The 112,268-nt window shown below is 37.5% G+C and overlaps 2 protein-coding genes and 1 long non-coding RNA gene across 4 annotated transcripts; all 3 read right to left on the bottom strand.

The window, feature by feature from the left end:
* Window positions 1-14,328: 14,328 nt before the first annotated feature.
* On the bottom strand, window positions 14,329-22,069 carry LOC311073582. Its single transcript, XR_014604175.1, has 4 exons — window positions 21,942-22,069; window positions 21,597-21,802; window positions 21,381-21,497; window positions 14,329-14,722 (listed from the first exon to the last, which is right to left on the bottom strand). It is a non-coding gene; the product is annotated as an uncharacterized lncRNA (long non-coding RNA).
* Window positions 22,070-30,736: 8,667 nt separating this feature from the next.
* On the bottom strand, window positions 30,737-98,765 carry chchd6a (coiled-coil-helix-coiled-coil-helix domain containing 6a). 2 transcript variants are annotated; one of them, XM_084099073.1, is made up of 10 exons: window positions 98,684-98,765; window positions 98,478-98,589; window positions 97,567-97,645; window positions 97,358-97,430; window positions 94,820-94,964; window positions 78,766-78,789; window positions 76,922-77,005; window positions 64,399-64,469; window positions 51,867-52,002; window positions 30,737-31,099 (listed from the first exon to the last, which is right to left on the bottom strand). In XM_084099073.1, the coding sequence occupies exons 2-10, from the start codon at window positions 98,559-98,561 to the stop codon at window positions 31,076-31,078; spliced, it is 720 nt and encodes a 239-aa protein (XP_083955199.1). In that variant the 5' UTR covers window positions 98,562-98,589; window positions 98,684-98,765; the 3' UTR covers window positions 30,737-31,075. The 2 variants fall into 2 exon arrangements, with proteins under 2 accessions (XP_083955199.1, XP_083955200.1); XM_084099074.1 differs by lacking the exon at window positions 78,766-78,789.
* An 808-nt stretch (window positions 98,766-99,573) lies between these two features.
* On the bottom strand, window positions 99,574-110,434 carry sars1 (seryl-tRNA synthetase 1). The gene is made up of 11 exons (XM_084099072.1): window positions 110,234-110,434; window positions 108,501-108,571; window positions 108,329-108,409; window positions 105,977-106,135; window positions 103,884-104,027; window positions 103,483-103,638; window positions 103,023-103,244; window positions 102,663-102,792; window positions 102,385-102,542; window positions 102,151-102,280; window positions 99,574-100,482 (listed from the first exon to the last, which is right to left on the bottom strand). The coding sequence occupies exons 1-11, from the start codon at window positions 110,367-110,369 to the stop codon at window positions 100,325-100,327; spliced, it is 1,545 nt and encodes a 514-aa protein (XP_083955198.1). The 5' UTR covers window positions 110,370-110,434; the 3' UTR covers window positions 99,574-100,324.
* Window positions 110,435-112,268: the final 1,834 nt, after the last annotated feature.

Here is a 112,268-nt window from a genome sequence, read left to right as displayed (position 1 = left end):
AGAGGACCCGAAACTATATTCAAAAAAAATCCCAAACAGCAGTGCTGTGGAAGCTACTTTGAAACTGTAGCTTGTCAACAAGCTAGGCATGATTTAAAGTAGTTCAACTACAGTCAAGTTGCTCTTTTGAAAAAGTAGTATTTGCTACTCTGCCAGCCATAACAAAAAGTTGCCAAAACATTGAATCGAAATACATTTTATTTAGTAAAAACCATTGAAGTATTTTGTATATTGCTACAAAACTCAAAACTAAAAGTGCCACATTAATATCTGTGCAGAAATGAATCTGTGAATTATATTATTGAATCTGTGCATGAGCAAACTCATTGATTAAAAATTCTCCAATACTTATACAAGTGAGTGGATAATTTAAGGTTCAATAGTTTCATGATGAAACGTTGAAATGTTTAAAATATATTTTTGAATCATGAATATTAAGTTTTCCGGTTACTCTATTTCACCTGAACAAAGCATAACTTTTAAATAAAAACTCACACCACAGTCATGAGGGTTTACAAGGGCCCGCTTAATGACATCATTTCCTGCTTTCTTTTTTAATGACGTTCTGCTTTTGATTTGGTTGACAAAAGGTTTTAGTAATAATAATAATAATAATAATAGATCTAATCCCCACCCTCCTGTGGAGGGTGCTCTGGGAGTATGGGGTTCGGGGCCCTTTGCTAAGGGCTATCCGGTCCCTGTACGACCGGAGCAGGAGCTTGGTTCGCATTGCCGGCAGTAAGTCAGACTTGTTCCCGGTGCATGTTGGACTCCGGCAGAGCTGCCCTTTGTCGCCGGTTCTGTTCATAATTTTTATGGACAGAATTTCTAGGCGCAGCCAGAGGCCGGAGGGTGTCAGGTTCGCGAAATCACGCGATTTCATCTCTGCTCTTTGCGGATGATGTTGTCATGCTGGCTCCATCAGACCAGGACCTTCAGCATGCACTGGGACGGCTGGGATGAAAATCAGCGCCTCCAAATACGAGGCCATGGTTCTCAGTCGGAAAAGGGTGGTTTGCCCACTTCAGGTTGGTGGAGAGTTCCTGCCTCAAGTGGAGGAGTTCAAGTATCTTGGGGTCTTGTTCACGAGTGAGGGAAGGATGGAACGGGAGATTGACAGACGGATCGTTGCAGCTTCTGCAGTAATGCGGTCCCTGTACCGGTCTGTCATGGTGAAGAAGGAGCTGAGCCGCAAGGCGAAGCTCTCGATTTACCGGTCAATCTACGTTCCTACTCTCACCTATGGTCATAAGCTGTGGGTCATGACCGAAAGGACAAGATCCCGGATACAGGCGGCCGAAATGAGCTTTCTCCGCAGGGTGGCTGGGCGATCCCTTAGGGATAAGGTGAGAAGCTCGGTCACTCGGGAGGAGCTCAGAGTAGAGCCGCTGCTCCTCCACATCGAGAGGGGCCAGCTGAGGTGGCTCGGGCATCTTTTCCGGATGCCTCCTGGTCGCCTTCCCGGGAAGGTGTTCCGGGCATGTCCCACCGGGAGGAGGCCCCGGGGAAGACCTAGGACACGCTGGAGGGACTATGTCTCCCGGCTGGCCTGGGAACGCCTCGGTGTCCCCCCGGAAGAGCTGGAGGAAGTGTCCAGGGAGAGGGAGGCTCCCCTGGGCATCCCTGCTTAGACTGCTGCCCCCGCGACCCGGCCCCGGATAAGCGGAAGAAGATGAATGGATGGATGGATGGTTACTCTATTTCACCTGAACAAAGCATAACTTTTAAATACAAACTCACACCACAGTCATGAGGGTCTACAGGGGCCCATCATTTGTCATCATCAATGACATCATTTCCTGCTTCCTTTTTTAATGGCGTTCTGCTTTTGATTTGGTTGACAAAAGGTTTTAGTACTAATAATAATAATAATAGATCTACTCCCCAGTTTCAAGAAATTGACAATTAAAAGTGTTTAGTTTAAAAATTAAATATGAAAATTTATGATAAAAATGAAAATCGTTCTCTGTATGAATATGAAAGGCATTTATTTATTTATTTATGAACAACATATTAGTTCTGGACCAAAAAAAAATGACAGTCTGTCATTGACACCTGCTGTGGGGACAAATGACACCCACTGACACTTACAGTAGGTGACCACATTTTATTAGTACCTCAGTTCGCTTGGCCTTAAACCAGCATTTTCAATACATCATAACAAAATATAGCAATGCAAATATAGCAATTGTATCACATTACACGGCCACCTACTGAAAAAAAAAACCGATAGTCGTGTCACTATTTTATTTAGTCACTCCTCAAAACATACTGTTGAAACTAAGCAAACAGCCATGAGACTCTTTTCTTTTCTCAGGCAGCTTTTCCTAGTGTATCTGTGCTTGGGAGTTGACTTAGTGGAAAAGTAACTGTGAGTTGGTTAATAAGCTTAATGGCTGAGCGTGTCACATCCTGACCAGCTCATGTGTGGAAGAGTGTGAGAGCACAAGCTACTTTATAACTGTAAGCCTTTTAATGCCACTTCACCACAACGGCTTCCTTTAGCGACCAGGATAAAAGCCAGCACGCTGTGTGAATGAGTAAACAGCTGAATATATCAAGATATGGACAGCCCCACTGTGGCATGTGTCTTTGTGCTGTTAGCAGCAGGGGACACGCGGGATGGATGTTTGGCTAACATGAGCTGAGACAAACGCATAACAAATGGGTGATGGGAAGAGAGAAAGTAAGAGAGAGACAGAGCAAAACTTACTTTGTTTTCTAACCGTGCACATGGGTTTAACGAAAGCTTCACGCTGCGAGACGCTTTCACGACGGGACATCAGCACACCATGCTCGGGTTCAACGCCACTTTGACCTCCAATTTTACAAGGATGCTAGACTGCAAGAAAGCAGGAAGTCTGCACAGTAAATGATAAAAAAAAAAAAATATGGTTATCATCGTCTGTTCTTCGAAAGGTCAGAAGCAGTAGAAATTGTTCGAATTTTTTAGCGTTGCTTTACAACACTTGACCTGCAAGTTAGCCGCTTCGCTCTATACAGCTCAAATAAAAAAATAAAAATAAAATCCTTTTCTTAACAAGTATTTTTTATCTAATTGTCCAGTAAAAATATCAACAACAACAAAAAAAATTACTTGAATAACTGCATTAAATATTACGACTATTCTTCAGAGAATGCATACTACTGTTCAAAAGTTTGGGGTCAGTAAGATTGTTTTATTGTTTTTGAAAGAAATCTCTTATACTTACCAATTATTTGATCAAAAATACCATCAAAATATTAAGATTATGAAATATTAATACCATTCAATATAGCTGTTTTAAATATCATTTAATCCTGTGATGGCAAATCTGATTTTTCAGCATCATTACTCCAGTCTTCAGTGTCACATGATCCTTCAGAAATCATTCTAATAACAAGAAATATTTCCTATTATTATCAATGTTGAAAACAGTTGTGCTGCTTAATATTTTTGAGGAAACAGATCCTTTTTTTCAGGATTCTTTGATTAATAGAAAGTTCAAAGTTAAAAAGTTAGAAAGTTAGAAAGTTCTTCATATTAGAATTGATATTAGCATTTCTTTGAAATAGAAATCTATTGTAACATTATAAACGTATTTGCTGAATATTCTTTTTTTTTCTTTTTTGAATGGCATTGAATATTTACTTTATTTTGCCTTTTTTTTACTTGTATTTAACTTGTTTATACAAGTAAAAAAAAATAAAAAATCGGCCAGTGTAGCAAAATACACTTGCAATAAAGATACAAGTCATGAAAACAATTCTTAATATCTCATGCAATGTTGCTTCTCAAGTAAATGTATCTTGATTTAAGGATTTTTAGCTGGAAAATGAGTTTTAAAAAAAGGGGGGGGGGAGGGGGACACTGGTGTAAATCGGGTGTGTGCTTGTTTGTGTGGGAATCTATACAGTAGGGAAGGCTAAGCTGAAAGAACGTGGCTAAAAGTCTCCAACACCAATCAGTATGAGGGGGAATTACCCACAGATGCCAGACTCGGAGTGCAGTTCTGCCCTTCTGGTAACCCCACGGCTCTGCCAAGAGCAGCTATAGGTCATCATGTTCCAGCCAGAGACCTGGACTCAGGAGGAGAGAGACGCCGAGACACTGCAGTCCCCTACTCACCCGTTTAACCACCTGCCAACTCCAACACAGCTGCTGCATGACCAAACAAGAACTCACATTATTAGGTTCTTCAAAGAAAGCATCAACAGGGCCTGAAGGCAATAACAACACATGCATCACCATTTTGCTTTCGATAAACCTTCCTCCCCGCTGTTCTCCTCCGTGGGCTACCTTTGAGGAGCAAACTCAATGACGTGTGACCGGAGATGATGCGAGACAGATTCTACAGTCAGCCTTCGGACATGGAGTGGGATTGTACCTATGGATTTTATATTTTTCCCAGAGGAAAATTGTATTGCAATTATAAATAAAATGAAATAATTAAAAAATAATTTTCTTAATCAGTATTTTGTCTTGTTTTCCAGTTAAAACATCTAAGCAGTTTTATAAATCATTAAGGCATGGTTTCAGAAAATACATCTGTAATAGATGTATTTTCATAATGAGTAATTTTGTCTTGTTTTAAAATTAAATAAGACAAATTAAGACTTGTTTTCTGAGAATATAACTTAAATTGAGTTTACTTTTCTTTTCTATTTTTTTATTTCTTATTTTAAGTATAAATCTAAAAAGTTTACACATGCAAAAGTAATAATTAAATTCTCTGAAAACAAGTCTTATTAACGACAAGCTTGCAGATCAATTTAATTTATCTTGTTTAAGGGGGTTTTAGTGGAACTGAAGTCAAAAATGCCTACTGAGAAAAGTTTTTTTTCAGAAGCTCAAAGGTTGCACTTTCATACTGGTGCTCAGGAGAGGTAACTGAGTTCATTAAAGGGATACTCCACTTTTTTTTGGAAATAGGCTCATTTTACAACTCCCCCAGAGTTAAACAGTTGGGTCTTACCATTTTCGAATCCATTCAGCCGATCTCCGGGTCTGGTGGTACCACTTTTAGCATAGCTTAGCATAGATCATTGAATCGGACAGGACCATTAGCATCTCTCTCAAAAAAATGACCAAAGAGTTTCGATATTTTTCCTATTTAAAACTTGACTCTTCTGTAGTTACATCATGTACTAAGAAACTTTGAGTGCAGCAGGCGTAATGATATGACGCAGCGCCTGAAAATAGGTCTAATAGGTTAGACAAACTTAGTCCCGGTCACTTTGGAAGTTACTGAGCTGGGGACTATTTTCAGGCGCTGCGTCATATCATTACGCCTGCTGGACTCATGGTACGGCAGCAAAGTTTCTTGATTATTACGCAGGAATGAGAGTATAGTTCCCAGCCATATCAGCCTAGAAAATCGCAACTTTTCATTTTCCGTCGGTCTTAGTACACGATGTAACTACAGAAGAGTCAAGTTTGCATTTTTTTGAGAGAGATGCTAATGGTCCTGTCCGATTCAATGATCTATGCTAAGCTATGCTAAAAGTGGTACCGCCAGACCCGGAGTTCGGCTGAATGGATTCGAAAACGGTAAAACTCAACTGTTTAACTCTGGGGGAGTTGTAAAATGAGCCTATTTCCAAAAAAAGTGGAGTATCCTTTTAAGTACCAGCTGTCTCAGATGTTGCTCCAGGACAGCATACAGTAGCTCATCGTATGGATCATATACTGTAGTGTAGATCATATGGTTTTGGAAGTTTCTTATGATAAATGTTTGAGTTCATACTGAAGCATGTAACTTTTAATTGCATACTAGGCATGTATCAATGCGAATCTGATCACAATTTGGGAATTTAAAGGAGTCACATGATGACAATAGGTGCACACAAACAGAAATTTATATAATATGTCATCTAATATAATATAATATAGGCTAATATAATGTATATATAATATAATATAATTTATATTATAATATATAAATTACTATAATACAATATAATATAATATAATAATTTGTAACTCGCTTTGGATAATAGCTTCTGCAAAATGAATAAATGTTAATATAAAATACAATATATTACATTTCAAAATACATTTTAAAAACCATCTGCATGCAAACCATGCCAGAAATTGATTGAGTTTGATTCTCTTGTTTCACTGTAGTTAAACTACATGTACATTCCATTGTTCTTGAAAACCAGATCTAACCTGTCCACCATGTGAAGATGCATAATGAGACGAGACCTGAATCATGTGATCACCCCAGCATGTTAGGCATCCCCAGAGCCTTTGATTATAGCACGCGGAGAGACAGACAGGACTAATTGCTGCATATCCAGCCCCCTGTGCTGCGCTCGTGCTGAGCTGTTCAATGCCACCCTGCACTAGTGCATTTCGGGATATCATTTCCACTGACTCCTACCCCTCCCCAATCCCATGACCAGAGGGTGATTTTAATAATACAACACAGACTGGTCAAAGAGATCAAAAATCTCAACGAGGGTGGACAGATGCCATACCGCACATCCTACTACTACGTCTCAGACACCGTCCTCGTTCGCCCCGCCTACTCCAGTGCCATGATTGTCATGGAAATGATCCAGATGCGACCCTCACACCCTCGTCACGGCCATTAGCCGGTCGCGGGCCCTCGGAGAAGGAACCCTGGTGATTTGAGCGCCATTAAACTTGAACCAAAGCCATTGAACTTTGACCACCCATCGTCCTGGTCCCATCACAAGTCATTTGTATGTAATTAGGAATGGTTGTGTTTGTCCAGGCTGGTCTGCACCACTAACTATTGGATTCCCATTCAGTATCACATATAGTATACAGTATATATAAGACTTTGACTTCAGCAAAAGACAAAATTTAAAGGGAAAGTTCATGTACTTATGTACTCACCCTCGTGTGCTTCCAAACCAGTGACTTTTTTTCTCTGCAGAGCAAAAAAGAACATATTTCAAGAACGTTTCAGCTGTTTTTGTCCATAGAAAGAGTCCAAAATAACATTGGACCAACACTGACAAAAGAACACTAAGAGATTTTTCTAAATAAATTCTTTGTATATCTCAGAAGAACGAATGTCATACAGGTTTGGAACGACATGAGATAAATTGGGACTATTTTAGCTGTCTGCTTTTAGCTGGTCAACCAATAACGCTGTACCTGATTAGCCGAATGAGATCTGACGGCCTTTGCAAAACCGAAGGCACTTCGCAGTATTTCTCGTGGTGTAATGTTCTCTTCTGTTCACTTCAGATGATTAATGCACTGACTTGTTTAGCCTGGCCGCAGTCTCGTGCTGAAAGGAACATCAATAAACATTTCCAGTGATCGATTGGCATCATTTTCATGCAGATTACACAGTGAAATGTTAATCCATGTGTGTTGTGTATGATTGATCTCTAACGGAGGCATGACACCCACCTTTCATCTCTGAAGGCCTAAAATGCCCAATTTTGGACACTGGTTTGATGCTAGTCAAGTTGGTGGACCTGCTCAGCATGGCAAAACCATGAGCAAGGTCTCGATATTTCTCTTTCGCCTTTTTACTGGCTCTTTCTTTCGCACTCCCCCTCCCTCCTGCTATTCTCCTGGTGAGAGAAGTACTGTGAAGCAGTTGTGCTCGTCACAGGCGAGTGGCTGCATTGTCTCTTCCTCTATTACCATTCATCTCACTGCAATCCTCTCTGCTCTGCCCAAAACACAGCTTAGTGCTGTCCCCTCCACCACGGCAGGGGGGCTACGCAAAGTGAGTCTCAGCCTCTTGAGCCTCGTCGAGCTTGAATAAGCATGGATAAGCCGAAGAGGCAGGCCGTGGACCACCTGGAGCAGCGCACTGCGCATACACTCGCTGATGGAGACTGGCTGGGGAAGGTGGAGACGGTGTGTGGCTTACATGACAGCGTCAGACCAAGTTTATACTCTGAAGCTTGGTGGACAGTCAGGCACCTCAGAGGGCAACCAGCCCTTCAGAATGGCCATATGGGCACTTTTGTCGGGCCGGATTGGGTATTTTCGGCACGAATTCCTGGTCTTCTTGTGAATATGATTCATCGGTGCAAAAGAAAAAAAGGCCTTATTAATCTTTAGTAATGACCACTTTTCATGATCCAGTTAATTCCTGATGGATTAAATCAAAACCAATGCATTGTACATTCATTCCATGCAACAAATTTAAAATGAATGTTGTTCAGTCAAAATCTAATTTCTGTAAAACTATCAAGAGATGCAATATATGAACATTCATATAAAACTATGGATGGATGGATGGATGGATGGATGGTTAGATAGATAGATAGATTTTAAACTACCGGTATACATAGTTACACACATTTATAGTGTATAAAATGGCAATATATATTTGTATTATATATAAATATATATTACACGACCATTACTACATATAAACACTACACACTATCAAAAAAAATTGTTACATTTATACTTCAATAAGTCTTTATAATTTGAACATTTTAGCTTTGCACGTAAATACTGGGTGTAAAAAAAAATACTGATAAAGAAAACTATTTTTAGGGCTTTTTTTGTGGACAATGACAAAAAAGAATACCAGGCGAATCATTGCAAACCCACAATCCTCTTCCACTGACCTATAGTCTCATTCTCAAAAGCTTGCAAGTGAGGTTAAACATCATGGAATGGGTTAGCAGCACAACGCAGCCCCGGTCAGTGTGAAAATAGATAAACAGTGTATTCAGATCAGTGACCAGTAGCATTGGTACCCCATAAATCCAGAATGTGTCTTGCTGGGCAAATGCATTGGGAGTGATGAGCTGTATGATTTAGTGCCGCCCGCGCTGCTCTCTCTGTCTGTTTGAGCGGCGCACACAGACGCAGAGCTCTTTTCATAAGCCCGACCGGATGACATGATTCATGGCTCTAGTCCCAGCTGTTCCAGGAGCAGCACAGGCCAGCCACTGCTGGGTTTGCTGGTTTATTCATGCTGTCTGGCGTAGTAATGACAACCTGCAAACACCAAAACACTAGATCAAAACCTTCCTGACTGAATGTACATTTTAACAGTTTACAGATTGATAGGGTTCGACATGGAATTGAATTAGGACCTATCTGTTCGGAAAGCCCTGCATGACTAATTGCTTGTCGTGTGGCCAGGTTTTAAATGTCACGAATCCACACCTGTGGCATACAAGAATACACTGGTTTAGTTGGTATAGTGTGTCACATGATTATGGCTGAGCATATTGTGTATAATACTACAAGTTTGACCAAGGATGATACCACCATACCAAGCATCCAAAACAACATATGTGCTGGTTATTTCAACAGAGATGTTGGGTGGTTATATAGTGTTTGAAATCAAATGAGCCTACAGCCAAAATATATTCTGGTCTCATTAGTCAATGGCTTTTGATTCATAGTCTTTTCAACCTGATCTCACGGTATATGGTATGTTACGAGGTGGCAATTTCGTATGAACTTACACGATGTGAATTGTAGTAAAAGCATGATTGTTCGAAAAAAGTAAGCATGAAGGTCCGCCCATAAACATACCCGTCACTGGGGTGTAAGCAGATCGTATGAAAACGTTCCAATGAGATCACACAATTTAGCCACAAAACGTAAAATAGTTACAAATTGGCATGAGATTGTGTTGGACTTTTCAACTGTTTTATAATCCATCACAATACTGACCACACTATTCACTGAGTAATAATACACATTTCCTCAACAAAGTGCACAATATGAGGTATTATTATTTAAGTCTGTAATGTAAATGGTTTATAATAGTATGAGCAATAGTAATGAGCAAACGGTACTAATAGAGTTTTTTTTTTTTTTTGTGGATTACAATAACTGGTTTGAACCATTAGATATCATTTCATTACACACCCTAACACTATGTAACTCCCTTTCTGTGGATCTACTGTACTGCCATAACAGATGAATAATTTCTCAAGAGTGGATCTCTCAGGCACAGAGCTGTGTGAGAACCCTTTGTTAACCTCTGTAAATGGTATCTTGTCTACATAATTCACCATTCTATCGGGTTTCGTCTGTAAGTAGAAAACTGTGTCAACTGTGTCAAGACCGTCAAAGCAAGGGGGAAGATCGTTTTATTAGCCTATAAGACTTCCTAACCTCATTTAAAGATCTCCTGAGACATGCGAGTCCAACCAAGCCCCTAAAAATTCTCTCAGTGCATGTTCACAGAAAAATAAAGGAACAAAATTTAAAGCAACAGTTTGTTTAAAAAATGCAATTCTGTCATCATTTACTCACATTCATGTTGTTCCAAATCAGTTTGATTTTCTTCTGTAGAGCACAAAACAAGAAACTCTAAATAATGTACAGTACTGCTAGCTTTTTTCCCCAATGCAGTTAAAGTGAGTGGGAATTTACAGTAATGATGCAAAAGCATCACAAAATGGTCCATATGACTTGTGCACTATAGTTCAAGTTGATAGAGCTGCAGAACCAGTTCGGTCCAATTCCTGAACAAATCAGAGAGTCCCGTATAATTGATCAATTGATCTGAATCATAAGAATGAATTGTGCACAGATCAGACATACCTTTCTCACCATCACTCATAAATGCATCTAGACGACTTAAGGACAATTTTAAGATTAGTGAATAACAACCTAAATTGTGTTTAATTTTCTCACAAAAAGGTATCACATGACTTGGAATATAGTGCACGAGTCATAAATATTACTTTTACGATACTTTTATTGTGCTTTTGCATCCTTATAAAAGTGCCAATTCATTGTAACTGCATGGAAAAGAGTGTTCTCATCATGTTCTGCAAAGGGGAAAAACAAGTTTCAAATGAAATGAAGCTGAGTAAATGATGACAAATGATTCATTTTAGTGAACTTCTCCAGAGCTTAACTGTAGAACAACATCTTTACACGTTTATATTATAAACATCATTCTATTTCTTGTCAAAATGAATGCATTTCTTGAAAAACCTTACAAAAATATTGAAAAGATGCTCATTGCACGGGCTGTTGTCTTCAGCTGAGTCACAGGAGAGTTTCAAAGACATTGATTGGTTGCTTGATCTCCATTGCTCCTTTGTTTAATAAAAGGATCACGTCACTTTTGTTCCTAAGAGGTTGAAGTAACACAGAGGTCATAATCAGGGTTGGCGGTCCGCAATGAATCTCCCCATAAAAATATTCATATTCACAGCTTTATGTTACTCATTAGCTCTTGCCAGCAGTCAAGGGTAACCCCTCACCGCTATATAAAACCTGCCTCTCCCAATCCTGGCATGCCTACAACAAACAAACAATAGAAAAAAAAGTGACTCCATCCATAAATTAAAACAACAACAATACTGAATGCCTGCTGGGATGCAAAGAAGTGATTGGCACACACTTAGGTAATTTTGTATTAGAGATCTCCATTTACATACCACCAAGCAGTTGCATATTAATGTTAATGAATTATAAAGCTGCGATTTGAACTACATTAGTAAATCACCCGTTTAATAGCTTGAAAATGTATCGCTATTTAGAGTCAGAGCTGGAATAGGTCATCTCAAACATACGACATTCCTTTACCACGGTTTGAATATTGATATATTCCTTTATCTATCTATCTTTCTATCTATCTATCTATCTATCTATCTATCTTACCTATTTAAGTGCTGCCCATCCATCCATCCATCCATCCATCCATCCATCCATCAACTTACCTAACTGTATGCCTATCTATCTATCTATCTATCTATCTATCTATCTATCTATCTATCTATCTATCTATCTATCTATCTATCTATCTATCTATCTATCTATCTATCAACTTACCTAACTGTATGCCTATCTATCTATCTATCTATCTATCTATCTATCTATCTATCTATCTATCTATCTATCTATCTATCTATCTATCTATCTATCATCCATCTTACCTATTTAAGTGCCTGCCCATCCATCCATCCATCAACTTACCTATCTATCTATCTATCTATCTATCTATCTATCTATCTATCTATCTATCTATCTATCTATCTATCTATCTATCTATCTATCTATCTATCTATCTATCTATCATCCATCTTACCTATTTAAGTGCCTGCCCATCCATCCATCCATCCATCCATCCATCAACTTACCTAACTGTCTGCCTATCTATCATCCATCCATCTTACATATTTAAGTGCTTGCCCATCCATCCATCCATCCATCCATCCATCCATCCATCCATCCATCCATCCATCCATCCATCCATCCATCCATCCATCCTTCCTTCCAGGCTTTTAAAAACTTTTTTTCAACTTTTATTCACTGCTTTGACAACATCAAAGTTTGTCTCCCTGAACTGTCCTTTTCTACTTGAATTCTGAACGAGTTTTTAATATGTGTCTTTAGCTATCAAAAACAGTTGAGTCCTCTAAGCTCAGTTTAACATGTTTACCTCATTTAAATTTTTACCCAGAAAGTCTGCAGATTCTATATGGCTCTACTGCTGCAGTCACTGTTCATCATGCACCATAGGTCACAGTGTTTTTTGTTTTTTTACTCCAACACTCCAAAAGGAAATATGTGTTTTATGCAAATTACATATTATAAAAGAGACAAAACCTTTGCATTTTCAATGCTTTAAAAATACATAGTGTCTTTTATGCTGGAAAGGTATTCTGTGGTCTGAAAACCCACAGGGGCCGCATTTACACAACCCCGCTCTTCAATACGGTGACCTCTCTCACTATTGTCTGTGAGAACAAACAATAGGCCTGGAGTCCCCTGCACACACTACCCATAAATCACTGAAACACTGAACGCAGACTGAGCCTGAGACCCAGACGGAGCCAAAGAACTATGGATACAAGACTGCCATCTATTGTTAGAGAGGAGAACATTGGCTGAAACTAGGTTTGAAGGTTACTTTTCAATTGCTAAGAAAATGTGCATGAGTCTGCACTTCTACAGTAAAGTCGGCCTTTATTTTCCAGCTCCACTGAAGCCAAAGAAGTTTCAGTAATATTGTCAGAGCAAAGCACAGCCAAAACTCACAGCAAAACCAGTTTTAATACAAAAGTAATATAATAGAGCAGGAGGTCTGCGGAAGTACAAGAGTGTTGTATTTAACACTGTCACACCTAAACACATGCTTGCAAACATCAGGCTGACTGTTTACAAAGCTTTGTGAGGTTTCTGCTACTTGTTTTTGTCCTTTTACCGCTTATGTGTGAAGGAAAGTATAGAGAGGTCAGAAAAAGATAAAGAGAGAAAAAGGGATTGAGAAATGTTATGAGCTGGATTCAAACTTGCATTGACCACACAAGTGTCATAGCACAATATTTCAGAGCATGTGCTTGTATCCATAAAAACATTGCATACTTACTTTGATCATTTATACTTCAATGTTCAATGATTCCAAAAATAGAATTATTATTTTTTTTAAATCCCAACCTGTCAATGTTTGTGTCATATTTTATCCAAAAACCATTAAGAAAAAAAGCAGACCATTAAAAATTTTGCATTGTGATATTTTTATGCTAATTATGTAGTTCTCCCCCAAAATTCCCATTCGATTTGGGCATTACAGCAGTGCTAATTAATTTTTAACATTACAGTAATGAAAACTTTGGGGGGAAATGTTAATAATTGACTTTTTATCCTTTTAATTTTGTGCTGAAATGTTCTTTCTTGACAGGTTTCAACAGTTAACGTTCTAGTATATGGGGCGACACACTGAAAAGCATGAGTTCAGAGAGCAAATATGCTCTAACTTTCTTTAACATAGATCAACTCCCCTGTTTTAGAGAGAGGAAAAGATACCAAAATAAGGAAACAGAATAGAGTAAGGTACGTTGTTGCTCGAATCGGGAAGGGCTGGGCCATGCTGGCAAGTTGAACAAAGATTATTGTTTTTATGTAAATATTTCCCATTTGTAAGAGAGCTCTAATTCAAGTTGTTCAGAGCATGACATAATAAAACAAAACAAACCATGAATTATTTGTGACTGTGCGCCTGTGTGGGCGAAAAAAAGAAATGATGTAACAAACAATGGAGCTCCTGAAAGCTTTTATTTGGGAGGGATGAATCCCTGTCAGCTGTGACAGTATGGAGGAGTGAATCTGTCATTCACCTCAATGACAGCGTTCCCCAGACAACGGCTTTCATCTGTGACGGTGTCACGGTTCGAGCTTTCATTCAGGTCTGCCGCGCTAAACAAGTAAACAGAGCGCATGACCAGGCGACAGGGAATGATCTAGAAAACCAGGGTGCATGTTACCTGTTGCCTTCCATGGAACAAAGAAAGTCGTGTGGGTTTTGCACGACATGAGGGTGAGCAAATGAAGGATAAACATGGAATTCTGGGTAGAACCGCAACAGAATGAGAGCGGTCTGTGCGCCAGCTCATTGTGAGGAACAAATCCAAGCCATATTTGATAGGGGCCTGAATCACTGGACCCCCCACTGGCCGTACAGGAAGTGGTATGATAAAAATAATGAGTCTGGAAGCTGCTAGCAGGGATAATTACGCGGCAAAGAAAGGGAGATGACAATGCAGCTCGCCGCATTAAAGCCGCGATAAGAGGACGGCCTAATCCACAGGACTATGGAGGGATTAAGGTTGTGAGCTCCTCGTCTGGTCTCGAGATGAGAAGGTTAACCGGCCTGTCCTTTTCCACAGTCTTCTCTCTTCTCTGTCTCAATGTTCTCCAGCTCTGTAATTCCATTAGAAGGAGGTCAATCTCTTTATCCCGGGGAGCAATGGAGATGGGGAATGCCACGCGGTTTACGAAGAGTATCCACGGACGTCGCTTTCGCTGAGTAATCTGATGAAAGAGGTGATAAAACACATTTGAACAGCCGATCTATTTCTCGCAGTCCGCCCTGGCTAATGCATGTGATCAACGGCTGTCCATGCATACAAATTAGATATTCATTATATTAATTACATATTCAAGAAGACAGAAAGACATGAATCTATGACATGCGGTGGCCTAAAAAAGTACAGTATATGCTTGATACCACCAACTTCTGCCCCTTGTAGTTATCTGACTAAGCAAAATGGCTACCGTTAGCATTGCAGTTGTTGCAGGATGAACGATGCTATGTAGGGTCAGCATTAGTTTTGTCTCTGCAATCCTTTGCTAAACATCATGTATGAACGTTAATACAGTTGGTAATAAAATACATTTTAAAATGGCTTTGAAGTGTTTAAATGTTTTAATCTAATGCAATGACATTCATACGGAGCCCCGCACAAGACATGCAGACAATAATATATACAGTAAAATGTGACCAGTGTCTTATACTCACCAAGGCTACATTTATTTGATCAAAAATACAGTAAAAACAGTTTTATATAACTGTTTTCTATTGTAATATATTTTAAAATGTAATTTATGTCTGTGATGGCAAAGCGGAATTTTTTCCGCTTCAGTGTCACATGATCCTTCAGAAATCATTCTAATATGTTGATTTGCTGCTAAGGAAACATTTCTTATTATTATTAATGTTGAAAATGGCTGCCTGCTATTTTTGTGGAAACCGTGATACATGTTTTTCAGGATGATCAATAGAAAGTTCAAAAGAACAGCATTTATTTGAAATAGTAATCTTTTGTAACATTATCAATGTATTTACCATCACTTTTGGTCATTTTAATGCATCATTACTGAATAAAAGTATTAAAGGGATAGTTCGGCCAAAAATGATTTTAAACCCATGATTTACTCACCCTCAAGCCGTTCGAGATGCATATGTCAATAATTTTTCAGACGAACACATTTTCAGTTATTTTAGAAAATGTCTTTCAGTGGTTATAATGTCAAGTTATGGGGTCCACTCCTTCAAGTCCCAAAAATGTGCATGCATCCTTCACAAAAGTAATCCATCTGGCTCCAGGGGGATAAACGAAGGCCTTCTGAGGGTAATCCGTGCGGTTTTGTCATAAAAATATACATATTTAAAACTTTATAAATGAAAATAACTGGCTTCCGGCAACGGTCGACGCGCGTTCACGGGAGATGAATGCCGACGTAGGACGTAGCCTTTGATTTAGCTATACTTCATTCTACGTCAGGATGCTTCCTACGCTACGTCCTACGTCATACGCCGGCATTTTCTAAAATAACTGAAAATGTGTTCGTCTGAAAAATGATTGACATATGCATCTCGAACGGCTTGAGGGTGAGTAAATCATGGGTTTAATATAATTTTTGGCCGAACTATCCCTTTAATTTCTTTCAAATAAATAAAAACGTCTTAATGACCCCAAACTTTTTCATAGTCTATCCTAATGTGCATGTTATCTGTTTACAGTTCTACATGGCTCATACGATTTTTTTTCCAGATCACTTCTGAAATCGGAGACATATTTGAGCACATCTTGTTTCAATGTTTAGACATAGACAAGCAAACTCAACAGCCTCTCCCCTCCACTTGAAACGCATTCAAAATTGAAATCTATCACACATGGACACATAGCCTTGTCTCCCATGACTGAAACAGCTCTTCATATGAAATCCTCAGTGAAATGTTTTCCATTAGCTAATTTAATAAGGTCCCTTTGGAGTGTAAAGTACTCTCAACGAAACACAATGCTTCCTGAGACAGAGCTAAAAAGTGTTTTAATAGTCAGAGTGATAATTTTGGAAATATTAGGCATTCATGAACAGACATTTCACACTGTTAATGTATAAATTATATTTTGAATAAACAAGGATTTCTGATAATAAAACACAAAACTTAGTGCTGCTTCTAAAGTCCCCTTAGAATAGTACAGTAACAAAATTAAATTTCACCATTTAAGCTCCAAAAAGCACCATAAAAGTATAAATGTATTTTTAAGATTTTTTTGTTTGTTATCGAAGAATGAAAGTCATACTGGTTTGTAACGAGTATATACGAGTATATGAGTAAATGATAATGACAGAGCTTTCATTTTTGGATGTAATATTCCTTTAGGGGCTCAAACGTATAAGATTGAGGTGCTTTATCATGGGGCGGCTTCATGGTTTGGATGACAGCCTTTTAATTTGCACCGCCTGTAATCATAACTGGCTTGAGTTTATCGTCAAGTAATGACCTACACGATGGCCTTGATAGATAATGTGATTCATTCATTCTCTGCTTCCATCCTCTACTACAGATTAACACAGAGAAAAGGCACAGAGGAGATGAGAGTATGATGAATAGATGAGATGAGAAAGACAGAATTTGATGGGGTCCTCAGTCCACCGAGAGTAGGTGTGACTAGGAATACGCATAGCCCAGACTCAGGCAGTGGGCCGGACACACATACGCACACACACAGATAAATGACAGAGGTACTTCACATGAGAGCCTACTGCTGTTGAAGTACCAGGTGAAGCATGTGTAACTGAGCTGTACGCCAGCACCCAGAAACAGACTGAAAAAAGATATGAAGAGAAAGGATGGGGTATATGAAACATCACGGACTGAACAAATCAGAAGACTCGCCAAGGAATGGACTCTTCAAGAACCCGAAGGTGTCCTGTGGTATCTGACATCAAGACATTAGCAGCAGATCCTTCAAGTCCTGTAGTAGGATATGAGGTGGAGCAGCCGTGGATTGAACTTGTTGGTCCAGCACATCCACAGATGCTCAGTTGGTTTGAGATCTGGGGAATTTAGAGGCCAGGGCAACATCTTCAACTCTTAATCATGTTCCTCAAACCATTCCTGAACAATGTGTACAGTGTGTGGTGTGCATTATCCTGCTGAAAGAGGCCACTTCCACCAGGAAACACCATTGTCATGAAGGGGTGTACCTGGTCTCAAATTTACATCCACATGAATGCCTTGACCCAGGGTTTCCCAGCAGAACATTGCCCAGAGCATCACACTCCCTCCACCGGCTTGTCATCGTCCCACAGCGCATCCTGGTGACATCACTTCCCCAGGTAAACGGCGCACATGTACACGGCCATCCACGTGATGTAAAAGAAAATGGGACTCATCGGACCAGGCGACCTTCTTCCACTGTTCCATGGTCCAGTTCCGACGCTCACGTGCCCATTGTAGGCGCTTCCACCAGTGGACAGGGGTAATATGAAAGCTTATATTTTACTGTAATTAATGAACTGAATTGTTGCATAAACAACAGACAGAGAAATTAGAGTCATCTAGATGACATCTGCGGCTTACAAACACGTCATATTGTTTGTTAGCATTAGCATGTCTGTGCATGCGAGTATGCCTGAAATCAAATTTCCGAATTATTAGAGGCAGTTAACCAATGAAACAGCAGCTGTCTGGAAACTGATCTGCCCTAACACATCTCCTCACTGACCTGCACACAGCCACGAGCGACCTGTCAGAACATTGCTAATCATTCTGCTCCATTTAACCAGAATATTTGGCCCTGAACTAACAGTCCACAGTCCTCTGATTGGGCATGATGTTATTAAAAATGTACAGGAAATGAAATCAGTGAGCCGTACATGTCGAACCAATAGGTCACATGTTGTCACAAGTTTCAGTCTCTTGTGAAATGGCAATGTTTAATTTATTATACATTTAAAACATAAGACAATGAGGTCACACTCATCACCTGTATCTGACAACTAGAGTTGTGGTACAAGTTTGAGTCTGGCTTGCAACATATTCTGTTCTCCCTCTAATCTCCTGTCCTCTCGCTGCTCTTCACTGAACTAAAAGTAGCAAAAATGTTGCTACTGTACACTAATATGGGAAAACATAACTAAGAAAAAGAAAAAAAAGAAAACATTTTTTTTTAAAATATGGAATAATTGAAAACAAGCAAACATTTGCATTAGAAATAAATGAATACGCTCAGTTCTCCTCAACTTGTCTGCTATCTTTAATGAATTTTTACTTGTGTCAGTTAAAATGACCATTTTCGTGAAGTGTATTTAGCACTGTTGAAAAGTTTTGGGTGAGTAAAGAAGTTTTTTTTATAAAGAAGTTAATACTTTCAAGAATGCATTAAATCAATCAAAAGTGAAAGTAAAGCCATTTCTAATGTCACAAAAGATTTCTATTTCAAATAAATGCTGTTCTTTTCATATTCATCAAAGAATCCTGAATAAAAGCACTGTTAATAATAACATTGATGATAATCAAAAAATATATATTTCTTGAGCACCAAATAAACATATTAGAATTATTTCTGAAGGATCATGTGACACTGAAGACTGGAGTAATGATGCTGAAAATTCAGCTTTGCCATCACAGGAATAAATTATTTCAAAATATATTAAAATATCAGTTATTTTAAATTGTAATAATTTAAACAAAAGACTTAATTCAAAAACATAAAAAAAGATTAATTCAGAAGGCAACATGATTTTTTTCTGCGTACCTTTTAGAATAGCTTCCACATCATAGCTTTCACTTTGCTATGATACTGTCTGTAGGCAGCTCACTAGGTTATGGAAACCTTATGAGTATCTTCCAAAAGATGATTATCTACACTAGGGAAGATACATATTGACTAGAGTCTTCAAAGGTATCAAACGAGGGTTGCCACAGATTCAACATTTCCGTGCATTCATTACTCAAGTGATGTTCGAAGTAAACTACATCTGTGGAACAGCATGTTGATGCTGGTTGTCTAGATATCTAGCCTCAAGGCCTTTAGAAAAACCCTACAGGCGATTTTCTGTCTCTGCACAGCAAGAAGGCTCTGACAGATGTTTTCATTCATGTGAAGAGTTACCAGGATGTGCCGGGTCATTTTCCAGCAACTCTCGAGCGTTTGAAATGAGCTTTCCCAGTGCATGGATACACAGCCTCAAGCTGTTATAATACCAGTGCAAGGAACACTGGATTTCTAGTTGTCCTGCAGTGACTTTCAAGACATATCCAGCCTTACATGTAAAAAATGAACTCTTGAGTCAGTATAAACCAAGCTGTGCTAATATCTCTTTGAGTTTAAAGTGCAGTGTTTATTTATCTTCGATTAGTTCTACCGGATTGCAGAAACAAATTCGTCACTGACAAAAGATAATAACAGTAATAAAATAAAAAAAATCAAATAACACAGTCTTCCATTGTGTCTAATTACTAAGCTTTTGATGGTTTCCTCAGAGTTTTGACAGTTTTATTAACAATGTCTCTGTCTTAAATTTTCAATAGACATAGACCAGCTAGAAACTCATTTCTAGTTACCTCACCTGCTCTTTAAAAACAGTGTTTCCTCACTCACATGCCGTTCCAAACCTGTGATTTTTTTATTCTGTATTTATCTTAAAAATTCTAATGATATTAAATAAATGTTATCAAATTCTCCAGTGAAACAATATTAGATACAATAGATAATAGATACAATAGATAAATAATTTATTAATAATATTTTATATTAATAAAATTAATATTTTATTTAAATTACATTTTCATCTTTCATATATATATATATATATATATATTTTATTAGGTTTCATTAGTTAACATTAATTAATGTATTAACTAACATGAACTAACAATGAACAAAACATTTGTTACAGTATTTTTTTTTATCTTTGTTAACGTTAGTTAAAAATACAGTCGTTCAGTGTTTGTTAGTTCACAGTGCATTAACTAATGTTAACAAACACAACTTTTGATTTTAATAATGTATTAGTAAATGTTCAAATTAATTTTAGATTAATAAATGCTGTAGAAGTATCATGTTAACTAAAGTAGTTAACTAATGTTGTACAGTGTTTCCAATATATTAATGATTTTAAATAAATATGTCCCCACTTTTGTAGACATTTAAAGCACATCCAGAACACTGCCCATGAGCAGGTAGCCATTTCATCACATGACTTTTGGTCTTTGTTTCCCAGGTGCTCCACTTAATAACAGCGCTTAATATGTGGGGGAGTGGTGTGTTGCTGATCAGTCCACCGGGAAAAGTTCAGGTGCTCCCGACGGCCACGTCAATCTACTCCACAGACAAATACGGGCCTCTTGTCCCGTTCCTTGCTCGGGCCCTGAGGCTTCAGCCCCACCTAGCCCTATTGTTAATGCGGCCCAGCCCAGTCACCATCATAGCCAACACAGCTGCTAGAATTACTCCCAGATTTGAGGTGGTCACGGAAGTGTCCATTAGGTAATATCCCGGGATTGGACATTTGGACAACAGGCTTAGATATTTGATGTGGTCTGGCTGTGAGCCTGTGATTTCCACATTATGCGGTGTGGTTTATGCCTGACCAAACCAAACAAGGTGGTTTTGTGGGTTTGTAGTGAGCTGTAGCCCATCTGTCAGACTATTTTGTGAAGTACTTATAAGGGCTTCAGCGGAGGTTTGGTAATGGTCTAGCTGGCATTCCTCCCACTCTTTTCATTAAGGATAAGATGTTTGTTTTGCCCAGTTTGATTACAAACCGAGTTTCCAAATCCAGCTGCTTGTTTTGCTTATGAAATATGGTCTGACAAAATGAATAGATGTTGTGTGATGGAAATTCAATCTTTTTTCCCCAGTTATCAAGAATTGTTTTAATGCATTTGACTCACAGAAACACAAACTGATAACAGAAGTGTTGGAAAGCCAGGGATGGATTGTGGGCTAGTGGATCCAGTTCCTGCGGGTTTCAGAATGCCAAGGGCCTCCAATGCAATCTGACCACCACTCTAAATTACAAATATTGAATTAAATCAATTGCATAGAAGAAACTGTGAGCTGTAACAGTATGAAAGGAAAACACAAAAGAAACTATTCGAGAGACCCACCAGGTCGCGTTGACTCCCTGTCATCCGAGGTCTTCCATTAAGCCTTCACGGTTCCACTTGAAATTAGTGGAGTGAGGTGGGTGTGGATGGCACAGGAAGGGAGGCCCAGTTTAAACGGGACGCAGTGGAGAAGAATGGGCTCTGTCAGCCCACAGCACGCTTTAATTAGGGTCTATTGTCGGCCGTGTTCCCCCGGTGAGGAGACTCTGAAACGAAACAAGCAGAAAATGGGTTCAGGCAGTTGAAAGAGGCTGAGTAAAAGAGGAGCTGACTGTGTGGTGCTCAAACGGATCTCTTCGCCGCGCAAGGGCTAAGTACACATTTCAGGCGGAATCAAGCACCTACCTGAGATTTCATGGGTTGTTTCCGTCAGGTCGAATCACACGCAGTATGTAAGCGCTTAACGTGAGGCCAGAGTTTGTGAGTGTATCAAACATGTTCTGTAGAGCACTTCAAATGCTGGCTGCTCCTAGAAACAAGTGATGCAGTGGGACAAGACAGTCAACATAAGAGTGAAAGATTGCACTAAAACCTCAGGAGAAAATCTGGTATATATTTTGTCTTCTCTCAGAAGAAAAGAAAATATTGATTCCTCTCAAGATGTGATTATAAATATCAGACCTGGCATAAAACATGAATAAATAACCCTCAAAGTGTTGAACTAGGATAAAGAAACAGATCTAGGGGGAGTATTGATCATTTCCTTGTCACAATGAAAGATAAATACGTTGTATAATTAAAGATAACAGAGAGATTTCTCAGTTTAAAACGCTGCCAATCAAAGCAGGTTACCGCCACTCTCGACGCATCCGAATTCAAAGCGGAAATCGACGTCGCTTCGTTTTTTCGAAGGTAAACACGAGAAGTGTATGGAAAGGTGGTAAAGAAAGGTGATGGGGGCTGGTGTTCATTAAAACCACTTCCTGAGGCATCTGAGAAGAAGTGCGACAGCGTGTGTCTTGTGCTGAATAGCACGCGCCTGTACGACAGCACGCGCTGTAATTGGGTATGACACGGGATCAATGCGGACACGTCAGGATGCAAAGATGTCATTTTCTAACCTGATGCTTTCAAGCACGTCTCCGCCGTTACTCAGGTGCCAGTTGCTGTGGAAACACAGTTCTTTTTCTCTTTTTTTACATATTTTTATTAAGATGCAGCAGAGAGCATTGAAGCTTTTTCCCTCACAGCAGCGGCGGATTTCTTATTAAAAGATACAAGACGTGCAGTCATGCTAATTGAAACCTGCCTGTCAAACGTCCTATTACTTCGGGTGCTATAGGATGTCAGCGTGGGACTGAATTCATTGCTTTCATAAAGTTCATAATTAAAGTTTCTAAGTTTAATTCTGTAGTTCTACAAGCTGTATAAACTAGCAAATATCTCAATCTATGTATAGTCTTATTTTATTCATATTCTTTATCTTCATCTCGCCTTTAGGCCTAATCCTCCACACATTTGTTATGGCAAATTTATAGTTTCTCTTCACGGACCCTCCACACATTTGTAATGGCAAAATGGTTGTTTTGATTTTATTGATGGTTTGCCAAAATTTGTAAGTTGTTCTGTTGTGCAGAAAATAATTCTGTGACGTTTTGTTAGGATATAGCCTAAACGAACTACACAACCACCATTATGCTTCTGACAACTCTTTTGATCTTTATTTAAAATCTTCAGGTTGGAAAGTTTGAGTTAGAATATAGTCTGCAAGAGCTGATGTTTAATGTCCCAGACAACCTCTGTAGTCTCATTTAGCAAGCATCCTTTTCAAGACACATAAAAGTTTAAATATCACAAGTGGGGTAATGTTTAGGTTTTTTTCATGTATAATAAAATGTCATTCAATTGCAGTCAACATAAATGCAATAAATGCTACAACGATAATAGAAAACAGTTTGAAAAATGAGTTACCATTGGTAAGGGTGAACTTCACTGAGCTTCCACATTCTGATCCTCAAACATGGGTGGCGGTGACTCCATTCCTGGTATATGGAAAGCTTACTTTTCACAATCCAAAGAATTCCAGATAAAACTTCCAAATATTCTGTTTCCCTCAGAAATGTCACATTCCAAACATAATGTGAATGCCATGTTGACCTTAAGTGTCTTGATCATGGTCATAATGCTGACAAATTAAGGACTTAAGGGTTTGAATCTGCAACCGTTCAGCTGCCAACGCACTATAGGCTCTTCTGAATTATTACAGGCCACCACAATGTATGACCATTGACTCACCTGAGCTCTTACCCAACAGCACATGGTTGAAAATCCTCCACACCTGAGAACTGGAGAACCTTGAATGGTCACAGCAGTTAATAATCAATTCCACTAGCATTAAAAAACCATGAGGAAGTTTAGTAGAGCAAATAAAGCCACTGTAGCATGGTGATGAAGGCAATAAGAGGGGCATTAGAAGCAAAGCCCACTTAACAGGCCCATCTGACGGGACCGCTCGGATTTCATTGGAACAGGCAGGCACTGAAACTACCAACCTGTGACTTATTGCTTTGGGAACTAAAATGAGGCTCTTAGAGATGTAATCCAAACATATGAGTATCTAAAATGCTAAGTTAATTTAGAACGAGAGCTGCAGTTGTCAGCAATGCTTTATGGGGTACTAGTCAATATGCCGACTGCAGTTAATGCCTTTATGGTGAAATAACAGCAACTGAGCTTGATTTTTAACAGCAAAATACCATCTTAACAATCAGTACCACATATCAAATATTATTCTAGAGCAGTATTTACACTGCAGCGTTTGAATGTTATAGCTTCTGCTATAACACCTATTGACAGCTGACAGTTTCTCATAACAATAGCAACATTTCACGCGGCATTTCATTTACCAAAGTCGCATCCGAACTGCTGATACTTGGGCTGGAAGTGGGACAGAGCCGGTATTAGTACAGGTTATACTCTGTATTGCATCTTTACAGAAATTTGGGTGGTGGCACAGAGCTTGTTTAAACTAAGCAGCAAACTATGTATCTCATACAGATTTTTCCCCTTATGCACATTACGTATAGACTTGACTACATTATGAATATAACTACATTATATACAGAGAGGTTTTCACATTTATATTTGTCACTAAACTCACTAAATACTGAATAAACACAGGAAACTAATGCATTTTAATTATTTAAAAAGTCGGTGCACCTCATAAAGTTATTCAATACTTTACTATTTACTTGAAAACAAAACAAAATTTTACTTATAACTTTTTACTACCAAAAGGCAGGCAGTTATAAAAAAAAACATAACAAATGCAACTCTCTAAGGTCATGATAAAGAAAACAGTAAATGCAGTAAAAAGTCTGAGGCCGCATTGAAAATGCTTTTATTTTTCATTTTCATTTAAAACTTTTCACAAGCAAAACTATTTGAATGAAAATAGAAAAACAGACATGAAAACATGAAAATCAGAATGCCTTAGTTTTAATGTCAAAGATGACCACACACTAAAATGAAAGTGGTTGATGGTTTTCACACCTTCACATTAATTATTTTGCAGTTAACCATGTCAACCTGTTTTTTGTGACCCTGCTGACCCAATGAGCATTTCTTGCCCAATGGTCATGCCTTAAATGCAATTTCTATAGTATTCCATCTTTCTCATAGGCATTTACAGGTGCAGTTAGTGAGTTCTGACAGACGCTGTTGATATTTGAAATCCCCAAAACAAACACGCACCTACCCAAATAGACCACACCCCTATCTTGATAGCTCCGCCCCCAAACCAACACGCTATGCAGCACCGGCACCTCCCCCATCATGAGTGTATATATATATATATATATATATATATATACATATACACACATATATACATATATATATATATATATATATATATATATATACAAATATATACCTTCAATATTATTATTTTTTTATTAAACTAGATTTTGAATCCCACGTTCAATGTGGTCTCAGACTTCTGGACCATACTGTAAGTAATAAGAGGAAATCCAGCAACAAAAGTCCAAGAATCTCTTGCTAGTCCTGAATAAGAGTCGTGTCAAAAGTAGCTCTTCAATTCGGTTGAAAAACTAAAAGCCTGGCAACTGTAACCAGGCTGACAGTGTGAGACCCGTCCCCCCTCTTCCAAATCCGCACAGGGCTCCTGTGGGGGTATATTACGGCATTGTATGCCACAAGATCTCTCACTCTCACAGAAAGGAGACGAGTGAAAAGCAATAAAAAGGGACGGAAGAGAGCGAGGGCTGTTCCTCTCTAATTACTCTCATCTTTGCACAGTGAGGGGATCTAATAAAAGAGGAAGGGTGTCATGGTATTTGAAGATAAATGTCAGCTGTGAGTGCGTGTGCGAGTGTGAGAGTGTATGGTAATGTAATGTCAGCTAGGTGTGTTTATATATTTCTCTAAATCCGTGTTGTGCTGCGGCTCCAGTGCAGGGAGCCCATGTGCGTCAGTGCAGGTCGAGCCCTGGAGGAGGGAGAGCGGCACGGCAACGGCGCGCACAACATGATGGTAATAACAGCACGCTCGAAAACCTCAGCCAGGCGCTGTTTGCCCAAAGGGGGCGGCTGTTAGCACAATTCAAATGTCAGGGGCACATGCTCGGGAAGGACAGAGATTGAGCTGAGAGAGAGAGTGGATCAACAAACTGTGGGATGGACACTGAGGGAGAGCCGAGGATTGAAATGGTATTCTTTCAGCTAGCACTGACAAAGGCAGCGTGTTCACTTGGTGATTAAATATGCTCAGTGCTGTTGCAAATTTCAATGCAGATTCTATTTTGTGTGATTTCAGAAAAATGTTCTGAATGATCGGAATTCAAAAGGGCGGCAGCACAGGTAAAGAACTATATATCTCACAAAATTACTTTTTTTCTATAGATGGTATAAATACACTTACCTACAATGGTGGTAATAATGGCTTGAAAGTTGATTGCAGAGTTTCTCACAGCAGAAAAAAAGAAAAAAAGATCATATTTTATTCCCAGGCACATTTTGCCAATTCCAAACCATATTAATCTTAATAACTACTATTAATTTTGTATTTAATCATTTATAAGTGATATATAACTGTTCATGAAGGCTGGAAATGAAAAATGCCTTTAATTCAGGTGTGCAGAATTATTAGGCACGTTTTCTTTTGCAGATAAAATAAGCCAAAAAAGAGATTTAACTAAGACTGAAAAGTCAAAAATTATTAAATGCCCATGAGAAGGATGCAATACTAATGCAATACTAGAAATTGCAGTTGAGGCAGTGAAATGCTCATTGGGTCAGCAGGGTCAGACAAATACAGGTGGAGAAGAAAAGACACATGTTAACTGCAAAAGAATTAGGAATGAAGGTGAAGAATTAAGTGTGAAACCATCAGGAACCCTTTAGTCTCCAGCATTTAGTCGCCACCATTTTCCAGAACTGCAACCTACCTGGAGTCTCCAGAAGAGCAAGGTGTCAGGATCTCAGAGACTTAGGTTAGGTAAAGAATCCTAAAAATGTATCCTCTCTTAATAAGAATCACAAGCTGAAGTGTAGTAAAATACATGAAGACTGATTTTTTTATAGGCTTTATAGACAGACAGATTGAGAGTGACTCTTGAAGGACCAGCACCACATCCTCTTGTACCACTGTTTGAAGAATTCATCTTCTAGAATCTGATAGTAAGTTTTTTCATTTTTATAAATGATTAAATACAAAATTAATAGTAATTATTAAGATTAATGTGGTTTGGAATTGGTAAAATGTGCCCTGAAAATAAATATGATCAGAAAATCAACGTGCCTAATAATTCTGCACGCACTGTATGTATGTATAATTCTGCACGCACTGTATGTATGTATGTATGTATATATATATATATATATATATATATATATATATGAATTCAATATCCACTACACCAAAAATAAAATATCTTTAAAAAAAAAAAAAATCTTAAATTATAATAAAAAAATTATAATTGATGCTTAAAAAGAATACAATATCCCCTACAAGTAAAATACCATTAATCAGAAGCCTACTTTTTTTGTTCTTTTAAAAGAGGATTTGCATACATCAAAACAGAATATACATTTTTAAACAATATATACACATACATATAAACATATATATATAGAGAGAGAGAGAGAGAGAGAGAGAGAGAGAGAGAGAGAGAGAGAGGTTAATTCTATTCTACTTACAGGTCTAGTTACAACCATATATATCATATATAAACGCTAGATGTCTTATGGCGCAGTCACTTCCGTCATCACCGTTCGGCCATCTTGTCACAGTGAAGCTGTGAATTAAGGTGAGTGATCAGCATGCACACAAATCCTCTTATCTCGCTGAAATCTTGATGGATTTACAAACGGTTTGGTTTCTTACAAACGTTATTAACGTGGCTATAATTCCGAATGCTTGAACATGTATGTTATAATTATTCATATGTATGCAGTGTCATAACTACATCTCTGACGTTTTTAACAAACCAAACCGTTTGAAAATCGGTAGAAAATTGAGCAAGTTATGGTTATTTGAAAGTACATGCACCATTAAAGGAGTGAGCGAGCACACTGTGGCAAGATGGCCGCCACGTGCGGACGTCGACCTCCATTGGCCAGCAGCGCGCACGAGACATCTAGCCTTTATATATGATATCTATGGTTACAACCACTTTCTGCAAACTTACACCGCAGGGCTGCCAACTCTCACGCATTGAGCTTGAGACTCACGCAATTGACACTTTTCATCCATTTTCTCACGCACAGAAAAATTGCGGAGCAAAGAGGTAGGCTACTTTAATATTAAACTAATTCTCAGCTCTAAGATTCCGTCAATTTTATTACGGAATTCAGACAAAAATACGTTTGGCGCTTGTAAATGTGACGTGACAGATCGCTGAGCGCCTCAGTTCAAGTGCACGTGAACCGATCACCTGTTACTTTTTTATTTAAAGATGCAGTACAACTTACCGAAAGTATACATAATTTCGACCAATTAGTGTTTTTCAACCACGGAAAGAGGTCAATATAACAGCAGGAGAACAATTATGTCACATAACGTTACATTTACCTCAGGAAAGCCATTTAACGACCATAGCATGTTAATTGAATAGAAAAAATAGCTAGAGAGGAGATTTTGATGAGCACTATATTACATATTTATTATATTTTTACTTATGTCATTAAATAATTGTTATTATAACAAAAACTGCATTATATTTAATTTGATTTGTTATTTTTAACCTTTAATAATACCAGCAGATTGGGCCCTCTATGTTTACAGCATTAGGTGAGATAAACATTTAAAATAAACATGTATCCAAATGAGTCAATATTGAATCAAAATCGGAATCAAATCACAAGAATGGAATTGAAATCTTGAAATTTTTGTCAAGCAATAATAAAAATTGTATCCTACCAGTCATTGTACAATGTAAACATTGTAACATGTTGTCACTAAACGTCATAAAATTTTATTTAGTTACCAAATGTTTTGACAATCACAATCACAACCCCCCCCCCACCCCACACCCCACACACACTCACTCTAAGCTAAACTCAAAAGTTGGCAGCCCTGTTACACCGACATATGGAAAGTACCATGTTTCCCCATATAGTATGTATTCATTAGTTTTTGTTTGCATTTTTAGTGCTGATCAGTGCATATGTGACTATGTGTGTCACTGTGTATTAGATTAGAAATCCTCTTTCTCTCTTTAATGTGAGCTGTGTATGGTTGAGCTGTCAGACCTCATTGGTGTATGATGGAGCACTTATTATGTTAACCTTTGGCCCTCCCCTCGCTCCTGCTATCGCCTGCCATCTTGTCCTCGGCACACTTCTGCCGAGTGTGATCGCTGTCTGAAGAGCCTGTGCTAGAGCTTTCTAGAGGATGCACATTCGTACAAGTTAGCACCCTGTCTTATTACATGCAGTTTATTTTTCTAAAGCATAACTGTATGTCAAAGTATTTCTGTTTAAAAATAAGTGGTGGTGTATTGGACTGGCTGTAGGAAGCACCGAACGGCCAGTTGTCATAAGCAATTTATTTCAAGATTTGAAGGAAAAAATAAGTTTCAACACCCTCCTTTTACAGCTAAGAAAAGGTGAGTTTTGATTCAAACATCAGTTTCCCCAAAGCAACGTATCCCCGTTTGCCCTCCACACCAGCCACACATACAGTACACACACGCAGCAAAGGCAACTCGGCTCGGCTGTATCCTTAACAAGGTAATTCCCAAGTCAATCCTGCTAGCATGGATTGAGAACCTTATTAGGCTTGACAGAGAGGTGTGTATATTCTGACACGGTGTGTGTGCGCGCATCCCAACCGATGTCGAGATGCAGTGTGTGTCAGCCGGATAATTGAGGGTTGTGTGTGTGTTGCCATCTCACCATAATTGCCTGAGCTCACATGGGAGACCCGGCCATGTCAAAAGCAACAAATTGAGCTAGAACGTCTATGTGTGTGTATGACACCGAAACCGTGTCACTACTCGTAGATCAATCACGTCTTCATCTCTCTTCCTTATGTGAATCATTTTAACCCATTTCAAAAATAGGTTGCATTCAATCAGACCACAATACTTTTACATTTTCAATTAAATTCAATTCGACTAAAGGCATAGTTCACCCAGAAATTAATATTCAATGATGATTTATTTTTATATTATATAACTTTAGTATTTGAAAATGTAATACATTTAAATAATACTAATCAGTTATTGTTAAAATTATTATAATATTATGTTATCATTATATATCATAAAATATAATTAATATTAATCACAATACATTATTAAAAATTATCAATATTATTGTGAACGTCCACTATAGTTAGGTAGTTTTTCTGTAACTGTCCCTATAGTCTATTGATATTTATTATTGTGACTATTATTATTACTACATTTAATATACATTTTATTGTACTTTTATTATTGGTCTTTTAAGAGATGCATAAAGACTCTTTTAATTCCTTTAGTGTCCAATAGCAAAAAAAATAAAGATGAATAAAAAATGACCGTTAATTTTTTGATGAACTATGCCTTTAATGGCCAATGTCAGGATTATTTTTATGTGGAACAAACCAGAAATTAATTCACTAACAGACTGATTTAGTTTCAGACACTGATCTCAAGTTGGCCATATTTGAAGGACAATAAAAGACAGAGACAGGACCAGCTTTGGGCAGTTATCCATTTATGAAGATATGCTTTTGCCGAAATACAATGCATAAATAAAATCCTGACAAATAAAAGCATCAGGATTTCCTGAGTGTACTCTTATAAAAATCAAGCCTTGCATTTCGGTGATCCCATTCTCTGCGCTGTTACAGATAATGTACTCATAGTGGCCTGTAATATGTAGCTTGTTCAGTACACTGGAGTGTGACTCCGAGCCCTGGGATCAGATGGTAATTGGATGGAGAGGCTTAAGAAGAAGCGTCCCGTGAAACCCAACATACAGATGAATGGGAGAGACGGGTAAGGTGGCGCTGCTGCCGAGGTGAATGACTCTCTATCCGTGATTCACCAACAGATTCTGTTCAGAAAGGGTGGGAGTGACAAAAAAGGGAGGGAGACAATAAAGATCTTTAATAATCAACATCAAGACTTTAGATTACAATTTATATGAATATACAAAAATTTAAATCTAGTCTGTTAATTAATACAATGCAATGCATTAAGGCTGCCCCCTAATAGTCGGCCAGACTTGATTTGAAACGTAAATAGTAGCCTAACGTAGCCTAACGTGCTTAACATGCTTTAATAGTAGCCTAATGTGCTTTATCCAGGTTATCATTAGAGCGAGCGGCCATGTGAAGTGGCCGCTCGCTCTAATGATAACCTGGATAAAGCACGCACACGGAAAGCCAAAGACAGTGTGTGAATACTAAACCTTGCTTAACCTTGCTTAAGGTTGCTTAACCTTGCTTAAACCTTGCACAAAATTATGTCAACATGCCAGTCTTGGCGAGTATCTTAGCATACATTGTAGGTTATGTCTTAAGTGAACAGTTGAGAAAGAAAACTCATGTCTATCAGTATACTGGATCTGTGCGTTATGTCTTAAAGTGACAGCAGCCTAAAATTCCTGATGCTGCCGTCTGTGTTTTTAATGTTAATCAAACAACAAAAGACAAGAAGAACTTTTGTAACTTTAATAAGGATTAATCTTTATTTAATTTATACAGTAAAGATTATATGCAGTGTCATTTTACACTTGATTGTTATTAAATTTCTGTACCTGAAAGACCTACCTTAAAAAAAATGCAAAAGCACAGTTTCTTTTATTTGTATTTTTGTTCTACTATATTTGTTCTACTATATTACTACACACACACACACACACACATTTTATTAAATATAACATACATTTTATATTATATTTATATATACACATAAAAAAGGACATTTTATATTTTTATTTATTTATTTTGGTGCAGGAATGCCACCAGAATATTAAAGTTTGGCACAATTTAAATGTGAATTTTTTTATAATAGAATAGAAAGCTTTACAATCTACATATCTTAAGTAAAAGGCTAAAAATCACAAAGTAGCCTTCACTGTTCAATAAATACAAAAGCAAAACCACAAGGTGATGAATCCCCTGGCCAAAAAACAATATTTTAGAGAGTTTACAGTAAAAAAAAAAAAAAAAAAAAATCAGTAGTCACTGCCATCACTGCCTGTGGGATTCAGGCCCACACGAGCGAGGGGGTGGACTACATTGCATGGGTAATCATCACCCACTAAAGGTCAGGGCCCTTAATTCCAGTCATTCAGAGGTGCTCCATACATTACAGCGGGTGTGTGCCAGAGAGGAGGGCAGCAAGAGATGGAGGGAGGACAGGGCATGAGAAGAGGAGGGAGATGAAGAGAGAAACAAAGAGAAACTTTCGAAAGGGAGGACGTTGCAATGACATCACTCAGATTCAAAGCAACCCACATATCTATTATTTCTGAATGCTGGCCTTGACCTCTGAAGCTTCTGAGCATACATGCAGGCAAAACGAAGATGCAGCAAATGAAGAGGGTGAGAGTTAATTAACGCAACCTGTCAGCAGCACCAAGGGCCAGTTTAATCTCAGAGGATTTACGCCTTTTAACCCAGAGGTACAAATCACCCTGGGTCAGAAAATCTGCAACATTGACACCAATTATTGTGCATGGCCCTCAAAAGACTTAAACATTAGATTGGCTTTCTGTGAGAGGTTAAGGGTTTTTAGTAAAAGAAGAGATTGTGGAAAAAGATCCTACACTTGAATAAGTTTCTTCAACTATGGTAACTTTTGGCCCTGTGGACTTTTAGAAAGTAAACTCACCTTTTACACTCTCACAAGCTTAAAGGAACACTCCACCCTTTTTTGAAATAGGGCTTATTCACCTTCTTTCCTACATTTAGATAGGTGGGCAAATGCATTTTTGTCTCAGTGCATGCATTGTTTTAGGTTGACAGGGTCGGCGCTAGCTTAGCTTAGCATAATGAATGGAATCCTTTGTTGCCAGCTAGCATGTCCTGAGTAAAAGTGATATAAAAAAATAAAAAAAACCACCTAATTACTTCTTGTGGCCTGCGTATTCACAACGAGTACAAATAGCGATGCAGATTAACACTAGGCGATTTCCTATGCAGATATTGACTTGGGACTATATTAGGGGGAAGCACAGGCAAAGCACTGTTACTTGGGCGCAGAGATATCACGCCCAAGTAGCAGTGCTTCGCCTGTGCTTCCCCCTAGTCCTTAATATATAAGTCAGTATCTGCCTAGGAAATCACCTAGTGTTAATCTGCATCGCTATTTGTACTCGTTGTGAATACGCAGGCCACAAGAAGTAATTAGGTGGGGGTTTTTTATTTTTTATATCACTTTTACTCAGGACATGCTAGCTGGCAACAAAGGATTCCATTCATTATGCTAAGCTAAGCTAGCGCCGACCCTGTCAAACTAAAACAATGCATGCACTGAGACAAAAATGCATTTGCCCACCTATCTAAATGTAGGAAAGAAGGTGAATAAGCCCTATTTCAAAAAACGGTGGAGTGTTCCTTTAACTCTACTAACAATGTCCAACACTAGGCACACAAAGCATCTTTCATTGCAATTTTATGAAAATTTTCACCACAACGGCATTTCCATTACACTTGAAATTATGGATGCAGGCATTTTGAGATGAAAATGACCTTTTAAACACTTTTGGAAATAAAATGGCAGCTTCCTTGGCTTGCTAAAGTTAATGTCATAGCTAATTTCTTATATGCCCCAAATACACAAAATTAAATATTTTCACATGCATAATTTAATTTAATTAAAACTGAAGTAAAATATTGTTTACAAATGTATAATTACCTTGATTATTGACAAAAAAGAAAGTTATTTATTGAAATTTATTGAAAAAAGGAGAAGGAAAACCCCTCATCAGTTCAACCTCTGAGACATAAAAACATGCATATACAAGCTATACAAAGGAAGAGAGATGTTTAATTCACTAAAGCACACTCTCTATAAGTAACACAACCTAGTATCACAAAGAAACTGCACAGCGGTTGCCTTCTACAGCTTTTGCACACGGCCACTGTCAGCTCAGCAGGCTTGTATTTGTTTCAGTCCCATATCGATTGGACTGTCTTTCCCTGTAGTCGAAAGCAGCCAAACCCAGTGTTTGTGCAGAGAATCAAATTCTGATAACCCTCTTGAGGACCTCCTGGATCAAAACAGGGAACTAACTGGTGGTGGAGGGGAGGCAGAACTAAGAGTGTGGGATCTAGAGATAATTAAAATGGGCCAAACACCGAGACCTGAGGAACGCCGACCGCGCCAGTGTGGTGTATTGACCTGTGGTTGATAGCGGTGTGGTGAGAAGTGGGTGTCATAAAAAAGGTTCACAGCTGAGAAACATATAACAGATAAGAAAGCTGATAGATCAATATCACAGCTCTGATGGATTTCTTACAATGCATGGACATACTGCCAAGAAAGAAAGAAAGAGTGTGCGAGTATAAATGAGTCAAGAGTGACAGATCGAGATAGATTTTATTTGTGAGGAAAAAAAAATATATATATAGTAGTATGATGCCACAAAGGAAAATTGTATAAAAGTCATAAAAATAAAGCATAATCAAAGTACACTATATATAGAGAGAGATTAATTAAAGCATAATACAAATTTACAAATCATATAGTAAAATGTATTAATTATCATTATTATTAAATACAAAACCCAAAAGCGGAAAGTAGTTGATGTTTGTTGGGGCACTGTGAACCTTTACAGACCTAAATGGCAAATCGGTTGTCTAACAAAGAAAGTGATGTAACCTACAGAAACAGCTGGGCTGATGTTAGCTGCTAGTGTCTCATTTTCCTCTCCGAGGCCTTGTCTAAACTCCCCTCACCATTAAGGGCAGGGAGAGACAGCTGCTGTCGCTACGACGGCAAACAAGAGACAAGCAGATGAAGAAGAACGATCAAACAAGACAAACAAAGGCCGAGAGGGAGCTTGACTCTGAACTCTGCATCGAGCAGAGTACGTGAGGGAGAAAAAAGGACAGAAATCGCCAGCAGCGACAGTGAGTTCTGCTGATTTTAACTTCACCAACTTCTGATGTACTGCTCTCTGATCCGTCTGATCCTTTCATTTCAGCGTCAGATAAATCACACAGTCAAAGGCAATCAAATATGCGAGAGGAAGTACTCCACAACACATCTGGCATAAAGCACGTCCTGAATAAGGCATTTAATGAGCCTGATAAGAGCTGATCTACTTCTTTTTCACTTCACCTTTCATTAGGCAGGAAGTTTCATTGAGGTATGTAAATTTCTTTCTCCAAAAAGAGTCAACCTGGACAAAATACTTTAAAGGCCTATTCAAACCAAATGTGAAACTAAAATGCAAAACAAATCACCAACAAAAAGGTCTATTCACATCAAAAGCAAAACGAATATTCAGTCTACATTAAAACCATTGCTTTAGCAAAGTATGTCAAGTGAACTAAAATCGCTTGGCTTGGTGCCCTTATCAAATCGTAATAGACTGCTATTTGATTAAATAAGTATGTAGTCTGTTTGCGCTGCATGTTTCAAAGCGAAGTGCACACTTTTCTCACGCGATCATCTCGTGATCCAGTGTTTTACGTGTTGGAGAACGAATGTAGTGAACTCCATCTTTGCTTATGCTGCGAGTTTAGTCTGCATTTAGGAACGTAGTGGGCACCAGTTACACTTTTGCATAATTTCCAACAATTTGTGGGCAAGTGATTAGTTACTCACTAAATTTGTAACGAGAAGCATTTGGAAACATGTTTTTACATAAACTGTAGTTTTCCGCCAAAATAAAAGCCCAACTGCAGTTTCCATCAAAATAAAATCTCCAGGGTTTATCTCTTGCAAGTGAAGAAATTAGGACAAAAAGTATTGTAATTTTCCTCATGCCCAAGAATTCTGTTCTAAATCCGGTTCACAATGAACATTTGTTCCATGCTTGGTGTGAACGGGCCTAAATGGTTGTTCATACAACTAAAGCTGATGCTAAAACAGACTGCAATCTTCAGAGCTTCAGAACATGTGGAAGTCGGAAACGTACACTTTGTCTTTCAAACACAAGCACAATGTCAGTTACTTTCTTTCTCAAAGGTCAGGGGGTTTTGTGACCCCAAGCTCTCATGGCCACTACATCATGTCTAGTGTGACAGGACATTGTGAGGAGGAACCAAAATATGCATGACCTCTGCTCTTTTCATCTCTGGACATAAAAGCTAGAAATGCCCTTTGCTCTAATAACATCATCATTCAAAAAACAGCCAATCTAAACAGAACAAAAAACCCACTTTCAAAATCTCCAAACCATACATTGAGTTTATGACATAACTAGGTGGAAGAGGAAACTCAATATTATAATTTTTTGCCTCCTGCACTTATCCAATACCAATTCATTCAGTAAGCAAGATGTATGGCACAAGAACTATATGAGTAAATATTAATGAATTATTTTTAGACTAGTCAAATCCTACTTGATTGAATAACATAGATCCATATTTAGGCGTTTCTTCAACTATGAGCAGTAATTTCCTATTATCACTGTAAAGCTGCTTTGAAACAATCCATATTGTTAAAAGCGCTACATAAATGAAGGTGACTTGACTATTTGACCATTTTCACCACAGTGTAATTTCACAGTGTTTAATAGCCTTCTGTGGTGCATTACATGTTTAATATTTCTGGAATAAAATGACTGACTCCTTTGCCCTGCTAAGGCATGTTATATATCCTAAATATACAAAATGAAATAATGTTTTAAATTGTGCATCATTTTAACAGTTAAAACTTGATGGAAATGAATAAATAATTAAAATATTCTGTTCACATGTGATTTACCTAGATCTTCTCAAGCATGCTCTTTACTGATACATTTGAAAATAAGCTAAACTAAATGATGAGGGAATGTTAAAAAATAAAAATAAAAAGCTGAAATCTGTTAGATTATAAAAACCTTAGGACATAAAAAAGAGCCCATAAATAAAGAAACGCCTACAGTTGATTGCAAAGTTATAAATAAATACATATTGGTTTGGTCATTTATATCATTATAATTTAAAATAAAATAAAATACATTTTATTACGTGAACACGAAAAGTGTAGTATAGATTTCAGCTTCCCCATCTGCATTTGGTCTGGGTTGAATTGGAGATCCATCATATCAGACGCTTGACAGGCAATCTTTGGAACTCAAAGAACAAACTTCTTACCCGCCTGCTGTAGAAAGGAGGGGTGAAACAAAAAACAACAGCAAAAAACAAAATATCCCTGTACTAGTTGGATGATGGGATCGTTCGCTCTTCACAAAATGTTTTTTCAAACGAGAAGCCATTTCTTCCGTACGAATAGTCTGGAATACAATGAGCCTTTTCTGAAAACAAAAAAGCAAACAAAAACCTATTTGTTGTACGTAAAGGAACCCACAATTTGGTTGCTCTCCTTATGATGTCTGATGACAACCGTGAAAAAATAGATGTCTTTGAAGCTAGTCTGTGGAGGTACTTCAAACCTGCCTTTGTGGATGGAGTGATGGCCGGTCCAAACAGTATTTTGCCGCTCCCCCTAACAGCTTCAATAGAATAAAATAGAGGAAAGAGCTTTTGGAGACCAGACAGACAAAGTGAACCGTCTTGTTCCGATGCCAAATGGGAAACAGCACGCGAATGCTTTCGGGGTAACAAAGCAAGAAAGCCATTCCTAATGCACTTTTATCACACCTGGAGAGTGTTGGGGGAAAAAAGTCGACTGCAGTATTGAGAAAAAACTAGAGATTCTATTGTTAAGTTGTCGAAGTTTTGAAGCTGCTTTTTAGCAGAACAATGTCTGTCCGGTGGATTATCAGTTATCAGAATGAATGCACAGAGGTGCAACTGCGGCTCCGCTACGGAAAGGTCACGTCAGTCATTGTGTTTCTGGCTCTTGGCCTCAGGTTCCCCGCTGACTGTGGCTTCAGGGCTTTGTGAGGATCTTCATAGGCCATGTGGCAAGCCTGAGCCAAAATGAAGTCTTAAGAATGGGTCTGATATGCCATCTGATAGTGCAGACGATAGCAATGGCACGATTGGAGAGGGAAGCACAGAAGCAAGACACAAGGGAAGTAGTACAGATTGAAAGATGAAAGGAGAATTACGGCTACAAAGAGCGGTGAGCCAAGCATGTAGTCAGCCTTTCTTTTTTGTTGATCTTTTTGTATTACGAGCACCGTGTATTTCAAATTTGGTTGTAATATCCTTCTACCGCAAAGGCAGCTACTGTAGGTGCAAACTGAATCTATTTTCGCAACAAAAGCCAAACACCACACAAACTGCTGTGAAGATTTAACACTCGATTTATGCAATTACAATGAATGGCGTCTGAAGCTTTCAAACTTCAAAAAAGACCAGTAAGTACCAGAAAAGTATCATAAAAGTGCTCCATACAACTCGCATGCCATTTCCAAAGTCTTCTGAAGTCTTACAATAGCTTGTGTTACCAATTGAAAATCTTTCTTTCACCCGTTCATGGGATTTGTAAGAATTGTTCTTTTGAGGTTTTTTTCAATGAATCATTTGATCCAAAAATCAGACTGAATCAGTTCTTAAACTCAACTCAATGATCTGGTCACAGTGGTTAACAGATCATAGAATGAGAAGATTAATCAGTAAAACTACTTACTTTTCAGTCAGTTTCACACCCAAATCTACTGTATGTCTTCAGAAGACTCTGGAAATAGTGATAAATACCTTTATGATGCTTTTGCGTCCATTTTCAAGCTTAAAGCGATATTTCACACAAAAATTTAAAATTCGGTCATCTATATAAGTTTTGGTATAATGGGCTTTTTAGTGGAGGGACAGAAACCTCTCAGGTATCATTAAATATATATATATATATCCTTTAAGTGTTTTTGATGACGTCAAGCTAAATTAAAATTCATTTTTAGAATTAAAGAAGCCGCTACAATGTTGTGAAAAATAACCAACCAAAAAAAAATTCACCCAAAAAAGAAAAATCTCTCATTTTACTCGTGTTCTAAATCAGAATCAACTTTCTATGGACCCTATTGACTTTCAATAAATGGACCAACAAAAGAAACATTTTTCAAAATATTTTCATTGTGTTCCACAGAAGAAAGAAAGTTACATAGTAAATGATGACAGAATTTACATTTTTGGGTGAACTATACCTTTATGAAGTACACAGGATCAAATAAGATGTCAGGTTGACATTTACCCTCTGAAAGCACAGAGAACGTCCACACTTCGGGGACCATGATAGAAAGAATATGATTGCTTTTGTGTATCCTCGATCATCGGGGGAAGAAACAGAAATGTAGTCCTAATCCTTTTAGCTAACAGACAGCAGCCAGTAAAGCACAGCAGCTTCTAAAAGCCATTTGAGTGTTTCTTCAGCCTAGACCCACATGTTCAGCTAATCAACAACACAGCCACTTATCTTAGTTAGTTTCCCCACGAGACGAAAGATTACATTGAATTTTAATGTACTCCTTCCTACAGCTTTGATAAAGGCGGACGCCTTAAATGAATGAGAGTCTTAACTCCACGTATATATGTTGCATCTCCAAGGACAAAAACAGGTGTAATTGGGTCCCCACAGTGCTGCACTTTTTGATGTAAAGGCTTTCAGAAATGGCAAGGCAACAGTGTCTGTCGTATGTAGGTGCAAATCAGTGTTTTCTAGTTCACCCAACCCCCACACACACACACACATTTCTATAGATGTGCAATAAAAATTAAATAAAGAAAAAGCCCCTCCATCCATTTCCCTCAAGGTCTTTCTCAATGCGTCTGTGTGAAGCTTTTCGAGCTATTACCACAAACAAGATAATCCTCGCCATCTATTATATTGTGTAAATGTGCTGCTGGAACAATAAGTTTGTTCTGAACTCAAACCACTTTAGCATGGCACTTTCGGAAAACTTTTAAAATCTGTGCCGCCAACAAACTCGCCATTATACTTGATGTTGTTTGCCAATGCGAGCTCTATTATTTCAGGACACAAAAGAAGGAGAGAAAGGGAAGCGGCTGCAAAAAAGAAAGATAATGGTGTTCGCTTTGATTGGTTCCTTCTAACACAGGCGGACTGAGGATCAATTCACTTTTTGAAAAGAGGGGAAGGTTGTTTACAACGGAGGACCTGCAGCAATATGAAAATGAAATCAATAATCCCACTGTGAAGAATGTATGGATGGAGGCACGAGGCGTCTGGTCTTACAAGAAAGAGGGGCAAAAAAAAAAAAAAAATGAAAAGCAGAGATTGGGAATGATAAGCCTTGTGCCTGCCTTTATTTTTAGTAGAAATGTAGAAGTTCATGTATGCGGTTTACCTTCATTAATTATTCTACTTCTAATTATTTATAAATCAAACCCAGGCAGGAACTGTAACAAAAGTAAACTCATTTGAATTCTTGAATGATTAAATTTAATACATAAAATAAATTATTCAATTAAAATTAAAGTAACATGCTTCAACTATGGATAAAAAAGAACTAATCACAATTTAATATTGAAATAAGTTAAACTACTAATTACATTTATATTTAAATGACTAATTATTTAGTCATTTAAATATAAATGTACAAAAATTATTAAGGTTTTCAGTTTTTATTTCTAAATTGTAAGCTCTTTCCACTTGCACCAAAATGAGCAATGAATTCAACACCGAACTTGATTTTCACCATTTCTACATCAATTGTTATATATTTGGCGCAGTTGTTGTGTAACACACACAAAGGGAAAACTACCAGTCCAAGCTTAAGATGGTCACAATGAAGCTACCTGCCTTAAGCTTGAGGGATTTGAATTAGGCTACGAGGAGTTTTTGCTTCAGCAAGCCACGGCAGAGCTATGACGGGTGATTAAAAGGCTGCTGTGCACAGATTCTCACGTTCAGCAAGGCTTTTGAGGAGGAAAAGGTCCAGAGGGACACAGCTTCACTGTGGATATTACAACTGTAACAACAATCTGACAAAACAACATCAAAACTGATGCTATATACTTCCTTAATTAATGTTCCTGGTCTTTTTGTGCATGACATGGGCAACAACATAATTGTCGTTTTTGGGTGAACTATCTCTTTAATTCTTTCCCCGCCAGCGTTTTTTTCAAAAAAAAAGTTGCCAGCATCTATGATCATTTTCACAAAATTTTCATGGCCCCCAGAATATTTTGTTGTATGAATATCTGAACATGCAATATATCAAAAGACAAAAACAGAGCCTCTGCTTTAATTAAACGGTTTTATTCTAGCTTAATGCATTCTTTTTTTTATCATCAACACTTGAATGTGGGTAAGTCTCATAAAAAAGCAACATTTTGAGCAAAAAGCTGAGAAAATCACGTTTTCATCAAAGACTACAACCAGATCGGATTCAAAACGATGATCAAAACAGAGTAGATCGAGTCCATCAACACCCCCTAAAGTTGTACTGTCCTCCTCCTGGGTTGACATTTCATTCAGTAAAATTAGGATTTTGATTTATATGCGGTTTAATATCGATGATTGCGTTATTTTACATATGCTATTGCTTCTTTCTGCTTCTTTTTCACCTGTGTTTTGATTCGGAAATTAAGTACTCTTTCAGAAGATGTGTCATAGCGCCGCCTACCGTATAACAGTAAAAACACTGAAAGCCGGAAATTTCCGTCAATGGCAGGGAAAGAGTTAAGAAATGGGTAATGCACATTTTTAGTTAATTATGGCCTTAAAGGTGATGATACACAGGCAACGTTTTGGGCAATGTTGCTTGATCACATTCTCATTGAGAATGAGCAACAAATTTCTATCTGGATACTTTAGATCGGTGGTGGGTAACGTTTTGAGATCCTCCAATTAGAATGCTAGCAGCCGATCACATGACCGGCTTGGAGAATTAAGAAAATTTTCAAACAAGATGGCGGCCTCTCAGCGGCAGTGGAGTGAAGAAAAGGAGCGTCAACTTATATCTTTTTATGCTGGTAAATTGTCATGTGTCAACCCAAAACAGAAAATTTGCTTAATTTAATGCTTAAAATACCAATAGATGTCCAATTTAATGTGCCCAGGCTGTAATTTACACATCGAATATTTTTGGTTTTGATAACTGCTGTTAGCTAACCACCGCTCCATAGACTTTCTATGGGATTTAGCTAACTTGAGGTGAACTTGCTATATAGTTGGTAACCTGAAAGTTAACAAGATACCCTGACGTGTCTCGGCAATTCACTTGTAAAAGTGGTTCTCAAACTGGGGTAGCCTACGTGAGGTGACAGAGAAGGTACGCGAACAAAATGCTTGGCCGTTCATTTAATTCTACCCCACCTTAAAATAACATGTATATCTAGCAGGTAAAATGCCGTAAATACATGACATCCAATCAAACTGACTGCATCCACACAAGCAGCGACCATATGATAGGTTGTGCGCAGAGTCGGCTGCCTTAGCAAATCGCACTAATTACATTACTGCCATTCTCTACAATGTAGCCTACCTTTGTAGAAGTGGGGATTTAGCACTTACTAGCATGAAGAACAAGTATAAAACAAACCGTGCATCGATTTAAGATTCAAACTCTCTTCGATACAAAAACATACCTTGTGTGAGTTCTTGTTTTTAATGTTGGTCACATATTATACGAGCAAGAGTACAATGTTTCCTGAATATCCACGCGATTGCAAATGTGACAATGATTTTATACAACAGTTCAACAAATGAAGGAGTAATATTAAGTGATGTTCATTTTAAGAAGTACTGTCAGTATTTTTTACTCTATTTTTCAACGAAATAATAGTTTCAACAAAAGCCACTCCAGAACTGTCGTGCATCTCCAACACACAGCGGTGTTTCGTGAACGAATCTGCGGCTTTGAACAAATCGTGAGCCAATGATTCATTCATATATACAGTTCGTTTCTAATGAATGAATCAATGGCTCACTCATAAAGACAGGGACTTACCGCCACCTACTGGCAGTTTTAATTTAATATTTAAAAGTATAATTTCTCTATTTAACTTTTTTTATTTAAAGTATTATTTATTCTACAAAGGCAAAAAATCGATTTAAGGCGGCAAATATTGTCCCTTAATGGAAACGGGTCAACTGCAGTCTAAGTGGATGAAAGGGGGTATGCAGAAGAATGTTAAATACCTTGGGGGTACGCCACTCTAAAAAGTTTGAGAACCACTGACTTGTAATAAAAGAAGGGCCGCTCATCGATTGTTTGTTTTTTTGTTGTTTTTTTAAAGTTGGAACAGTGTTTGTCTAACATCACTGTCTCGTATTGTGTGTCCTTGTAAATAGAGCACGACTATTTGTGGAACCCAAAGGCAAAGCTGTATAAAAACCGGGACCTTAAAACGAGGGACTTCCAGACTCTCTGTCAGCAGCTGTACATCCTGTTGTGAAAATTGCTTTATGCATATTTATTGAACTTCTAATGGCTATTGCAATAATGTTGTTGTAGTAAGGTTGTATTTATCGACAACATAGTTTTTACAGCGTTACAGCTTTTTGGCTGCTCCTTCAACATCCCAGTTCCCAGAGATCATCACATCTTCTCCTACTCCTTTGATTTGATTTAACTTTATTGGTGATTCTTTATATAGACAGCCGGAATTTATGGATTCAGTTCTTAGGTAATTGTGAAGAATACATGCTGCCTTTGTTATTATTACAGCCTTGGAAGGCTCCAGTGCGATTGCTTGGTGAAAAACGTTTAATCCGTTTGCCAAGATTCCAAAAACATTTTCAACACAACGACATGCATGAGAGAGCCTGTAGTTAAAGTTTCGCTTGTTGTTATCTAGTTGTGTCCTTGGGTATGGTCTCATCATCCATGGCTTCAAATCAAAGGCCTCATCTGCCACAACAACATAAGGAGACAGGGGTTTGACGTCCAGGCAGGTCTTCTAGTGGTGGTATGTTCAGTGTGTTGTCTTCCAATGCCCGGCTCAGCCCAAACTTGGTCCAAACTCCCCCGTCGCCATTTGTCCCTACATCGATATAAATTAATTTCAGGTCCGCATCTACTAGAGCCATGAGAACAATTGAATTGAAACCTTTGTAGTTATAGTAATGGGACCATGAATTTGGTGGCGGAAGGATGTTGACAAGGCACCAATGAAATGTGGGAAGTTCCACCTCTCCTCAAATCTGGTGGAGATGTGTTTCCACTCCTCTTCTGTGGATGGTACTTTGAGGTAATCCTGTTGTAATGCCTTGTAAAGAGCCTCACAGGTCTCGACTACAGTCCTAGAAATGCTGTGCCTACTAACCCGGAATGTGTATTCCATAGAGGAGAGGGACTGTCCTGTGGCCAACTCTCCCCAACAGGTATTGCCTTCCTCATCACTGTGTCTTGCCTTCTTAATGATGGTTCCACCAGGCTCACCAGACTGTTAAATGTGTTTTGCCCCATTCTTAACCAGTTTCTGTAGCCAGGAGCATCTTCGTCAGTAGTTGGCTGTAACACCCCCTCTTCCTCCTGAGCAGCCATCTTCTGGTCCATGTCCTTGTTTCTTTTTTGCTGAGATTAATTAAATTGAAAGGCTACCTGGTTATTTTGCTAAAATGTTACGGCACATTGATATGCTATATACATATATATATATACATATACATATACACATAGTATATATATATATATATATATATATATATATATATATATATATATATATATATATATATATATATATATATATATATATATATACACACACACACATATATATATATGTATGTATGTATGTATATGACTTTCCATAACAACAATGTAATTTAGCCTCATTTAATAAAAACTCTTGAGTCATTTGTCATATGCTATAAAGGCTACTAGCATTTTGAAAGCAAAAAAAAAAAAAAAAGATAGAATGTATGCATGTAATATGAATTCATTTATGTAATGCAATAATAATTTAATGTAAAATAATTATTATTTTTTAAGTTCTGTGTTATAAGTGATACTTAAGTAAAATAATTGTTGAAGAAGCCAAGACAACAGTGACAGCTGCAAAAGTTTCAGCATTCATCTTTGTGGTGTCTGTCTCCATGGCAATAGATTTACTCCTCTCTGATTGGCTGCCGCCAACTGTCCGTTGCCCTAAAATAGTTGCCCTCTGTCTAACCTGGTTCCCCGTTGACGGCAACATTGCTCAAAAAGTTGCCCCGTGTATCATCCCCTTAAGAGTCTCTCACAAACAGCATACAATGCTCAATTATTCCTCCACCATGAAAATAGTTCAGAACAAAGTCAAAGCAGAATTAACCATTGCACATCTCCAAGCAACACAGTGGTGTTTAATTACTGAATGAATCAGTGTTTTTGAATAAATCTGATGAGTAAATAACTCAATGATTCACTCATAAATACACCTACTGGCATAATGATGTAACCTGCAGAAAAAGAAGCTTTAACTTTTGTTTCACACACACACACACACACATACACAAAAACGTTCTAGACAGTATATTGGCACTCTTGGAACGCTGCTCAGCAAGTTAAATATAAGGACTGGAACTATCAGTTGTATAATTAGAATTTTAATCAGTCCCAACATTAAGAATGTAAATTATTCTCTGCAGTTCTCTAAGTCAGTGTACTTATAAATACAAACATGTATCTAGGGTGTTTTTCAGGGTCGATGACATTGGATAGTTCAATGATTTTCAGTACAGACAATGCCACAACTTCACTATCCTGACAAAACACTATTCTCATCTAAGTAGAAAGATGTTCAAAGCGGCTGCCCTGCACCAACCTTGACCCAGTCTCTCTACTTTACTTCTTAAGCTTTCCATTTACCTCATTCTATTTTCAGGTTTGTTTCATTGAAAGAGCTCACACAGATCACGCACACAATAGAAAGATCTCATTATATTTGAAATGTCTGATGCAGACCAATTTAACCCACCATTTATTTCAATGGTGGTGCTCGTATTGATGATTTGTTTGTGGACCCCAGAGTCAACGTCAGTTGTTGCATTTGTATCTTGCTACAACCAAATAAATAGGCTGTCAAGCAATATTCCAGCAGTACTTGATATGAGAACTCACGCTAACACACACACACACAGCTCTAAGTTGGCACAGCGGGGGTCGGGAGAAGGCCTCGGAGCACCTGGCAGCCAGTTCCTTTTAGTCAATCGAATGAAAAGAGGTTCCATCTCTGAGCCTCACTGAAGAAATGCAGCAATACATTCTGTGATCTGACTCATGTGTGTGTGGTGATGGACGCTAGAGACAGGATGGGGCTGAAAGTGTGTTTGTGCGAATTTTTTATCTAGCTATGCCTCTAGGGAAAAATCTGCTTAAAAATGCTCCATGAAGTTAGCCCAATCTGATAGAGTCTGCTTTTGAGCAAAAATCATAAATAAAGCAAGAAGCTACAAGACAGTTACATTGATTTTCCCACAATTAAGGGGTGCTGTTAGGTACAACGCAAAGCAGCCTTGAGTAGCTCATTGCTTTAATAAAATAGAGGCAAAAGCAATATGATTAAACAAACCAATGTTTAAATAATAAATGCATTAATTATAATAATAATTTAACATGTAATTATTTACATTATTTTTTAAATTAATAAATTTAAACATTAATACATTTTTAAACTTTATTTTTTTTATTACATTATTTACATTGTTATTTAAACATTGGTGTTTTTATGTATTTTATATTGTATATTTGTATGTATTATGTTATTTGTATTACTAATAACTAAATAATCATACATTTATATTTAAATAATATTACATTTCATTGTTTCTATTTATTATATGTATTATTATTAACAAATTATTTATATAATAATAATAATTACATTTAATCACTTAAAATGTAGTGTTTTTAAATTACTCATTATTATTAAACATGTTTTGTATTTAAATATAACAACAATAATAACTGAATTCTTATTTAAACTGATGTTTGAACATTTATTATACTATTTATTATTACTATTAAATATAAATATTTCTATTTTAATAATAATAGTAATAAAACATTTAAATAAACATAATTGTTTAAACATTAGTGGTATATATATATATATATATATATATATATATATATATATATATATATATATATATATATATATATATATATATATATATATATATAGACACACACACACACACACACATATATATATACATACACATATATATATATATATATATATATATATATATATATATATATATATATATATATATATATATATATATATATATATAAATAAAATAAGGTTTTTTTTATATATATATAGTTATTATTATTAAAAATTTCAAGTAATAATAATCTCCAAAGTTGAGTTATGGTTTGGGTTTGAGTTAGTCTGTTATAAATTATAATAGAAAAAAAAAAATATATATATATATATATTATATATAATAATAATAATAATAATAATAATAAAAAGTAGAATAAGTGATAAAAGTCTAAGGTAGAAGTCTGAAACAATAAGTCTCAGTCCTGATTAAGACAGACGTGTAAACCTGACATGTATGAATTTCCTTAACTTGCAGTAAAAAATGGTTTCATATGAAACTCATTTAAACTGTTGCATCAGCAACGGTTAATGAGTAGAGCATAACGCAAACTCTCTCACTCTCCTTATACATTCACATTAATTATAGCATCTCAGAGCTCATATGAGTGCTGATGTATTTCTAGATGTGGACAGGCATTCTGAAACATCTGTTACAAGAGCACGCATCGGCCTGAACTGTCACAAACACATCAACACACACACGGGGCATTAGCCCTTGAGCCTGCGGTAATGCTGATGGCAAAGCTGAGGCTTTGGGGGCAAATTTTACGCTGAGAAAAACAGCATTAAAAGTTTAAGGCAGCCTCTCAAAAAGTTCAGCCCTGACCCAACAGCCCCTGCCGCCCCACAGCATCAATCCGCCGTCTGACACGGAGAGCTAACTAGCCTATTCCCTTCTCCTGCTCTCTCTTTCTCTTCCCCTCCATTTTTTTTAACCCCTTACTCCTCCCGTCCAGCTCTCCTTCAGCAGTTCACCACAAGCCCCTCTCTCTTCTTCCTCTGTGTTAAACGCAGGGGAGCTCAAAACATCAATCACCATCAAAGTCGGTGCATCTGGCCCTGGCCGTAAATGAGCGGAAGATCCCGGTGCAGGGTGGAGCGTGCAGGATGGAGGAACGGGCCAATCTCGGAGTCATTATCCCAGACAATGCCCAGAGAAGCGTGGGTGCCCCCACAGATGGAGAGCGTGAGTTCGCTCCCGCTTCTTCTCTCTGTCTCCCTTCATTCCAGGGCATGCAGACTTCCCAAAGTGAAGTGTGTCAAGAGCAAGAGAGAGTTTCTCTAATAAGGGCTTCTATAACTTCTAACTGCTATGATGAGAAGACTGGGCTTTGATCTGTGCTTAAAATAGGAATGTGCAAAACTACATTTACTGTACAATTACAACATTGACTAGCTGGTGGGTTGTCTGGATAACTAGTCGATAGTTAATGTAGCAATGTAAAATATTGCAAAAATAAATATTGATATATTTTAAAATGTGATTATTAGTGTGACGGCAAATCTGAATTTTGTCAAATGATCCTTCAGAAATCATTCTAATAGGCTGATTTAATGCTCAATAAAGATTTCTTATTATTATCAAAATGATATTATTATTAATATTATTAACTGTTGTGCTACTAAATATTTTTGTTGCAACCGTGATGCATTTTTTTCAGGATTCTAAATAGAAAGTTCAAAAGAACAGCATTTATTTGAAAATGAAACATTTTTGTAAATGATAAACGTCTTTACTGTAACTTTTGATGCATCCTTGGTGAATAATACTTCTGAATTGAAAGTGACAGTGATTTATATATATACACATTATATAAATACATTATGGTCTTAAATGCCACTGTTTAGCATATGTTTAATTGCTGGAGTCTAATTAAATGCAGCCTGATTATAACAAGGTTGACTGCGTTATATTTCACACCTCTAGCAAGCAACGTCTGTTCTGACGGGTAACACAAGCCATGTGCAAAGAACAATATTATCTAGAGGTGACTCCCCTCAGCAAGTGTTACTTATGATGTAAACTGACATGTCTATTGTTTAAAGGAATAATTCATGCAAAATAAAGTCATTCTTTAATCACCCTCATATTATTATACCTGTTTTTTATTTCTCTGTAAACATAAAAGGATATTTTTTATGCTTTTTTCCATGTATTATACATAGGTTATAATCACATGATACCGAAGCTTTCCGTGAGGAAAAGACTGAATTGAAGTCATTAATCACTGAACTGAACATATCACTTATTCACGTTTGTGAATGATATTTGAAGAGCTGTGGCGGAAGGGAACATTTTCATTGAACAACAACTTAAATTTAGTTTTTTAATGAAAAAGAACAACATTTACATTCTGCTAAACTACTTTTGCGTTCAACAAAGAAAAGAGGTTTGGAACAACATAAAGGTGAGTCAATTTTCAATTTTGGTTGAACTATGCCTTTGGTCAACATGAAACACATATTACAACTCACTTTTCTTCCTTAACCTGGCACATTTCTTACGGTCAATGTTGCTTTAATGTTCACCTCACCCAGTGCGTAGAAAAGGGAAAGCCACATTAAAAGCCCATCTCTCTTTCCAGCAGGAAGACATACTGTACAGTCTCGCCCCTGGCCCACAAAGTGAACAAATATCACTTTGTGCGCACTGAGAGCGATGTTCGATCCATTGATCTGGATTTTGTGTTTACCACCTCCTGCTTTTGTAGAAATAATGCTTATGCGAAAAGTTGGACAAAGACACAGCATGCAACTGAGCACACACACAAAATTGCTTCATCAAACTGCATTGAAAACCCCTTTTCTTTAAAATACTCAATTCAGAAAGACTCAAGGAGAAGAAAAAATAAAACACCTGGCCAAACAACAAGGACGTTTTCAAACTCGTATTGAGCAGTTGTTCTGCAAAGTAATAGCAATTAAAAAAAAAGTTTAAATCAACAGTCGACGCTCTCATTCAACAGTTACAATATAGCACGGATGAGTGGAGGTGAGGGGAATGAGGAAGCGAGAGCGATAAGCCACCGGCAGCAGCAGCATGAGAACCAGATCCACATCCTGGAACTGGGAGCCGTTGCCATAGCAGTGATTATCACACACTCCCTGAGTGCAGTGTGTACTAGTGAGCCAGCAAACCATCCACACGCACTCTCTCTCGTTGCGACCGAGGGTGTGATGGAGTGGAGCAATTACACTACTGTTGCCTGGCTATAACTGAACATTAAAAGTAAAACTCCTGGAGAATTAACACCTTGAAAAGTACACCTTTACTGACAGCGCTGCAGCGAGGGTGCCGCGGACCAACACAAAACGCTTAAGCGATTGTAATGTCTGAGAAAAGACCGGCGACTGGAACGCAGCATGTCGTCGTTTATTCACCCTGATGTTCTTCCAAATCTGTAGGATTTTCCTTCTTCTGTAGAACTGAACACAAACGAAATATGTGAAAATGAAGATATTTTGAAGAACGTTTGGCTTATTGTATGGAGTTGGGAGGGTAAAAAAAACAGACATTTTTCAAAATATCTTCTTTTTTGTTTCACAGAAGAAGCTTTGGACCATCATGAGGGTGAGTAAATGATTAGAGAATTTTAATTTTTGGTTGAACTATACTTAAACTAAGACCACTTATTATGTTTATCAAGGTTTCTCGCACCAATAACAATCAAAATTGAGTTTCACGTGACCATTTTCCACCCCTTCTCTCTGATATTTAAAGGACATTCACACTGGCAGCAAATCATATCAACAAAATGACTAGAAAGTGACTCTCTTTCAATGAGTTTTGATGATTTGAGGTGATTTTAGGTAATGAGCTACAGAGATGTTTGATGAGAGTTCAACTCTATGCAAATGCACTGCAATGCAATGCGGATGCCAATGGGCATTTACATTTATATTTATGCATTTGGCAGAAAGAGACTCGCAGTGCATTCAAGGGATAAATTTCATCGGTTTTTGTGTCCCCAATCAATTAAATCCATGATCTTGGCATTTCTAGGGCCATGCTCTACCAACAGAGCTACAGGAATGCCTACTAGCAATGTAGGACAGCTGCTAGAAACCAACAGTACAGCAACTTGGCAACCTCAGCATGAGCATACCTTTAGTATCAAACAGGCTTTTAGTGTCACTGTACATTTTAAGACCAATTCACACTGCAACAACAGAAGCCAACCAACGTGGACACTCAGCAGATTACAGTACGCCACTTCTCAGAGATTCCACGACTCAACAAACAGCAAACTAACATTTTCAAACGGCGAAAACAAGCGCAGACCAACGCCAAAAGATGCCGACCGGGTAGCGTTCGGATACTACAAACTCTGGTAAAGTGTCTGTCGGTGGAGTGTGAATTGGCACATTGGAGTGGGTTTCTACATGTCCTCCTATAAGTGAATCGTACATCATAAAACGCATTTAATATTCATTAACAATATTCAAAGCCTTCACATTCGTAGGACTTGTAAATTACAGAACAGAAACTCTAAATACATGTGAGCTAATTTGTGTATATTGCTAGTAGTTCATAATAAACATTCGTTAAAAGGCATTTAAAAATGTATAAATATCATGCACATTCATATTTATTGCATGCTTGAAAAGTATATGCTTGTTGAACTGTGATATTTTAACGTCACAGTAAAAACTTCAACTGTGCCCTTCAGATCTGAACTGAGGTCACAAATGCTTCTAAACAAAAACTTTACCATTCAGTCCAGCTAAATCTTTATGGTTTCTTACCTTCTTAGCTGCATTGATGCACTGCATGTACTCTTTGGCCAGGTCAGAACACTGAAGCGTCTGCTCACGGTTTTCTCTATAGCAGTTCAGGATCTGTGATTGCAGATTCGAACACACTGGCTCCACATTACGCGGCCTGTGGAAAAGGTTGGAGGTCAATGATAAGGAGGGCAAAAGTGTCTAACTTGTGCAAAGGCAGAGGGATATTGTTGTACACATCCTGGCAGGATCGTACATGCAGTGACAGTAAATATTTTATATGAAGCGCAACCAAAAAACAAACTCAGCGGTAAAATACAGTCGCACGACTCACTCATTTCCTCCCACCCCTCCCTCAATTTCGCTCTTCCTGTGGATGGTTTAGTAGAATGAATGAATGCAGGGAGACAGGTTAAACTGAATTACCGGCAGAGTGGATATTCATTAATAACACCAGTGTCAAGAGTGGCAGTGACTAGAACAACTATGATAAATAACCCAGCGAGCGGGAAGGAGGTGGAGGCAGGGAACAGACCCGACAAACTCCCGGTACATCTGTACAGTAGACCCTGAAGGCAAAAAAATAAAAGAGCGGCAAATAACCTGTCATTCATCCTCACTTCAGACAAACACCTTCACTCAAATTAATAACGCGAATCTGAACTGCCATTGTTGAAATGACGGCTAAATGACGGTTATTGACTTAAATAATGTCTGCGGTGAGATCTGTGCAAGTATTGTTGCTAAAAAGCATAGGAAATTCGTACTAAAAGAACAAAATGTAATACAATACAACTGAAGCCAAATTAGAGTTTATCAGGCTAATTGTCCTCAATGCCAATCTGAAAGCCAGGCAAGCTATTGTTAAACTGAATTCAATTAAAATGTTGGATTTGGATAATGTAAGTGGTGGTTAAAACAAATTCCACACTAAAAAAATAAAACAGCAACCACAAAAGGTTTTTATAAAGATATTCATCCAATAAAGCTAATCAATCTGGCTGTCAAATTAACAAAAGATAGACTAGCTAGTAGGGGTGTAACAATATATCGTGCCACAATATATCGCAATACAAAAATGCAACAATATGTATCATGGATAGTGCCACAGTACTACATTAAACTACTATATATAATGTTGAATATAATGTATACTAATGCAATGGGGGATTATTTGTGGGTCCTGATAATGCTAAATGTCTTGTTACCAGTAAAAAGTGGCCTATATTATTTTAAATGTATCTAGTCAGCAATAAAAAAGTAGAAAATAGTAGATTTATATAATCAGATCAACAGCCAAACTGGCAATAGTTTAATATAGTAAAAATATTAAAATTATTGACTCTGATAATGTATGTGATGTTCAAAACATACTCTAAAACTATAAAATAAAACTGCATCCAAAGGAAATTAGCTAAATTTAAGCTAAGAAATTGTGTTTTATTGTGGTCTACTTTATCCAATCAAGCTATCATATAAAAGGTCAGTTAACTTTAATAATGTATGTGGCATTTAATATAAACTTAATCTAAAGCAAAACCATCAAATTTACAGTGATCTACCTAGGCGTTGCACCACACAAATCGCTGATGGGCTTGACTGATAAAATGGATAATGTACATGGAAAAGTTTAAGTATCTTTGTTCAAAGCATATCCTAAACCAACAAAACAGGGATTTATAGTGCAGTTTATCCACTCAAGCTAATAACTCTTGCCGTCAAGTTGATGAAAGCACAGCTAGCCAGGTGTCATGTTGAATATCACTAGACTGATTAAGCAAAGTGAAGTCTTGCATCCACCTCCAGCTTCACCGTGACTGCGGCTTTCAGACGATCGACTGACATCCTGCTTAATTGAAAGGCGATTTAAAGCCTCAATCTAGCTTAGGTTTCACTTGCAACTTCAATTAAATCATCAACGATTGCCATCATACTGACGCAGGGTAGAGATACGCCAATCCATTGATCCCTTTTCAAGCAGGGCTGTAAGTCTTATGGTCGTTCAGGGTAACCAGATGTGGGCGAATAGAGAAGGGCGAAGGAAATCAACTTCCATCAATGGAACATCTGCGCAACGTTAGAGGGCCACCACGTATCAGATCCCATATTTTTATCAGCCGCCGAAAGCGGGTTTTTGTTTTAATTACCCTGCGACAGGAAGAACGACTACTGTAGTCACATTCTTTGCTTTGGCAGATAAGAAACTCTCCTTTAATTTAAAATAAACTGCCTTCATCAGGAACGGCAGAGGCTTCTGATAGAGCAGAGGGTTTATTAAAGCAGTCTGAAGCAGAAAATTGGCTTGCTCAAACCCAGGCTGAACTGAATTGAACCAAACTGAAGGTGAGGTCTTTAATAAAAATATTAGCTGAGCTGCTTACTAACCGCTCTGCTTTGAAGAGCAGAAGCCGTGCCTGTTTAAGGGACACTCGTTTCCTCATTTCACATCTGTAAATAAATAAAACCGCGTTTAAAGATTAAATGTTAATTACCAGAATTTCGTCTATTATTTGTAATCTCCTTAACGGAGCAGAGTGCTACAGAACAAAGCGCGACTTCAGAAACCTTTCCGAGAAGGAAACGCACAAAGCGTAATTCAAAAATATGGAAATGAAATGCAAAGAAGAAGAAAAAAGCAACTACAAAAGATTAAATTAGCTTAAAACACATTCTGTGTGTAGGAGCATGTGCTTGTAACTTGGAGAGACAAGCTCATTATTCTGATGCTAAGGAGCCGTGCGCTAGCTGAAAATTGGTAGATACCAAAGACCGCGCGGAGATTTAGCTTCCGCTCGCTCGTTAATTATTTCCAATCAGCTCTTGTTGATAAGAGAAAACAAGACTTTGGAATTACCGCACTACGGAAATCTCCGCGACTCCAACTCGGATTAGCGTCTGAATGCTTGAGAAACTGAGATAAACAAATAATAGCGAGAGGAGAACATAAAAAAAAAAAAAAACACAAAATCAAACTTGATGTAACACGTAGGCCACAAGGTTTTATCAGCCCGGAGTTCGGCTCGACATGTTTTCAGAATCGAGGGTCTAAAATTAACTAGATTAAAGGCGCCAATGCCTTGACCTCGCTCGAGCTCAGCTGGCAGATGAGAACCTCGTCTTATCTTGTCGACTCTCCTTCCAGGGGCTCGCTCGCACTCTGACAGCTTTTCAATTGACTGAACACGGGCTTCCTCCCCTCTCCTCCAAGACCGCGTTACCCCCCTCCCCCCCACACCCTCCTGTCCAATCTCACCTGTAGGGGCCGGTGTTTTATCGGAGCGATGGGCCCCACTTAAACCTGACAGGGTGAGAGGAGGATGGGAGGAAGAAAGAGATAAAGAGAGAGAGAGAGAAAAGAGGAGAGAAGCGCTCGGAGGGATCTGACAAAGCTGATAATTACTTCTGTAGGAAGGGTCCGCATTTGCTAGACCGGCGGGCCAGAGTTCTGCACCTCTCTCCAGGGTAGCGGTCTCTGAAGTGCTGAGGAGTCACTTCTCTCGCCTCTAGTCAATCACCCCGCGGAGCTCAACAGTCACGCACGCTTCGGTAACCTTCGGCCCGCCGCATTGAGACAGGTATAGAGAGGAGATGTTACTCTGGTGTGACAAGGTGAGGGGTTGTTGGGGTGCTGGAGCTGTCTGACATGTCCTCAGGACAGGAGGTCACAAAGCAGCAGTGTAGAGCTCCCTTCCGAAAAAAAAAATCACACATTTCTACTTGAATCCAACTTTCAGCACACCTGGAATCCTCCACTTATGGTCCTTTAAAAATGTACGTGTATATAAAACTGTCAAATGATGACAATTCTTTAATTGACTTCATTGCATGACATGCCAATCAAATAATTAATTGTATTACAATTAAAAAAGCTAAGCTCCCAAATGAAGTTCAAGAGAAGTTACATTAATGCAGGGGTTCTCAAATGTTTTTGTCAGCCCAACACCTAAGATGTTGTACTTTAAGTACCCTCTGAGATTTTAAGTTAATATTTCTACAATATAATGGAAAATTTGCTTGTTCACATTTATCTGATGCAATTATTATTAGTAGTAGTACTGTAAAATAAAATAAAAAATTATATTTAATAATTATAATGAAAGAAATGCGCTGCATGCTTCACTCTGAAACAAGCAGCTAATAAGACTTCAGCTTTTCATCTCACAAACCCGTTTGGTGAACCCTGCATTAATGTGACTGATGAAAAAATATATATATTTGATTTAAAAAAAATTAAGATAAACAGACATTATAAACTGGCTATTTTTGTTTCATTATTAATTTTAATATTAACATTGACATTATTATTAATATTAATGAAGAGTGCATAATGCTAACAGTCATATTCATTTTTTATTCATATTCATTTTTTATGAAATGTCATGAAAACAATATCAAAATGCAGACAAAATAACTAATAATACATTTTCCACTTGATTTTTAGGGGTAAAACGTGATCTGGACAAGTTTTCATGAGATTTACCCTGACTTAACTGAAAAGCAATTGTCAATGGTTACAGCAAACTGAGGTGTCTTCAAAAGGCACAACCTTCCTAGGCCACACCACTTCTAGAAGACAATGAAAGTTACAATACAAGTCTAAAATACCAGTGAAAAACTCTTAAAGAGGTGCAACTGCAAAAAGTAAATTACCGATGATGACGGTGACTCATCATGGTCAAATAAAGTTCTTCATTCAACTTAAATTAAGCAAAGATAGCAAGGTGAGAAAAGAAGGCCAAAAGATAAGTATTATCATAATTCAAACCAGAAACCTGGCATGTGTGAAAAAAGTATTTTTTTTTTGTGAGAGAAAAAAAACACTGCTGGTTTTTAATTTTATTTGGGTTGCACAAGACTTCTGATTATGTGCTTTACTGTGGCTGTGCTAAAGCACGACTCGTGACCCACAGTCTAGTCATCCCACATTTCCACCCACCCTTCCAGCCAAGAGCTGCTCTAATGAGGGCCTTTCCTCTGAGAGACCGCAAACATCGCCCATAGCAAAAAACAACAACAAATGCCTGGCCATGGCTATATAATTGGCTGCCACAGAGCAAGAAAGTTTACAGGGAAGGTAGACCAAGCATGACGCTGACCAGATGCATTTCTGACTATTCTTTTTTGCTTCTTTTTCTTTGCTTTATTCTCTTAAAGAGATAGTTCGCCCAAAAATAAACACTATTAACTCAGACTATTTACTCTCCTTCATGTTGTTCCAAAACTATATGCTATTTTTTTTTTTCCTATGGAACGCAAAAATTATTTGAGAGATTTAAAAAAACAGGTCTTGCAGCTCATTGTGACCGTGTCTGGTTGTCCATTTAATCTCATATATTTAATGAGAAATCACATCATGAGCCACACACAGCAGAAGCTTTCCCGAAAGAATCCATGTTTTTGAATGAAACCGTTTAGTGGGTCATGCAATGATACACACACACACACACACACACACACACACACATAGATATATATAATATGACTTCAGATGCAAAACGGAACTCTAAGTCCGTCTGACATTTTTATCAGGCTCTTATGTTTAGGTTCAGTAATTTCACTTTAACGGCAATGAAAAGGTTGTTAGTCGGTTATTGAAATGCCTTATTTTCAAAAATGTCACTTTAGTCCATTCATTGGTATTTAACAAATTTGAGTGCCTTTTGCTGCAAAAGTCCATCTTGTTCACTTTGTCGCGAGTGGAATACAGCTGTTCTTTAATGTAGGGTATGTCCGTTACTGTCAGTTACAGCTGCATATGAAACAGTGTTGTGTTTACATGCTACTCGCAAAATCCTGTCAATGCCACTGTAACGATTTTCTTTAGCATTAGAATGGGCAGAATTATGAGGTTGACGACATTTCCTTTTGCCAGTAACTGAAACTACCACAGGTTCATCAATTTCATCATACTCCTCCATCTTGTTTAGGATGAAACTTGCAGCTCGACAATTGAAGGCCAGCTCAAACGCACGCCATCATTCATCTTGAAATCATGTGATTCGATTTACGTCTTCTGATCAGAGCCGATCAGCCCTATACGCACACTACGCAAGTTGCGTAGGGCCCCGCAAATCACTCAAGGTCCCGCCTCCCCCTCGTGTCAAAGCGCCTTGGCAACATCGATGAGAAAATTAAGCGGAATTATCCTTCTGGTCACGAAAAGATAAATAAATAAAAAACACCATGAGAGTGAATTGCGGGAACAGCAATCAGGCAGACTTGTGTTCTCTCCTCTCCAAGTTTGATGTCAGCAAAGAACAGTAAAGTTAAGTTGATGTGCATCTCTCTCTAGTCTGTCTGTCTAGCTAACCCCTGGGCAGTGCATCTTTTGTGTCTTGCTTGCTAATGCCGGCCACTTCCAGTGATGTGTTCTGTGACTTTGTGCCTGAGTCACAAAAAAAGTGAGAGTGAAATGCAACTATTTATTACATTTGATAAATGACAAAGGGCAACGGTATTTGTTTATAAACTGCAGCTCGGAAAAGATAACATTGTCGCGCGTTAACATGCGTTCATATACGCGTGCACGAAATGAAACGTGCACTTTCCAGCAAAACATCTGTGGGGACCAGTAAAATATGAGCGTGATGGCACTCCTCATTATAGGCGCACATCGTTTTAAAACAAGACAATGATTATCTAGTCCACAAGTCAGTTTAGTTACAACTCTGCAATAAAGCAAGATGTAAGGCAAATGTATTGACATTGACTACTGATTTATAGGTTATATTGCATTTAAAATGTTGATTGGCTGGACATACTGGTCAATATGGATGCACATCCCTCAGTAAATAATAATCTTAAAGTATCAAGTATTGCTTTTGTCATTTAAAACAGTGACATGCTATGGCAAGCCATTTTAGCTTTTATTCATTCACAGGATGCATTTTTGATATCAATAATTATTTGTACTATTTAAAATGTGAATTCTTGATATTAAGAATGCACTTTTTCAATGTCTATTTCTGATATCAGGAATTACATTTTCATTAGTACTAGTTTAAGGAGGGAGGATTGTAGTGGGAGCACTGGGGTGTGTGACTGTGTGGCAATGGCAAAAGGTTTTTTTTTTTTCCCAATACCAAAATTAGAATTGGAGAAAAAAATGAATATGGAAAATAACATTGATTGTGCAAAATATATTTTAAATTATTTCTTTTGATTTTGGTGTGCAATATGACCAGGATATTTCTGTGTGGGATTCATTCACTTACAATAACCAACAACTACATGCAGTAAGCCTCAGCATTAGCAAATACATTCAAACACAATCCACCCCTCTGCACTGCCTAGTCTATATCCCTGACTGACAGGTCCAGCAGAGTTTCTTAACAGCCCTGTAGGTTTGGTAAGTTCGCCTTGGCTGGATCGCAGTTCCTCAGCAGGCGTTTTCAATTTAAGATATCAGATCCACCGCACTCCTCGCTTGGGAATGGGGCAGGATGGCCGCGGGGCCGTGGCTGTCTCAGAACTCCATGTGTTGGAAAGGCAAACGACAGAGGGACCCTGAACCGCTCGAGGCTTGAGAGGCGCGTGAGGATTAAACGGCGGCCTTGTCATGCTCCAGAAGTCGGGGGTCTGGAGGCTGCTGTACCCTCAGGGATTAAAACCAGGATTAAAACATCAGCTCCACGCAGGTAGAACAGCAAAACTGCTTGCTAAAGCTCTCTGAAATATAACTGCCAACAAGTGGATTGAACAGACTGAACAAACTGTACCAAAGCTGGCGCAGAATCTAGGAAAGAACAGATTTGCAATTATAATCTTTCAAATTCAAACTCAACGTGGATATTAAAATTAATCTAATTTTTACTTTGTTAACGCACATTCTTGGTCTTTTTGTGTGCAATTCATCAGTGTATGTTTAAATTTAAAGGGGACCTATTATGCCCTTTGTCAAATTCTTTTTTTCCCAGGGTGTACTATAATAGGTTTTCATGCTTGAATGTTCAAAAAAAACATATTTTACACTGTTGCAGCACCTCTCTTCTCAAGTCTGTCTGTAACGCTCTATTTAGTTCTGGTATATATGAAGCTCCTCCTTCCGATAAGCACAATGTGCTCTGATTGGTCGGCTAGACCAGTGTGTTGTGATTGGTCAACCGTTTTGTGCGTGTTTCAGAAATGATACCTTGACGATACCTTGAAAAATATCTATATTCAATACCATTTTCGATACCACGGGAAAAACTGCCATATATACCGCCATACAGATAATTTGTTCATTTGAATTTATTCATTAATTTGGCTTATGTGAGTGGCACTTATATAGATCAGCAGTGTGCGCGCTTTTGGTGTGAGCCCGAAACTTGCGAGAATGATTAAAATCATGCGCAATACAAGCATTATTTAACCGGAGTGAATGAGTAAGTCAGTGAGAGGAGGCTGGTGTGTATCAATTTGCCGTCAGAGAGAAGAGAGTGAGAACACACAGCTAGTATTGGTGTACTGATACTGCAAAAAAGGAGAATTGGAACCGTTTCAGATATTTCACTATCGATGCCTATCGAAATTTTTGACAAAACTACACTAAAGAAAGATGAAAATGTAAAAAACCATAACAGGACCCCTTTAAAAATGTGGACCTCTGAATTTCTCCCAAAAAAACTGCACTCGTAAAAAAAAATTGCAACAACTATCCATTGGACATAAACAAACTTCCTTGTGTTAACCTTTCAATTCCAGACACCTGGCTCTATTCTGTCACGAAACGTCCACTTTTTTCCTCTCGTTTCACCATCTCATTACAAAAGTAAAAAGGGTTGCGAACACCATTTCATGTCGATTTTAAAGAGACGCCTCAGTCTGCTTTCAGCTCGGCTGTTTCAGTAAAAGAACAAGGTCATACACTACCAACAAAGACACACAAAAACTGAAGTAGTAATGTACAGATGTTCTTCTGTGCTCTGATTGGCAGATGAGACGTCCCCAGGGGGAAGCTCATTACCCAGGTGCCAACATCGTTTGTATAGCCTCAAAGCACTGCCTCTTTGCCATCTTTGCACCCAAGACTGGCACTCACCGACAGCTGGTACAAAACCTGTGAGACTCAAGAGGGACAGGAGAGGAAACAAGCTAACACAAACACTTACACACGTAAATCACGTACACTCGATCTGACGAACTGAGCTCAATGGCGCGTTGCCATGCTACACGATACCTCGCGCACTGGGATGGCCTTGCGAGATTATCGTTTCAAATCCCTCTTTAAATCTAGCACAAAGCATGCTGGGAGAGAATTAGTCACAAGCCATCTGTAGGTTTAACGGTCAAAAGTGTTATTTTTGTATTTTCAAACAAAGTCAAGTTTAAGAGTCGTCTGGTGAATTCAGGATTTTAATGTTTTGAGTGATTGCCCTCCTTTCCCTAAAATTAGCTAAGGCACAAAAGATCCCACAGTGCTTTGTTCTGTGGGGGGTTCGGCTGAACAGCCATATGTAACAGAAGGGATCCAGAAGAAAAATGGGTTTCAAAAATATTCATAGAGCTAATTATTTTTACGTACAATCCATTTCAAAATAGACTAACCACACGCTCTGAAGAGGGTAAAAAGTATATAGTATATAAAAAGTGGATTCTCTGTAAAGACATCCACCAATCAGTCACTGCTGTTATCATGGAATCGGAAATCAATCAAACTGGAAAAAAAGATGGATTCTAGTTAAACTGCTAGCTAACCTGTCGCTAGTTAACGATACTTTTTTAGCAAATTTGTTGTCTAGGAAATGACAAAATAATAAAAGGACTATTAAACTATAATAGTTTTAGCTAGGCAATAGAAAAAAAATTATTTAAACATGTAAACTGTTGATGAATAATATATTGAAAGCTAAAATATATCTTTTACATAGTAGTTTACATTTGCTATGCATTTATAAGCACTTAAGCAGGACAAACATGTTATCATATTAGTCATTTGTGCAATATTTGAAAAATTCAAATACTAATATTTAAAGTTTTTGGAGCATAGACGGTATGGTAGTAAAGCTAACTGAAAAAAGAAATATATTAATAATATTTTAAATATAATATAAATTTATTTATTTATATTTATATTTATTTATATATTTATATTTATATTTATATATATATATATATATATATATATATATATATATATATATATATATACACACACATACAGACCCTTTCCAAAAAAATTGAATATCATGGAAAAGTTTATTTATTTCCATAATTCCATTCAAAATGTTAAACTTCCATAGATTATAGATTCAGGGCCCACAACTTAAACGATTTCAAGTATTTAGAATAGAATAGAATAGAATAGAATCGGGCATTTATATAGCGCTTTCATATGTACTACTGTACACCCAAAGCGCTTTACAATCATGTCAGGGGATCTCTCCTCAACCACCACCAGTGTGCAGCATCCACTTGGATGATGCGACGGCAGCCACAGTACAACGGCGCCAGTGCGCTCACCACACACCGGATATAGGTGGAGAGAGGAGAGAGAGTGATAGAGCCAATTCAATGTAAGGGGATTATTAGGAGGCCATGATTGGTAAGGGCCAATGGTGTGTGGCCATGACACCGGGGTTACACCCCTACTCTTTACGAGAAATGCCATGGGATTTTTAATGACCACAGAGAGTCAGGACCTCGGTTTAACGTCTCATCCGAAGGACGGTGCTCTTTGACAGTATAGTGTCCCCGTTGTTTATTTAGTTGTTTAGTTGTACATAATTTGGGCTTCCAAGCTCATAAAACCCACGAAAACAGGATTTCAAAAAAATAGAATATTACATGAAATCACACAGTAATTACACAGTGATACCATGGTCATTGAACCAGGTTTTGGTTCTTTTGGCAGTGTGGGCAGGTGCAAATCCTGCTGGAAAATGAAGTCAGCATCTCCATAAAGCATCACAGCATCTCCATATCTCCATCTCCTAGATGTTCCTCAAACCATTCCTGAACAATGTGTACAGTGTGTGGTGTGCATTATCCTGCTGAAAGAGGCCACTTCCACCTGGGAAACACCATTGTCATGAAGGAGTGTACCTGGTCTCAAATTTACATCCACATGCTTGACCCAGGGTTTCCCAGCAGAACATTGCCCAAAGCATCACACTCCCTCCACTGGCTTATTGTCATCCCACAGTGCATCCTGGTGCCATCACTTTCCAAGGTAAACAACGCACATATAGACAGATAGTTTTTGATGTAAAAGAAAATGGGACTAGGACCAGGAGACCTTCTTCCGCTGCTCCAAGGTCCAAGGCCTTGTTAGGAGATGATCAAAAATATTCACTTCACCTGTGACTGGTCATAACACGTTTGCTCATCAGTGTACACCACTGTAAGTACAGTTCTTCAGCAATGCACTATTCATTCCCTCATAAAAGATAAGGATGCAGTGTGAAACCTTTTCAGTTTTTAACCATTACATTTTTTGTCCCCCCAAAAAAAACAAATGTGGTAATGATCTGATTTATCTTGGAACTGGTAAGATTCGTTCAACGAATCTTCTAAAATGTTTATAGAGAAGGAAAATACATTTGGAGATAGAGAGAATGGCTGGAAAGAGGTAGAGACTGTGGTGGAGACAGAAGAAAAGTAGTGGGAAGGAAAGAGAGAGAGAGAGACGAGTAAAATTGTCAGCCTCAGTGAATGGCGAGCAGCTCTGGGCGGCGATGGGGTCATGGTGAGCTACAAACAATCTGCATTAATTACAGCAGCTGGAGATTCACTCGAACCCAGAAAGAACAAAATGCTTGTGTCTCCTGCATAGGAGGAAAGAAACTGGCTTTAATGAAACGCAAATGCTATTCAACTTCGCCAATTCCACACCCGGCTTCAGAGAGGTGAGAGAGAGACAGATAGCGACCACAACATTAAGTTGATAGCAAAGAATAATAATCGATGTTTGGGGGGAGGGCGGCTCTTCGGATGTTGCGTTTACGTTAATGAGAATCTGGCATGTTCTGTTCCTTCCACATGCACTTGCTTTCATTCTACTTGCCGAGAAGGGACAGAAATTACCATCTCCATAGAAACCAGGCCATATTCCTTTGAAAGCAATGGAGCAAGGCTACGACGGTGTCTTGCTTTTGACCCTATCATCAATTATAGAGTATTTCAGGAAGTAAACTAGAGGACCACAGAAAGGCTTACCTTGCCGGCAACATGATCATTAATTTAATGAAACATCTTCAAGGCACTAAAAAAATCTCATCTCTATTCAGGAAAGTCAAGGTTATTATGAGGCTGTTATCAACCGGAACAAAATAACCTTTTTTTTCTCAGGCGTGTTTGTTTAGTAAATGTCTGCATCAACTTTTTAAACTTGGAACCTTTAAACTCGGTTCACTTTTATGGCCACTTAACTAAAAAAAAGAAATCTTGGAAGTCCAAGATTGAAGTCCAATTTTTCTAGCTAATCAAATAAAAAACAATTAGTTGCAAGAAACTTTTGACTGTTCCTTAACGCTAAATCCTGCCCTGAACACAAGCAGATGTTGCTAACGCTCATTTTAATCTTAAAATATTTGCATTATAATTAAGTGACAATTTTGTAATCTCTTCTTACTTTATATTGGCTTCACTCCTTGTTGCAGCAGTGTGAAACTGTTCAGCGGACAACTTGAAGCGTTCCTCATTCTGCAACACAAACAATGAAGATACTAATTATGAGATGAACCTTCAAGTGGGGGATTATACAATGAACAAAGCTGACAGAACAGTATAGAATAGTTTTATTTTTATTTTTAATGATTGGTTAGCCTGGAAATCCAGACCCAAATCTAAAAGATTAATGGTCTGGCATCGACTAATGAAAATCGCCCAGCTCGAGGGGCGACACCAAGCATGCATTTGAATATACCTCACTGCACGCAATTGGATAACACTACGGCCAATCACAACAATAAACCCCATACGCTTAGCTACCAGCGGAGCTAACTGGTAGATTAGACTCTTGCCGTATCCAGACGGCAAAACAGCAAAAACGCCCTTCTTGCAAAGGAAGGATTCGAGCGCCATCTTCTGTTCCTCTTTTAGATAAAAAGCCAAGTCTAACTCGTTCATTGTAGCGGCCAAAGCCGTTTCAAACAACTGGTGTTCTTCCATAGCCATCTTGCAATGTTGACTAATGACTTCGACGTCACAGCGCTGTCGTCATCTGTTTAGCTCGCCTCTGGCCCGCCTATATCAGATAACCCGATGTGAATGGTGCAGCTTGGATACAAGGCCATATTTAATGAACATCATTAATTACTCGTTACTCATTACTCGACGCCAGAGTAAACTCACGGAGCAAATTCAATTTGTGCTCTCGCGAGAACTCTGGATTTCCAGGGTAATGATTGGTGATATTTCATGTCCAAAAACTACAATTTCATTCAAAAATATAAACCTTTCATATTCATTCCAAACTTTTGCAGTGCAAATATTCTTAAAAGGCCATTGGGAAAGAAAATGCATCTTGGGAAGACAATTATGGAACTTAAGTGAGTCACATCGAGACACTGAACACACTTTTGTATGTTTCTGATTTTCCCTTCTGCAAGGCAAAAAACGAAACGGAAAAGAGCCAAATGATGAGTGTATGAAGCTCCACTCATCCCAAAATCTTAAGTATATAGACTCTGGGAACCTCTAAATCTAAAATTAATAGTTTAATAGTTTTCAGCTTTCCAATTCTACCTCTACCTCTTGCAGTAGAAGAATGTTTGGCTGTTTAAGCACGATAACGAAGACAACTACACTTAAAATGTTTAGGGTTTTAATGAGGCGTTAGGCACCAGTTACACACAGGAAATGTGGGGACCTTTCTCAGAATGTGATGCTATAAAAATACAAAACCATTTACAGAACCTGCAAGAAACCAAACAAATGTTATTTATTGTGTTCATTTTATTTTTCCCCTGATGTTCACTTATGTAACAAGGTTTTTTAGTTACCTATGACCATTTTCCACGCTCTCTCTCTCTCTCTCTCTCTCTCTCTCTCTCTGATCCTTAGAATGAAATACTTCTTTTTAATGCTGTGCCATTTAAGTCAGCATGAAATCAAAATTGACTATTCTTGTTTTTTTCATGGAATATTGCATTTATTATAAGTGATTTATCCGTGTACATCATTTTATTTAAATTAATGTACCCTTGTTATCATTAATCAAAATAACCTCCCCCACTCTTGCTATGACATTTCTTCTTTTCTCTGATTACATGTTTACTGGCAAGCGGGCAGGACAACCCGTCACTCACATGAGATCGAACAATAGCAAATCACAGCCATCCAATGATCCAATCAATTCCCGATGGACAAAATCAAGTCCCGCCCTCGTTTGAGAAGCCGCTTCACTCGGAATTCCATAACAATAGGGAAGAAAAGTCTTCCGCAACTTCAGTTTCATGCCGAATTCAATATTATGTAAACGACATCTTCACACATTATCAAATGAGACATATAGAAATTAAATTTACAGGCTTTTTATAACAGTAAATCACATGAAGCAAAAATATTGCTTCCTGCACTATGGAGATTTTTCCAAATCAAATACTTTTTTTTTTTTTTAAGAAATGAAAAAAAAAGGAGAATATATATATACAAAAGCCTCAAACTCACAATGGGCGGGCCACATTTCTGAACACCGTATAGGCATTGCTGACGTTTAAATGTGGGCGGTCATGCGGTAATATATTCATAAAAATGCTCTCCATCACCAGCAACATTACTGATTGAATCTCATTCTGAGGGCTTGAAGCTGTAGAAAGTGTTAAATAGCATGTGGGCGGCTCCTTTATTATATGCAAAATAAAGAGTGAAAACTGTTGAGTATGATGCAGTCTAGCAGGATTACCGACACACTGACCCAAATACATTTCCTGAATCCCTTTATCCTTTCAGGGAGCAATCCCTGACAGATCTTCAATTCAGGGTCATTTTCATGCCAGCGGGAAACACTTAATGCTGTAAAACAAAACTAATCCTCAATAACAAGAGCTTTCCTGCCAGGGCCAGTGAGCTTAGGACACTAATTCTGTAAATGAAAAACACTTGCGTATAGATCTGAAGCAATTGTTGAGATTTACGTGGGGCCTTTGGATACTTTCAAAGCCTTTGACATTTTCCATGTCTTTGCAAGATAATGATATCTGACCATCATCACAGCTCCAATACAGCAGTTGACACTGGATGGATTTATGTTAGAAATGAACAAGTGAATAAATGAGAACACGGAGAGGAAAGATCAGGGTTACCGAAATGAAAACCCTCTCTCGCATCCTTGCATGCATTAGCACAGAGCGTCCCTTCCTGTAGCATCTCAGCAGGAAAGGATTTGTGCGTTATAATCACGCAGCTGGCACCTGCTTTGTCATTCTCCTCTTTGCCTGGCACTACCCGTCAGTGACACCCTTGCCTTTCAGTCACAGCCGCTGCATTTCTAATCCAATCAGCATTTTAATCTGTATCGGGCAGCTATGCTTCACTGCAGGGTGCATTTGCTGCAAGACTTCCTCCTAAGGATGAGCACTTCCTGTGGCAGACAGGGATCAGCACTGGGAAATATATGGACACGAAACATTAACCATCCATTATGACGGTAAACCATGTTAGTGTACCATCAAAAAGAACCTTCAATTTTAGAACCGCGGCATAGTTGTTACCGCACTTTTTCAAGACACTCTGGCTACGTATATACTGCAAAGATTGTGGAGGGTTTGGGTTTGAATCCTAAAAGCAAAAAAGAGTAAAAGTAAAAAAACTGCTAAAACATATTGGTTGAAAGGTTACATTTTGTGGCACTTACACAGAATAAAGTACTAGGACCAGGCATTGCATCTGGGGCATATTGCACCAGTTATACATAAGGTACAACCTATCCTAGTAGGGCATAAATGGGTAAGATACAACTGAGGCTACATATTATTAAATATTAGAGTGCTGCAACACTGAACTTATTTAAAACATAATCCCGTGCATTAACTAAGTATTTACATAATCATCAGGGGCAATGCATGGAATAAAACGGCAGACTAACTGGATTATATCAGTGAACTCATGTTTTAGACATCAATTCTTTAGACTTTAGACAAACAGAATATGATAATCTTGTACACTCATATACAGTTACAAAAAAATATATATTTTGTATTAGAGATGCACCAATGTATCGGCCAACAATTGGTATTGGCCGATAAAAGCTATTATTTTCACTATCGGCCAGAAACAAAATACAAAAACAAATACTCTCTGATAATGTAATCCGTATGGCGAGTCAGCATCGTCAACTTCATCTTTGCATCCTACACTGACTCGGAAAACAGTAGTTTATTAATAAATAATTAAAATGTATTAATAAATAAATAAAAATTAAAATCTCCTTGCTATTTTTTCCTGACACATTCATAATCACATTACTTTTGCCGGTGCTTTGTGTCAATCTTTACGTGTGCGCTTGAGTGAGGAATAGGCTTACGCCTATGTGTTAAAAGGCTCATTATGTTTTAGTAATTAGTAATTAAATTAATATAAATGTGAGATTAGTTGACTAATGGCTTGAATGAATGACTACTAGTTGACTAGAATAATCTTTAGTCAGGGGCAGCCCTATTTTTTTATACAGTGACAATTTAATATACTATGCAACAACTGTTTTCAACATTGAAAATAATAAGAAATGTTTCTTGAGGTTTCTCTGAAGGATCATGTGACACTGAAGACTGGAGTTATGACTGCTGAAAATTAAAATATATTAAAAAAGAAAACTGGACACTTTCGAAGCCTTTATGACATTTTCCATGCCCTCATTGCAAGATAATGATATCTGACCATCACTATAGATTTATGCTAGAAATGAACAAATTACTATTTTTCACAATATTTCTGTTTTAATGTATTATTGATCAAATAAAATGCAGCCTTGGTGAGCATACAAGACTTCTTTCAAAAAGGATTGTGGGTAACAAATTATTATTCAAAAAAATAAAAACAATGCAGGTCAAGATCTGTTTGACTTTAACCACCTGCAAATATGTAGGAGATAGTCTTCACTTAGAACAGCAAAAAACGGATATTATGCCAGAAAGGCCTTGTTTACATCTTAAAAGCCATGTCCAGATTTACTTATGGACGATTATATAACTGAATCAAGCAAGATACATACGAAAATTTAATAAGGCTGAATAAGCAGATGCAACATAACGCAAGATTTTGTCAACTCATCAGCGTTTACTTTTTGCATTACCATATTGAGATGCAACACAGCAAAAACGTATGCAAAAAGTCCTCTTCTTGATTGTAATGCTGCTCCACCTCCCAGCTTCTCGCCATTACAGAGTCAACAAGCTATTAAACCCCTGCAGCCCCTGACATCAGCGAACACTCAACACAGCATGAAAAATGGAATTATGTATAATTCTGCTTAAGTTTTAAATACTTTGAAGTAAATTAATTTAGGATTTGGCAGTGCTGGTGCCCCAGGCCAAAGAGGTCCAGATATCTGCCGCTCTCGTCTCCGTCCAGGTGAAGCCTGCCGCAGTCGGTTAGGGAATTTCTAGAACGAGGGCTCGCGTTGACAGCACGTCAGCCCAGCTGCCAGTTTTTCAGGAGGATTATTATCTCGTACCCACTCTCAAGTGCTTTGCAACTAGTGACAAGGGAGAAAGAGCGAAGCGGGGGAGGCTAAAACGGCAGGGCAATCAAAAAAAAAATCTTGTCTCGAGAGTGCGAAGCAGCTAAGAGCGGGACGCAGACATGAGTTGACTAGAGAAGCTTTAGCGGGATTAGGGAGCGCCAGCGCTAATTCAAAATGGTGTCGGAATGCTGCTGTTTACAGCTTTCGCTTTCAGCTGTGCTAACTCACCGTCTTTGGCAGAATTTATGGATGTTAGGCGATTATGCGTGCCACCTTCAAAAAGAAGTGTGTGTGGGGGGGGGATGCCACTTTACTGCGATAAAAGGCGTTCGCCACTTGCAGCGTGGAGAACGTTCCTGCGGTGGCTCGCCTGCGCTGCAGAGATAGACTTCTTCAGCCGCACCTGCCATCGACGGGAAACGGGTGAAGCGGGATGGATACACCACACCTCTCAGAGGTCTGTCATGAAGATACCCCCCCTCCCCCTCCCCAAAAATAAAAAAACCTCCTGCTGGGGTAACAGCAGTCTGAGCAGACATGCCAACTGCCTGCATTATCCCTCTCCCGTGGTCTGACTGTGTCACACGGCAAGTAAAGCCTGACTGCAAACACTCTGTGCGCCTTTTATTGCCAGCTTCTGATCCCTTTGGCAAACGGCGCTTTCTTGTAATGAGGTAAATATAAATACTGGGGCATCTGACACACTGGGTTGATCCTATTTGCTATTAGACAGAAGATAGCTCGTCTGTAACCTCAATGTGTGCGAGATAGCGAGTGTTTATGTGTGTGTGCACGTGTGTATAGATGGGAGGGGAGCTCCCAATGTAGAATGTTTATTTATGATGATCGCACAGTAATTAGCACTGGGTCGCCATTAATCCTCACAGCCTGTGTCTGCCCTTAGCCAGCGACGGAGATTGACACAACGCAGACCAGCCCCTCATGCCCTGACGGAATACTTGTGGCATAAATTTAGTTAACCGCTTCCATATCACCCATCTTAGAGACTTTGTTGGACTTTGAATCAGGGATGTGCGCGATTCAGATTTGAATTGAGAATGCCTTTTACATTCAGTTTTCTGAATTTCAATTGAATTTGAAATGAGGTACAAAATTGGAATTTGAGTGTAAGGAAGTGGAGTTCAAATGAATTGAAATGCAAAGAAATGTATAACTAATTTTTAAGTAAGAAAAATAACTACAATCTAGACGGACAGACCGTCAGACAGACCAGTAGATAGATATAGACAGACAGACCAATAGATAGACAGACAAACCGACAGAGAGATAGACAGATATATAGACCAATAGACCTTATTCAGAGTAGCGCCATGACAGGTATGAAAGCGAGGCTGTGAGGGATAGACTTACCATGTTTTCAATGTCATCTGCTGTAAAAAGCTGTATAAAGCTCTTAGTTCACTTCCACAGCTCTTGTTGTCTGGAGTTTTTTGTCAACTGAAATTTCTTGGAAAGATATTTTTGCAGGGTTTCGTCAGCAGAACAATAGAAAAAATACATAAATAACCGTACAACCCACTGAAGAGATGTATGTCTATGTCCATCCCTCACAGCCTCGCTTTCATTCACGTTAAAAAATCAAAGATGGCGCTGCTGTGAATAAGGTCTATAGATAGATAGACAGACCAATAGATAGATAGATAGATAGATAGATAGATAGATAGATAGATAGATAGATAGATAGATAGAAAGACATAGACAGATAGAGTGATGGATATTACAAGAGTCAGACAGATAGACAGATATCTAGACAGACAGATAGACAGACAGATAGATAGACAGAGACAGAGAGACAGAGAGATAGACAGAGAGACCAATTGATTGATAGATAGACAGACGATACACAGACAGACAGACTGCAGTGGTTGAGTCACTATTTCCCAGAATGCATAGCAATATTTGAAATAAAATAAACGTTTGTGGACCAGGGTGGAAAAATGCTTCACTTCCCAGAATGCATTACCTGAGCATGTGCTCTAACTGCTATGCCAAAGCTCCATATTCAATAAAAATGAACAGTATTCACTTTATACCTTCCCATACAAGGACTAATGTCCAGTGAAATATTCGAAACGTAGATTTAATAGAAACGGACAAAATGGAAAACGGTGCTTGGAAGTGTATTATAAATCTGTCTCTGGCTCAAAATGAAACATGAATTGAGTCTGAAAGACAGTGGAGTGTAAATCTGCTGCGTGCAAACAACGTTAACTGTACACCGTGGAACAAATCCCCTCTTTTCAGAGACACAAGCGTTAAATTATCAGCCCGGCCAAGCCACCATGGATGCAGTCCCAGTGTTAATATTTCCCTTTGCAATCCTTTGTTTTCGCATCATAATGGAGCATGTCCCAAAAACATTCATCTCCATCTCCTTCCCCTGAATCACTGGACCCAAAGTGAATAAACAAAAAGGCAATTCTTCAAGCCAGTGAGTGAGCAACCCTCTTAGTACAGCTTATATGAACAAAGCAAGAAGAGAAGAGAAGCTGAACAAAGTGAGGAAGTCAAATAGAGAGGAATTATCTCTCTAAAGCTGTCAAGGTGGCTGGGTTATTCTCTTGTTCTGAATGCAGCGTATGATAGAGAGAATACAAATATTGCATTTAATGGCATATTCTTTAGTCACTGAATTTAAAACGACACCACATATTATTATTAATGGAGGAACGGTCTTGCGATATGTTTTGTTCCAAACACTGTATTCAATGTTAATATGCAACAACATTATGGTGTTTTTTTGTTTTTTTTGGACTGAGATTATACAAATATTGCATTCCAGGAAATAAGGTGACTCAACCATGGTAATCAACCGAATTCATTTAGTGTTAATATGCAACTAGGTTAAAAAGGTTTCCTTGAGAGTCATTGTTTAATACTGCTGTGCATTCAAATGTAAGGCTTTTTAAGAACTGCACAAATAAAATTAATATTGTAAGTCCATTCAGAACAAACCAAAACAATTCAATATGTTTTAAAAATGGTTTATGTACCAATACATACGAATAAGAGATTGAGCGATATTATATTTTGACAATATAATAAAAGTGCGTTTAAAGAAAGAGATTGCAAAAAAAATTCTAGATTGATTGCAGATATAACCCATTTTTTTAGTAACCTCAAACAAATTTTGCTGACTGCACTGGTTGAATCACTTTAATCCCCAGAATGCACAGGAATACTGTAATCAACCAAATTTGCTTAACATTACAACTATGTCACAATGTTTCTTCATCAAAGGTTCCTCAAATAATGCTTTGCATTCTGGAAAATAATTACTTAACCACTGTAAACAACCAAAATGTTTAACATTTCTTTGGCAGTGGCTCTTCAAAAATCGCTGTGCATTCTGGGAAAAAAGGTGACTCAACCACAGTAGACCAACCCTCTATGGACTCACTGAAGCTTGGGTCGCCATTGGCTAGTAAATGTCTTATTTTATTCGGCAGACTTTTTACATGGAATGCATAAACAATGCAAATGGTAAAAAAAAAAGTGTGTAAATATAAATATAATATAATATACAAATTTCAAACATTATTAAAGACAAGTCTGTAATAAAATAAGAACAAACAATCAAACTACAAGCCACAAATTAAAGCAATAGAACAAAGATACAAATATAATAAACAGTGCTTTTCCATTTTTTCAGGTTGTAACACATGCTTTTGTCTTTCTTGAGTGTTTACGTTCACTTAAGGCATTACCGACTGTGTCTACTAGGACACTTGCCAAGACGGGCATTTTGACAGCCATCTTCAGCTGTGGTTAAAGTTTTCTGTGTGCGATTTGATTTGAAGGGAGTCAAAAGACCGATTACCTTCTCCTGATCCAATCACTTTGATGAATAAAATTAAAACAAGCATGTAACGACCACAAATGGAGGAAAAATAGCGGAGTACAGATACATCATTAACAGTTTACTCAAGTACACAATTTTTAACCCTCTGAGGTCGACAAACGCGCGGGCGCGTTTTGCTGGATTTTCTCCACATTGTAGCACTATAAACTTAAATTACTCCGTCATTTATGGTCATACAGAAAAAAGAAATATAAAAAAAGAATCTGTGATATTTCTACTTTTGTATGTGTCCACTTACAATCAAATCAAAACATTGTGCTTTTGTAAAATAAAGAAAATAAACAGGGTGTGCGTTCTGCCTCTCCGTCGCGGTGAACTTTTTTTTCTTGAGCACGTCTATAAACTGAAACAAAACTCAGCGAATACTTGTCACACATTTATGAGCCATATACCTTCATAAACATTTAAGTGTGTACTTTTAAATGATCGGATTCAAACTGAAAACAAATATTCTCTGTTTAAGTAATTTGTATAAAACCAACAAGATGTCCAGCTTCTCAAACGCTTGCTCATTATTTTTTTAATTTACCACGCCCACTCGCGCAAAAGATATTCACATGCAAATCTCCACATGGAACGCGATCGCGCTCATTAGGCCTACCTCAAAAACAAAACACCAAAACACTTTACAAGTCTCTGCTTTTAGACGCGCCTGAGCTTACATTGGATTTACATCAGAAGAAGAAGACCGCGATTTGAAGACAAGAAAGATGTAAGGTAAGACATTCTTACATATTAGTTTGCTATTGTTGCATAAATTTCACATTGCAGTTGAACTGTTGCTAGATATATGGTGAATATTATAACATTTAGACCCGTGTTTACTGTTACTGTGTTTGTGGATATCTGCTCAAATGTAGATATGTATATGGTAACCATAATGTTTTATATTTGAGCGCGATCGCGTTTGAATGTATCATATTTTGCAGCGCAATCGCGTTTGAAAAGCAAACGGCTTCATGTTTTTACTATTATCTCATTTCATATCATCATAACGAATGGAAACATTTGAAGTAACATGATAATCAATATATTTTTCTCTAGCTTAGTTGTTACTGAAATCTTTTGGAAGATTTATACTGCTATAAGGTTATTGTTATTTTATCCAGCACTGCGCATAGCTTATGCCTACAAGGCACAACAAACCTGGTGTTCATTATATTATATATTGTTGGAAACATTTGTGTGTGTGTGTGTGTGTGTGTGTGTGTGTGTGTGTGTGTGTGTGTGTGTGTGTGTGTGTGTGTTCATGTTTTTCTATCCCGATGGGGACTTCAACCTGAATGCACACAGACTCATGGGGACTCGTGTTACAGTGGGGACCTAAATTGAGGTCCCCATGGGTAAACAAGCTTATAAATCATACAGAATGAGTTTTTTTGGAAATGTAAAAATGCAGAAAGTTTTCTGTGATGGGTAGGTTTAGGGGTAGGGTTAGTGTAAGGAGATAGAATATACAGCTTGTACAGTATAAAAACCATTAAGTCTATGGAGAGTCCCCACAAAGATAGTGAACCAGACGCGCGTGTGTGTGTGTGTGTGTGTGTGTGTGTGTGTGTGTGTGTGTGTGTGTGTGTGTGTGTGTGTGTGTGTGTGTGTGTGTGTGTGTGTATGTGTGTGTGTGTATTCTGTGAATTTTAAAAAGCAATTTTAACCAGAAAAATCTAAAATTTATTCCCAAAATCGTGCAGGCCTTTCTCTTGATATCAGTATGTTCACTTTTTTTTTTTCAGGGCCCAGATGCCACTGAGGACTTCAGTGAACATGAACATGGTAAAGTGAAAATCAAACACCTTGGAAATGAAAGGTATGTACAATGTTTTTAGGAATGGCACAAAGGTCTCTGTCTTTGGATCATTGTTTTCAATAAGTGCTTTTTTGGCATTTGTTGTGTGTATCTTTGGACTATATTGTGTTGTAAATAAATCCAAACAATTTAAAAGCCATTCTTTTTTAAATCTCCTCATTTACAGTATTGTGCAAGGTTGCTCAGAATGACAGGGCCTGATAGCTCCTAATAGGGCCGTTAGGGGGGGGGCCGTTTGTCTTTCTCAGGTGTGAAAAGCTTACATATTAATGACCTCCGCATAAAGCTTTTTCACACAAAACACGTCGTAAATTTTTTTAAATCAATATATTGTCTTATCTGAATGAGCAGTCGGGGTGATTTTCACATAGTTTTGGAGCAAATATTCTAGGCTACGTGATACAATTTTCAAAAGTCTTGTGAAGAAATAATCAGTATGGGTTTCATGGCCTTATTTCAGTGAGAATTTTTTTTTGTATTTTCACAAACCACGCATAAATGTCATTATCTCAAAACTACAAACTTTTACATACATGCTGTTGATATATTATCGTAGCAGAGTTTGTGCTGAATACAGTGTAATTAGACTTTAGCCATGAAAATGTCACAAGTAACAGAAATAACCAGAAAGGTCAGAGCATGTCAGAACACCTCCAGGGCCCAGAAAACAGCTCAGACCTCAGAGGGTTAAACTACTGATAAAAACAAGTTAATTACAGCGACAAGAGTATTTGTAATTCATTACACACCTCTGTCAATAAAGTAACTCAACAATGTGAAAAAATGCCTTTTTTATGGACCACTTCCATACAGCACGGCCAGAGTTACACGATAGGCCATTTTCCTACGGCATGTTGGTAAAGAGGGGAAGAAGCAAATCTCACTTTTTTGCCTGCTGCATGCAGTCGATAAGACCTCAGAGAGAGCGTAGGAAAAAAATGGGGGAGGGAGTGCAAGAGAGAGAAAACGAATGAGGAGGGACTGAGGAAAATCACAAATCTTGGAGAGCGACTCTGACTTCATTTGCCAATAGCTGAATGGTTTTGAGGCTTTGGCTAAAGCACTTTCTGCACCATTGCCCCTTGCCGCGCCGAGCAAGCCCTTTCCATTTAACGTAACTTTATTCGTTTTTTGACACCAATGGGGGTTAATCAAGGTGTGAACTCGGCGGATAAAGGCAGTTGGTGTTGCTGCCCATCCAAATGGAGCCAGTGCACTTCAGATTCCCACTTCAATGCTGTTTGAACCATTATGATCTCTGTCCAGTCATTTACAAAGGATAGATGGCTGAAGGTAGGGCAGTGGAAAATGGCCCTGCTTGGGCATTATCTCTCTCTGAAAGTGACTGAACATGGCAGTAGAGGATAACCTGTGCTTTCATCCTCAAATATTATTGCGTAACTAGAATTGTGTACAAACAGACGCGTCTCGTCTTCGACAACTATAGCCATGCGTGAAGCGGAAAAACTGACAACAGCGTGGAAACAAGTTCTTAACCACCCACTGATCCGGAGTCTGCTTATGCATACCTTTCCTTAAGGTTCCGCATCATAACTTTAACTTCTCGAAAATGTCAGGGATCAACTGTGAAAATTATACGGGTAGACAGAACTTAAAAGCGAGACATTTCAAAGCTTTTCCAAGAAATGGAATGGATGCTGTACCATGGTATTTGATCATTTACACACTGAAAGCATTAGTTATCAGTGAGCAGTTTCTTCAGTATTTAGCATGTATAAAAATATCATGAAATTGGAAAGAATACCAAAGAAGACACCAACCTTCTTCTCTAGTTGTGTGATCTGTTCCCTGTAGAAAGCATCCAGCGCCTTCAGCTCTGCCTCCTTATTCTCCAGCTGTTTCCCCTGCAATGAAGTAAATGAGTTTTGTGTCATTCAACTGCTCATCTTGACCAATTCCAGGGCTATTGCAAAATTTCTTGTTTTGTAAAAAAACAAACAAAACAAAAACATAATAATAATAATAATTATATATATATATATATATATATATATATATATATATATATATATATATATATATATATATATATATATATATATATATATTATTTTTAGGTTGCTTTTTTCCAACAAATTGCAAAAATTAAGAATAAATAAATAATAAAAATAGAGGAAAAAAAACCATTTGAGCCAATACATTTTTAAATTTAAAAATTGTAATTTCTAGCAAATAAATAAAATTGCCAAAAAATATATATTAAAATTATTTTTGGTGAAGCCAGTTAAAATGTTGGTAACTACTGGCTCAACTGAGCCAGTAAGGGGGAAAAAATATTGTTGAGTCTAGAATCCATTGATTAACTTCCTTAGAAATAAATGTGAGGCCAAACAAACAAAAGTTGCATACTGCCCAGGCTCAAGCCCTGTGTGATCTAGTTGGTGATATTATTATTTATTTTTTTAAAACATTTTTTCAAAAAACCATAAGGCTTATAAGCTCAGGACATTGAAAGAACAACTGTCATCATTGGAATTTCACTATTTGTTGGCATTTCTAGAAGATTCGTCAAGGTTTTCAGATTTCTGGGCACCGGATTAGCAAATGCTTTCGGCAACATATGTCCCGACTGGTACAAAACTGTTGACCAAACTCAAGAGAGGCCGGACGTAGGACATCGCACAGTGCAGCTTCACTCAAACAGCATGGAGCAAAAGCTCTTAAAACCGTTCTGCCGACTCTGCCAGAGACTTTAGGAAATGGACAGCTGGTGTAAGATTTTCAGCCCTCGAAAAAATCATTGAGGAGGATTTACAACACGGAGGGATTCCAAAAATAAACAGAGAAAATGAGGACACAATTTAAAGGTGATTTCGTCCATGCTTGTGACGCTCAAACAGGTGTGCAATAACTGAATGTGATCGGTGAGGTTGGCATGGATTATGCATGCACAAAGCAGGGAGGGGATTGCCTGAGATGATGATATGGACTATTTATGAGCATGCAAACATCTGTGCTTTTGAAAAGCAATAGGAGTGATAACCTTACACAACACTGAGGGATGTACAAGCACAAGCATACATACAAAAATGAGTTCAAAGCTGCAAAAAGAACAAGTATTCAAACAATATTCGACAAGGGAGCGAAGAAAGCGACATGCTCGCACACATGCGCTGGCTCATCCCCCCTGTAATTAGCATCTCTCTCATTCCGTAACTATGTACGAGGCACGGATACATTAGGCCCAGCGGGATACGGCACTCACACTGTCGTGCTTTCTCACATAGACGCACGTGCGCGAGAGGCGCCCCGTGGTGCTGACCGGGAGAGAGGCGCATCTACGGTAGGAGCCAGACAACAGTGCACAACAAAGCACAACCCCAAATTACGGGCATACATAATCACCCCCTTCCCTATGCCTCCTGTCTCGAGCGAGCAGTAAATCACCTCCATCAGCATGAGCATCATATGCAATTTTCTAGCTGGGTAGCTCCGAAAACCGCCACGGCGGCCGCCACGGTTTGCATGCTCACAATCAGGGCTTAATGCATGAAAACCAAAACACCATGTTTAAATGAGGAGGGAACAAGACGCGGAGAGAAAGGAAGAAAGAAAGAGTGAATAAGAGAAATGTAACAACGACTGTGGAATAGGCCGTGCTTACCCAGGCATCCAGTTCAGAGGCAGGCTTGAGAAAGAGAAAATGAGAGGAGGAGGAGGAAGAAGAAGAAGAAAACATCATTTAACACATAGCTAAAGAAAAACACTTAGGCCAGAGATAGCTTCTTAACAAATCGACGACGCGTTTGAAAATGTACATCCATATGTTAATTGTTAGGGCTTTTTCAGATCTTTCAATCTAAGCTCACGCCATTTACATATGAACGCACCGAAGACGACGGAAAAACACACGGAGAGCATCAGCTTTCATTTCTGCTCTGACAGGACAATACAAAGGGGTAAAAATCAAATACATTTACGATGAAAGAGGGACACGAGCAACACAGATATTTGGGGAATCCTTTGATGAAGAAAATGCATAACACCCTAGCAAACACTTAAAACATCTTAGCAACTGCATAGCAATAAAACACCCACAGCACACTAGCATCACATTAATTTACCTGCACTTCTTTACATTCTTCATCATAAAATGTAAAAATCTAGTCAACTTTAATTATTTCTCCCACTCACATGGCCTTGGTTAAATAAGCATAAAAGAAAAGACAGTTCTAGGCAAAGAAAGATCACGAAAACACTTTTAGAACAACACGCAATGATGAATCATGCACAATATGCCCAAGGACATAAATTAAGAAAGTAAATGGGGTCAATTTTGATTTTAATGTTGCTTTTAAGCAATGTTTTTTTGCTTTTATAGACAGAATCCTCTCGGAGCACTACATCTTCTACGTCTTATGTCCACTTTTTGTACTTGACCAGTTAAATATCAAACATGAGATGGAGACTGTAAATGGCCAAGCATGAATCTCCTAGGGCTCGTAATTGCAACTGTAAATTGGGTGCTAACAAATGTATAATGTAGTATGGAATCACTCCTCATTATAGGAGCAGCAGCAGGGCGTTTCACACGTATTTAATGAACAGGAAGGAGAGGGTAATCTGGTCTGCTTGCTGAAGCCAAGTGCTCAACACTGCCAGAGCTCGCATGGATCTTGATAAGGCTGACTTAAAAACCAAGAGCTGAGCATCAGAGACCACCGAGAAATATGGTTCATTCAGCTCATGTTGTTAACAGAAATTATTTAATTATCATTGATTGTCAATTTTACTCCTTAGTTGTTGTTGCATTCATGAGAATAAGTGTTGTTAACTAAATCTAAACCTTAATCTAAGATAAAACTGAAAAAAAAAAAAAAAAAAAATTAAATGCAAAACTTAAACTTAAAATTTTAAACAAATATTAGAAATGTTGCTTTAGCAACTACCTGAAATGTTTAAGTTGGATTACTACAATTACTAATATTATGACTGAAATAAATATAAATCAAAGCTAAATAAAATTAAAATAAAAATGACAAAAGCACATTAAAAAACGTTTAAAACTAATTAAAACGAAAACTGAAAATATAAAAGCTAACTCAAAATATTAATGAATACTATAAAAGTATACAAATAATACTAATAATGATGAGAATTAATTGCATCTTTATTGAGCCAAATCACAATCAACTATATTCTATCAAACTAATCTAAGAGGCTATTTACACGACATTGGTTTCAACTCAAAACGGAAAACTTTTAAAAACCTTTTGGCTGTTTATTTAAACGACAATAGCGTTTGGGGGGAGGGGGGGGGGGCTGAAAACACAAAACGGGATTCAAAGTGCATGTTTTTGAAAATGGTAGCATTATCGTCTCTGTAAACTACAAAATCGCGAATTTGACAAAATGGTGACATCATGTGCTTAGCAGCATAATACAGTGTTTTTAGTCGTTTTCGCCGATCCGTGTGAACGGGGAGCGTTTTGACAGTGTTGTCGTCTGTATCTGAAAAACACAAAGGAAAATCTTTTCCATTTTTAACTCATCATTGTTGTATAAATGTACCCTAAGGTTAATTTCCATTTCCATCCTATTTTTAGTCTACAATGTGCCATTACATTTGGAATATTTACATATAAAGCATTTGTTCATCTGCAATATATTGCTAAAATGTTATCAAGATGTTTTTACTACATATACAAAAAAACATTTAACCATTTACTGCTTTCCTAAAATGGCAAAACAGCAATATGATAAAACCAACATTGTTTAATAAAAAATGAAATGTATTAATAACAATAAACACTTCTTCTGCCAAGTAATATAGTTTGTCAGCCTATCTGTTGGCTATTAATATAAATTGGCACATTAATATAGATTTCAACTGATGTGCGGTCAGAGGCATGAATATATTGGCTATTTTTAAACACCTTTGATTGCAGCTCGTCCAATAAGATTTTAGTGTCGGTTCTATACATTTGAATAAAAAAGAAAAATGATAATTTATAGGTAGATTTTAATATAAAATGGCATGAAAGTTGTTACCATGATGCAAGACTAGACAGCCTAAAATAGCCTCTCGAGGACCTAAAAGTGACTCAACGACTCTTAGCTGAAGAATCAAGAGTTTGCTCCCTGCTGGTCTGATGACGGCAAACTCATCACTCAGTCTCAAAGAACTCTCAAAGCCTGTTGAGAGCCACACACACACACACACACACACAGCTCCTGACTGCACACAAGCCTTGTCATTTCTTTATTTATCCTCTTTAAATTCTCTGTGGTGACAAAGCCAATCTGATGGGCGTGCTGCACTCATGTAACGCTCTGTTTGGGATCTGGAGCAGGCTGATAATACTCAGGCAAGCATGAATTACACTGATAAGTCTAGAAATGAGCCCTGCTCGGAGTTGGGTTTACCGTAAACAATGGTGCATGCGTGTGCGTTAGGCTGGAACTCAGCACCCGGGCCAGGATAGATGCAAAGTGACAGGCCGTACGCTCAAGAAGAAGTGAAGAGACTGGAAGAATGATGAACTGAAGGCTGTTGAACACGTTACGTCAACTGTAGCGTATTATTCTTGATCACACCTATAGTTTTAGCATGAAGTTTAGATAGAGTTGCTCTTCAGATCAAATAAGAGATGTTAGAGATAAATGTAAAAAAAAATTTGTTTGAGTAAACCATGTTTAAAAAAATTGTTTAAAAAAAAATAATCTGGGGGGGGGGGGGTTCTCTTAATATTTTATCTGGTAGAAATGGAGTAAAAAACATATCCATTAAATCACACAAAAAAAAAATAGTAGTGGAGTCAAAAAGGTTGAGAACCACTGCAATATAGAGCAGGGTTCACGATTATACTAAAAGTTTCAACATTTGGTGGTTCCCATATAATAAATATAGTATTATGATAGTATAATATTAACTAATATAAACACTGTCTTGATGAAGGTGCAATAATTCTCATAATACTAATACTAACACTGATGAGAATTGTTGCACCTTCATCAAGACATTAACAATCATCAATATTATCAAACCAATCCAAGGCTGATGTAATTAAAGTCATGGATAACTGCCGTTTGCATCCCATTTTAGGTCTGTAATATATGTTTACATTTGGAACATTTGTTTAAAGCATTTGATCATCTGCAAAACATTGCTAAAATATTGCTTAGACGTTTCTGCTACGTTTACACAATTAGTGTAATTTCATAATTAGTTATAATATTGATTATGAATATTTTATAGTTCGATTATTGTTGTGGAATCAGAAAAGTTGAGAGCCGCTGCATTTTATAGCAGAGTTCTCAATTATACTTAAAGTTTCAGCATTAGGAGTTTCCAGTCAAAACTAAAATGAGATTTAGAAGTTAAAATGCTTCAGTCCCACACCATGTTCGAAAACATAATTAAAACAGCTCATTTCTATTTATTACCACCTCTGGTAATGATAATCCGCAGTTAAATGCTCTCCCCGTATGAAACGTCCAGATAGCGGTCTTGCCATACGGCTATTGATTAACCTGTGTCATATGAAAAACTGATTCAGGTTCATTTAATTTAATTTCAAGTTTTGGAGGCTCTGTGATTGAAACTCGGTTGTCATGTATTCTCAGATCCGTCTCTTGCACACACACACACACACACACACACACACACTCACAGTGCATCTGTTGTGTCCTGCAGTGTGTGTTTATACTCCGTCATCCCCTCTAGGTTGGATGTGCTGCGTTGCCATCTGATATCTGGGCACAGCTTCCCTCCCGCTTTCCTCGTCTATTTACTCGTCTGCGTTTATTTAACACGTAGCTCCCGGCTAGGCAATAAATTAGCACTTAATATTCAAACTGACTACTCCGAGTGCATAACGCTGTGGTCGTCTGGGGAGGAGAAGGAAGGGCCACTTGCTTCTCTCGTGCCATTGCAATGAATAATTTCTCTGCCGACGTTACGGCTCTTATCTGAGCCCGATCCGACCACCGTGCCAGCGAGAGCCAATGTCATTTTCGAGCAGGGTCTTAAACGTGATATTGATGACATGAGGGAAAAGAGATTAGAGCAACAAGACAAATCCAGAAGAACTATTTGACAAAAGGTCGGGATTCGTTTGGCACCAGAGGGAGAGACACAGGAATCAGCCCGGAACGGTCAAGTGCTCACGAGGTATAAAAATTTTATATGCTCATCTTCCTTTACTGAACGGCGGGTAAAGTGTTCAGCTAGCAATCATAATCCCGATCGCCTTCAGGGGTCACCTGCCCCTAAAAGATGTCGTTCCCCATCATGTTTCATTGTTGCACTTTTCTTTTTTCTTTTTTTAAATGCTCAAGGAAATCTTTAAAAAGTTGTTGCCTAGCAATTGGCACGTTCATATGGGAAATGTGGGTTTGAGTCTAGTCCCAATTCTATCTTCTCTCTCTCCCAAAATAATTTGCTGTCCCCTTTCAAATTTTGAGGTCAAAAAATTCCCAAAAAATGTCCAATAAGAGATCTCAAATTTTCTTTTAAAACGCTCAAAATAACCATATGTGGTGCTAACACATTTTTGTGCTCATTTGGGAAATTAAGGTTTAAATTCAGCTACAATCCTATTTCCTCTCTCTGCTGAAATAATGTCCTGACCTGTCTCGGGGGGACAATAAAAAAAATTGTTTAGTTGTATTAAAGGCAGCCTGAAAAAAAAAAGTTGTGGCCTAGTGGCTTACACATGTTTCAGACATGTTGAGCCTTGGTGCTCATACAGGAAACACAGGTTTGAACGCAGCCAAAATGAATCTCTTGCCAGATTATTCCAAAACAGCCAGTAATTAGAAAAAGGCCAAAAGCAGGCAAAATCCCATATACAAATTTGAGGTCAATAAAAGTGCCAAAAAATTATAAACTAAACTTTTCTATTAAAATGTTCAATAAAAACTTTTAAAAGTCAGACGTGGGCTAGAGGTCAGCACGTGTAGTGCAAACACATTTAGGTGCTCATACGGGAAAATAAGGTTTAAATCCAGTTCAATCCTATTTCTCCTTTAAATCGTGCATTCAATAAGACTATGTTCAGACTGCATGCAAAAGTGATGCAAATCCAATTTTTTTTGCTCATATGTGACACAGATCGGTTTCTCATGACAGTGTGAACGGCACAAACCACATGGAGTCTGATGTTTTTTTATTCTGATTTGGGCCACTTCCATATGTGGTACTAAATCAGATACAGGTCAGATGTTTTGCAATGCAACCTCAGTCTGAACGGTCATCGGCAGTCATGCGACTTTCAGCATTACTCTAGATCAACATTCGTCACAGTTATGTGCTGAAGGGAGTCACTCCAAAAATGTTACATACTGGTAGTTCTTTGGTCACTCAGTTAATATGGAAGAAAGCCTTGACTGTAGTCAGTGGAGGGACAGTGAGGTCACAGTGATGGCTCTATACAAGCAAAACTTGAGGGAAAACTACAAAGCTTTTCCCTCATCTTCATCCTCCTTATCGCACAAAGTCACGGTTTCATCGGCACATCAGCCATGTTTACGTCCGTATGAAGTCTTGTTATTGTTATTTTGCACATACGGGTCAGTTCGGGACCATGATCAGTTCACACTCAAATCTGATACTGGCAACATTTAAAAAACTAATGTGTACAGCCAACCAAAAAAATAAAAATAATAATCTGAGCAATAAATGAGAACTGAGCACTAAGGCTTCCAGTGTGAACATAGTCTTAAAGTGACCAAAAAAAGGTCCAAAAACAGAAACTTTCTAGTTCTATTTTTGCTAGCCTTGAAAAAAAAAGGTTGTAATGGCTAGCACATTTTTTAGATATGTTGAGCCTTGGGGATCACGCAGGAAACATAGGTGAATGCAGCCAAAAATATTTGTCTCTTCCAGTCTCCTATTTATTTCATTGACAATAAAGTCTAAAAACAGAAAAACTCAGCTTTTCTATTAAACTGCTCATGTTGAGCCTAGGTGCTCACACAGAAAATACTGGTTTGAATCCAGTCTTTGTTGTGTTCCAATTCAAATCTGCCTCTCACGACAAATAATTAATCCATTTTGTAAATCACAAAAAGTGAAAAAGTTTGAAATAAATTTTTCATACGGTTGTCATAAACACTGCCGTTTTGAGGTTGACATGGAAACAACAAGGAAATCATTCTCAACTGACACAAAGATGCTTACCAGAAAAACCTGTGACACACTCAAAAAAATAAAAGCCCTTCCGACAGAGCGATAAGTAAACACTTACAAACACAGAGACAACACAAGACCTAATCCTGCACCTAATTCCCTCTTATCCCAGACTCCTGCTCGAACAGCGACGCTAGAACGGAAGAAACTACGAAGGGAGCACGGGATAAAATCTATCCACTCCACCTGCCTGCCGCGGGCCCCGCTGGCAATTACCTGAGCTCTGGCCTGGCTTGAGCTCAGAGAGCGCGGGAGTCTTAATGGCTTTGCATGCAGGAAGATGTCAGGCCTGAGATTACAATTACTGATAGGACTTTGCTACCAGAACGGCTCTCTTCCTCTCTCCCGCCGCACCGGATTACTCACACTGAGCTTCTCTGATAAACTACACAGCAAGGGAAGATGAAAAGTAGGTAAATAAATAAACGAAGGAATGAATTGTTCACAAGGTGTGGCGTGTGCTTATTGTTATCTTGGGTTTGGAGGGAAATGTTGATGTCTGTGATGAGGCATGTTATGAGGCCGGAGTTTATACACACATAATTTCAGCATATACACACATACATACATGTGTATATATATATATATATATATATATATATATATATATATATATATATATATATATATATATATATAGTATGTAAATAAATATATAATAATATGGTAAATAAATAAATAAATAAATAAATAATTTTAATATAGTATATATATATATATATATATTAGGGCTGTAGTCAAGACCACCTTTGTCGAGTCCAAGACCAGGACTAGTCGAGTCCGAGTCAAGACCGAGTCCAGGACAGGAAAAAAAAAAAAACAGTCTGCTAAAAAAAATATAGGCTAGCCTATAGAAATTAAATCATGTAATAATGAAATAATTAATAATTTTAATTTTATTTAAAATAATTGACTAATTCAAAGAACAACAAAAAAATAATAATTATATAGGCCTAAAGGAGCACACACATTCGTTTCGACTGTCTGATCAGCCTTACATTCTGTTCCTGTCAATCATACACGCGATGTCAACCAATTAAACTGCATGAGGGAGGGCCGAGCCAACTCACAGACACACACACACACACGAGATGCGGATAAACCGCGGCTCGGGCGGATGACGTGACGAAAAATAATATTTTAGCCTACCACTCATGGAATAGGCAAAGAAAGAAAGGTAAGAAAAAAAGTCGGAAAACTTTGCCCAACTTTGACAATTAAAAATGTGAATATTCACGTTGCACTAGCGGTGGACTTTCAGCGAGTTTATTTAAACATTTATTTTTTATAGAGCCGTTTATGAGTCAAAAGAGCCGGCTCTTTTCATTGAGCTGAGTGAAACGAGCCGGCTCACGAAAAAGAGCCGAAATGCCCATAGTTATTAGGTGGCCAGTGTTTCACTTTCCCTCCAATAATATTTTGTTTTAATATCGCGGCGACGTATGTGTGATTACTGGGAACATAATAAAGACACCTGGACTCACTCGAGACCAAAAGCCATATTTGGCAAGACCAGTGGCCGAGACCGAGACAAGTCCGAGTCCGAATACCAGCGAGTCCGAGACAAGTCCGAGACCATAGAAAAGCGGTCTCGAGTCCAAGACCGGACTTGAGTACTACAGCCCTAATATATATATATTTTTTTTTACTACATTAATATATATATTTATTTTCTATCTATATATATTTATATTTTTTTGTAAATGATATATGATATATGATATATATATATATATATATATATATATATATATATATATATATACACTGTAGAAAATAAATAAATATATTTATGTAGTTAAAAAAAAAATAATAATAAAAAAAAATGATTATATATATATATATATATATAGAGTAAAAAAAAATATGTATATGTATATACATACATATACATATATATCTCATTTACAAAATAATAATTTACAATATAATACCATATTTTCTGGACTAGAAGTCCCATTTTTTTATCATCTGAAATGTGCTGCGACATACTATATATAATGCTATTAATGTCAAAAACATAAAATAGAGGACGCATACACACACACACAAATACAGTTACAGTTTCACACACAAAATCAAATCAGTTCTAGCATTGCTAATCTGATATCACAGCCTCCTCATCATAACACTAAAATGTAGACGGAAAAAGTTACACTGTTTAGTTTAAATTTAATGTAAACATTATGCAAAGGAAAACTAAAATCGTGCAGCAGAACATACATTTTGGTGAGAAACTGGTGAGAGATTGGCGAAAATGTGAAACGGTGCTCAATGAAATGAAGACCAAACCAGCTAATTGTGGACACAAAGCCCGTTGGCCTGAGCTGGAGGAGAAAGTTCACAGATGGGTTCTTAGACAGTGCGCTTCTGGCAGAGGTCTACATGCACAGTCACTTCACTATACACATGTTTGGAACATATGCACTTACTGCTAGATCGTGGCTCTCATGCCGTTCATTTTCATTTCAGAGATAAATATGACTACACTACACACACATACATGATGAAGCTACTCATGTTAATAGTCTCATCTCCACCAAATCAATCAATGCCTGTCAGCTTAATGTTTTCTCATTTTAGGAGACAAAAACATTGACTGCTATTCCAAATGTAAATGCTGTAATGGTGTACCTGAAACACACATTATACAATAGCAATTAGCGTTGAAGACCTCTTGGGCGTTGTATTGAAATTTGGCAGAAATGAAGACAAAGGCATTGTGTTGAAGAGTTATTCCGCCATCTAGTGTCTAACAACTGAATTTACACCATTTTACTATATGCACTGCACTATCTTCAAAGAAAAGAAACCACAATGTAAAGATGCCAAGAAAGTACTAGGGTAACACCAAAATACTGGTCAGGAGAATGTATAAATGTATAGAATATGGTATTCTCATTCCATAAATGGACTGAATCAAATCACTGCTCAGCCTGATTATAGTGAGCAACAGGAAGTGAGCTCCCACAGCCTCCCATTCACACGCAAGTGTGAAGCTTTGTGCAGTGATGTCATACCATCGCAGGTACACTCAAAAACCAGATTTAAAAACATCTGACGCAAAATCAGATACGAGAGGTTGGAAAAGGATCAGAGTCCTTATCACAAAGAGATAAGCCTGGCATAGAAGCACTCCGATTATTTTAGCATCTCTCATGCATAAGTAACAACTGAGCTAGAGGAGCAGGCGGGCAGCTCGGCGGCGAGTGTGAAGCGGTGTTAATGAGACCAGCTTTTTAATGGAACTGTGGAAAGAGAGTGCCAAATGCAAATGCAACTTATCACCTCTCCCCGCCAACAGGCCAGGGAAAGGCATTAATGCGTTTAAGAGCAGAGAAATTACCCACAATCCTCCCCACTCTCTCTCCACGTTATTTTTGATTAATCTTGTAAAGGCTTGTCATGTACAAGAGCTCATAGAGGGCATCTGCACAGACCCTGGCAGATGGATGGAGATAGTCAGGCAAGGGATGAACAGACAGTGAATAGTGCATTTCACAGAAAGAGTGTTACTGTAGTCTGAGTGAGAGTGCAGGGGTGGAGGTGACAATTTACTGCATTTTAATATATTTGTGCCACCCTCTTTCTGTAAGACAATGTCTTAAGAGAACAGCAATTATTTATGTGAAGCAGAAAAATAGTGAATGGAAAACTGCGACGAAAGCACTACAAGTGGGAGCTTATAGGTCTATTTTACAAAGTGAAAACGAAATCAAAACATCACAGACGCAAAGATATTCACACTATGAATGGGGGAAAAGCGTAAAAATATAAAAGTAAAGTCAGTCAAAAGTAGGGCTGGAACTAATGTTTCTTTTTTTCTTTTTTATCGATTAATCTAGATTTTTTTCCCCGATTAATCGAATAATCTAACAATTACGCCAATCATTGGGGACGGACACACAGCGCGACGAATAGACGCATTCCACTCAAAACGACTAATTAACATAATCGGCAAAATTGATTAGGCCGATGTGTTGTTCCAACCCTCCTAAACAAACTTAAAGTTATTCACACAGAGCAAAAATAAATAAATAATCTGTTAAGAGAGTTCAACGTATCACAAACTCAAACATTCACATTGAGAGCAAAAAGAAATCAGCTAAACGAAAACACTCAAAACATACGCAAAGGCATTCACACCGAGAACAAAACGAATCAGAGTAATGAAAAGGCAAAACAATGAGGCAAATCCAAAAATAAAATAAAAAAACGGAAAAAAAATCGGAAAAATGTAAGCCAATGGTAATATGTATTACAAACGGAAAAGTATTCATATCAGTGAGACGAAAAACAACAAAAAAAAAACAAAAAAACATGAACAGGCAAAACGTATTACAAATTCAACTATTCAAGCGAAATACGTGAATATGAACAAAATTAGGATTAAAAAAAAAAAAAAAAAAAAAAATCACTCATTGAATTTATCATCATCAATGTGAATGATTCCATTGGAATATTACGATATAAATCTTGTGAGAGCAAGTTTTATCATATCTAAACTCAAAGCTATTATCATCAAGAGCATAACAAGCCAGCCATAGGGAACAGGTTTATAGGAATACGATACAGTGCTTACATTTTTAAGCCAATGTCGAATGTAAATGTCTACACTGTGTAAATAGTGCTCATTTTTAACTATTCATTGCCTGGGACTATTACACTGTGACTCTTTGTTAACTAAACCGCTTCAAATTTGTACACTACACAGGCTCCAATAAGCCAGAACAACAGCTGCAACTTTACCAGTAACTCTCATGAAAAATCCTATTGAAATGCCTGGTGATCAATCATATCCTACAACAACTGACCATCACTCCTGCCACTCCATTCAACTTTCCAATAGACACCAAATCATGTGCATTTATGCTGTCACACACTTCTAATATTTATTACGATAACACTTTCATTTCAATATTTTAACAAGAAACCGAAAACAAAAGGATCAATTCCTCTTCTGATGGCTGAGCTGATATCTAATCATGACTCATGTCGTGTTTAACAAGAGAGGTCTCCAGCGATCAGGACATTATTGATAATCATGAATATTTAGAGGCGCAGACCTTGATGTTGCGCTCTGAAACGCACCAGCAGAACAGAGAGGAGTCGCCATGTCAGAGCTTCATTCTGATTAATGATAAGACTTCCCATTACATCCACATCACACAGAGCCACTGCACGCGGCTTGGTTCTCAACTGATGGGTCGCAGGTTTGTCCTTTTAGGGCTATAAACCCGCAGAGAAAAGAAACAGTGCTAAATGGAAATAAAATGCCACTAACCGTAAAATAGTGCATTAGTAGAAAAGCAAAATAAATAGGCTTTTCAGCTTTCACATGGCAGGAGAAAACCTGAAATATCTTTTGTTCCTGAATATGTTTGTTAAATAAAATCCAGTCAAACTCTACTCATCTGTCACATAGTCATATAATATTTGGCCAAGAGTTTGTCCAATGCGTTAGGCTGGTAAAGCACACTAGTGCTGTTGTTTATGTGAATGGAGCGTTACTGTACGTTCTAATGAGTAATATTAAAGCCTAGTTAACTTTAAAAATAATTCTCAACCTTGTGTCTTTTCTTGTATGATTTCCTTTTCTCCTGTGAAACACTAGATATACATTGAGAGTGAATGGTTACCAGCAAGATTTTTAAACTGATAACTTACATGTTGGTCTGTTCATTAAACAAAGCTAATGTGAGCTAGTGTCAAGTCCTCTGAAGACATATGAAGTACTTTTGATTTAATCAATCTTTTAGATAATTGTTCAGATTTTGCTCTTCATGTCTAATCAGTATTGTTAGTGTTAACTAAAACAAAACAAAAAAATAACTGAAATAAAGCTGAAACACAATATAAATATTAGATGAAATATTTATATGTATATTATGATGTTATGATGACCTATATGCCTTTCTCCACTGACGTTCTAAGTTTTCACAGGAAAAAACATCCAAGATGAGATTTAAGGGATTAAATATTGACTACAGGGGGACTTTAAACTTAAGCTAACTGTAACAAGTTAAACTTGAAAATTTGTCAAACTAAAACAAATTAAAGCTAAACAATGTACAAAATTTAAAATGGTAAAAGCACATAAAAAATTACTTAAACTTAAAATTGTAAAGAAAATATAACAATAAAATCTAATTCAAAATATTACCTATACTATTACATACAGTGCTGGTCAGAATTATTTGCCCCCTTGGTAAATGTGATCAAAGATGGCTGTAAAAAAATAAATCTGCATTGTTAATCCTTATATTTATTAATATATATATTTTTTTAGATATTTTATATATATTATATATTTTTAAATATATATATATATATAAATTTTTTTTTTTTAATTCGCAAAAATCTAACCTTTCATTGAAGTAAAAGAATTGAAAGTGTGTGTGTGTGTGGGGGGGGGGGGGGGGGGGGTCACATTATGAAATAAATGTTTTTTCTCCAAAACACGTTGGGAACAATTATTTGCCCCCTTTTATTAAATACTTTTTGCAACCCAAAAAAAAAAAAAGAGCTTTTTGCCAGCAAACACTTAATATGGTGCACACAGGGATAAAAAAAAAAAGTACCCCATGTGTAAAATGAAATATTCTGCTGTATCTTTAATGCTGTGGGCCTAATTTTCTGCCAGAGGTCCTGGACATCTTGTTCAGATACATGGCATCATGGATTCCATCAAATACTAACAGATAAAAAAAATCAAAACCTGACAACCTCTGCTAGAAATCTTATAATGGGCCATGTTTGGATCTTCCAACAGGACAGTGATCCAAAAACAAACATCAAAATCAAAACAAAAATGGGTCACTGAGCACAAAACCAAGCATCTGCAATGGCCATCCCAGTCCCAGATCTGAACCCTATAGAAAATGAGCGAGCTGAACTGAAGAGAAGAAGCGCCAACATGGATCTGGGAATCTGAAGGATCTGGAGAGATTCTGTATGGAGGAATGCTCTCTGATCTCTCATCAGGTGTTCTCCAAACTCATCAGGCATTATAGGAGAAGACTCAGAGCTGTTATCTTGGAAAAATAAGGTTGCAAAAAGTATTTAATAAAAGGGGGCAAATAATTGTTCCCAATGTGTTTTGGAGAAAAACATTTATTTCATAATATGATTTTCCCCCCACTTTCAATTCTTTTACTTCAATAAAAGGTTAGATTTTAGTTTTTTGTTAGCATCAAGTATCAAAAGGATAAACTGCAGATTTATTGTTTACAGCCATCTTTGTTCATATTTACCAAGGGGGCAAATAATTCTGACCAGCACTGTAGATGATAATAAAACAAATAGCAGTGTCGTGAAGCAAAACCCGTTTAGAACCACAGGTTTAAAAAAGAACAGATCCATACTGAACTCCACACAAACATCAGAATCTCAGCTGAGGGTTGTGGTGACATCTGGGCATGTTCACACATCTGCTAATAAGACACTGAGGTTCAGAGAGAGAGAGAGATGTTCAGGGATGAATAGGAGGATTGAGCTATAATTACCTTCACAACCTACATCCACACACACACACGTCATCTACTCTTCAAAGCTTGAGCCCAGGGGAAGCTTTTCTATTAAGTGTCCAGAACATGTCAGAGCTCAGATAAGACAGACCAACAAGACACGTACCACAGGATCCTCGGGTATGGGCTGACGTGTATAACATCACACACAGTTTTTAAGTCCAATGTCTGCAAGAACACGACACGTGCGATGCGTAACTCTTATAGACTTGATAAGGTGGCCCCTCCAGGGGCCTAAGAAGGAGGGACACAATCCCTAAAGGACCTGAATAAGTGGATGAGAATAAGTGGAAACGGGACAAAGGAAAAAAAACTGAGCGGAATTCAAAGAAGCCAATTTCACCCGTGTCAAGAGAGCAGCGGCGTGTTTCTCAGACCAGGACTTGACCAGGTTGAGTATTCCTCGCCTGCGGGACTTTTTTTTAAAAGAAAAACTTTCAAACTTAAATTAAGTGAGATAAGAATACAAGTAATTAATTTTCCCCTTTTTTTAAACTATATTTACTGTAGAACTGTGAACTAGTTTGGCAATTTGAACGCAGATAAATGTTTGATAAAGCTAAGAATCAGCCAAAAAAAATTACAGTGATTGTAAAAATCAATAGTTAAGTTGCTTTTGGCATTTATAAAACAGCTGCAACAGCAATTAAACAGTTACATTAATATATTCATAGTTTTATTATATTTATTAATATAGATATATTTTATTAAAATAAAATTGCTTTTGCCACCATTTATAAAAGCAACTTGGCAAACTAAAACAGAATGTGCATCTCAGATACTCTTTTTTAGGCATTCATTTGGTTACATGAGGGTTATCCAATCAGAATTTAGAGTGTTTTAAAATGAGTGTTATTGAATGCAAAAAAAAAGAAAAGAAAAAAGAAGAGGATATTATACCACAATACTTGAGTAACGACAAATTGTTACATCAGAGTTTTGATATGATTCATTCAAACAAACCATTTTCAACTAACTGATTCAACTAATCAAACATACAAAATCTAAAGCTGTTGCTATTTAGTTTAAATGAGCTGTTAAAACATCCAGTCAAGGAAGGATTGTGAAACTAAACTGATTACAGTCTTTAGAAATCTTAATGAATAGATAAAAGGTATATTGAAATCAATGCATATGCATGATATTGCTTCATTCTGAAAAACACTGAATATTCTATATATCACCCAGTCTTAGAATCAACTATACAGGTCAAAAGTTTGCGATTTTTAATCTTTTTTAAAGTCTCATATGCTCACCAAAGGCTGCATTTATTTGATAAAAATACAGTAAAAAAAGAAATATTGTGAAATATTATTACAATTTTAAATAACTGTTCTGTATAATATATTTAAAAATGTAATTTATATGTTGTCAAAGCAGAATTTTCATCATTACTACAGTCTGTGTGCTGATTTACTGCTCAAGAAATCTTTTTATTATTATTATCAATGTTGAAAACAGTTGTGCTGCTTAATATTTTTGTAGAAACAAAAATCTGTACTTTTTTCAGGATTTTTGTTTTAAAAGAAAAGAATCTTTCATAACATTATAAATGTATTTTCTGTTCACTTTTGATCAATATAATGCATCCTTGCTGAATAAAAGTATTAATTTCATTAAAAAAAAATTTTTTTACTGATTCCAAACTTTTGAACAGTAGTACTAGCAATAGTTGATCAGTAACACTACTAATATTAAAAAGCATTATTATTTATAAAAACATGGCATTACCATGGTACATGTAAAAAAAAGATATCACCATGATGCCATGTCTAAAAACCACAGAAAAATGATACACAAGACAATTTTACGATAATATGTTTGCTACCGAACTGCCCTGAAACTCAACTGCTTTCACTACATTGCACGATGACTGAAAGAAAAATCCAGCATTCTGTACAGTATTTACATTGCCTGTCTCGGGGTGTGTTTGCATGTGTCGTTATACTTCTGTCCTGAAGTATTGTGCTGTGCTGAAGTGTTTTGTAGAAGCTGCTCACCAGCTGTTTGGCTTTCTCAGACTCCTGCCGTGTCTGTACTCGCTCTCTCTGCACCGCTCGAGTGATGTCCTGCCGCGCTGCCTCTCTCTCTTTGCGTGCGATCCGAGCCAACTCCTCTTGTATAATGGCCTGCTGCTGCTCATACCTGTGCAAGCACACACACAGCTTTATTTACATGCCTGTTGCCAAGCCATGATTCACTCACTGCAGTTCTTAAACCTACCAATGAGTTACAGCATTTTGTCCTTTGTACTTGTGCTATGATTCACACTTGGAGAGAATCCAGGAAAAAATTAGTCCCCTTCAAATGTACAGTCTTATCCTTTATGGGAACTACAGTATTTTTAGTACTCATATTTATGAGCAATTCTTTAGACATTTAAAGTCAATACATGTATATTGTCAGATTAGAAGCATAATAAATAACAAATGAATACATTTATAAATAAATGATACATTTCTTAAAATGCAAGTTGAGTGTTTTAAAATGTCAGCTTCACACATGCAGATTTGCATCAAGTATTTCAGGAACAGTTCAGAAAGGCTCTTTAGAGCTAAAATTAAAGATGTGTCATCTGGATCTGTGTTTAGCAATAATATTGCTGTATAAAATGACCTGGGCAACCTCAAAGTGACACTGTTCTGAGAAGATGATATATACTGTTTATATATAAACATTTTTTCTTGGTCTTGGTGTGCAATGCCAAAAAAAATAGACTAGAGCAGGGTTTTAAAGTCCCCCTGTAGTCAATTATATCCGTTAAAAATCATCTTTGATCCCCAAAATGACATACTTAAGCGTTTTTTCCTTAAATATAAATATAAATCCTAAAATATCTTGAATGTAACTCTACACCCTTGTCTCATTTATGCCGAGTTCATTTTAGGCCCGATTTTTCGCTTGCCGACAGGTTTAGTGAGATCGGCGACAAATGCCTGAAATCATGGGCAAATCAGTTCTCGTTCACGCGAGTGACAATCACGCAGTGTGAACGATCAAAGACGCGATCTGAGAGAATCGCAGATGAGTCGCCGACGCCCGTGAGATATTTGGCATGCTAAATATCTGGACCTGTCGGCGATTCAAAATCCTGCTGTGTGAATGTGTTCTGACTGAAAACTACATCGGCGATGACCGACAGCCAATGAGAAAGCAAGATACAGGGCAGCGGGATGTTCAGGGAGGAGTTATAGACCAGAATATCAGTATTTTATTAGGTATATTTACAATTATATCAAACAGAAACAAAGCATAAACATTTGCTTGAACAGCAGCACATTGCAAAATTATTTATTTACCCCCAACTCTCTTTGCAGAACACACAATCCTTGCTCCCCGTGTCTCCCCAACCATTTCCTCTTGCATTATCTGTTTTTCTTTTTCTCCTTTTTGCTGCAAATCAGCACACAGACAATTTGGATCGCAAGCTTCTTGCGGGCTATAATTTTTAATAACAATTTCAGTCTCACGCAAGAACTCCGGTCTCACGCACATGTGATCTTGCGTTATTTCCTTATCACTTCTCGCGTGCGTTTGGTTGTGAAACGTAGTTTGCGGACCAGACAGAAGTTGTCTGCGATTCTTTCTTTTGTAAAGTCATGCAGTGTGAATCACCCTGTCGCCGACCCATCGTGCAGTGTGAACACAGCAGCAACTGAATGTTACCCCAGATTAGTATACGCGGTTCTATGAATATGCTAATTAGCCCCGCCCCCACTCACTCACACTAGCTCAGAGATCCACTCGTTGACATGATTGGTTACAAGGTAGTTTGAGACGTCAGAAACAGCGATTTCAAACCATGTTTTTTAAACTGTCTTTGGTTCACTGCAGTTTTAAGGAGAAAATACTCAGCAATGGTGTTGACTGATGAATTTGCACATGGTGTGTTGTCTTAAAGCTTATTAAAACCACATAGGCATATAAACAACATTAAAAACTTGATTGATGCCAAACTTTTTCATGCCACAGACAGACAACCAAATATGATCTTCATAAAATTTAAAAGCCAGCAATATATTGTAAATGTATGTAAAAACAGACTCATTTAAATTGATACATTATACCAATCTTAAAATGTTATTTGGAAAATATTTAGTTTAGTCAAGTTTTAACAGATTAGTGCCCGATTTCACAGGCAAGGCTCAAACCTAGTCTCAGACTAAAATGCATGTTTGAGCTGTTTTAACTGAAAGCAACTTGCACTGACATATCTTAAAATATGTCACTGCCATTGTTTTGTCTCCAGATGCACACCAGTAATGGTGATTTAAGGCACATTTATAACAGCTACTTCATTTTCTAAATTAAACAGCTTTCAAATTTAACTAAGGCCTAATCCTGGCTTATTCTAAGCCCTGTTTGTGAAACCAGGCCTATGGTTTTTGTTTTTAGTTAATAACACATTAAACTTTTTTTTTTTTTCTACTCACAAAATTATACAATGAAAGGTATTTTTTTTATTTATTATAAGGACACCCTAGCACTCTCTTGGGGGTCCCTGGACCACAATTTGAAAAACCCCAATTTTAGATTACCTCTTCCTGAGCTCCTCTTTAGTATCAGGAAAAGTCGTCTTGGTCTGTGTTTTTGGAGGTTGTGGGTCAGCACCTGCAAAGTTAAAGAAAAACTAAAATAATTATCGCTAACATGCATTACAAATTTAATATCTCACTTATTGCTTCTTGTAAGCACACAGGCATATAAACTGCAAAAATTTATGAACATGGAAAATATAATGTCATACCTAGGTTTTCTTTATTGTTGGCAGGTGGTCTTGGATCAGCACTGACATTCCTCATGCGCTGTAGGACGTCTTCAGACAGCTAAGAACATAAATGTATAAAAATAACTGATGAACGTACACAAGTTAAATGAAGCAATGGTGTCACTGATAACTCATAATTTAGGCTATTATCGTTCTGTTTCTTTATCTATAGATTGACAAAACATAGATCTACTTTTTGTAATTTGTCACTTATAAAGCTAAATTCGTTCTTGGGTATCCTTGCAGATTTGCACACACAAACATTAATAAAGAATAATAACTCTCAGTATTTTTCTAGTGACATTGAATGAACTCGCACATAACACACACTTGTTTTCGCCAACTTGCCTAATCATGCAACCACTCATTTATATCATACATGATCTATTAAAGATCTATATAGTGATCGAACTCAAAAGATTTCAGTCATTTGGAAGAATGACACTTTCCAGAGCAAGCAGATATGTGGTCAACTCTATTGTAAGAGAATTAAAAGATTACCCGCGCTTAACGTCCAGACAGTACCATACATACACCTGCCCTTTCATTTACACTTCTGCACACCTGAGGACACACTAGGTCAGTGATGTATCAGTCCAACACAACTTCCAAATCAGGAAACAGTTTCTCGGTTTCACACTCGGTTGTCATTAGTCAGAGCTGACAATCATATGCGGACTGCAGATATTCATGTAACGTTAGGCTATCTATTTGTGAAATGACAGACATCCGAAACAACATTGTGGCCTGTTTTCCCAAACTCATCCCGTTCATTGAAGGACGTTCGGTTAACCTTGTTGCAAATTCACGGTACAAAGTCCCGCAATACCAACCATAATCGTACATAACCAGAATGACTTTAAGGCAATAAATATGTGATGTTGGATTACCTTCACTCCACGCAGAATCCTCACCCTGTCATCCTCATCTAGGCCGAAAGAAACTCTCCTTGACGTGCTTTCTCCGGATCCCATCGCTTTATGTACAGCTTCGTTAATGGATCTTTAACAAAATATAAACAATTTTATTCTTTAACTGAAATAAACACAAATTATATAGTAAATACGCCGATATGTTTGACAGATTCACATCTTACCGTTGGGAAGTGGCAGATTGTTAAGGCAGTATTCTGAAACACTATTGGCGAATGACATTGCAATGAGCCAATGGAATCTCAGGATATAAGGGCGACTGGAGAAAGGGCTTCTGGGAGTTGCAGTCCATCAGACTCACTCAGTCCTTATTTACTTAAAAACCATTAGAGGGGTTTGATGCTTTAGTGTACTTATTTCACAATTGTACTTCACAAAAAATATAATTTGTGAAAACAAGAAACCTACAGTTATCCATTAAACATTGAGTTAAATGATTGAAACTGTGCTCCAGTTGAATCAAATTACTTCCAAAAGTCCAGGACGGAGTGGTTTCTTGCATGAGGTTAAAAAAAAATTTTAAATTAGTATACTGATTTTTTATTACCTCCAACTGTTCACAGTGACCATTTAGTGGGTAAGATTTCCCCAAAACCCTTCATAAACAATATTTGGATTAATACAAAATAAAGTGTTTTCTCATTTGATTCTTATAATTTTGGCAAAAAACCAATGAACTCCATGATCTAATGGGTTTGGCTAAATTATACATTTGATAGCAACTATGCATTATCTTTCTTCACAACTCTATATAGGTGAAAATGCATTATTTTTATTACAATGTAAACTGCTTAAAAGTCAAAAAATGTTGGCATATGAAATAAGCTTTCTAAACACACCCACATAAGATGACTAATATTAAAGTTGGCTACTTGTACTCGGAGTTAAACTGATGATTCCTGCACAATAAATTGCTCAAAGTTTTCCTAAATTTTATGTTGCTTCAGATAAAAGTGTGCAATGAGATAATAATAGCCTCTTACATTTAACACCCTTAACATAATATTCATGCACTCAGAAAAAGCATAACACGAAACATAATTCAGAGACAATGTTTTCTTTCAGGTATTGATTTATCCTCAAATGCCATCATACTCCTCACACAAGGCATCTTAAGCAAGTACTGTACATATAATAACATTCCCTGTTTAACAGACAAATCACAAGAAGAAATGTTTCTATGAAGCAAAAGACAGACGTAAATGATAGAAAGCTGCTCGCTGCTCACTTTAACTTTTGACAATGCGAACAGTAAGTGCACAGTAATCAATAACTTCCTTGAATATACTTATAGCGCAAATATGAATTGTAAGACAGGATATTGAAAGAGGTGTGTCCGTTATCCAGAACCGATTTTCATTAAGAATTTCCTAAAACTCCCACCTTCAATGTGGCACTGATGCAGAATAATCCCAGTTCTAACTGTAATGACCATGCATGTTCCCTTTAATTCAACAGCAGAATTATAATACAATGCCTCAGGTAATTACAGTGCCATCAAGGCATTTCGGTCTAATGGCTAAATGTCGGTCACAACATCATGCATTTAATTAAAGATTTCAAAGACCCCTTTGTAGGAAGATGATTTGTGAATAATTTAAATTAAGATTATTAAACATGACACCATCATCACCGATAGACAGACAGCGCCACAGTAGGACTGTCCCAGAGAAAGTAAAGTGAGGCAGGGGCATGACAGGGACGAAACCATGTGACAGCTTCAATGGACAATGTTTGTGAATGGGGTACAGAAAATGGAGGTCTTGTGAACCATTATGATTGGCTGAGATTGCAAGGAGGCATGTTTAAGAGTCATTGACTGACATGTTCTCCACTTTGTTCTCTATATCAGCGTCACCGCCCTGTTTCTTCTTCTTCCCTCCTTCCTGCTGTTTCTTCTGCTTCTTGGTTGCCTCCAGTTCAATAGGGGCTGGCTTCACAAACTTGATCATTTCTGTTAAATCTGTGTAAAGAAACCAGAATATTGAGATTGATTGGAGACAAAATTGATGACTACTTCTTATCAGAGGAAACGTAACCTACACACATTGAACACCTATCTAAAAGGTCCACTTATAGCTCACATATCCGGTTCTTTTGATTGAAAAACAGATAACAGCGTGCAATAGTGTTCTCTTTCACCTCTTCTAGCGCTTTAATGGTTTAAAATCGCTTAAATGTGTAAATTGTCAAGAATAAAACAAGTGCAAATTATATACTTTCACTCTATAATGGTTAAACTTGGCAATTAATCTGTGAATAACATGCGTGCCGAACAGTGGGTCCTGGTCCGTACGGATCACGGCTCAACTACGATCCATTGCACCCCTACTTGTGAATCTGTTCTTTTTTTGGGAAACAAAAACATACAATGCAACCAGTATTATCCGATTCCCAAAAAATGACTTTGTTCCTTGTAGTGAATTGGTTCTTTATAGTGAATCAAAAACATACAGTGTCAACAGTGTTGTATGATTCCCAAAAGAATCATTCAGAGGAATCAGTATCAGAAACAGAATCGTTAAATTCCATACGATTTAATAATAATAAGAAGAAGAATTATAATAATAATAATTCGTTACATTTACATTTATGCATTTGGCAGACGCTTTTATCCAAAGCGACTTACATTGCATTTCAAGGTACACATTTACATTCTTATCAGTTCTTTTGTTTACTTTATCACTTTATCAGTTCTAAAGTTATATTTATATAGCGCTTTTCTGGGTACTCAAAATCTCCTCAACCACCACCAATGTGCAGCATCCACCTGGATGATGCGACGGCAGCCACTAGGGATGAGTCACGATTTTCGAATATTCGATTAGTTAATTTTATTATAGAATAACGAATAGGTTGTGCGATTATTGTCTTTAAAAAAATCCCCATGTTTTCGGTTCTGATGCGGTGGTGACACGTTCATGTAACCAGAGGGTGGCGATGCCAATAACGCATCTAAAAGATGTCAATCAACTCTCAGACAACAGAAGAAGATACACATTGTCTCACACCAGAGCATGTGAGCGGAGTGGTAGTATTTCATATTACAAATAACATTATATTATTTAAACATAAATATGAAACGTATGTTTAAGTTTTTTAAGTTATATTTAAGCGTCACACCACTCCCCTTTTTTCACGTGTGTAGCCTATACATGCATGTGTGCGTGCCTTTGGGGGAGGGGTGCGATTTTCAAATAATAATATAATAATACCCAGTGAACTTCGAATATTTTTGCTTGAAATGCCCATCCCTAGCAGCCATATTGTGCCAGAACGCACACACACCAGCTTAGTGGTGGAGAGGAGACAGTGATGAAGCCAATCAGTATGGGGATGATTAGGAGGCCATGATGGACAGAGGCCACTGGGCAAATTTGGCCAGGATGACAGGGTTACACCCCTACTCTTATTCGAAGGACATCCTGGGATTTTTAATGACCACGGAGAGTCAGGACCTCGGTTTAACATCTCATCCGAAGGATGGTTATACGGGTGATTTCCACCCTAATCTTTAACGACTAGGTTATGGCATCCCAAAACAAGTCTTTTTCATGCATGTAGAATAAGATTGAGGTAAACTTTTCTATAATCTATCCAGGTAAACAGATCCATACTCAGCGGTGCTCACCTGGAGGCATAAATGCCTTGAGAGGTTCTGGAACAATAATGCCTTCCTCTGTCTGGAAGTTCTCCAGGATAGCACACATAACGCGAGTGGTCGCGCACATGGTGGCATTTAGCATGTGCACATACTCAGCCTTTAAGAAAACAGACACAATCACAATGGTCAATCAAACCGACCTCAAATGGTAATAACAGATAACCCAGCATCCTTCTTCAGAACAGTGGAGTAGAACTGTACCTTGTCCATCATTTTCTTAGTCTGACCGTAGCGAATACGCAAACGGCGAGCCTGGTAATCTGTGCAGTTTGAGCATGACACAAGCTCTCTAAAAGCCTGGGATCCTGGGAACCAAGCCTCTAAATCCAGCTTTTTACTAGCAGCGTGGTTCAAAGCACCTGTGAAACAAAAACAAAATTAATTTGAAGCTGATAAAAACTTTCAAGATTTTCCAACAAATGGTGGTTAATTAGTTCCATTGGGGCTTTCAATGGAAAAACTGGACAATGTGAACTAACCCGACACAATGTTGACGATGCGGTAGGGGATTCCTAACGACTGATAAAATTCTTCAGCTGTTCCAATCATCTCATCAAACATCTCCCAGGACTTGCCGTCATGAGGAGAGGCGTACACAAACTGCTCGATCTGGAAAGCAATGGAAAGAGTTTGTATTCAGAGAGGTTGTGATTTCATACTTGAACAATTTTAATATTAAACAGGAATAATATTAAACTTCTAAATAATACCAGAAATTTCTTCAAGATCTTTACTTACTGCAAAATTTGATAGAGGTCTATTTCTTGTTATGAAATACAGTCATCTAAAATCAATATTCCACTCTTCACACATTATTTTCATGATAGAATTGCTCGGACCTTCTCAAACTGATGGACCCTGAAGATCCCGCGCGTGTCTCTGCCGTGAGAGCCCACTTCCTGTCTGAAGCAGGTGGAGAAGCCGGCATAGCGGATGGGGAGATCCTCTGGCTTCAACCATTCATCTCTCAGGAAAGCTGCTATTGGCTGCTCCGATGTGGCAATCAAATACTTTTCGTCTACTGAACTGTCGTCAGACTTCTCGCTCCCCTTCCCGATCACCTAAACAAACACATTACATTAAATGCTTTGTTTCTGTAGATCAAGTTTTGTTAGTTGTATTAAGTGGTTCTAGCATGATGTCAACTTTTGTGCAACTAATGTATATATACTCATATATATATATATATATATATATATATATATATATATATATATATATATATATATATATATATATATATATATATATATATATATATATATATATATATATATACACAATAGATATAAGACAAACCTTATAGAGCTCCTCATCAAACTGGCTGAGCTGAGCAACCTCCTGCATGACTTCTTTCCTCATGAAGAAGGGTGTGTACAGCAGGTTGTAGTTCTTGCTGTACAGGATCCGCAGTGCATAATTAATTAAAGCCTGCTCCAAGAAAACTAAAGGCCCCTGAAATAAAATAAAACATGTCATTTAAAAATGGGTGGCAAGTGCTTTTTGGCTTGTTTATTTTGAAGAACTGACATGAGAACAGGGGTAAATATTGTGCAACAAGGCAAAATGGTTACCACATGCTCAGTATTGAAATGTTCAGACGTGGTTTACACAAAAACAATGTCGTTGTCCTTCAGTTCCCTTCCTTACACAGTTTGACAACCCACAAAAAAATATTTTTAGGTTAAAGGGCAACAAACCTTTAGGAAGTATCCTCTGCTTCCAGCCACGATGGCTCCTTTTTCCCCTTCGTATCCATCCACCATGACAACCAGGTCCACGTGAGAGTACTTCTTCTGCACTGTGCAGTCACCCCAGGTGCGTTCCACCTTATTATCAGCATCCTGAGAAAGAGAAACAGCGTTTTGCCTTAGTCTCCAGTTGAATAAATTAAGCAACAACATATGCTAAATTATACAACGCCTGGCCAATAAAAAAAGTCACCACCTGGATTTAACCAAGCAAATAGGAAAGAGCCCAATTACTGCAGTGATAAATTTGCTTCAGCTAGCAACAAGTTATTTATTAGGGACTAGGAGTAAATAGCTGTGTAGCCTTAAGAAAACCACTTATCAGTAGGGGTGTAACGGTTCACAAAACTCACGGTTCGGTTCGATACGATACACTTGTGTCACGGTTTGGTTCGGTACGTTTTTGATACAGCAAAAAGAAAGAAATGCCAGAGAAATTTCCTTGATTTAATTTTATTTATTTTATTAAAACTAACATCATAAAGTATGACATTTTTTATTTTGAGCAATTCTAAAGCTAGAATTATAAAAACAAAATAAAACATATAAACAAAACAGCTCCTTGGAAAAAATGAAATGTAATATTGTAGTAGTTATAAACAAAGGTTTATTTTAGTTCAGATTAACATTTGAGGGCAGCAATTGTATTCATAATGTCAAAATAAAACCAACGTAATGTTACTTGAAGGCATTATAGCCTACTATTCCTGCCAAACTTCCATGGTTGCAGTTAGTGTTACTACAGTAAATCCATGGTGAATGTTGCTGATCTGTGGACACTGGATAGTTCATTCATGGCACAATGTTTCTTCCAGGTTTCCACGTCAGCGCTGTTTGATTCGTTAACGGAGAAATGTGAATGTTTCTCACTAGATCTCGCAGCGATGTTATTACTTCTGTGGCGAATTCAAATGCTTTCTTTACAGGATCTCTTATTAGCGCTGTGTAGTAACAGTGTCGCATGATCACAATCGGCTCGCGCTGCACTGGTCCAAATAAACAGTCCTTCAACCACACAATAACGAGCAGTTTCGTTCCGCTTGCATTATGTTTGATGTTGGGCAATGTTGTGGTCGCGCCGGCGTCTCTTACATTATTAGCGAGCTTGCCACGCGCAACGCGCCTACATTTGAAATAACGAAATTTTGGTCGGCAGGAAAAATGGTCCAACGAACCGTTCGGTTTGAAAATGCGTACCGAAAACCGAACCGAAAGCCTCGTACCGAACGGTTCAATACGAATACGTGTATCGTTACACGCCTACTTATCAGTGAGGCTAATTGGGGAAAAAGGCTTCAATTAGCTAGGGAGCATAAAGATTGGACTCTTGTGCAATGGAAAAGGGTAATGTGGTCTGATAAGTCCAGATGTACCCTGTTCCAGAGTGATGGGCACATCAGGGTAAGAAGAGAGGTGGATGAAGATGCACCCATCACGCCTAGTGCCTACTGTACAAGCCAGCGGGGGCAGCGTTATGATACGGGATTGCTTCAGTTGGTCAGGTCTAGGTTCAGCAACGTTATGTGCCCATATAGCCAAAAATAAACGTTATGTGCCCATATATAAAAATATAGCCAGCTGACTATATGAACATACTGAATGACCAGTTTTTTCCATCAATGTATTTTTTGAATATGCATGGGCATATTCCAAGATGACCATGCCAGGATTCATCGGGATCAAATTGTGAAAGAGTGGTTCAGGGAGCATGAGACACACATTCACACATGAATTGGCCACTAGAGTCCAGACCTTAAACCCACTGAGAATCTTTTGAATGTGCTGGAGAAGATATAACGCTGCGAAGCAACAAGATCTAGACGAGAAATTAATGCAACTTTGGATGGAAATAAATGTTTTTACATTGCATGAGTTTAGAGAAACGATGCCATGACGAATGTGTGTCGTAATTAAAGCAAAAAGCAGTCCAGCAAAATATTAAGAGTGTGTGATTATTTTTTTAAATATTTTGGCCAGGCAATGTATTTGGTTTGCAGGGCCTGCCTAGGGTATTGTGTAAATAAAAACACCCTGAAACTCACCTCATCGTTGCTGATGGGCACAGAGGGATGCAGGAGGTTTCCGATCTCTCTCAGGAACTCAAAGCGCTCCGCCTCCAGCTTTAGACGATCACTGTCTGTCTTCTGCACAGCCTCATCCACCAGTAACCGCACCTTCTTAATCTGAGTCACCGTGAGGGGCTGCCAGAGACAGAATGCAGAATTAATGCTCACAGATGGGTTGTGGATCATTGTTTAATGGGTATATACATATACATATACATATATATATATATATGAAGAGTTCAGATGCAAAAGTCTCTAAGTGCCATCTGAAAATTTCTTCTAGAATGATAATTTTTATCAAGCTCGTATATTTAAGTTCAGTAATTTCACTTAAATGGCAATGAAAATTACCTATTAATTGTCATTTAAGTGAAATTACTTAACTTAAATATACGAGCTTGATAGTAATGATCATCGTAGAAGAAAATTTCAGATGGCACTTAGAGGCTTTTGCATCTGAACTCTTCATATATATACAGTGCTATGCATAAGTTTAGACACCCATGCTAAAGTTGACTAAAAAGAGGAATAAAAAAATCATCTTTTGGAAATTGACCTTAATGCCTTAATTAAAAAAAATTGAAAAAATCCAACCTTTAAGGACACCAATTTTCTTTGTGAATGAATAATGTATCGTAAATAAATAAATGTTCTTCCTTAAAATACAGGGTGCATAAGTCTGGACACCCCTATGTTAAATTCCCATAGAGGCAGGCAGATTTTTATTTTTAAAGGCCAGTTACTTCATGGATCCAGGATACTATGCATCCTGATAAAGTTCCCTTGGCCTTTGGAATTAAAATAGCCCCACATCATCACATAGCCTTCACCATACCTAGAGATTGGCATGGAGTACTTTCCATAAGATCATCTCTCAATGCAAATCAAACCAGCTATTAGGCTAACTGAAATAAAACCATTTTAATTAAGGCATTAAGTTCAATTTCCAAAAGATGATTTTTTATTCCTCTTTTTAGTCAACTTTAGCATGGGTGTCTAAACTTATGCATAGCACTGTATATATATATATATATATATATATATATATATATATATATATATATATATATATATATATATATATATATATATATATTAGGCTGGGTACCGTTCACATTTTAACCGGTACCTGAAATTCTGTGCTGATACCCAACGGTACCTTTTTTTTGGTAATTTAGGCATGTTTACCTCAATAACTGTAAAGAAAGTAATTTGTAGAAGTGTTGTTGACATTATACCAGAGCTACCTTGTCTGCCATTGAGACTGCAGAGGCTGAAAAACACAGCGAGCGCCACGCGTGCTTCAGTGTGTGTGGTAAATGAAACCGCGAGTCATTCATTCACACAGAGACACGCAGAACATGCAGGATTCGTATTTAAATAGTCTTACTCTCGCGACCAGATGCGTTCTCAGGTACCGAAATTTGGCACAGATTATTTTAATGTGAATCGGTACTCGTAGTACTGAAGTAATTCGGTATTAAAAGTAGTAAAGCCATTAAAAGTACTCAGTTCGGTACCCAACCCTAATATATGTCAACACTTCAGTCAAAAGAAATCTACAAGAAATAATAGGCAGCAAAATCTGTTGCCAACACAGGAATAATTTACAATTTAAATAAAATACATTCATATAGTATACAAAATATATATTAATACATGTATATTGTAATAATATTTCACAATATTACTGTTTTTATTGTAATTTTGTTCAAACCAATTTAATTCAACCAATAAGAGAATTCTTTCAAAAACGTTAAAAACTTGTGACTCATAGTGTATAATATATAATATATACACTATATAAAATATATACACTACCATTCAAAAGTTTTAGATCGATAAGATTTTTTTTTTTTTTAAGTCTCTTCTGCTCACCAAGGCTGCATTTATTTGATCCAAAATACAGCAAAAAAAACTTAACTTTTTTTTAAAAGTTAAAATATATTCTATTTGAATATATTTTAAAATATAATTTATTCCTGTGATCAAAGCTGAATTTTCAGCATCATAACTCCAATCTTCAGTGTCACATGATCCTTCAGAAATCATTCTAATATGATGATGTATCATATCATCAAAAACATATCATTCAAATAGAAAACAGTTATTTTAAATTGTAAAAAACTTATTTCACAATATTACAGTTTTTGCTGTATTTTGGATCAAATAAATGCAGCCTTGGTGAGCAGAAGAAACTGCTTTTGAAAACATGAAAAAAATCTAAAACTTTTGAAAGGTAGTGTTATTATTATACACTTATATATACACTTATAATACACTTATTATACAATAATTATGTGAATTATACATTATTGATTGACTCACTGATAATGTTTCTCCAGCGAGGGCTTCCAGATTCTGAGCCTCTTCTGGAAGAGTGTCATCGTCACCAACTGGCTCTTTCTTCTGCAAAAACATCATACGACCAGCAAGCAGAATATTATTATTACTCAATGATAACAGATCAAAACAAAAATATGACAGCTGGTTTACGTACCTTCATCTTTTCACCGATGGCTTTGCTGCACAGATTCTTGGCCTTGTTTAGGTTATCCGCCGTGAAGCGACCTGGAGGCATAAAAAAAGAAATATTTCTAATATAAAATAATGTCACAAATTATAAATTCACTAAAGTATTCCTTTCATTTTGTCAAAATATTTCTTTATTTTGATTTTGGACACGTTCTTGCCTGCTGTAAAGGAAATCATCCAAAAGCATACTAACAAGTGTTATCTAGAATGAAGCAATTAATTGATACATTACTTGTTCCTATGTTATGTATGTTTAAAGGAATAGTTCCCATTATTAATTCAACATCAAGCCATTCTAGGTGTATATGATTTTCTTCTTTCAGCTGAACACAATCAGAGTTTTTTATTAAATAACATCCTGGCTCTTCTCAGCTTTGTAATGGCATTGAATATTGAGTTATTGAAGCTCCAAAAAGCGCATCCATCCATCATAAAATTAATCCATACGTTATTTTACGCATTTATTACCCTACTGGAGTTGTATGGATTACTTGTATGATGGATGGATGCATTTTTTGGAGCTTCAATAACTCAGGCGCTATTCAATGTCATTACAAAGTTGGGAAGAGCCCAGATATTATTTAATATGACACTGTTCAGCTGAAAAAAGAAAGTCATATACACCTAGATAGGCTTGAAGGTGAGTAAATTATAGGATAATTTCCATTTTTGGGTGAACTTTAAGTCGGCATGAGACTGAAGTTTCGATAGTATTTTCTTCCTTACTGTGACGTATATACACTTCTCGACAAGAGAAAATGTAGGGTTGATTTTGTTTTTTTTATGTACTTGATATTGTTCATCGGTAATTGATTGAATCCTTGGATGGTTGTGGTTTGCTATTGGTCGATCTCATGTGAGTGACAGGTTGTCCCGCCCTCACGCCAGTAAACGCATCATCGGAGAAGAGAAGAGATGTCGCTGCAAGTGGGAGGGGAATTTATTTTGATTAAAGATTAGGAGAGAGCAGATTAATTTTGAAACAATAATAATGTGCACGGATAAATAATTTGTAATAAATACTGCAATGAAAATAAGAATTGTCTGTTTTTATTTCATGGAGACTTTAAAGCAACCTTTAAAGTCCTTAGTCCTGATTCATATGGTGACCACACCAAACTTAAATATATTAATAGTGAGACTTTTGGATGGATTTAAATGAATAGGGAATTACATTTTCAAACTGTCATTCCTAATATTTCCACTTTAGTAACATAGGCAAGAACATGATGAAAGAACAGTCTGGCACACAACAGCACTGACAGCCAGCAGCTCCTCCTCTGTTAAATTCCCTCTGACACTGAGATTGCATCAGATACAGCCGGGTGATGCTGCGACAGGTTTAACCAATACATACTCATACCTCCCATTCCCAAATAACACCTGATATAAACGTATATTAGGCTAAATAACAGAAACACGTTTTATTAACTGAAGTAAACAATGTTAATCACACTATGACAGGCGGGTTAAGTATTAGCGTCAATGCTACATGCTACTCCAGTACACCGGTAATGCAGTTTCTGCACGTTGCCACGCATTTTTTATTAACTTTATTATGTGTTATAGCACAGTCAGTGTGTGTTTCCTATCTTAAAGTCTTAAAGTGTATTAACAGATATGTTATACGTGTCACAGTCTGTTCTCATTCACAGGCTGCCATGTGTTTCGTTAGCTGTAGCGTTAGCCGATACTCACATTTCCTCCATTCTGTATCCGCCTGGACCAGTTTATCCACCAGAGACACATCCTTGAACCGTTTCCTCTGGGTTTCCCGCACGATTTCAGGATCGCCGCCTTTGTCGGTGCGAAACAGGTCTAAATCGAGCACCATGATGCCTGTGGACGCGGTGTGCAGTGCGGATGAATGAAGGAAAGGAAAATGGAAAGTATCGAGAGATATGGAGAGGAGGCGCTAGAGAGCTGCTATGCATATTCATTACTCTGCTCTGGCAAAGTACAGAATCATACTACTGAGCTAATTAATATTAATTACTTTAAATCGACGCAGTCACGCGTAAGCAAATTCATATTCATGAGCCAACCTTCGTGGATTCGGCGGTCTGCATTTATTAATTTGATATAACCTTTCTAAGTCATTATTGATATTTTATTCCCAACTGGGATTTTTTCTTCTTCTTCTTGGTGGTCTAAATTTATTAAAGTTTACAGGTTACCAGCAGCAACATTTTACTGCTGCTTTACTTTACACGCTACTTTTCATCGAGAGGCTTGAATTGGTAAGTCTATAAAACATTTCAAATGGGATGTAATTTACATCCCATTTGAAATGTTTTTGGTGGCATTCTTCACAAGAAACCGTTATTGTAACAAAAATGGCTTAAAAGTAACATTCGTATGGTCAGTACATGGAGGAGTAGGCCTAATGTTCAGGGTGATTTGTGTAGCTATCAGTGATGTTTTGGTAATTTTCCAGTTCCCATTTCTCATGCAGAATTTCCCTCTCTCAGGTATAAAACACATTAAGCCAGTCCAAGATGGTCCAGGCCTGGAGACCAGATAAGACCAGCAAACCATCTTAGACTGTCTTTATGTATCAGTTTAAACCAGGGCTATTCAATTAGCTTCATTCGAGGGCCGGATTATCAAAACGAAAAGTTGAGGTGGGCCGGTGGGTTGGTTTGTCGGTTTAGTTTATTTATTGAAACATAACAGTTTCAATAAATATGTTAAAGTAACCCTAAAAAAGTATGGTATTTACTTGGAAATGTGGTACCCAACAGTATGCAGATATATAAAACCATAATAAATAAAAACTTGATAATTTACAGCTGTGTAAAACTATTTTCCTTGGAACAAATAAATTAATTATACAAACTCGTAGCTGTTGGTGAGAAATAATAATTCTTTTATTTATAATTGTTATGCTTAAATGAAAATATTCTGACAGTGAGACTTGATAACCACAGGCTACTCACTCCCACTGTATAAAAAATGCCTAAACACAGGTTAAAAAAACCCACACCTTTACAAAGAAACTTACATAATTTCATAACAAACATTAATTATATATTCCTCTACCCACCTAATAAATCTAATGCAATATAAATCACTATATATATATATATATATATATATATATATATATATATAATTATTATAATTTTTTTATTTTTTTACTGTTTATTTATTACTACACAGTAATTCAATATAAATATTGCACATTTCTGCCCAACCATGGTAAATTACTACAGTACATTCATGGTAAATAAATGTTTGTAAGGGTGATTAGGGGATTTAAAGTGTTCTAATTTCGTTAATGCCACAATGTTTCTCCTGCTTTCCTCATCAGTCTTGTTGGGAATGTTGAGGCTGTTTCATCTGATTTAATACTAGTTAAATCATCGAGTGATTTGTGGTTTGTAACAAAGAGGTTTCTGTCGAACTGAAACGCTTCCCATTGGTTGTCGCAACGCTGTTTAATAATAGTGTCCGGGACCGGGGACCTGTTAAGTGAAAACTCTGAGTATGTTAACTCTGAAATGAGGGAAACTCTGAGTTTTCTGTTTCAGAATGGGAGGTATGTTAAACCCGAGAAAGTAATGGCATGAAACCATGGTAACTTACTCTGTGAACCTAACCTGGTCGGGAGCAGGTTTTCTTCGGTAAACCCAGAGTTTCTATCGGTCTCCTCCCCTTTTTTAAAGGGGAAGCGGTGTTTAAACACCTCATTCATTCTTTCAGTACATTTTTATTAATAAAATTAATCTTT

The sequence above is a fragment of the Abramis brama genome, assembly GCF_963993115.1.
Source record: "Abramis brama genome assembly, chromosome: 22".
Classification (NCBI taxonomy): domain Eukaryota; kingdom Metazoa; phylum Chordata; class Actinopteri; order Cypriniformes; family Leuciscidae; genus Abramis; species Abramis brama.
This window is presented reverse-complemented; position numbering and strand designations above follow the sequence as displayed.

Bases quoted from the DNA above. Each gene is read 5' to 3' on its own strand.
- chchd6a (XM_084099073.1), bottom strand. From the start codon at position 98,561: ATGGGATCCGGAGAAAGCACGTCAAGGAGAGTTTCTTTCGGCCTAGAT. The intron at 78,790-94,819 runs GTGAGCAGCTTC...CTCTTTCTCAAG, and splicing joins CTGAGAAAGCCAAACAGCTG to CCTGCCTCTGAACTGGATGC. The intron at 77,006-78,765 runs GTAAGCACGGCC...ACTTCATTGCAG, and splicing joins CCTCTGAACTGGATGCCTGG to GGGAAACAGCTGGAGAATAA.
- sars1 (XM_084099072.1), bottom strand. From the start codon at position 110,369: ATGGTGCTCGATTTAGACCTGTTTCGCACCGACAAAGGCGGCGATCCT. The intron at 108,410-108,500 runs GTACGTAAACCA...ATGTTTTTGCAG, and splicing joins CCATCGGTGAAAAGATGAAG to AAGAAAGAGCCAGTTGGTGA. The intron at 103,639-103,883 runs GTTTGTTGCCCT...ATTTTATTTCAG, and splicing joins GCAGAGGATACTTCCTAAAG to GGGCCTTTAGTTTTCTTGGA.